General features: G+C 40.8%; 8 protein-coding genes across 10 annotated transcripts in view; 6 read left to right on the top strand and 2 right to left on the bottom strand.

Moving 5' to 3' along the window:
- Positions 1-12,278, top strand: part of LOC310947607 (saccharopine dehydrogenase-like oxidoreductase) — a 12,755-nt gene extending 477 nt beyond the window's left edge. The window contains exons 2-12 of the mRNA XM_083914473.1: positions 1,521-1,633; positions 3,495-3,575; positions 4,869-4,998; positions 5,156-5,205; positions 5,412-5,542; positions 6,779-6,896; positions 7,417-7,536; positions 7,677-7,733; positions 9,309-9,420; positions 9,689-9,770; positions 10,409-12,278. Coding sequence (XP_083770599.1) covers positions 1,521-1,633; positions 3,495-3,575; positions 4,869-4,998; positions 5,156-5,205; positions 5,412-5,542; positions 6,779-6,896; positions 7,417-7,536; positions 7,677-7,733; positions 9,309-9,420; positions 9,689-9,770; positions 10,409-10,499 — 1,085 coding nt within the window. The 3' untranslated portion in view covers positions 10,500-12,278. The remainder of the gene's footprint in view (positions 1-1,520; positions 1,634-3,494; positions 3,576-4,868; positions 4,999-5,155; positions 5,206-5,411; positions 5,543-6,778; positions 6,897-7,416; positions 7,537-7,676; positions 7,734-9,308; positions 9,421-9,688; positions 9,771-10,408) is intronic.
- Positions 12,279-17,441: 5,163 nt separating this feature from the next.
- Positions 17,442-26,046, bottom strand: gcfc2 (GC-rich sequence DNA-binding factor 2). The gene is made up of 18 exons (XM_083913046.1): positions 25,704-26,046; positions 24,394-24,495; positions 24,130-24,309; positions 23,589-23,837; positions 23,322-23,422; positions 22,922-23,073; positions 22,044-22,227; positions 21,377-21,500; positions 21,231-21,282; positions 20,778-20,875; positions 20,297-20,496; positions 20,058-20,202; positions 19,446-19,567; positions 19,110-19,186; positions 18,754-18,820; positions 18,477-18,623; positions 18,232-18,368; positions 17,442-17,946 (listed from the first exon to the last, which is right to left on the bottom strand). The coding sequence occupies exons 1-18, from the start codon at positions 26,020-26,022 to the stop codon at positions 17,814-17,816; spliced, it is 2,589 nt and encodes an 862-aa protein (XP_083769172.1). The 5' UTR covers positions 26,023-26,046; the 3' UTR covers positions 17,442-17,813.
- Positions 26,047-28,203: 2,157 nt separating this feature from the next.
- Positions 28,204-61,258, top strand: itsn2b (intersectin 2b). 3 transcript variants are annotated; one of them, XM_083912955.1, is made up of 40 exons: positions 28,204-28,445; positions 35,806-35,865; positions 37,405-37,497; positions 37,966-38,029; positions 38,157-38,344; positions 39,424-39,669; positions 40,411-40,507; positions 40,652-40,788; positions 41,716-41,779; positions 42,445-42,582; positions 43,182-43,270; positions 44,109-44,371; positions 44,479-44,628; positions 44,774-44,914; positions 45,049-45,136; positions 45,450-45,589; positions 46,758-46,915; positions 47,066-47,859; positions 47,967-48,088; positions 48,258-48,524; positions 48,661-48,857; positions 50,198-50,253; positions 50,714-50,880; positions 51,008-51,038; positions 51,142-51,263; positions 52,316-52,412; positions 52,550-52,744; positions 55,148-55,269; positions 55,403-55,509; positions 55,640-55,823; positions 55,964-56,062; positions 56,186-56,269; positions 56,396-56,479; positions 56,634-56,696; positions 57,115-57,264; positions 57,364-57,482; positions 57,566-57,648; positions 57,743-57,826; positions 58,026-58,199; positions 59,370-61,258. In XM_083912955.1, the coding sequence occupies exons 2-40, from the start codon at positions 35,859-35,861 to the stop codon at positions 59,516-59,518; spliced, it is 5,613 nt and encodes a 1,870-aa protein (XP_083769081.1). In that variant the 5' UTR covers positions 28,204-28,445; positions 35,806-35,858; the 3' UTR covers positions 59,519-61,258. The 3 variants fall into 3 exon arrangements, with proteins under 3 accessions (XP_083769081.1, XP_083769083.1, XP_083769082.1); XM_083912957.1 differs by having other exon boundaries at positions 48,664-48,857; XM_083912956.1 differs by having other exon boundaries at positions 28,204-28,411.
- A 14,747-nt stretch (positions 61,259-76,005) lies between these two features.
- On the top strand, positions 76,006-78,569 carry eva1ab (eva-1 homolog A, regulator of programmed cell death b; the record flags this gene model as incomplete). Its single annotated transcript, XM_083922391.1, has 3 exons — positions 76,006-76,108; positions 76,670-77,038; positions 78,457-78,569. 3 exons carry the CDS (start codon positions 76,006-76,008, stop codon positions 78,567-78,569), a joined length of 585 nt encoding a protein of 194 aa, XP_083778517.1.
- A 3,875-nt stretch (positions 78,570-82,444) lies between these two features.
- On the top strand, positions 82,445-92,018 carry LOC310951186 (XK-related protein 5-like; the record flags this gene model as incomplete). The annotated part of the gene is made up of 13 exons (XM_083919309.1): positions 82,445-82,568; positions 83,917-84,006; positions 84,255-84,360; positions 84,619-84,785; positions 85,914-86,047; positions 86,194-86,272; positions 86,423-86,592; positions 86,998-87,109; positions 88,165-88,332; positions 88,472-88,662; positions 88,901-88,978; positions 89,320-89,500; positions 91,318-92,018. Exons 1-13 carry the CDS (start codon positions 82,460-82,462, stop codon positions 92,016-92,018), a joined length of 2,286 nt encoding a protein of 761 aa, XP_083775435.1. The 5' UTR covers positions 82,445-82,459.
- Positions 92,019-101,530: 9,512 nt separating this feature from the next.
- Positions 101,531-109,699, top strand: ctsba (cathepsin Ba). The gene is made up of 11 exons (XM_083916932.1): positions 101,531-101,666; positions 104,704-104,831; positions 104,901-104,986; positions 105,203-105,317; positions 105,577-105,692; positions 106,567-106,652; positions 107,033-107,179; positions 107,395-107,511; positions 107,722-107,850; positions 108,590-108,671; positions 108,925-109,699. The coding sequence occupies exons 2-10, from the start codon at positions 104,709-104,711 to the stop codon at positions 108,661-108,663; spliced, it is 993 nt and encodes a 330-aa protein (XP_083773058.1). The 5' UTR covers positions 101,531-101,666; positions 104,704-104,708; the 3' UTR covers positions 108,664-108,671; positions 108,925-109,699.
- A 951-nt stretch (positions 109,700-110,650) lies between these two features.
- adpgk2 (ADP-dependent glucokinase 2) lies at positions 110,651-119,395 on the top strand. The gene is made up of 7 exons (XM_083911148.1): positions 110,651-110,859; positions 112,744-112,903; positions 115,088-115,278; positions 115,403-115,499; positions 115,721-115,857; positions 116,140-116,276; positions 116,611-119,395. The coding sequence occupies exons 1-7, from the start codon at positions 110,661-110,663 to the stop codon at positions 117,160-117,162; spliced, it is 1,473 nt and encodes a 490-aa protein (XP_083767274.1). The 5' UTR covers positions 110,651-110,660; the 3' UTR covers positions 117,163-119,395.
- A 1,522-nt stretch (positions 119,396-120,917) lies between these two features.
- Positions 120,918-129,698, bottom strand: drc8 (dynein regulatory complex subunit 8; the record flags this gene model as incomplete). Its single annotated transcript, XM_083919988.1, has 14 exons — positions 129,568-129,698; positions 128,513-128,597; positions 128,068-128,142; positions 126,806-126,879; positions 126,376-126,500; positions 126,186-126,287; positions 125,387-125,649; positions 123,591-123,640; positions 123,302-123,386; positions 122,752-122,824; positions 122,500-122,576; positions 121,326-121,368; positions 121,181-121,247; positions 120,918-121,036 (listed from the first exon to the last, which is right to left on the bottom strand). The coding sequence occupies exons 1-14, from the start codon at positions 129,575-129,577 to the stop codon at positions 120,918-120,920; spliced, it is 1,248 nt and encodes a 415-aa protein (XP_083776114.1). The 5' UTR covers positions 129,578-129,698.
- Positions 129,699-144,179: the final 14,481 nt, after the last annotated feature.

The following is a 144,179-nucleotide window of genomic DNA, read 5'->3' on the forward strand; positions in this document are numbered from 1 at the left end:
CTGACTAATCTGTTGTGATAAGTGATGGTGATAAGTTTAACATGACTTTGAACCTAAACTCTGACTGAACTCCAAAGTTCAAGCGAGGTTGCAACAAAAAGTTAGTCATTTAATTTAAACAGTGGGAGTTTTTGTTACATCCATATAAATAATATTATCATAATTATTGATGCAGTCAGGAATCACTCAACTAATAATAACTAACTGATAACCTGTCTGTCCTCAGGGGTGCATGTCTACATTTGTTTACTTTGTCTAACTAATAGAAGCTAATTAAAAAGAATTATGAAATTGAATCGTAGAATATTTAAAGAGTATATGCTGCAGCAAGTCATTTTTTGTAATCAGTAAATGTTTATATTTCTGCTTGATACTGTAAATGATTAACCAAACACACTTTAAGTCAGTTTACCTTCTGGTGATCAGTTTTTTGTAGTTGTTTATCTGATAACTTAACTTAATGATTAGTCTCATTATGGATTAATCTCTTAAGTAGGTACTCAATTAATTCATTGATTTATATATTTGGCAAAATATGTTCCCATCACAATGAGGCCTCTAGAGTCCATGTTGACATTGTAGGTTCTTGTTTTGTCCAACCAACAGTTCAAAAGTCAAAGATAAACAAGTTACGGTTAAACAAAACCAAGAAAAACGGAACGAGGACGAATGTTTATGCCTTTTGCATTAACAGACTACTTAAATAGATACTTTTTCAAATACTTAGCAATTAATATTTGCTGATTGACAGTAATAGAATCCCCCTAAAAGCAGTTAATGTATCAAATGTGTGACGAATATTTACTGAATACCCGTACACGGTGTGTTTAGTGTGCCAGTAATTTTCCAGGTTGACTGTTTGTATCCATGCAACACTCTAAACATGGAAAGTGAAGTCCATCAGGAGTTATTCCTCTGTCATGATAGTAATGTGAGTTTCCAGAGGATTAGATAGTTATTCTGTTGTCTGCTCAGGGAGTGGACAACAGCTGACGGAACAAACCTGCCCACTGTACGATCCCCGTGTGTGACAGCGCTCACACAGCCTGACAAGTTAGCCAGTCATTCAGGAAACACAGAAAACTGCAGTTTAAACAGAAATGCGGCCTTTCTCCCACCAGCCCCAAACTGCTACAGTGACACATTTAAAACCAGCTTCTATTTTCTGATGCAAATTCTCTCCCTTATAAAGTACATTTAAAAAGACTGCAGGGTTGAAAACTTTATACATTTCATGCAACACTTCTTGTGGCCTATTTTTGTGTTTAGCCTCTCTCACAGTATCAGAATCATCTTTAATGGCCAAGTATTTGTACGCACACAAGGATTCTGACAGAAAGCTGAACAAAGAAAAATACACGTTGTTTTTACACATTAGGTATACAGTAAAGACATTTTAACACAGATCATAAATATATGTGTGTGTGTGTGTGTGTGTGTGTGTGTGTGTGTGTGTGTGTGTGGTGTGTGTGGTGTGTGTGGTGTGTGTGGTGTGTGTGGTGTGTGTGGTGTGTGTGCAGGTAAGCCTGAGCTCAGGTCAGAGGTGGACATCCTCGTGGCAGATGTAGAAGAACCAGACTCCCTGGCAGCCATGTGCAAGCAGGCTGTGATTGTTCTCAACTGTGTGGGGCCTGTAAGTAGATCAGTTCACAGAAATATACATTTTTCTTTAACACACAGAACTTGCTTCGTCTTATTATACAAACTATTTTTTCCTCACATCATCTCACTGCACTGGTATGTTGGCAATTTCCTTTCTCATCATCGTAGCACTGTTTTTCTCCCTCTTCTCAAACACACACACACAGACACACAGAGCAGCCTTTATTTACATAGAGTTACAGCACACAATAACATTTATTGTGTCAAAGTCAGAATGAAAGTAGGTTTTCAGCACTGCTTTGCGTCCTGAGCTTCATTCAGGTTCTTGTTCCAAACCAAATTATTCCGTTTCTAAACTTCTAATGCTGCTCAGTTGAAGCCAAAAGCAGATGGACCGACTGATCTTTCTTTTCAGTTTCACTTTATAATGACAATACAAAGCCACTCATCATTTCCTGTTTGAGTATAAAGGTAATAAATAGGATATTACCAGATTGTTAAAACCACATACTATTCTGTAAACCAAACGTCCTACGCAGTAGTCAAGGGAACAATGAGTGTTACCTGTGAACAATGTACCTCGCTCTGCAAGTTGGTCTGTGTAGTGTGAAGATTACTTATGAAGACCACAAACAGAAAGCCAGCTCATAAGAAGAATCACTTCCATGTTAGATGGAAGGGATACTGTAGAGGGCTATTATTGCTCAGACAGGAGGTGTTGAATCCCCCTGAAGGGATTTAATTTGCAATAATGACCCGCTCGCTCAACTGTGCCATAGTAACGGTCTGTTATTCATAGCGGCAGATATATTCTGATAGAATGGCGATGTCAATCAGAATCGAGTAGTCAGCAAAGCTGTGTAATAATGAACACGAATATATAAAAAGACATTTGAGCACAATGAACAGGTTCAACTGGATTCTGCAGCTGCTGTGTTTCTGTGTGAAAGCCAGTCAGGGATCATGTTGTGCAACTTTGGGGCGATGTGCCGATCGAGATTTAGGGGGGCATAGATACAATGAAACAGCGGGGAAATAAATTAGGTATGAAGAAATATATGGTTTCTGCATCGTCAGGGGCCTCATACAGCCTTCACCCTTGGCCGACTTTGTGTGTGAAGGGTTAGGCCGTCCGGTGGGAACAACAAGCGATAAGACCTTGAGATGTCCAGTCGTCCTGTGATATGCAAGGGAAGAAACGACCCTTTTATGACTTGGTTACCCAAGACATTATAGATATAAGATGAGACAAAGTTTTGTTTCTTTAAGCTGTTGGTATGGCGGTGTTGATGCATGCATGCTGCACCCATTCCTTCTCTTACATCAGACTTGTGTTAAATACATATGATCAAATACGTCAAGGACGGCTGATTGAGTTTTATTAATTATAAAGAAGATTGACCAGAAGTTAGTGCTGGTTGGTTTTGCCAAATATTTTTATCATGGTTTTTGGACTATTTACATTATGTAAAAGTATTTTTCTCATGACTTGGCCTTAATATAGGGTAATTGTGGCTCATTCTACTGTCTGGAGTGTTTAGAGTATAAAAACATGCAGTTCGGTGGTGTGTTTCAAATTGTTCATATGTTACAAATTGTTGTGTGACATGGTGTTGTGCCTTGTTAAAGAGTGTTAATTGTGGGGTTATGAATTGTTGTGTTAAAAGTTATAACCGTTTATAAGAAGGGTATTCAGTTAATAGGGGTCATGGGCTCTCAATACAACCTTAGCGCTCTTTGCCATTTATTATATTATTTGTTTTAATGCCTATCAAAGAGATATAGCATATTGTTTCAGCTATACTGGTGTGGCAGTATATAAACAATTAATTTCATAATTCAGTGCATTAATTCTTGTGTGTGTGTGTCTGTGTGTGTGTGTCTGTGTGTAGTATAGGTTATACGGCGAGCCAGTGGTCAAAGCCTGTGTGGAGAACGGAGCTCACCATATTGACATCAGTGGAGAGCCTCAGGTATGGTACCCGTAGTGCCATATTACTTTTTTATGGCGTGTGCACAATATTAATCATTACGTACAGTATAGTATAAAGCATTACAGTGTACTGGTTGATTTTTTTTTTTGTTTGTTTGTTTAATCTCTTTTTTCCCCCTCTTGCGGTCTGAATCTCACTAATCAGAATAGATGCTTTTAATTTAATAACGCATGTTCATTAAACAGAGTTTTGCCCTCCTTTCTGTTTTATTACCATGTTTTCCTGTCTGAGAGACCTGCCTCGTCTAAACTCTTGTCTAGACAATACAGGTTAAATGCATTTAAGTTATTGACCTCTCTACTCTTTTCGTTTTGCATAATATTTGTGGTTTCAATCCAGTAAGAATTTAATTCTTCTGTCTCTGTGTGCATGTTGTCAGTGGACATTGCATGGATCTTATCCTGCAGATGTCCTAACATTCAGCTTTTGTGTGAATTAATTTGACTCAAATGGGAGACGTGCTGCGTTTCATGCTGTAGCCTGTTAGACAAAATAACCTCTCACTTGGTCCCATGACAGCAGTTTTCCCTCGCTGTCAGGCGGCTCTCTGACAGCCTGACTTGATGTTTATGTGTGTCTCAGATCCTAAAGAGTCTCTGAAAGCTTCACTAAATACCTCACCACCTTCATCACAAGGACCGAATCACCATTTCTGCTCATTGTTGATTATGTTCCAAAAATCTGTTGAATTGAATACATTATACATGTTTAGTCTGTATGATATTTGTTGTTTGTATGTCTGGAGTTTTGTAACAAAAATTGTTTCGCAGGGCTACACGGTGGTGTAGTGGTTAGCACTGTCGCCTCACAGCAAGAAGGTCACAGGTTCGCATCCCGTCCTTGGCCTTTCTGCATGTTCTCCCCGTGTCTGCGTGGGTTTTCACCGGGTACTCCGGTTTCCTCCCACAGTCCAAAGACATGCATGTGTTAGGTTAATTGATGAGTCTAAAATTGCCCGTAGGTGTGAATGGTTGTCTGTCTCTGTACGTCTCTATGTGCCCTGTGATAGACTGGCGTCCTGTCCAGGGTGTACCCCGCCTTTCGCCCGATGTCAGCTGGGATCGGCTCCAGCACCCCCGCGACCCCGACCCCGGGATAAGCGGTTGAAGATGAATGAATGAATGAAAATTGTTTTGCCCCGGGGATTATTAAAGTATTTCTGATTCTGATTATAGAATAACTAACAGGTAGACTAAAAGAAAAGCATTTTGTGTATGTGTTTCTATTTGTGCCTCGACACATTTCTGTGTGTTTCTGTCTGGCTGTGTGCAGTTTCTGGAGGGTATGCAGTTGAACTACAACAGTCCGGCAGCTGACAAAGGTGTGTACATCATAGGGAGCTGTGGATTTGACTCCATACCTGCAGACATGGGAGTCCTCTACACCAAGGACCAGTTCAAGGGTATGCACATACTGACATACACACAAAAACACAGATGCATTAAAAAGGAACCCTCTCTGACACTGATATGCAGTAGTCTACTTTTTCTGCTGCTATTAAGGATTTATTCACCGTAATATTAGCTAGTTAGAGTGTATGTATGTGTGTTCCTCCACAGGAACGCTGACTGCAGTGGAGAGCTTCCTGACTTTCGGCTCAGGAGAGGAGGTAATGTCACTACATTACCCATAAGTCCAAGCAGTGGACCAGCTTATCTTCCCCCATTTTTGTAAACTCATTTCTTATATTTATGTGACATCACAGTGTCTTGGTTTTCATGTCTCCTTGTTTATGTCCTCCTTCATTGAATTCATGCTCTCACGTTCACATTTTCTCCCTTTGTTTGTGTGTGTCTGTCTGTGTTTCTCTATCAGGGCGGATGTATCCACGATGGCACGTGGCAGTCAGCCATCTACGGTTTTTCAGATAGCCAAAACCTCCAGAGTCTCAGGAGGAAGTTTAACCACAAAGCTCTCCCTACTGTTGGCTCCAAGCTCAAACGCAGGTACGTCCAGTAGAAATGCCTTTTAGCTTTCTTCAAAATAAAGCAAATAACTTTTCCTCACTGGAATCCTTCGGGAAATCAATATTATATTGGCTAGTTCACAATTATGTTTATATTCAGAGCCAAATGTAGGCTATTCTTCTAATTTTTGGAGACATTTTGTCATTCCTGATGTTTTTGCACAGAAACAAGGACTGTGGGCTTTGCCTCGCCTCTTATACATTACTAGCCTGTTAGGAAAGGATATTTTAATATATGAACAGCACGTAAAAACTGCAACCCCAGCTGTGACACGGTTTGTCTTTGTTTTTTCTGCGCATCATGTCAGATTGCGTGGCTGACAGAAATCTATCATTAAAATCAAACATAATGTCACAGAGAAGTGGCGTACTTTCAGGAGAGCCTTACGGCCAACACAGACATCGATATTTGAGAGTTTAGAAATCCAATAGAAATATATTATCCAAAATTGTTTTAAAAACAAATAAATATACTGTATAAGGCAATGTGTTCTATTGGGATCCCTTAAAGAGTTAAAGATATGGACTGAGCACTGTACATTTTGAAAAAAGTGTCATTGGCCTCTGGTGGAAAATCCATGTAGTGGCAACAGTGTTTTTAAATGGCCTCAAACATTTGTTTGGTATTTTGGTTTCTTGTTACTTATCAGCCGATACCATCATCTTCAACTTCTCAGCTTGTCCCTACTGGGGTCGCGGGACGCTGGAGCAGATCCCAGCTAACGTTAGGCCTGAGGCGGGGTACACCCCGGACAGGAAGACAGTATTGCAGGGCACATAGAGATGAACAGACAACCATTCACACCTGCGGGCAATTTTAGAGTCATCAATTAACCTAACACATGCCTGTCTTTGGACTGTGGGAGGAAGCTGGAGACCCCGGAGAAAACACACTCAGACACGGGGAGAACATGCAAACTCTACACAGGAACCCTCTTGCTGCGAGGCAACAGTGCTAACCACTACACCACTGTGCTACCTTATCAGGCGACATATACGCTTATATTCTATATATATGGAAATAAGATGGTAACTGACAATAATATTGGTCTGCTGCGACCAGTGCACAATCCTGTGTCTGGTGCAGTGGAAACACTGGTGTGTACTGAAGGACTGAAACAAAACCGAGCATGTACTACAGTTTGCCCCCACACGTTTTCACATCACTGAAAATGTTGTGTTTTCTCACCGTGTATTTCTGTGTGTGTATTTGTAGGGGAACTTTGTTCTACAGTAATGAGATCCAGCAGTATACGGTGCCATTCATGGGCTCTGATCCATCTGTTGTGAAGAGGACTCAGCGCTTTCTGGTGGACGAGCATCAGGCCAAACCGGTCAGTCTTTAATTTCCTTTTTTCTTTTTACTAACACTTTTCCTTGAGTGAGTCACATGTAAAAGTAATTCTTACTAGATTGTTCTAGACGCTGGTGTGTCTAATAATATGTCTCAGTACTATAGATGTAATCAATTTTGATGTTTTGGTTTGAACCTGACTGTGTTAATTGGGATTTTCCAATCCAGCGAGAATGTTTATATGGAAAATCTGGGATTAGTGACGAACCTGCAGCTAATTTCTTTTGGACAAGACATTTTGATCACAGGTATCATTCCCACGCTCCACTTCTGATGGTGTAACTTGTAGCGAAGAAAATCATTCTCACCCATTCTTCTCATTATTTTGACTGTTTTTATTAGTTTTTACTTAAAACATTCAGAGTCACCACGGTGTGCAGGAACACTCCCTCACCAGTCTTGTTTTCAGGTTAGGATGGCCCCAGCATGGACACAGTTGGTATATTGCTGCCTCTGCTACATTTGTCGAGCATCAAATAATCTGGGATTGTTTTCTTTAGGTTCAGTATGGAGCGTATGCAGGAGTAGGAGGTATTGGCAACATTATCAAGATGATGTTTGCTGGCATGATGTTCTGGCTCTTAGTCAAGTTCAGTTTTGGACGCAACCTGCTCATCAAGGTAAACAAACATGACATAATTCACTTTACATTTTGCAACTGTCTAACTGAATTATCCAACTTATCTTGCAACAAAGAAATTTGAGTGAATGTTTACTGTAGGTGCTTATATCCGTCTTTTGTTTATACCCACCTCCTCAGCACCCAGAGTTCTTCTCCTTTGGGTTCTTCTCTAAGGCTGGACCGACTAGAAAGCAGGTAAAGTGTGATAAAACACAGGGCTTAAAGCAAGAAATGATCTCTGAGCCTGCCTCTGTGTGTTGGTTAAACAGACACACTGGCCCTCATTTATCAATCTTGGGGCGCAGATCTGAGCGCAGAATTGGTCGTAGGAAAGGACCCACATGTGATTTAAGAAACATTCGTATCGGACCAATCTCAGCGTACGAATGAGCGGGCCTTGATAAATGCGGCGGCTGAATTTGATCGTCATTAACATGTTAAGCCCTTAAATATTCCTGGTTCGAAGGCCTCGCCCACTGAGGTCAAACATGTAGAGGAGAAACGCAGGGAAGAAAAGACGTTTTTCCAGCACAGAGATCGGCATCCTGACATCCGAGATGGAGCAAAATAAAGATGTGCTTTTTGGCAGTCTTAAGAGTGGAATAAAAGGGGCCCATCAAAACGCTGTATGGAAACAAATAACGGAGGCAGTCAACCTGAAGCAGCGCTCCACTGTGACCCGTGTGCGTGTGTGCGCACTGCTGAACTTGCGCTCCTGCTCTGTAGCGGGGTCTGCCAGCGGGGTTATTAGGTATTCTGTTAGAGAATACCTTTGTAGTCTAAGAGAACCATACCAAAATGTTTATCATCTGATACCTTTTTTGATTTAATGCAATTTATCGAGGGTAGCCACCAACCGAGGAGATTGGCTCTGCAAGTTGGCTTTCCTTTTCATTCATTCATCTTCAACCTTGTCCCTGTCGGGGTCGCGGGGGGCTGGAGCCGAGCTGTTTTAAATATAAAAGAATCGTGTGTGTGTGTCCCTGGCCACCTGGCCACCACGTTTAAAAGCGATAGCTTGGCACCACAAATCACCTAATCATTCATAGATGGTGCCTTCAGACGCACATGAGTACAATCAATTGCTCCAACCACAATTTTATTTTTTTAATTTGTTTTAAGAATCCGTTTTGATCTGTTCTTAATATGTGACTGCTTATGCTTAATGACAGCTGAGGTTTGTTAATTATTTTCAGACAGATTTTGCTGTGCTGCACCGCAAATACACAGGCTCAAATGTGCGTACACGACCTCAGACCAGACGTGAGATTTGATCGTAGCTCCCGCTCACGTCCAAATTGATAAATGCCGAAGTTTGCCAGGAAATGGTCGTACGCACGTTTTTCTGCCGTACGTTCGTTTGATAAATGAGGGCCACTGTCTTTATCCCTGTGCGTAAGTATGAGACGGTGAGGGGCGTGAAAAAACACACGTCCCTGCACGTCTCCAAAATAAGGAGGAAACTCCAGGCGGAGGGCCGGGTCTCTGCAGATACAGTACAGACACCACTACACACTTGTAGTGGGTCGTAAGTGATGATTGAGAGGGATTACCGTAGGATAATACTACATATTATACCTTTTAAGTTTGATGTAAGTTACAACAAAAAGAGGTGTATACACTCAGTTAATGCTCTCCCTGTGATTCTGTTCATGAATATGCAACAAATCCATTTAGTTAATGTACAAGAGAACACTAAAAAGATTATGCTGTTTTCTGAAATGTGTTGGTGTGTGTGTGTGTGTGTGTCTGTGTCCATGTATGTATTAGATGGAGGGTTCATCCTTCCAGTTTTCTTTCTATGGAGAGGGCTACACAGAGGGGCAGGACCCCTCCCAGGGAAAACCTAATGCCAAGATCCACACACTGGCTCAGGGACCAGGTAACTAAAAATCCCAGATTGTACTTGATGTCAACAATGGATACTGTGGTTTTCCTCAAAGACCCCAATAAACTCTCCATTAATACAGGAATCTGATGTTAAAACTAATTGTAAAGTGAATATGGAAATCGACCATATTTTAATCAATACTTGTTTCTGTCAGTTTCTGTCCTAGCTGGGTAATGAGGCAATGTAGCCCAAACACTCAGTTCAACACCTTCCTTGTTGTGTCTAATGCTTTTTGAATTGTCTTTCTGTTTTTCCTCAGAGTGTGGATACGTGGCAACACCCATCACCATGGTACAGGCTGCTCTAACAATCCTCAACGAACCCACAGCCTTGCCCAAGACGTGAGTCATCGTCACACACCTTTACACCCAAATACAAATATAGCACACAACATGAACTATTAATTCAACTCTGCACTTTGCTCAATTGATTTTCACCTCCGAAATCAATCTCTTAATTACTTGTACTATTCCTGGATGAGCTCATGTGAGACTTAATACCTGGGCCGCACATTTAGATGATTTCTATTCCCCAGGCCCAGTCCACGTGTTTGGTTCCTGGGGTTTTTGTTTGAGTTTTCTGAGAATTAAGTTTTTCAATCCATCCATGTAAACAGGGGCTTACATGTCACAACATCATCATCTGCAACTCCCACAGGAGTTGGGTGATTGATAATCTATGAATAACCAAATGCCAGTGTAATGTGTTAATGCTGAAGACAAAAAAAGAAAAGAATACATTAAATAAAATGACAATATAAAAGTTCTTCCAGGAAACAAGAGTGAGCTTAACTGGGATATTTTTTGATCATCGTGTTGCAAATATTGCTCCAGAATTTCTATTTCTGCTTTATCATAATCTATAACTATGTCACGATACACTATTTATTTCATATTTTACAGTGTACTGTTTTAACAGCCCTGAATTCCACAAGTGATCAAATTTCTGAGACTTGGGTATGAAATCCTTTCATTTCCAGGGGAGGAGTTTATACTCCAGGAGCTGCTTTTGCAAAGACCACACTGACGGATCGCCTGAACAAACACGGCATCCAGTTCTCTGTCATCTAAAGTTTGTCCCTCTCCCTGATGCCGTACTCCAGGTTTCCTCAGCACTTACTAACTTGCATAATAACAACTGGGAAGTTTCTGTTTTTTGAAGTCCTCACAAGAGCCTTGACTAGACATGGAGTGCACTTTCACATTAAGTTCTAACACCGTTTTTGATGGTTCTTTCTGCATTTATCTTTTTCATTTGTTGAGAAACTTGCCAGTCTCTCTTTTTGGATCGAATGCATTATTAACTCTCTGCTTGTAACACAAATGGCACAGCTGCAGCAGCATTACCCAACCAAGGAGCATAAAAGCGTGAGTGTTTAACTTGGCATCTGACTAAGATGATGGCAGGGTTTGGTACTCTTAACTTTATATAATTCTAATTCATATTTGTACCTAATTGGACGGAACATGGTTTAGTACCAGTTCCTCACCATCACTGCACCATTAAAAGAAACATGTACATGGCCCTTTTATCCTACAAAAGATTGGTAAGTGACATATTGTACGGACAGAAATTAAATTCATCAAATGAGCAGAATTATCTTACTACACTGTATCCGACACATCATTTGGATAATTAGACTTTTCCTCAGTTGCCACACCTTCATGATGCAGCCTATAAGGTGTTTACCTTACGGCCCAACAACAAATCCCATGTTGTCTTGACGACCTGTGTCATTAAAATAGCAACAGTAAAGCAGGCTGATAGCTTCATAGTATTAAATGTAACTGGACTATATTACCTGTGGCAGGATTGAGGAATATTAAAGTAGGTTAAATTCAGTGTCACTGTCAGCTGTAACCGTGTAACAAAAAGTCTTTTTTAAGTGTTGTCCTTGTGACATGCTGTAGCTTCATATGCACAAGATTAGGGCTGCGCTCAAAATATTAATACAGCAATATATATAGTGACGTACTCCTTTCCCATGTGTGTATTGATGCAGATGCTGTATGACGGCAGTTTTGAAAAAAAAAAACATAGCCCATAGTGCACAATAATGCCAACAGGTGGCAGCCGAGGCCAATCCATATTACAGAGTGCTACAGAGTCTCAATTCAAAACAAACAGTCATTCAAGGATGTGAAGTTAAAAAAAAAGTAAGAATATTTTATTTGCACTTGTTATTAACTCTGGGATATGAAACACACCGTTTAATTTTCCTTTTTAAGATCTGTGGGCCTGGATTTAAATGTTGTATGATCGCTGTTAAACAGAATAATAAGGAACAGCACTTTGTAGTAAATTTTAGGTAGGACATGGTTATTATTCAAAATCAATGCGTATTGTGATACACATCATATTGTGGCCTCTGTATCGTGAGGTTCTAGGCAACAGCTGGTTCTAACAAGATCATAACTCACTAAGTAACACTAACATGTAGCATTCTGATTGCTTTGTTTTGACAGTTAATAGTTGGAGCATCACTAAATCATCCTCCTTTCTTCAATCTTTATTTTTCTGTAGCTGAATGTTGCAACAATTCCCCGTTTTGAGCCTCGTCCAAAAATGCATTCAGTTGTTTGTGCACAAAACGGCATGAGTTACTCCATGAGACTGATCGGATCCTCTGTACCGTTTTGTTAAGAGTGTGGAAAGTTTGACTTTTTTTTTTTTAGTTTGATGCTCCTACTGACTGGAATCGTTTTATTACAGTATCAAAGTGATAGTAGTTCTTGTTTTTTCCTGTTTCAGTGTTTGAGCATCATGTGCATGGGACAGTAAATGTTCTGGGGTTTTGTTTTGGTGTGATTTGCTTTGTATGGGCCTCATAAATAAAACCAACTCTGCTAATAAAAGTTGTGTCTTTTATGGAAACAGTCTGACATGCACATAATGCATTTCCTGTCCACTGGAGGGTTTTCGAGATCAGTGGTTTACATTTAAAAAGACATGTTTTGAAAATCAACCCGTTATTTCACACCCCTGCTGGATTATATAGGGAAAGGTTGTCATACATGATCACAAGGTTAGTTTCTGATCCACTAGACGACTAATAATCATGCATCGTGGTACACCCTCTGTTGCAAGAGAATCTAAGAGCTTCAGCTGCAGTTCACAGGAAGTGTCCAATTTCATGTTTTACAAATTTGAAAATCGTTTTGTGCTTTTTAAATCATTCCACAACTTTTGTGTTTTATATCTGGCCCTCTCACAGGGATGAAGATGACATACTTTGACTCAATCTGTTATTTTATATATTGCACACACTTGCAAAGAGGTCCTATACACTATGCATCACATGGAAAGATGTCCAAGTAGGGCTGCCCGAACAGGTTTGTCAATGCCTGGGAGGTGAGCTCCAGGTCACATCCATCTTTGGTCCGTATGTGGGACTGAAGGGAACCAAGAAAAGTTCCTACAGACTGAGCTACATACACCCAAAATAGGCTCCAGGGTTAAGGCGTGAACGTACTGTCATCTCTAAAATAAAAGGCATCAAAGAGTCTTAAATGCATAAAAAAATACTGAAAATAAAGGCTATGGGCCTACACAGCACCTTCAAATGTATGAAGAAGTGAGAAAAGTCCTCAATTAAAGATCACTTGAGCTTTGTGAAATTAAAGTGGTCATGCAAATATTTCTCTGAATATACACAACTTTCCACTGACAACATTCATCAGTCAAATGAAGCCTTTTGCAAGCCAGGTGTTTGCTTTGCTGTAAGGAGTGTGAGTGTTGGGCTATAAAAGGAAAGGGGGCAGCTGTACTGCTTAAATGACAGGTGAGCAGCACAAACAGCACTGCCACAGAAGTAGATTTTGAAAACGAAAGAAAGTTGTCGAGATCTGTGCTGGCGGTTGCACATCAGCCTGAGGAACCATGTCCACTGATCATCTTAATAATTCTTTACTCAACGGCTCCTCCTACAGAACGTGTGCGGCCAGGCTGCTATATGACATAGATTATGGTGCTTATGCTACCACCATCTTTCTGCTGATCAACTTTGCAGTGGGCTTACCAGCAAATATATGGATGGCTTGGCTAATTTGTCATGGTGCCAAAGAGGTGTTGGTCTCAGAAATCTTTCTCCTAAGCTTGGCTGCGTGTGAGATACTTCACTGTTTGGGACTGCCAGCACAGCTGTTCTGTTACTACAGCTCTGAACGTGTCAGTTCTGTTCTCTCTGTTCTGTTGACCGAGCTGTGGATTCTGATGTGGGTCGGCCGACCCGTTTTCCAGAGCTGTATCTGTGTGGACCGTTACATTGCGGTGGTCCACCCTTTGCTCTTTATCAGGTAAGTACGTTTGAACTGATTTCCTACTGTCTTTAAGTCAGATCTGTGAGAATAAGTCCTATTTTTTGTCCCCCCCCTTCTTAGGTTGAAGCTCTTTAAGTACAAGGTGGCACAGTGTGGGCTGGTCTGGTTTGGTTTCATTTTGACCATTTTGCTTATATGGAAGCTTTCAGACAAAGGATTCCACTGGCTGATGTGGTTTATTCCTTTGCTGTGCATGCTTATTTTCTGCTCCATCTCAGTTCTGTGGTCTCTGAAGCGGCCCGGTCCAGGCGAGAGGACGGGGGACAAGAGAAGAGGTGACAAGATGAAGAGAAAAGCCTTTAACATTATTTTGGTTCAACTGGCTTGTTTTTTGTTCAATTATCTACCCATGATGGTCCTTCCATATTTGAACAAAGGGATTCCTATTTCAGGTACTGTTTTGGATATCACTATCAATATGGGATTGGTCTGTGGGCTCATCCAACCCTTATTTTACCTGCACAGAGCTGAGAAGCTACCCTGTCAGAGAGCAGTGACCCGAAGAGTAAACAGGCCGAAATAACTTCTAAACTTATACTAGATGTACAGTGAAACAAGAAAAATCCCCTGACCAACCCTCTGTCAGTACTTCGACTCTTACTTTGTATTTATTTATGTACCTGGAGTGAAATGCAGTTGAAGGCAAGCCTCAGTCCATGTAACTTGATATATTGTCTTTGCTGGTGTGCATGCGGTTTGTGTGGAGGCCAGCCACCATAGACCAAGATAAATGTCAGCGCAGGTGTCCCAGGTAATAATTTGCCTTAGTAAAGGTTAGTAAAATTAGTCAAATCATTTGTCACAGTGTTGTTTTGGTGTGATGACAAGCTGAGTTGCTTGTTGGACTTTCTGTAAATTGTATATGTAACTGAATATTCATTTAAGTAGTAAATCAACGCAGAATATTTCCTTCTGCTGAGATGGATTTCCATGCACAAATCTATGAAACTTATCCATCTTGGCAGATAATAACAGTTCTCATCTTCTACAATTCTCATTATCTGTGGTGTACAGCAAAGTCCCATTTTAGGCCCAAATATATTTTCTATCTACAAACCGGATTCCAAAAAAGTTGGGACACTATACAAATCGTGAATAAAAACTGAATGCAATGATGTGGAGGTGCCAACTTCTAATATTTTATTCAGAATAGAACATAAATCACTGAACAAAAGTTTAAACTGAGAAAATGTATAATTTTAAGGGAAAAATATGTTGATTCAAAATTTCATGGTGTCAACAAATCCCAAAAAAGTTGGGACAAGGCCATTTTCACCACTGTGTGGCATCTCCCCTTCTTCTTACAACACTCAACAGACGTCTGGGGACTGAGGAGACCAGTTTCTCAAGTTTAGAAATAGGAATGCTCTCCCATTCTTGTCTAATACAGGCCTCTAACTGATCAATCGTCTTGGGCCTCCTTTGTCGCACCTTCCTCTTTATGATGCGCCAAATGTTCTCTATAGGTGAAAGATCTGGACTGCAGACTGGCCATTTCAGTACCCGGATCCTTCTCCTACGCAGCCATGATGTTGTGATTGATGCAGAATGTGGTCTGGCATTATCTTGTTGAAAAATGCAGGGTCTTCCCTGAAAGAGATTACGTCTGGATGGGAGCATATGTTGTTCTAGAACCTGAATATATTTTTCTGCATTGATGGTGCCTTTCCAGACATGCAAGCTGCCCATGCCACACGCACTCATGCAACCCCATACCATCAGAGATGCAGGCTTCTGAACTGAGCGTTGATAACAACTTGGGTTGTCCTTGTCCTCTTTGGTCCGGATGACATGGCGTCCCACATTTCCAAAAAGAACTTCAAATCGTGACTCGTCTGACCACAGAACAGTCTTCCATTTTGCCACACTCCATTTTAAATGATCCCTGGCCCATTTAAAACGCCTGAGCTTGTGGATCTTGCTTAGAAATGGCTTCTTCTTTGCACTGTAGAGTTTCAGCTGGCAACGGCGGATGGCACGGTGGATTATGATCACTGACAATGGTTTCTGGAAGTATTCCTGAGCCCATTCTGTGATTTCCTTTACAGTAGCATTCCTGTTTGTGGTGCAGTGTCGTTTAAGGGCCTGGAGATCACGGGCATCCAGTATTGGTTTACGGCCTTGACCCTTACGCACAGAGATTGTTCCAGATTCTCTGAATCTTCGGATGATATTATGCACAGTTGATGATGATAACTGCAAAGTCTTTGCAATTTTTCGCTGGGTAACACCTTTCTGATATTGCTCCACTATCTTTCTGCGCAACATTGTGGGAATTGGTGATCCTCTACCCATCTTGGCTTCTGAGAGACACTGCCACTCTGAGAAGCTCTTTTTATACCCAATCATGTTGCCAATTGACCTAATTGGTGTTAATTGGTCTTCCAGCTCTTCGTTATGCTCAAATTGACTTTTTCCAGCCTCTTATTGCTACTTGTCCCAACTTTTTGGGGATTTGTTGACACCGTGAAATTTTGAATCAACATATTTTTCCTTTAAAATGATACATTTACTCGGATTAAACTTTTGATCTGTCATCTACGTTCTATTCTGAATAAAATATTGACATTTGCCATCTCCACATCATTGCATTCAGTTTTTATTCACAATTTGTGTAGTGTCCCAACTTTTTTGGAATCCGGTTTGTACATGCTACACTACAAATCCTCCGTCTCTTTTCATTTTCATTGCTACGCAGACAACACACACGTACCTTCCCCTGAGACCTGGTGACCCTGAGCTTAGCTGCTGTTTTAAATCGTCTCAGCGATGTCAGCTATTGGATGGCAAATTTTCTTCAATTCAGAAATCATATTGTTCAGTCCCCAAACAGTCTTAAATAGAGTGACCATGGTCTTTTGACTGCGTAGGTGAGACCCTCTGCCAGAAATGTGGTTTAATCCTGGCCTCTCTCCATTGGCTCTCTGTTTGATTGAGAATTGATTTGAAGATTCTCCTGTTCACTTTTAAAGCATGTTTGGGTCCAGCTCAAAGCTATACAGCAGAGACGTTTACTCCTTAAGTGCCTATTTGACTGCATCTTTGTCATCAGGGCCTCCGGACTCTTTTAAAACACTACTAAAGACCAATTTCTATATTTGTGATGTCATCTTTTTAATCTTTTCATTTTTTATTCCTTTTTTTTCCCCTCATTTGTACTTTTAATAAACTTTTAACTTTTAAACAATGGTTGTTTTCATGTCTTCTCTTTATGTTTATGGGTCTTTCGTCTTCTTGGTTTTATTTAACATAATTTTTTATTGCTTTAGTTTGGTTTCTGTTATTATATTGCCTTCCGGGTATCAGGCTTTTGCTTGCTTTTGTCTGTCAAAGCACTTTAAACTATACAGGTGACTTATAAATTAAGTCATTATTTACAGAGATATCCTGTTTTTTTGCTGTCAATAACATCACCTCTTCCATGACTGCACCATTAAGAGTTGACCTAAATAAGACACTGTTTCATTATGCTTTCTCTAAACCTAAACAAGATAACCTCCTGTATTGATTTCCATGGTGACGTCTGCTTCAACCATTTGACCTTGGCCATAAAGGATCTTAACATCTTTAGAGAAAGCAGCTTTGCCATGAACTTCTTTTCAAAGTGAGATGATTGAGTATTAGCAAGTCAACTTAAGTGTAAATAACCTTTGACATGACAGGAAATGTAATCCAAACTAGATATTTTAATAAAATACAAATATTTATTCATAAAAATACAGTTATCTCCTGTACAAATGAGACAACCAATTGTTCATGACTAAAAATGGCAGGAAGGTGAATTATGTAGTGGCTCGTGCCACCTCACACACCATTATATATGTATGCATTGTTTTCATTCTGCAGTTTGGCCAAAGTGCTGGATTGACTGTACCTAGGTCCAGACCTTTGAATCTGCCCACTACACTGAGTTGACTGATGGAAACAGAGTTTATGAGTTTACAATTCTGTCTGATATCAGTGGCTTTCTAAAACAGTAAGACAAAATTTCTTTCATGGCTCTTATGTGATCTAGTTCACAGTTCCTCTCCTGCTGTCCAATTACAGTGTACTTTCGTTTGTTGTTCATACGGTCTCTTGGTTCAGCAGCTGGTGAGAGTAGATGACATCTTCATAGTGGTACTTCTCTGCTATCGCCATGATGGAGTCATTGCACCTGATTCTACTCAAAATCTGCAGGACTTCAACCACAGAAGACCTACAGCAGACGGGGACATACGAGAGGATTAGAGCTGTGTGTTGTTATCAATGTATGAACAGAAGTCATGATATCTGCATGAATTTATTCAAATAAATCTTGTCACATTTTAATTTGTCAAATGTATGTGTATGTATTTGACAGTTGCTTGGCTGCTGAAAGTAAAATTTAATGACATGATACACTGACATATTGGAGAATTTTTTTCCATTTCACTGTAACTAAGTTGACCTTACAGTCATTCACAAATCACTCGTATGGAAACACGCACTGTTTTTTTATTACCTGGTGTTTGGATCTTCAGGAGGTTGATGTTTGCAGAGGCTATGCACTTTCTGAACTAGGTAGTTTCTGAAATTCTGGAGCTGAGGCAAACATGCATTCTCCCCTTTGAACCAAGAGAGCGGCAGACTATTTGCTATCTGGAGAAACAGAGAGACAAGAGAAGTAGTGTGAGGTTGAGCAAAAAGAAAAGTGCGCGGACACCAAACATAAACAAATTTCACAATAAAAATGATCAGTTAAAACACCTCTCTGCACGCATGGACAGCATTGTTGTACAGTGTCTGACTGCACACGGTGATCATCAGGTATCGATTCAGCAGTTTGTCCAACATCAGCTCCTTCAAAACAGACTCAGGAAGCAGCAAATCCCATTTTCCCATGTTACCTAGTAGCTAATATAAACACAAAACAATAAGGATTAACAAAAAGCAGCCTAGAAACATTTTACTCACAACGTGTAGAGACTGAGAAAATAAAAAGCACACAAGTGATTTAAAAAAAACATTTGTTAGAGAGCAGTACTTTTATGGCCGTCCAGAACTGTTGATCCCTGAAGTGAACCTGAGGAGTCGACCTGTCTTCTAGGAACCTGGTTAAAAAACAGACAAACACCATAATTTACAGATTGAAAATATCACAGAACATCATAAAGTAATTGACATTACTATTTTGACTGACCTGATCTTCAAACAATACAGGTTAATTATAGACAATTTGCCGGCCGTAAACAAGGAAAGGCATGTAAGAGCATGGGCTGCTGGTAAGAAAAATGTCCTCAACAAGGATGATAGAGGTGAAGACACACCTGCTTTCCCCTCGTTAGTCATTCAAATTATCACTTAGTGTTTAAACTGAAAGAGGCAAGAAAAGAAACTGACTTTTTGGGGTACAGAGGGATGAAGACGTCTTCATCGACGCAGCTCTTCATTCGGCTGATCACAGCCTCTTTGAATGCCTGCATTGGACAAACACACCATCATTAACATAAACATCCTTATATACTGTACTGTGTGTTTGACAAGCACATTATTGTTTACCGTATGTTAACTTTGCTTTTCAGATCATATCTTGATTGTTGGATGTATATAGATAGATCTAAAATAGCTGTGGAGCTTGGGACGTGTTGCTGGAGTGTTACTTTTAAACGTCACAAATGAGTTAAAATAGCAAAGATGATTTCTGTTTTTTAAACTTAGTGTAAGTGTTTGCTTTACCTTGACTGGTTTACTCTGCTCTCCTTCAAAGATGGAGTAATCCTCATTCAGTCTGTGACAAATGTCAGCTAGACAGACTGACTGATGGCGGGACGTGGGATCCCACACCAGCTCCACATAGGCTATGCAAGGACAGAGCAAAAAAAAAGAAAAGAATGTGATGTTTTTGTAGTTTGACACATCTATGGTCTGAAAACAGACAGATGAGGTTCAAATTGATAAATCAAGAACTGAATGCTAGCCTGCTTTCCATTGTTTCTGGAACAGGCAGGGGAAGAACAGGAAGGCAAGGGGATGAGGGAGACAAGGAACATTTTGTTCTTAGAGAAAGAGAAAACAGGTCCAGCAACTAGTAAAAATACTTTTTTTCCTCCTGGAAATCATGAACAGACTTGTTGTGAAGCCAGACTACACTGAGTAAAGTGGCATTTCTGATCCATCGTTATAGCTCCAAGGCACTTGCACCATCAAACAGCCTTTACCAATCGCTAGGTGCTATTTCTCTTGTATTTTAATATATTATTCTTTATTTTATGAGTTCTGGATATAAAAGTGTGTGAATGAGAGAAGGAAACGCCACATAGCATGCATAAGTGAGCGTGTGTGTGTTACCTGTTATTTTGGAGAGAACAGTCTTTTCTATGACATTAGACAGTGTCTGCCTGTCTATGTTCTCTAGCTCCTCATGGCCATGACCATGACAGAAGGTCTCCACTGCTGAGAACCACGGGAGGTTTTCAAAGTCCCCACTATCGTCCTGAAACACACAAATTACATTGGACACATCACATCATAAGTTGCGTTATAGCGTCTGATTGTATGTATGGGCTGGTGTCTGTGTCCACGTGTACCTTTAGTGGGTTCCACGGCAGTAGCTGATGCCTTATGATGGGGTTCAACAACTTGGGCAGACACAGAGCGATGTAGGCACTGTGGTAAGAATCAGAGTAGGATCCTCTCCATTCTTCAAACCGGGACAGGATTTTTTTGACATCAAAGAAATCGTCCTGGACGTCAGAAAACACCGCGTGGGACCTCGACAGGATATCAGCTGGAGAGGGAGCAGAGGGGAAAGGAAAGGGAGTCAGAGAAAAGCAGCCAAGAGATCAGCCTGGACTAGTTTCTTCTACCTATGAAGAAAACGTTCTAAAACTTCTAACGAATGTAAGAGAGAAAGAGGAAAACCAAGAGAGACAAAATAAAGCTGCAGTAAAGTATAGACTTACTGTATATTACAGTGTCGCAGAATTTTAATATATTGCACTTTATCGTGTTAAATCTGTTCAAATAAAACCCCTGTTTATAGGTTGAAGCGATTTAAATCCTTCTCACCGATCTTCTTCTGCAGCTGCTCCTGCTCTTCTGCTGAGGGCTGCAAGTCTTCTGGTATATTGACATTTTCTTCAGCTTTAACACCAGAGTCCGCCCCACTGCAACATGTCAGACAAATATACAAATATCTGTGTAAGAGTAGAGCGCAGCACCTATTTCACCTTGTAAATCCCTCTCATTTTGTTAGCATTTCTAATTTACCAATACAGCAAATTGTGTTGTTTGTGTATGAAATATATTAAAAATATGGGGGACAAAATTAACCCAAGAAGAAATATTAAAAATCTTGCCTATCTATTACCTTTGTAGGTGAACCATTGGTTGATATGTGTGGATGTATACAATTGGTTTTCTTTCATATTGTTTTACTGCTTCCCTCTACGTGCACCAAGCAGGTGCAGTGTCAGAAACCCTGGCTCTGCTTATCATGATAGATACATTTATTACACTCACCCTGGAGTTTGTGTTTCATTGGTTGAGTTTCCACTAAGTTCATCTGTGCCATCTGAAAAAAGTGAGATCAAAACAATCCGGTTAATGTGAATAGTACTTCCAGAGACACTAGAGACCAGAGGCATGGACATGCAGATGTTACTCACAGCTGAGCTGCTGCAGGCGGTCAGCTTGCTCCTTGATCGTCTGTCGTCTCTGTGCCAACAGCTCATCCATCTGCTCCGAAAGCAGCGAATGCAACTCCAGTTCCAGTGAGTTGATCTCAACAACCTGTCAACAAATCACCAAGTATCCTCAGTCAGCAAAAGATCATAATGTGTCTTCAGCATGAGGGGGTGGGTTATTTCTGAAGCTTTCAGTTGTTATATTCTTGCCAAGGTGTAGAGTTAAACTGTCCAATACAAGCTGTGACTGTTAAACAAAACTGTCTGATTATGACAGAGAGCTTTAAATGGAAGGAGACAAACAAAAGTTTATTGTGTAAAATGTGTCTGCTCTTACTTCCACTTAATCATTACATGTGGCATAAATACACAAAATGGTCACATAAGGTACAATGATTACAATATGAAAACCACTCCATCCAATTTGGCCAAAACCTGAAGCTTACCAACCAGCTAGAAAACTAACTAGCTTACTGTTGGGACCCGCAACCTTCTCTCACAGACGCTCTGTTTTTTGTTATACTGTCATCATCTTGGAAGGGCATAATTTAAGGCTCTTTTATATCAACTTAATTTATTATTTGACACATTTGCTTTTATATGACAGTTAAAAGTGCACATTAACTGAACATATTTACTAATTTCTGACCTTCTCCCGTAGACACTCCACCAGGTTGTGGACATAGAGGGTCATGGCTCTGTAAAACTTCAGCTGTCTCTCTGAGGAACTTTCCTCCAGAGTCTCCACGGAGGTTTTGGCGCTCTCGACATCGCCCTCCATCCTCCTCAGCTCTGCCTGCCGTGCTCTGTGCACTTCCTTCAGGGAGTCTAATCTAAAGAGAGGACAAAAAACAAATCAGAAAGAGATGCTGTGTGAAGTAAGGAATACACAGTTATATGATTGATTACAACACATGTACCTCCACAATAATACGTAATTTCAGACCTATATGATTCATGAATGTTATCACAAAGTCAAATTGATGATGTGGTGCAACAGTAAAGGCTATACACGATAAGCGGTAAAAATGCGCTCCGCCGTCTGTTCCATTCATTTTCTATAGAGGAGGCGGCAGCGCCCATTGTAGCAGCACCACCCAGTGTAGTGGCGCGGACCGCTCAGATTTGCCTCTCTGTCGCTGCGCTCAAAGTTCAACATAGTTGAACAGTGAAGTTCAACATAGTCGCTGACCCTTTCAAAAGGTCAGATTTGAGTGTGACGTTTGTGTTTCCAACATCCAAGTCGGCTAGAAAGATGGAGGAAAACTTATTGTGTGTCCGAGTTTCCAAACTATTTAACATTACATTAAAGTCGTATCACGATCTCGGAAGAATACGAAATGTAGGAGGTTTATCAGCACTCAAACCAGGTCTGTGGATCGGCAGTTTACGAGCTAATGGTTGTTCTAATACTTACGTTGATTTAGCCTTTTACTGGGTCTCTGTGCCCAACCTCGCGGTGAGCTTAGCGCAAAAAGCTGATCACGTGAAGGCCCCTTAAGGCAAATAAAGCCTGAAGAAACTTACTTTCCAGTGATCCTCTTCTTGACCATTGAGATACTGATAAGAGGAAGAGTCTTTGGGATTCTGACCCCTGTTGATCTCTTCTTTTGACGTTGCCTGTCTCGCCTGCTGTTACTGTTACTGCTGTAGCAGCTGGATTCACTGCCAGACGGGCTCTGAGAGGAAGAAAATAGGAGAAAGGATGTCAAAGATGCAGCACTGAGGGGAGAATCTTGAATCTTCACAAAAAGAGACTATTCTGACATACACCTGATTTTACACTAAATGGGACAAGAGTTCAAAATAGAAATAGCGAAGCACAGAAAAATTACACTAAAAACAAAGAGGAAAACGTAACAGAAAAAACATTAATTGAAGAAAATATGGGAAAAAGAGTAAGAGAGCTGCCTCAATCTATTCCTACCTGATCTCCTGGCCGTCTCTTGACTCCCTTCTCAATTTGTGTCTCCTCCCAAAGTTCCTGCTCTTCTCCATCAGTTCCTGAGAGACTTTCATCACTTTCTCCTAGATGGCAAACAATATACAGAATAGTACACATCACAAACACACAATTTGGTGCAAAAAGAAATTAGAGCTTCTCAGACAGCCAGCCTATCACGCTGGTCAAAAATACCAATTCTGTGTTAAGCTTAATATCCCAAATACAATCACTTCTCTCTGCCACTCATACCAAGTTTCTCTGCAATCCTCTCTCTAATACTCTTTAATCTTGGGGCAAACTCGATTCTTCTCTCATGATCATCCGGCTCGTCATCATCGTCATCGACTTTGTCTTCTTCATCTTCCCTACTGTAGTGATCGGGGGTGCTACCAGCTGAGCTGTGGCCATCTCGACCCAGGGAAATGAATTCTTTCTTGGCTCGGGTGGCGCGACGCTGCCACCTTGCTGCCTTGATTGCTTCAGCATTAGGGATAACCACTGTAAAGACAAATCAACTTTTCACTCATACCATACACACACTTGTACAAATCCGCTCACACCAAACAGACCAGATACAGTATAGCGAGCAGAATGAAACCTATGTAATATTTATTACAAACACTGTACACACAGCCATCTCTTATATCATGCAGCTGATGTGTTGTAGGAACCTGTAGCCTCCATATTGTATGTTGATTTTGTCTTTTCTAAAAACATTATCATGCACACCAACAACCATCTATGGACTTAAAAGACATTTATAGTAGTACACTACCACAAAAACACATACCTGGTTTTGTAGCAGAGCGACTGGAGTCGGAGGCTGAGCTAACTGAGGGAGACCTGGCATCACCTTTATCACTCTCACTGTCATCGTCAACGTCATCATCATCATCATCAGCAGCATCTTCATCATCATCATGACTGTCATATTCTTGCCTGGGAGAAGCGACGCCTCTACCCGATGGCCCTGGGAGAGAAGATTAATTTACAACCACTTGTGTTTTGTTAGAGTATATAATTAGTTACACTGATTACACAGTCAGGTGCCCACCTGTCCTTTGGCTGGTCTTGGCAGGTGAGGCCTCCTTCCTTCTTATTTGAAACAGCACAGCTTTATCAGAGGACTTCTTCAGTTTAAATGTTGGTCCCTCAGCTAAGACAGTAAAAACAAGATCAGAGATCCATGAGCAAAAACTTGCAGTTGAGCCACTATTGACTGCTCCTAAACGCAGAGGTAAAATCCCATATGTTACCAAACTATTCTGATTAAATGTATTTAATATGTATTTTAATAGGTCTGTATATCTTGAGCCTTACTAATGTAACAGAAATCCTTAATCATGCGGTCAAATTAAGGCAAATATATTTAAAGATCAAGACTTCTGCTCCTCTGCTTGATGTGTCCGACATGTTTTTGTCTGCAAAAAAGTATCATTTCCACAATAAAATCCTTAAAAACTCAGTGTGTGTGCACTGGTGGCTTCAGGTTTCTACATCACAGCGGTATAACTTTGGACCAGAATCTGAATCCGATCACTGCTGAATCCGATCACTGTCCACTTATCTCTTTTCTGCAATACAGTTCTGTTCATACCTGTTTTAAGTCTACTGCGGGTTTACATCTTATACACCCGTTCACATTTCTGCTTACATCTGATACACGCATGTCTTTCTACATCTCACGCCGACGATGTTCTCTGTATCTAACCTGTACTAACACACTAACATCCTGACACTTATTCTACCTGTACTAACACACTAACATCCTGACACTTATTCTACCTGTACTAACACACTAACATCCTGACACTTATTCTACCTGTACTAACACACTAACATCCTGACACTTATTCTACCTGTACTAACACACTAACATCCTGACACTTATTCTAACCTGTACTAACACACTAACATCCTGACACTTATTCTTCTCTTACACTTTATTCTTGTTGATAGGTTAAAATGTTATTGTATAGTTGCACTGTCGTTATTTGCTGCTCTGTGTGCCCTGAATTGCCCCCCGGGGACAAATAAAGTTTTTGAATTGAATTGGTTGTGATGTCACACATCCTTCTTGTAGACCCCGCCCCTTACAATAAGATTTTCAAAGAGCACTGAGAAACTTTCCACGCAGATTAATGTGAAAACATCCGTCTTATGGCAAACTCTGCACCGACATCATTCTGTACAGTGAAGCTCAAACATCCAATTGTAGGGACAACAAGAAAAACATATTTTTGAGTGGAGGGGACTTTAAGGTTTGTTTTGATCCTCACGTTACTAACGTTCGTTACCGTTAGTACTCGTCTAGCTGGAGTCCATCTTTAATATTGTTGGTATACTAACACTAACTAACGTTACCTTCTTTGTCGTCAGAGAAACTGAGGGTGGACTTGGTTTTCTTCTGAAATCTCTCTCTCTCATTATTGCTCTCTTCTCCTTCCTCTGTATCTTCCAGGGACTCCCCGTCCTCTCCGCCACTGCTGTCCGGTTGGGGGGACTTCTCCCGCTTGGAGCTGCAACTAATGCCGCGGCCCTGGACGAGTTTAAACGGCTTATTTACCGAAACAGGAGCTTTTTCGTTTTCCTCTCCATCTCCTCCGGCCTTCTGCTCGTCCTCCTCGTCACTGGACTTCTCTTTTCTCTGCCGAAAGTTCCTCCGGGGCTTTTTATTGAACATTTTTTGGTTCACTTACAGGAAGGTAGTAACTCACCGTGGTGGTACGTTAAGTCAGAAATCGCTTGACAACGTCGCAAAACATAACGTAAAGTATACTATGGGTTATGTAGTTCGTGTGAAGGGCTAACCACAGACTGCCGACTGTCTATGGGCTAACTACAATGTAAATAAAACTTAAGCAACTTTCATTTTCTTTTACACAGTTCAGATTTTAACAGTTATCAAATCATTTTCACATAAGGCTGTGAACTGTGACGTAGGCCATATTAACCGGTTAGGCCGTCGTTATAGGGATCAAGGCTACTGGAAGGAGGCCGGGACATGACACGCAGTATGACACATGCGCAGTAACATCTATCATAATAGATTAGATGGAAGTATTATGTTTAAGAGTTGTGATCTTGTCATCATACTTGATTTGTATAGCAGTGATTTTGTGGCAGTAGTTAACTTCGGTTATGTTATTAATGAAGGTGTAAAAATATAAAATGAAAGAAAGCAAAAATATTACCCTAAGATAAACTGACTTGTTACTAATATTGAATCATCCGAAATTATCCAAGAACGAACTGTGTTTGATTAACTTGCTCATTATTTTTTAGCTAAATTTTATATTCATAACATGAAATATCTAAGGAAATTGCAATTCTATAACTCCAGATAAAAACAGATCTAATGCATATTAATATCAACTTTAAAACTACTTAATAAAAACCTAACCAAAACTATAAAATCATTCAAATCTAAAATTTTATTACAAGATAGGCACATCCCTGTGTGTGTTCATGATTGTGTTCAAATGTGTGTATAGTTTATCTTGTTTTATGGTTTGTTTTATTGTACTAATGTCCTGTAGTTTTTGTTTGTTTGTTTGTGAATCCTGTTGTTTCTTGTGCCAACATTTGACAAGTGAATGTAAATGGGGAAAAAAATGTTAAATTAAAAAAAAGAGCACCTCACCTGAACGGAAACCGTCACTTTATTTCTAGTGCCGCCCATAGGTGCCGCCCCCCAGCTCAGACTTTATTTTGGTGTCCCAGCCTCCATTCATTAGCCCTGATAGGGACCACCTACTCTCGTTTTATCAAGTAGGCACAAAATATTCAGGAGACATTAATAATGTAAGCATGGCTGCTGTCTCTGGGATAAAATGTCAGCCAAAATGAGCTGTGTCACATGCCGAATTAATCCTCTGATCATAAATAGTCACCAAACATCGTGAACTTGTATGTTTGTATTCTTCTTATTAAGGATTTATGCCTTTATTTGAACATTTATGTATTGTTTATTTATACCTGTATTACTTTATACATCTATTAATGCATTTATTTATTATTTTATTTATGCATTTATTTATTTATTTATATATTATTGTATTCATTTATACATTTATTAATGCATTTATTTATTTATTTATTTATTTATTATTGTATTCATTTATACATCTATTAATGCATTTATTTATTATTTTATTAATGCATTTATTTATTTATATATTATTGTATTCATTTATACATTTATTAATGCATTTATTTATATATTATTGTATTCATTTATACATTTATTAATGCATTTATTTATTTATTTATATATTATTGTATTCATTTATACATTTATCAATGCATTTATTAATGCATTTATTTATTTATTCCTGTATTTATTTATACATTTATGTATGCACTTATTTAATTTCTTTCTGTATTTATTTATGCATTTATTTATTTATTCCTGTATTTATTTATACATTTATGTATGCACTTATTTAATTTCTTTCTGTATTTATTTATGCATTTATTTATTTATTCCTGTATTTATTTATACATTTATTTATGCTTTTATTGTATTTATGTATTTATTTATTATTGTATTTATGCATGTATATATTTATTTATGCACTTATATATTTATTGAGTCATGTTTAGTCCTCCATAAAAAGTAGTCAGTATAGGACTTGAAATGAGAAAAGACTGTAGTTCTTGTGTTGCCTTCTCCATTTCTTATCTTCCTCCTCAATTGTTCTCCTTCCCCATCTGTTCAACTATTACCCCCTCCCTCTCTCTCTATCTCTCCCCCTCTCACCCTCTCCCTCCCTCCCTCCCTCTCTCTCTCTCTCCCTCCCTCCCTCCCTCTCTCCTCCCACCCTGCGGACGCTCACACGTTAACAGCCACTGATGATCGTCGTCAGCCATGTTGTTGCTGTGACACACCGAGCTGTCAGCAACAGGTCCTCTTTGAGTAACAAACGCTGCTAAACTGTGACATTTTCTGCACAAACCGCGCTCTCGCACGGTCGCGACCCTCCGCGGCGCGTCTGGAGACCCGGGGATCACTTCACGGCCCCTCGGACGCTTTCGGGAGTTGGTGTTTTTCTGGCCGCGGTGAGAGAGAGGTACGCCAGAGAAACTGCTTATCTAAGCATGACTGTAAGTTTGATATTCTGTAAATGTTTCTACACATTTATCTTCACATACGTTTCTGTGATTATGTACAGTTTGTTAATGTTTGTGTAGTCGATCTGTGATTCCAGGAGTTAAAATATCTTTGAAGGGGGTGATGCTGGGATGGGAGTTAGGTTAGCTGGCTAAGTTATGATTTCATTAGAAGGGAGCTATTATCGATGCCTGGTCTCTGCTGGGACTTGTGTGAGGCGTTGTGAAGTGTAGCAAAGGCAGATTTGCAGGTCAGTCTCCGAAATTCCTCTCGGTTCAAACGAGTTGAGCAGGTTGCAGGTCGGCTGGTGACAAGTAATCAGGGAATGTTACTCTATCAGTTCAGAGTTCACATATCCTCAAGCCACTTGGAGGTTGTGAATAAAGAATATATCCAGCAGTGCCCAGTTAGTTTTTATTTCTTTGGCCTATTTTCGGTCATTTGCACATGTTTTGTCTAAAGTGGCATAATCAGAGTCACCAGTAAATAAGCATTCATTTCCAATTAAGTTACAATTAAACCCCAAACAGTGTAATGTAGGAAACCACAATCATTATTTTGTCAGCATTTGATAAATAATAATATACAGGTTAACGACACCCAAAAATACAGATTTGTTAGCACCTCTTGCTGTTTTATTCTTTATCCACACAGTGGTGTAGTGGAGGATATACACAGATATAAAAGGTATACCCACGTCTTTTTCTGGCAGTGTACAGTATACCTACCTTTCAGTTAACGAGCCATGGGAATATACAGGAGAGCATAATACCCACCCCTCCTTGGTAACCTACCTATTTACCTAGTAGTACACCCACCTCGTCAAACTACACTAATCCACTACACTAGTGATAGGCCGATGCATCGGCCAGCCAACACAGCAGCCTGTCGGCCGATACGATGAATTTCTATCGTAATTGAGGGAGCAAAAGTAGCATTGGCTCCAAATATCGACTCAAGAAAATCGGCAGTGCGTTTCAGTCATCGGCTCAGGCTGATGAAAAAAAATCTGTATCGGCATCGATCCTAAAAAATCCACTACACTACTGAGTCCACAGGTCTGAGATGAGCACAGATTACTTTACACTTTACAAAGTTCTTTTTCTATAAAATCTTAAATTGTATTTCATTCTGCATTTCCTACACAACAGGCTGATGAAAAAGCTCTCCTGTCAAGCTCAGCAGCATACAAGTAACGCATTAGCAGGGGTAATGTCGACGGCCCGTTCCAAAGCAGTTTCTGTTAAGCAGTCATCGTGCGGCACTTTATGAACTGACTGAAATGTTTAACGTCTACAGTGAAGCTTAGAGCCATAGAGCCTTTTTTAATATTCTTGTGACCATGGAGCAATCACTTTTCATAAGTAAATACGCTGGCTGAGATTGCAGAGAGAATTGATGTGTCCATTCAGTGGGCGGGGTGATAATTCAGTTGGAAAGGCCCGGTGTGAGATACATGCTGAAGAGTCTGCCACAGGAGGGGCTGTTGGGTTTATGATGCCGCTAGTATTAAAGCCAGCGAAATATTGCAGTGGTTCAGGGTTGCAAAGGGACCGGATAATTTCCGGTAAATTTCTGGAAACTTTCCAGAAACTTTTCATGGGAGTTATGAGAATTTATGGTAATTATCTAAACTATTATTTTATGAGAATTTATGGTAATTATCTAAACTATTATTTTATGAGAATTTATGGTAATTATCTAAACTATTATTTTATGAGAATTTATGGTAATTATCTGTATATAAGCTGTATATCATATCCAAACACAAGTATAAACGTTTTGTTTTGTCAGCCATGCGAAATAATACATTTAAAAAAACATTACATTTCAACAGAATTATTTGTAACTTGTAATTATTTATTACAACTTACAAATAGGCTTCCCCTCAGACATCTCTGTGGAGCTCAAGTTCAGGGTCTTCAGTTTACATTATTATTAAAGTGTTTACATTGATACTCAGTATGGCTGCCATAACCTTAACTGGCAGTTTTCTTCATCACTGTCACACTGCTTGATCACCACTGTTAAAAGTACAACCTGGAGTATCTACTGTAACTCAGAGCACCTCTGGACGCACATACACACAGTTCTGCCAGAAAACTATAAAATAATAATTTATCACAAGGCTTTCTCCAGTTCTGACATATCATCTTGATATGTGGAGAAATCAGGGCGGGTCAAAGGAGGGGGCAGCATGCCTGGCCTCTAAAGAAAACACAACACAGCACAGCACTGCAAACCGTGTTAATCAAACCCAGTCTGAAACACTCCCATGGGCCTTTGCAGCACTTTCTGAGTGGGTGAACACCACAAGTGGATGGGTGTTTATGGCAGAGTGGGTGGATGCATTGTGTTGAAATATCACTTAAAAAGTTAGCTGTATGGTGGGGAGCAGTCAGAAAGACATAAAAATACAATAACACAGAAGAGAGGGAAATGAATGACACAGGAGATTGATTGCCAATGGCGCATGGGTAATTTTACTGTACACAGGAACAAACGCAGAGGGAGAGAGAGAGAGAGAGAGAGTCATTGGGGTGGAGTTGATGTCATTGCTGTGAGGTCAGCGAGCGGGGCAGCTGAAAATCAATCAGAGAAAAGGTTCATTGTAAAACTTCCTTTTTTCTCATAGTATCATCCATCTGTCTGGATCTTCGTGTAGTTCTGTTTTTCCTTCTGTCGATGTAAAAGAGTCTGCATCGCAGCAGTGTGCACTAAAAAATGCACATTAAACAGAGCATAAGGGACCAAACTGACTTGGACAGATACGCTCATAAAAGAGAAAGAGACAGGGTTCAAAGCTGCTTCTGAAGCAGCTAAGGTCAGGGACAGCCAGGCTATTTATCCAACAGTTTTCAGTGTTGTATGTACTAACACAGAGACAGAAATGTCCCAGACACTCTTTCGGCAGGAACCAAACTAGAACTAAAGCAGGTGAGATCTGACCGACATAGCCAAGCCATAAATGAAACCTTTTACCACCACACTCCAGTCCGGCATTAATACAGCATTAAGGGGCTCACGCTGACCTTGAGAAAATGTTCAATTTTAGTCCAAAGGAAATGTGCAAGCTGAAAGAAGTTTGTACATTTCCATTGGTTTTTGACATAGCAGGAAAACCACAGGTGTATAATCGGGGCTGCACTCCCTTTCGCTATTCACTAGTTTCAAAGCCATGCCACAGTGTATTCTCTTCTGGCTCACAGACTTACTGATACACACATACCGTAAGATTTGAGATATCATGTTTCTAGCGGCCTCTTTGGCGGTAAGATGTAATTGCAGGCCAGTCTGTTCTTTCAGAGCCTCCATCTTGTCACGGTCACTGTGTGTGTTGGCTTTTTTTTTGCTCTTTTGTAAACTTTATTGAAACACATTCACCTCTCCACTTCCAGCCCATCCCCTATATGTTACCCTCTTAAATCCACACACACACACATGTTCCTATTACACTTGTGCCCTTACTACAAGCCTGACCTAGAAGTTGTGAGTTTCCGATTACAAGGAAGCGCAGCATAACCGAAGATCTGGGCCGGCCGAGGGAATGTCGCCACAGACAGATATTGAAATACTCGTCAAAAAGGCAAGTATAAGCGCTTTCATTAGTGGGTCATGTGATCAATTACTATTGTTTTAACTCACTCTTTGAAAGTGATTCATTTAACAGACAATTAAATAGAGGAAAATCTTACGGAGTACATCTTTAAAGGGATAAGAATCTTCGTTAACAATGCTAATGACACCTGTACTTTTCCTGCTCCGGCCTAATGTAGACCTGGATTTGAATCCACAGCTGAAAATGTATGGTAGCTGTCTAATGTTTAATATACTGTATACAGTTAAATAACGTTGCAGTGGGGAAAATGAAGAAAATTACCAGACACCCACTATGAGTTTCGTAAAAAATCTCCCTCTCTTTTGCTAGTAGACTGTGGGTCACCTGTCTGTACAATATCCCTCGCAGCTGGTCTTTTTCACATGCTCTGTTCACCTTGACAGTTAGGCCCCAATTTCACCTGGTACAACCATGTGATCTGTGTCTGGATCACTGCATTCAATATGGTATTAATAAGCTTTCTCATTGTCTTAAATTCTGCTCGTATTGTGATTGGATTCAGTTGGGTTGTTTTTTTTGGTTTCTCAGGTCCAGGAAGAAGAGCCATAGACATCATTATTATGTTTAGCCCACTGGCTAATATGAGTCATATATCTATTTATGTATTCAACCATGACAACAGTGGGACTACCGTGCATGTGTGGGCAACATGAATGGCTTACACAGTCAGTAACCTGGAGTCTGTTTTCCAACCTTGTTTTTAGTGGTGTTTAATAGGTCCTGCATCACAGGCGAAGTGCTGCTTACGTTTCTAGGGCAGGAGGAACCCTCAGAGAGGATTTGCATGAGGTTTGCAAAGCTGAGTCTCCCACTGAAGTCAGTCACTTGTGCCGGCCAGTTGTTCAATCGGTCAGTTGGTCAGGCAGGAAAAGTCAGACTCCTCTGTCACTCTGGAAACAGTAAAGCTAATACTGCTATCTTTCATTTATTCATTATTACTCCTACAGTGTTGCATTACCAGAGGTTACACCCCACAACTAAAACCTGACCAATACTGAATGGCTTAGATTGTTGACTGATGTCAGCTTATCACTCATATCCTGTATTGGCACGTGTAAGGCAATATGCACAAAAATTGCTTTACTGGGAGTTCATACAGTGGTTTGTCTAGTGAACTCCACTTTTACACCACTGGGCTGTGCAACACCTGAGATGTCAGGCATCTTGAGATTAACATGTTTATTATTTAAAAGTATTTAGAAACGTCGTCTTTAAACGAGCCGTCAGGACTTCTGTAGAGTCGTGATGTCACACGTTTACTGTATACAGCTAGAAAGTGCAGCTACAGTGCCGTGACAGTCATTCCTCTGCTGCAGAGATGCCAGAAAACCTGTTAAAGCTGACGAATCAGAGCCGACTGGGCTTTTTCAGGAAGCATTTCAGACAGAGGGGGAATACAGTTAAATTCAGACAGACGGTATAAGAAAAATAATGTGTGTTTTTTGTTTTTTTTAAAGCATGTCAACATGTTCTAGTAGAAACCAAAAATACAAATAGGAACTTGGAAAAATAGCATAATATGGAAATCTTTAAGTTGAGTTGAGTTTATGGCTGTGGCATTTTTTCCAACTAGTTAAATAATCCATGCACTCAACTAAATGGTAACCTGCTGTTTTGGAAAAAAATACTTTATACTTTATACATTGTTAATGCCAGAAGTCCCCATATGCACTTGATCATAATTTGATAAAGACTGTATATGATGAACAAGGGCAGAATGAAAGAGAAAGGCAGAAAGTGTGAGGATGAAGTGCAGGAGGACTTGACCCAGGAGGATTGAAGGAGAAGGAGAGAGGTAGGGAGATAGATGCCAGGCAGCAGATTAGCCCTCCCTTGATGTTCTCTGCCCTTGTGAGAGCATCGATCAGACCACGTTCACAGAAACTACACACTCACTCTCATTCTGTTTTTTCTCTCCCTCTCTCTTTCTCTCATTCATATTCTCTTTCATGTGCTTATATCAATTAACAACTCAGTTATTTAGCTTCCTAAACCTCACTTATCAATCCGTCATTCTTGTCCCAAGTTCCAACCCAAGCTCTGACTTTCATTTTTTTTGGGGACATCAAAGCTGTCCCTCTGCCAAAACTGATGATCACTTCCTGTCAGCTGACGTCAGACAAGGAAATACTTGTGACTGTGGGTGACCGGGCAGGAAGTGTTGAGAAGAAAGATTGGAATGTCTTTCCTCCTTTTCCTCCTCCGACTGCATCATGTGAGTCTGACTTGCTGATGGGACAGAGATAGTCACGGAGGAAGCAGGTGTTCAGCACGATAGGAATGAAGTGAATGTGAAAGCCCAAGAACCAACATGAAAGTCATTCAGTGTCCCCAAGATGCATGAAAATAAATGCAGCTTTGTATTTGATGTTAGATATTCAAAATAAATGCTGAAAAGTATATGTGGCCTTCTGTTATCCATCTGGTATTGAAGCAAAAGTTCACACTTTCCATCCCACAGTAAAAAACTGTTATAGATCTAAACACAGCAGTTTTGCTTTGGCTGTATTTCCACAGGTGGAACAGCGCTGCAGTCAAAGATGAGACCTATAAATAATATGCCAAGCCCAGCATGACTCAAGTAATTGGTCTCTTGTCAACAGAGAGGCAGAACGCATATATGGTGCATTTCGTTTGTGAACACAAGTCTGGTACATTTAACATGTTGTGATCTACCACAAGCATCCGCCTAACCTAAAGTAATGTGAAAAACAGAAAATGTGGTCTAGTTGACAGAGAATCTAGAAATTAAAAAATTTAAATCCCTATAGCTCTTAATTCTTAATTTAGTAAATGGACATTAGTTCACCAAAGGTTGTCACTAATCACCTAAAACTGAAAGAAGTGGACCCACTATATAAAACAGGTTCATGCAACAGTATCTACTTTCCCACACTTACTTTCGTGTGCTTGACTCAACAAGAGTGGGTTTAAATCATGATGTAACGGCAAAAGGCGTGGTCATCTGTGACAGGAAGGCAGGTTTGAAATCACGGTAAAACGGTAGGTTGGTGTGCCCATCTGGCGATCCTCTGACTTTTCAGTGCTAGCATGCTAACACACTGAGATAAAATGGTTAAAATAGTAAATATACCTGCTTAGCATCATTTTGTGAGCACGCTGACCAGCATTTAGCTCACTGCTTTGCCGGAGTACAGTCTCTCAGAGCTGCTAGCGTTACTGTAAACTTTGTATGAAGTTGGCAATCTCAAAGCTTTACAATAAACAAAAGACAACACTTGACGCTTCTTCAGATTTTTTTTAGAAGCATCCCGTAGCAGATGTACATTGGTGACATTTTGTTGACCACCACAGTACAACATCTAAAGTAAATCCATAGTTTCAGAACATTAGAGTCAGGATATAACAGCAGACAATCACTTGGAGTGTCTTGGAGTTCCCTGTAACCCACAAATGGCGCTCACAGTGAGCTGAAAAATGAACCATAAAGCGGTAAAACCTGGGCAGTAGTGTAGTATTGGTGCATGACCACTACTACCATGGTCTGTGTGGATAGTATTGGAAAATGTCCCAGTAGTTAAAAAGCTTTGGGACGTGGCCAGAGTGCTTCTGACTGAAGAGAACAGGAGGAGTCCTGTTTGACTCTGCTGACGGACCAGAATCTCTCTCTCTCTCTCTCTTTGCCTTTTTCTCTCCCTCCCCTCAGTGACACCACTGTCCTGTCTTAGCTGCAGTATTGAGAGATAACTGGGCTGTGACTGTGTGTTTTGCAGATGGACAGTAGCTGAGGACGCTGCCGGGAGTCCCCTCTCTGCCACCTGCAAATATGAATGGTAAGGCGTGTGTGTGTGTGCGCTTGTGCGTGTGTGCGCGTGTGTGCGCGTGTGTGTGCGCGCGTGTGTGCGCGTGTGTGTGTGTGTGTGTGTGTGCGCGCGTGCACACTGTTGTAATCATTTGTCTCCTACCTCTTCTTCTTCTTAAAAGCTCCACTGTCCTCCTCTGGAACCACCTTACTTTTTCTCTACTTTTAATACATTTGTTGTGCTCTTAGGTCATTGCAAAGTCTATTTTGACCACCGCTTTGTTTATGGTTGCAGGAACTCTAAGTGTATGTTGGTTACAGTAAAGTAGACTATTCATTCACTGTGTCTGCTGATGGACTGTGGAGTAACCACTGATGTGTAGTCGGCCTCAGTGAAAGTGTTGTTTTTCCCTCCTGTCTGAACAAAGTGACACAGTAACAGCACGCTTCATTATCACTTTGTCAATATCAGTGCATTCCCAACTCCTGACTGTCACTGAGGCTGGCCTCGGGCTCTCTCATCTCGTTTGTGAGTGTTTGTGAGTTTTTGTGTGTGTGTGTGTGTGTGTAATATGTGCAAAGTGTATGCTTGATTGCTTTGCTCAGATTTACGTGTTATCCTTTTGTAATTTACACTTTATTACACTTAAATGTACACTGAGGAGGTAAAACAGGAACATGGAACTGTTCAAGGAGCTGCTTTGCTGAACCCATAAATCTCTCAGATGAGATACATTTACTGATATGTGTAGGTGATTAAGCCTGCTTTTGTTATGGCTAGAATATATTAGTCGCTGAATTAATTATGAATTAACTCGACTCGTTAAACTTTAGGATTGATTTGACCTCGGAGTAGGGCACCACACCAAATTAAGACAGGATGTTTTTTAAACTTTGGTGAAGGTTTAATACCTGTTAGTTATTTAAAGTAATTGATTATTTACATTTTTATCAGTCTCGTCTTGAACGCGTTAGTTCGTACCACAGCCTTATCAGGGACCAACACTTTCTGCACAGAACGGAAGACTCCCACAACGACGTAAAGTTATAAACATTTATTTGACTACCTAACAAAGAGAATACAGGACAGTGCAACACTGAATAGAGAAGTGAAAAAGGTGTGATGTGGATATAAAACACTATCTTTGGTTGATTTTCCATTATTAAACTCTCTGATATCCAATTTAACCAAGATCTTTAGGCAGACAGTTTTAACAGATACAGATACTGAGTGACGGGCCTATTATTAAAACACAAACTATTTCAGGAATTAGATGGAGACTTTGCACTTCTGAAACCACATAAACATAATCACAACAAGATACAAATAATGCATATACTTTTTCACACTTGCTGAGCAGACAACCAGACACAAAAACTCCTTAAACAGCACTTCCTCATGAGCTCCTACATATGAAAAGATCTCTTTGTTTTTATTCAGTAAGGTGAGATAACTCTAGTTCTTAGAACAGACCGATGCTTACTGCACCGATGTTCTCTTATCTAGAGATAATAACTATGTCCTGTGTTTGGTGCTTCACATTGTGGAATTTCTTCTTTTTCTCTCGAGGTGGTGTAAGTGTATGGGCGATCTCTCCAGAGGAGAGGGTCAAACATGATCAGAAGTTTGACACCCTCTCCCCGTCTATGGGCTATGTCTCAGGTATACACACTAACACACACGTCATCGCACAGACTGTTTATGCAGCTCGCTCGCACTGATCTCCCTGCCAGTACAGTTCATAATGCTATTTCACCAGGACACACCCTTCAGGCATTCACTGTATAAAGCACAGTGATTACCCAATATCACAATTATACACATGCACATGAAAGTATAAATTGCTATAAAACGCACACAAATGTTGGTTGGTTAGTGTTTTTCTGATCTATACTTATATTGACTTTAAGAGCACTTTGCATTCACCTGGAGTTTACTACTTTACTTCTGTGAGCACACTAATGTTGTTGACATGCTCAGATGATCAAGCAAATCTACACATGCGCACAGGCACAAATATACTGTAGATAGTGATGTTTTGTATGCAGGCACATTTTTCAGTTTCACATGCAGGAGAATCTCAATGTTCTTGTGTTTCTCTGTTTCTTCCTCGTTGGTCTCTTTCTGTAGGGGAGCAGGCGAGGAAGTTTCTCCTACAATCAGGGCTGCCTGCTTCAGTTTTGGCTGAGATATGGTGAGAAACACTCACGTACACTTAGATTTTTGAGAGATTGGTTTCTTTAGGCGTTTTCACTGTAATCTGTACTTGAAGCACAATATCTTAACACTCTTTGATGACTCTGTTTTCCTCTGTCTCTCAGGGCTCTGGCTGACATGAATAAAGATGGGAAGATGGACAGGCTGGAGTTTTCCATTGCTATGAAGCTCATAAAGCTAAAACTCCAGGGTACACCGCTTCCCTCAGCACTGCCAATCATTATGAAGCAGCCTCCAGTGTCTGCTCCAGCCCTTAATAACCCCACCTCATCCTTGACCAACCCAGCCTATGGTACAGTTTTATTATTATCATTACTATTATATACTTTATGTGGATGTTACTGTCCACATTTTGGACACTGTGTGTTTAGCCCAGCAATCGCAGCCTTTAAGTAAAATGAAAAATACATTTACTTTCACTTGACCTTCATTTAGATCTCCATAACACCCCTGTAAACTTGTTTGAATGCATCTTGTACGGTTATCGGTCCAGTGGCGTAAAATGTGGAGGCCCAGGCCCCCTTACCTACTTCCTACCCCCTACTTCCGGCATTCTTGCTGGGACTGCACCCATCTTTGACCTTGACCTTCATTTTGATCTCGACTACACACCTGTAAAGTTTTGTTACTGTATCTTTCACAATTAGGAGACTATTGCAGTGATAGTATCTACCCTCAGACAGACAGGCAAAATACTCAAAAGCTCCTCTGTGGTCATTTCCATGAGTATATTTCGCCATGATTACACACACACACACACACACACACACACACACACACACACACACACACACACACACACACACATATACACACACACACACACGCACACACACGCACACACACACACACACACACACACACACACACACACACAGACAGACTCACAAGGTGACTCTGTTTGGCTGCAGGTGTGTCGTACATGCCGACTTTTGATCACAGATCAGCAGGAAGCTCCAGCCTGCTTGCGACGGGATGGGATTGGCCGAACTCTGTTCATTTGAGCTGCCCACTAATGTGAAGCCAGTTGAAAGTCAACAAAGTTTCCCTTTCATATCTCCCTCGTCCTTCTCCTGATCTAACAGGGCCAACAGTGCTCTGCTCTGATCTCTGTATCAGGCCAATCTCCAAGCCCGCCCACTTTTTAGCAGGCTAAACTGTTAAATTTCAGTGGGAATACCTCCCATTACAGAAGCTAAAGCCAAATTACGTTTCATAGGGACAAAAAGAAATGTGTAATAAAAGATTTAAATGTAACACAAAAAAAGAAATTTGCGGAGTTTAACATTTATTGACAGGCTCTGTCTTTCTGATCTCCATACATGTGTGCGCTGTGTCATCTGACTGGTTTACCTGATGTGTGTGTCCTAGGTATGACAAACATGTCCATGATGCCCGGGACAAACCTTGGCTTGATGACCCCGATCTCCATGGCTTCCTCTGGACACTCAACTTTGACACCAATGACAGGCCTCGCCCATTTGGTTCCTACATCAGGCCTGAGCCCTCTAATGGCCACCCCCTCCAGGCCCCTGATGCCCACAGTGGGAAACGCCTCCCTGCCAAACGGCACCATTGGATTCCTCCAGCCAATCCCAGCTGGAGCTTTGGCCACTGGTAGATTTTGGTTTTTATTTCCAACTTCTAAAATCTGTTTCCTCTCCCCCTTTTTTCCTTGTGTATCTTTCAGTGAGTCATCAGGAAGTTCTCCTGTTTGATTAAATGCATTCATCTGTCTCTTGATTATCACTTGCAAGTGGCTTATTTTCTCGCAATGCAATTTCATAACTAGATGACCTTTATATAGCACTTAATTGCATGTTTTCTGGTAATTCAGTAAATAAATAGTTTATACGTAATAACCACATTATAAAGCCTGTTATTGTAAACTTGCATTTTAATTAAATGCTTGACAAATAAAAAGTATTGAATATTTTGCTTGCTTTTATTAAGAGCTTAAGTGCAAAATGAAGCTAAGGCTCAAGTATCAAAAGGTAAAGCGTTGTCCAAATGGGATATATATACACACACACACACACACACACACACACACACACACACACACACACACACACACACACACACACACACACACACACACACACACACACACACACACACACACACACACACACACACACACACACACACACACACACACACACACACAAACACAAACAAACAGTCTTGCTGTCCTTGGCTGGATGACAGTTTATTAGCGACCCACTGATGGGCTCCCCTCCCGTAGGGCGTCAAGATCCTATGGTTGTGGTTATTGGCTACAATAAAAATGTCATCATATTACTGCAGATATAGGATAGTATGTAATGGGTATTTGTGTGTGCTTTGTGTTATCAGGCCTACCTCTCTCTGCATCCCCTTACTCCTCCCCCCTAGGACTCTCTTCTTCTGGTATGAATAAGGCCTCGTCGCTGCTTGACCTAACATCTACCAGGTAACACACACACCATAAAAACACACTGAGAAATTTGGAAGCACCAAGCAAGTTCCCCGTTTGTACAAACAGTGCCTCTTATATCTTGTTAGTGTTTTTGAAGTTTGGTAATCTTGGCTTATATGTGTGTGTTTTTTCTTTCAGCTCCGCTTCCTCCTCCCCCTCTGTGATGTCACCCATGCTGACCGTTCCCAGCGATTGGGCTGTGCCACACGCCTCCAGACTCAAATACAGACAGCAGTTCAACAGCTTGGATAAACATATGACAGGATACCTCAGTGGTACGAAGTGTGTGCGTGCGTGTGTGCGTGTCTATGTGTGTGTCTACATATGTGACGGTGTGGTTGTCATACAAAACCAAACTACGTCCGGAATGCAGGCGTGGATGTTCATGAACAACAGTCACTGATGATTTCATAACGGTTTCCTCCCTCTTTCTTTCTATGTGTGTCAAGTCTTTGCTAACTCTAAGGAAGTGGCAGCCGTGGGTGTGTTCCGACACAGGGGCAGTTTCTCCACACACACACACACACACACACACACACACACACACACACACACACACACAGACAGCAAAGTATGCATTTCGTTCTGTTACTGCAAGCCTTGCTGGACCTGTTCTTTCAAAATAGCCACGATGCATTCATACGACAGGCATGCATGCGCGCACACACACTTATGCACACTCACTTGCAGACAATTTCTAAGTAGTTTGACTTTGCACATTGTGTGAAATCCATTACATTAAATAAATGACATGAACAGCTTTTATCATTTTTACGAGCTTTAGATTCAATCTCTTTGTAGATTATAGCAGATTATTGCAGACGAGAGCTTTCTGTTAAACTAACCTGTTAAATAAAAGCTGGCTGTTGTTCATACTTTCAGTCTTTAGGTCATCATCTCTTATATCGAGTTCAAGGGATGCTAAAGATTTCTCTGTTCCTATTTAGACATGATCACCCTTGTTTTAGTAAACCGAAAGAGAACCTAGAACCACTCTTGAAAACAGCTGTGATGATGATGATGATGATGATGCACAGGACTGCCCTCTTTGTTCACCTGCCACATTTTAGTTTACTGAGTTGCAGTAATTGACACATACTGTACAGGTCCTTACACACAGATCCTTGAGTTTTTCCTTTCTCCAGCACACCCACACATCTGTGCTATACAGGCGTTCTAACATTTGTCACTCTTGTCGCCAGGTCAGCAGGTGAGAGGTGCCATGGCGACCACGATGCTGACTCAGACACAGCTGGCTTCCATCTGGTGAGTGAGTGTGTGAGTGCATGAGTCTGTGTGTGTGTGTGTGTGTGTGTGTGTGTGTGCGCGCGTGTGAACATGTCCAATGATTGTGCGACAGTGTTGTGTTCAAGAGTCAAAGTCAGGTTTGACAGCCATTCCACTGTAGCTGGTGTGACAACAGGCTATTGTTTGTTAAGGAAAGTACTTGTTTACAAGTCAAGGCTGCTCTGAGTTTCGATTACCAGTGAACATGAAGAAATACATTTTGTTATTGTAACATTTGTTTAAATCCTATTACTGTACCTCTGCTGTGATTTTTTCCCTTTTTTTTCCTGGTTTTAATACAAAATATAAGTCCCATATATTTTCTGCATGCAAATGATCCCTGTAATAGGTCTCTATAACTTGCGCCTCTTGTAGCTCATAGGCTGGACATGTCAACGTAGATCAGAATCCATAAGTGGCTGAGAAGTTTAGTCGCTGAACTCAACTTGCGAGTGCAGCCTAACATGAATGTGACGAAAAAGCTGATAAACAGAAAGTTGTAATCATTTTTAAGACCTTCTCTAAATGTGCAAAATATTTCCTAATTATCTGAAAGTGCCGTCCTATCCTGTGTGTAATTCTGCACTGTCAGTATGAAATTATGTATGAACACATTACAACTCCAATTTGCAACCCCCCTGCAGGAATTTAGCTGATGTGGATAAGGACGGCAAGCTAAAAGCTGAGGAGTTTATTCTGGCAATGCATCTCGTGGATATAGCAAAGACTGGACAACCACTGCCGCTAACACTGCCAACTGAACTGGTACCACCCTCACAAAGGTATGTGCACACATATGGAACAATTGAACAAAAACATTGCAAATAATATGTGTGGCAGATACGTATATGTTGTGTCTATATGTTCTCAACATTTAAGTCCATTAGACATGGACTACGATAATGTATATGTTTATTTAAAGGTCCCATATTCTGCAAATTGTCAGGTTTATACTTCCACTGTATTTTTGTACTGGTGTTTCTACTAGAACATGTTTTTAAAAATACATTAAATCAATATTTTTCGCCTACTTTCTGTCTAAAGCGCTCCATTTTAGCGCCTGTAACTTTAATCGCCCCTCCCTTTAAAAGCCAAGTCTGCTCTGATTAGTCAGTGTTTCCAGGTCTTCTTGCATTCGGGGAATGACTGACAACCATACAGAAGTCCTGATGGCTTGTTAAAAGACACAGTTTCTAAATACAGGCTGTGTGTGTTTCTCTGTGATTGAGCGTTTTGATACTGTCACAGTATTTATATAGCACCTCAACCTGCTTTATAATAAAAAAAGACATGGAAATCTCACTTTTTACATTATGGGACCTTTAACATGTTGATTAAATGATTATGTATTTGTGTAAGTTAATTTGATTCTATGTTCCAGGGGTGCAGTGAATGGATCCAGCACTTCTCCCTATGCAGCTCTGACTGATGACTTTGACATAGATCCTCCACAGAAAGCCAAATACAACTGTCAGTACTCACTCAGTCTTTTCTTGCTTCACTGCATTATGTTCAGTTGTTTTCTCTATATTCTCCATGTCTAAGATAAAGCAAAGCCGCAAGAATACCTACAAACTAGATCAGATCACTCAGTATAATCAATAGCTAGGGTTGTCATTTTTGTACACATACTGAGTCATAATTGAATAGCGTAAACACACATATTGTTGTGACAGCCACTTGCAGCAGCCAGTCAAGGGCAGCCAAGTGACACTACGGTGTTGGGTTTGTACGCACTATCTTCTTACACACAGTCACAAGTTGAAGCAGGTTACATCAAGTGTTATTAAATATTAAGTTCACAGCTAAATGCTATTTTAAAATCCTTAAATCGCCTGAACATCAATTACAATCTCATAATTTCTCAGTGACAGTTTTACTGAAACTACAAATTATGAATGGAGCGTGGACTGGTGGCTGGAGAAGTGCCAGTTCATCTCCTGGGCACTGCCAAGGTGCTGTTGAGCAAGGCACCGAACCCCCAACTGCTTGGGGCGCTGAGCCATTGGCAGCCCCCTCGCTCTGACATCTCTCCATTAATTGCATGTATATAGGTCCTGTTTGTGCATGTGTGTATTTCGGGTGTGTAACATGAATAATAATAATAATAACAGAGTGAACAGAGTCTTCTTCTTCTAAACCTAATTAAGATTAAAATAAGTTGAATCAGTTTAATACGTTTATTCATTCAAATAAAGTAAATATTTAATGAATAAACCAATTAAACTGATTAATTTAGTATATTTAATCCCAGTAATCATAAAATGTACACCCACTTCATCCAAGCTTTTTATTTGTCTTTATTCAGTGACATTCGAGGATAAATTCAAAGCTAACCTGGAGCGAGGGAACGCAGAACTAGAGAAAAGAAGACTGGCTCTGCAGGAGGCGGAGAGGAGGGAGATGGAGCGGCGCGCACAGAAGGCGAGAGAGGAGCAAGAGAGGAGAGAGGAAGAGGCTCGGGAGGCTGAGGAGAGGAGGAGGAAAGAGGAGGAGAGGAGGCTGGAGCGACAGAGGGAGCTGGAGAGGCAGAAAGAAGAAGAGCGACAGAGAGAGATAGAGAGAAAAGAGGTGAGGGACTTTATATACTGTATTTGGAAGACTTTAAGACTTTTTGTATGAATGCTTCCTCCTTTATAGCTAAAACAGAGAGTTGTTCCTTTATGGTTACGTCCCAGGCTGCACAGCGGGAGCTCGAGCACCAGAGGAAGGAGGAGTGGGAGAGGAGGCGGCGAGGAGAGCTCAAGATAAAGAGGGAGCAGGAGCAAGATGATATCATCAGATTGAAAGCTAAGAAAAGGAGTCTTGAGATGGAGCTGGAGGCTGTGGTGAGTGGTGGAGAGACACTGTTGGTTTATTTCAGTGCATTATATCACATCCTACGTGCTGTAGGCGTTCAGTGCTTGCCTCTGTTTGTCCAGCTGCCATAGTGAACTTGAGAGATTGTAAACTTTTTGTTTCTCACTACCTCAGGGTAATAAGCATCGTCAGATTTCAGACCGGCTGCGCGACTTTCAGAACAAGAAGAAGCATCAGAAGACGGAGCTGGATCTGACCAATCAAAGGAAAGAGGCGCGTCAGCAGGACATTAACAACCTGCAGAAACAGCTAGAGGTGTGTATGTGTTCCATGTGTTTTTCCGTGATTTATTTGTCCGATCATTGCTTTCTGGAGAGAGAATGCATTCCCAAATATTTCCCTCCAATGACGCATTTCTTGTTGCTCCTGATGCATTTCCTCTTGGTCAGGAGTTCCAGAGGAAGTTGTCCCAGCTGACTCCGGAGCAGAGGAGACTGGCTGAGCAACTCAGAAACATGTCTGTAAATAACCTGCCTGGTGAGTATTGACGGATTAACTGACAGAGTTCAGGAACAAAAAACTTGCACTGATGGATGATAAAAGAACACGACACATTAGTAGTCATATACCGGTAAATTTAGAATATATTCATATATTAATTAACGTAAATATATGATATCATGCATCAAACCACTGCAGATATGATAATATTAAATAAGTAATATTCTTATTACTAAAATATGCAGACTGTGCAAACCATGAATATGAATATAATAATTTTCACTTTGTAAACCGACCTGCTGGTAGCACTGGGAATATTCTTGTTGAGCTGTATTTCATCCGTTTGTAGCATCGAGCGTGTCTGCCATGAAAGTAGCCGCTACGGAGAAAAAAGGGACATGTGAGAAACTGCGAGAGCAGATGGAAGCTCTGGAAAAAGACACCGCTGCCAAACTGTCTGAGATGGACCGGTACAACAAAGATATGCAGGTAAGAATGAAATACACTGGTTAATAGAATAGTTCAACATGACATCAGTTAAAACAACACTATACTGCCTGTTTTTATGCAGTGACATGGAGCTTGTGGACAGTTTTTGCTGTTTTTTTAAAAGGTCTCAAAATATCTTTTATGATATGAAATCACATCTTAATCATATTCAAACTCTGGCGTGATTTTTTTCCCCAGCTGTTTTGGAGATAACGCCTCCCTGCTGCCTCACTTTTCCTTGTTAGCAGGTGCTGATCTAAGTCATAGCCAACTCTAGCAGTTAGACTCATGGCATACTCAAGTATCAATGACTACAAACGGGTGACATTACTTGATTAAAAGTGCAGGACATGAAATGGACTTCCATCTGTGACTGTGTATTTCCATGTTAGTACAGTATTTGATTATATGTTTCTTAAATTACATAAAATGAATAGGGTGTTGCTAAACTCATCACATCTGTAATTCTTGTTAATCTTGTTATCTGCCTGTTTTATACCACGTGTTTGGACTGTGCCATACCCGTTTTTTAACCTCCACAAGTATCTTATTTGTTACTTACTACTGCAGCCCGGCCTTTGATGCCTCTTTTCTCTCCATTTCTTTCCATCATAACCTCCTTTCTTACATTCTGATACTCTTTCCCTTTTCACTTCTCTTCTCTCCCCTTATTTCTTTCTTTGTTGCCATGCTTGTTGTCCTTCCTCTATTCTTCCTTCCTCTTCCCTCTCACCCATCTCCTATCCCCTGTCTCTTGCCCGACTTTACAGTGTGTGGATGATGAAGACTCTATGCTTCAGGCTGTCTTCTGTCTGCTGACCTGCCTCCGTAACCTCTTCTTCCTACTAAAGGTTTTCGCTTTAGGTCTCTTTTGTTGTTCTTGTCTTTTTCTGCTCTTTTCTATTGTTCATTGCTAATTTTTCTCCATCCTTCTGACATCTGGTGTCTGTGCTGTTTTAGCTCTTTGGCATTGCTGTCTTTCTTTCTTCCCTCTGTCTCTCACATGCTCCGACAAAATGCTCAATGTTTAGGCACCTCTGTGCATGCTATGTGTTTGTGCACGCTGTGTGTGTTCAGTGCTTAGCCTGACTATTTACTCCGCTCATTCTTTAATTCAGACACATATCTTTCGCTCTGCCAGTAAAGTTTTTTTGTTTGTTTGTGTCAGGAACTGAGAGAGAGCCAGAGAAAACAGCAGGCGGCACTTGAGAAACTACGGAGCGTCAAAGAGGACAAACAGCGTGAGCTGATTCGAAGGAAGGGGGAAGAGGAGAGGAAACGACAGGAGGAGGAAAGGAGGCGAAGGGAGGAGGAGGAAGCACAGAGGTATTCTGCTTTAACACAGAATTCTCCAAATGTGTCATGTTAAAGCAACAAATGTGATGTCTCGACTGAATGTCCATTCCAACGTAAATTTAAAATTGTGCCTTTTCACCTTGATAAACAAAAGTTTTAAAATAACGTTCCCACTCACAGGCGTATTAAAATGGAAAAAGAGCGCCAATGGCAGGAGAAGCTGAGGAAGGATGAAGAGGAGCGTCAGAGGAGACTTCAGGAGGAGAAAGAGGCCAAACAGAGGGAGGAGGAGGAGAAAGAGAGACAAGCTCTCATCCAGGCTGCTAAGGAGCAGGCCGAACGAGAGCTCAGAGCCAAGGAGGAGGCAGAGCGGAAGAGAAGAGAGGTGGAGGAGAGGAAGAAAAGAGAAGAGGAGGAGCGGCAGAAGCAAGCGGAGAGACGAAGGCAGGAGGAGGAGAGGAGGAAGTTGGAGGAGGAGAGGAGGCAACTAGAAGATGAGAGGAGGAAACTGGAGGAAGAAAGGAGGAAAGAGGAGAAGAGAAGGAAAGAAGAGGAGGAGCGACGCAAGGCGGAGGAAGAGAGGAAGAGGTTGGAGGAGGAGCGAAGAGAGGAGGAGCGCCTGAGAGAGAAGGAGGAGGAGGAGAGGAGGAGACAGAGGGCAGCCGTGGCCGCCGTCCGAGATGCGGAGGAGAGGAGAAAGCTAGAAGAGGAGGAGCGAAAGAAGAGGGAGGAGGAGGAGAGGAGAAAGAGAGATGAAGACAGGAGGAAGCTGCAGCAGCAACAGGACGAGGACAGGAGGAAGCGTGAGGAGGCGAGAAAGAGGGCAGAAGAGGAGAGGAAGAGAAAAGAGGAAGAAGAGGGGAAGAGGAAAGCTGAGGAGGCGAGGAAGAGGAAGGAGGAGGCCCCTCGTCAGCAGCTGAGTGGAGGGAAGGTGGATGTTCAGGCTCTGCTGAGAGGACTGGAGGAGAGGAAGGGTAAAACACACACACACAAACACACACGTTATTCTGTTTTTCTACACTGTGACACGCTCTGCAGTAGAAGCTAAACTGACATTAGGATCCCTGATGTGACGCTTTAGGTGGGCAACCCCGGGCCACACAGCACAGGAAGTCAGCGGCCCTCACATCCTTCAAAGCGCTCTACCCGTTCACCGCCCGAAACAATGAAGAGCTCAACTTCAGCGCAGACGATATTATCGAGGTAAGAAACTGAAGTCTTGCTAGGGCCCGACAAAAGACACAACTGCCGCAGGAAAGATGGAACTCTTCTTTTTACTCGTGTTTAAAATGTCTCTTTCTTTTACCTCTTCCTACCTCTTTTACTTTTGTCGCTCTTTGTCTTTCTCAACTTTCCTGTCTCCTCCCATCAGGTGGATGAGACGACAGAGCGAGAGGAGGGTTGGTTGTATGGCAGCAGGCAGGGGAAGATGGGCTGGTTCCCGGAGAGCTACGTCGAGAGAGTGGCCCCATCAGTTAATAACGCTGCTGCTGCTGCTGCTGCTGCTGCTGCTCCTCCTAAAGTGCCGCTCCAGTCACAGCTTTGCAATGCTCTCGAAGCTGTCAAGGCAGCAGGAACAAAGTCTGCCTTCACGCCAACGCATTCTCCAAACCCTGCACCCTCTGAGACACAAGGACAGGTGGGAGTTTTCTACCCTTATAAAACGGGTCCTTTTACAGGTGTACCGGCTACTCTCTTTTAATACACAGTTATGAGTATTATGAGACATATAGAAACGCTCAAATACTCAGTCTGTCTCCCTGTGCCTTCAACAGCAGGTGGTGGGTAACCTGTTGGCCCAGGCCCTGTGTTCGTGGACAGCAAAGACAGACAGCCATCTGAACTTCAATAAAGACGATGTCATCCAGGTGTTGGAGCAGCAGGAGAACTGGTGGCTGGGAGAGCTGAACAGCGAACGGGGCTGGTTCCCCAAAACATACGTGACACTGCTGGGAGAAGAAGAGAGCTCAGAGTGAGTCGGCATTCGCACATTTCCCATAATTAAACGAGTGAGAGGACAGTGGTTTTTGTCTCTTTGTAAAAGTATCAACGGTTTTAAAGTTTAAATTCCTCTCTGAGTCCTTTTCTGGAAGCCCCGAAGGCAGGTTATTGGTTTAGCTGGGGAGTATTAGTAGTGACTTTGACTGAAACGTGCACAGCCGTGATTTCAGTTCCATTAATTCCCCAGCTATATTTCAGACCTCACTTTGCCTGTGTTTGGCAGTGTGAGGTGAATAAAACAGGTGTACACTGCCATTACTCATAGCTGAGTCAACTCTGAACATGATGCACATATTGTATGATTCAGTGTGACTTGCTACAATATCATTATCTCTGATGTCCTTCACAGATAAACCTCCATCAGTCTGCTTAGAAATCATAGGAAAAACGTCCAGAACTTGCTTGGGAATCATGTTTCTATTTTTTCTTCAGGCTCCAAGTAATCCAGTCACAGTTGTCTGTACATACGTTGGTACATCGCAAACTGCTAATAGCTAAATCTGCATGCTTTTAATGTGCTAATTTTCCCAATATGTAAACAAATATAGGCTGAAGGCACAGGGCTCAAGTCAATTTATTACACTTTATTTCAACTCAAAGTTGCACAACGGAATATAGCTGTAGTTCATAAGAAAAACCAAAACACGCACATAAACTCAGGAGGCTGAAGCACATACCTTTCCACTTTCTAGACCAATATATTCTGTGGCTGGGATGCGTTCTGTCTCAGGGTAAATCAGTGAAAACATGTATCAGTCACATGCTGATGCCTTTGTGTCAGTAAGTGAGAGTCTAAAGGTGTGGTAACTATTCCAGTATGTCAGGTATTTACAGCAGAAATTACTTCTTCCCTCCTCTTGTGTTAAGAGAGTCACACGCACTTCGACAGCGGCATCAAGTTATACATACTGTACAGTATGATTCCAGCTGGCGTTGTACCAGACCGCTGTGGTGAAGAGGAAGCGGATTTACCAGTCAGTCCAGTCACATTCAGCTCTGGTCAGGAGGTCTGGCTAATAACCAAAATAATTAGATTGCAGGTGGAGGAGCCCAGAGTTGAACCCTGGCTCATTTTGTAATGAAAGAAGAAGGTTAAAGTGTGTCAGCCTTTGAATAGCAGACTCCAGGTCAGACCCGGACTATGCAGCGGGGATTCATACCCCCATCTGGCACAAGGATGCATGTCAACTCCCCAGGAGAAGCTTAAGGACGTGGCTGGGGGCAAATGTTTTGGTACTTCTGTGATCCAGATAAGCGTTGGAGGATGGTTACATGAATAAATATAGTAATGTAGTCTGTTTGTGTTTACAGTACGAAGAGCTCACCTCCTGATGCTTCAGAGTCTAGCGACAGCCTGCAGATGGAAGGTACAGTAAAATATTTTCTGAAATGCCGTGCATTAAAAAAAAAAAAATTTTCTGACTCAACCACTCAGGTGGTTTAAAGGACAAAGATTGCATTTATTTTAAAGTGCTCAAACAAGGCGATTGCTGAGATTGCTGAAATATTAGTGGTTTAAAAAAAGCAGTTTTGGATGGTTCAGCACTCTGCCCAAGCTACTCAGGGTTAGCCATGTCTGGCGGTTGGCAACTCACCAGGGTCCATTAACGGCAGACTTACACTTTAAGTTTTGTCTAATGTGTCCTCTCTTAAGTTTACAATGAAAATAGATTAGATAAAGTCCTCTAGAGATGTCTTAAAATGGCAGTATATAACAACATTATTTGGAATAATATAATATATATAATAATGAGAGAAACAGGCCTTGTATTAGCTGGAGCTTTAGCTATGTGTTTTTACATGTTCATATATTCTTTTCCTTTCCAGAATACACGGCACTGTACACCTATGAGTCTCCGGAGCTCGGTGACCTGACGTTCAGAGAGGGAGATGTGATCCTGGTGAGCAAGAGAGAGGGAGAGTGGTGGCACGGCTCTATAGGCGACAGCACAGGCGTCTTCCCCAGCAACTACGTCAAACCTAAAGAGACAGATGTAAGAACACTTGACACATATACAAACATTATACTGCAAGGCATATGTTGTCTTCTTCACTCCCTGTTTTTATCTTTTTGTAGTACTTCTAAAGGTTTGTAATGATGATATAACTGTATGTTTTCAGACATCAAGTATATCTGGAAAGAAGAAGCCAGGTAACCCCTTTTTTTGTTTAGTTTCGTCGTCTCTGACTCGCATAAGAACACAATACCTGCTTTTGCATTTTGTCAAAGTTGCATTTGTGCGTTGTGCGCTCAGAGATCGCCCAGGTGATGAAGGCCCACCCCTCTGCTAGCCCTGAACAGCTGAATCTGGAAAACGGACAGCTCATCCTTATCCTCGGCAAGAACGCGTCTGGCTGGTGGCTCGGAGAACTGCAGGTCAGTTTTTAACCGCTGTTCAGAGGTTTTCTGTGGGTCCATCGGAACCTGAGCGTTGTCTGGGTTTTTCTTTTTTCTGTCGCTCCTGTCACATTCTTTCTCACTCTTTTTACTTCTTGCAATATAAAGTCTCTATGGAAACATCACAATGAATGGAATTACGGAGATCTCAGAAATGTTTTTGCCCAGTATAAGAAAATGCCATAAATCCTTTAAAAAGTTCAATTTCTTTGATAATTTATTTTACAAAAATTTGAGAAAAGATGTTAACTGTAAATACAACGAAGTGGCCACAAGTGTAGCCAGTTAATGAAACACAGATCAGGGCTCCACGTGCTTTACATATTGAAATATTTACATTTTTACAACCTCTCTGGTCGTCTTGTCTCTGCTTTGCTTAGATAGTTTGTCAGCCTCAGCAGAGTCAATCATGGCTTCCAAGTCGCACTGAGGAGGACAGAATTTAATATTTCCTTTTACAGGATCTGGTTCTTGCAAAGGGTTTATTTTTTGGCATCATTTCAGAAAAGACCCCTAGAATGAAGGGATTTTTATCATACCAATAATTTTAAATTTTCTGAAGTATTGACGCATTCAAGGACATTTGGATCTGTTTATACAGTTTCTGGCCATGATAAATGGTGTTATTTGGGCAATTTTTTTAAAAGATTACATGCTTTTCACACTTGCCGGCAGGTTTTTGGTTCAGAGGGTTAATACTTTACCGTAGAAAACCACAGAGGGTCTCAGCAGTTCTTGACATTTTACACTAGCCAACCTTTTTGGCTTGTGACACACTAAAAAAAAAGCACATTTTGCATAGGTATATCAGTAGTCACCAGTTTAGCCAAATCATTTTTTTGTTTCCTATTATTTTATCAAAATCTGTGTGGTTTTCTTGCGGGGGACTCGACCCCCAGGTTGGAAACCACTGCACCTGAGGTTTCTGATGGAGGACTCCAAGTTCAAGGATTTGCAGATAACTGTTGATCAGCATCCCTGCTCTGTGATTACAACCTCATTCTGCACGTTTGTTTGTCGTCTGACTGCAGGCCCGTGGTAAAAAGCGCCAAAAAGGTTGGTTTCCTGCCTCGCATGTCAAAGTATTGGGATCCAACAGCGGCAAGTCCACACCAGCACCTCCCCCAGGTAACACACACACACACACACACACACACACACACACACACACCCTTCTACAAGTAAGGTTCACACCAGCGGTGAAGAGTAGTAAAGTACACTACATAAATACAATAATTGTGTTGTTAACTCTTCTTCTCTCTCAGTCTGTCAGGTGATAGCCATATACGACTACACAGCCGCCAACGGGGACGAGATGAGCTTCTCCAAAGGTCAGCTGATCAACGTTTTGGACAAGAACAACCCTGATTGGTGGAAAGGAGAGATCAACGGGGCCACCGGTCTGTTTCCCACCAATTACGTTAAGATGACCACGGCCGAATGTGACCCCAGCCAGCAGTGTAAGTGAAATCCCTTAAGAGTGAAAGGATGACACAGAGATGCTCTTCTTCCATGTTGCTTCAAGCCCCCATGACTAACTAAGATTATCCTTTGTTCATCTGTGCAACCTCCTCTACTATCACTGATATTTCTTCATCCACCCACCTCTTCATCTGTATATCCTTTCTTCTCATTGACTATTTCACCTTTTCCCCTGTTTGTCCCACTTCCTCCCTCCCCAAACTGTATCTCTCTCTCTCTCTCCATTCCTCTGCTTCTGTCTCTTTCTCCTTCTAGGGCGGTAGAAAGTCCTCTTCCTCCTCCTCCTCCTCCACCTCCTCTTGCTTCTTCCTACTCCAGACGAGAGACCTACTCTAACACACTGCACTGAAGGCGCAGAGTGTCTGGACTCCTTGTCTACTAACTTCTCCCACTGAGCTTAAGTGTGTGTGTGTGTGTGTGTGTGTGCATGTGTGCGTGAAAACAAGATTCAGGACCTGCGACACCATTCTTATGACTCTCAATGCTGATTCTGTGAATTGTTAGAGCCTCTGTGCCTTTTTGTGATTCCCTCGCTCCTTGTTTCTATTGTGAACTGATGCTAAAATGCGTCTGAAGCAGAGGGATAGTGGGTCTGTCTGTGGCATGTCCCTCTTATTTCCTTTTGTTTCTTTTCACAAGACACTTACCCCTCCGCCCTTTTCCTCACCTCTTGTCCTTTTCTGTTTTTCTTACACATATTTTTTTCCATTCTTTAGCTCACACAGAGCCCACTATTTGTCTCTGCCTCTCTTTTCTGAGAGTTCTCTTTATTGAGACACGATGTGCAACTGTCACTTTGTAAGCCTTGTTCTTTATATTATCGATGAAAAGCATTGTAACACTCAAGCCTGTGGGTATTTTGACCCAGCATTCCTGCACTTAATGCTTAAAAGAAGGCAAGTCATCAGAGAAATATGTTCAGGTAGGAAGAACGGATTATAGGGGCTGCAATAACAATTATTTTCATTGTCGATTAATCTGAATTACTTGATGAATGGATTATTTTAGTTTGGTCTTTAAAATGTGAGAAGATGCTGATAAATCCCAATGCCTGAGATGAAGTCTTCAAATGAAAATATTCACATTTAAAGAATCAGAGAATTGTTTTTTTTCTTAGAAAATAACTTAAACCGATTATTACCTGATTATCAATACAACTAATAGATTAATCAGTTCATCGTTGCAGCTCTACAGTAATATGTTCAACAAAAACTTGAGCGGAGAGTATGCTATAAAAATAAGAAATTTAGTCTGGAACAAAACAGATGTTTGAAGATGTAGCAGAACATGTTGCACTTGTAAAAGTGGGTGATCCACTTTGACAGAAGGCTTCATCAAGAGCTCATAGCAGCTGTAAACACTGATCCGACAACATACACCTGTGGAGCATTTGTGGTAAAAGATGGTGTAACTATTTTTGAAGAGGTGTCTAATATATTTTCTGATTCTGACATAGAACATAAAAAATAAAGATTGTTTTGCAGTGACGTGTTTTAGTTTTCTTAAATGAAATATCAGTCTTCACCTCTACAGGGTGTGTGTGTGTTTATGCAATGTTTATATAGTCAACATTATACACATGATTAAGATGGACAGATATACAGAAGGTGAACAAATGTTTTTGTAACCTGTACTCAGCTCAACGCAAAGTCAAACATGTCTTCTTTGTGTGGTGGGAACTGTTAATTTTAGGCAGCTGATCTGGACGTTCTCTCAAAATGTCCCAATTAACAGGAGTTACTAAAAATTAGAAACGACAACAAGGGAGCTTTTTCCACTCTGCACATACGTCACAGGGTGAGAAAGATAGAATTCCTCTTCCTGTTTTGGTACAAACAGATTTGGTCATGGAGAAGTTTTAGTCTGATATCAGCAAGAAGAAGATAACGGCACAGGAGGAGGAAGAGACGAGCAGCAGAGACGGAGTACAATCGGACAAATGCAACAGAAGACGACTTACTGAGATCCTCGGAGAGACAGAAACGTAGCAATGACTTCACTGAGCAGCTTTCACTTTCTAAACCTTTGGGAAGAGACAGATTATGAGGGAGAGGAAAGAGAAGGGTCAGTGAGGCAGCAACACTCAGATAGTATGGGAGTCTCACAATGGGCTAATGGCCTCGTGTCAGGTAAGTGTGTGTGTTGATCTAGACTATAGTTTTTTTTCCCTTTCCATCCCTCTTCCTCTTTGTCAACTCCCTCTTCATCTCTGAAAGCTTCAGCAATGTGTATATAGACTTGAGAAAGTGTGGCAAAAAGCAGCATTGTTGGGGTTTTCTGTCCATATTTCCAGCAGGGGGCAGTGAACGCTGTGCTAAGGTGTTGCTGTAGTTTAACTAGTGTCTTCAACCAGTTGTGTGTTCCTCCTCATCCTCCTGCAGGGTGTGCAGACCTGAACAGCCTGGACTCAATGAGCCCCCAAGAGAAGAAGAGACAGGGTTACATCCATGAGCTGATCCAAACTGAGGAGAGATACGTGGAAGATTTGCAGATAGTCCTGGAGGTAGTAATGAGCACATGTCCTGCTTAATAACTCTAGTTCCACTCCCAAAAGGATACATATACAATAAATCTAGTGAAGTGTCTGCATGATCTCTTGATCACATACCTAATCATCTTCTCTTGTGTGTCTGTAGGTTTTCCATAAGCCTATGTCAGAGTCAGGCCGGCTGAATGAGGCAGAGATGGCCTTGATCTTCGTCAACTGGAATGAACTACTGGCCTGCAACTCTAAATTTCTCAAGTAAATGCCACACGGACGGAGTGTATGACCTCTAGAAGTGACAGTCAGCCTGATGGAATAAAAAAAAGTTACACAAGCGCAGCTCTTTGCAACTGCTTGTGTTTATATGTGGCCATTCCTGTGTGCGCAGGGCACTCCGTGTGCGTAAGAAGATGGGCGGGGAGAACATGCCGGTGCAGATGATTGGAGATATCCTGGCCGCGGAGCTGTCCCACATGCAGCCTTACATCCGCTTCTGTTCCTGCCAGATCAACGGAGCGACCATGGTCCAGACGCGCATTGACAGCGAGCCAAACTTCAAGGACTTCCTCAAGGTAGGAAGGCGGAGTGCATGAGGAGGACAGGAAGAGGTGGAGATAGTAAGGGAGTGTTTAAAGATAATCTGCAGTCACATCCATGAGGGTGGAAACGGGATTCTGAATGTGTTCATTAACATGTCTTTTATACCCATTAGAAAATTGCCACAGACTACAGGTGTAAAGGCATGCCACTGTCCAGCTTCCTGCTGAAACCCATGCAGAGGATCACGCGCTATCCACTGCACATCAAAAACGTAGGCCATCATGTTTATAGTGTGTCCGTGTTTGAACTCCTCATTAAGTGGTTCTAACCTGTGGGCCTTCTCTCTTATTTGTGGATGTAATTAACTTGTGTTTGTGTGTGTATGTGTGTGTAGATCCTGGAAAGCACCGCAGAGAGCCATGCTGACCGAGGTCCTCTGAAAGAAGCTCTGGAAAGGGCGGAGGAACTCTGTAAACAGGTCAATTTCTTTGCTGATTCTCTAATTTATGAGCCCACTTGTTATTTAATTTTTTTTTGTTTTTACTGCATTCTGTGTGGAAAAGTTTTGAGTGATGCTTCCGTACCGAATTATTGTGTTGATCAGGTAAACGAGGGCGTGAGAGAAAAGGAGAACTCAGACAGACTGGAATGGATTCAGAACCACGTACAGTGTGACGGCGCCGCAGAGGTATTACTGTTGATAACTCATGATTTAGATGTTCTTATAATTCATAAAACAATGTGTTTGTATTAGTTTGATTAACTTCTAAGTTGGTATCAACATAATATGTTTCCATAATGCCTCATTTGAAACCCTTCTAAAGTTACTCTCTTTTGAACAGAACCTGGTCTTTAACTCGCTTACCAACTGTTTGGGCCCCAGGAAATTACTTCACAGCGGCAAGGTGAGAAAAAAACGCCACATTCCTGAACCCGTTGCAACCGAAGCTCCCATTTTTTCCATTTTCCATTTACTGAATGAATATTTTAAACGTTTAAGAGATCAGAGAAACTCGGGGAGTAGAGAGAGGTGAAATCTGGAGCATTACTGGGTCAGACCGTGGTCACACGTTACGAGTCGCAGAATGAAACTTTCACAGCGCAGATCAGTGAGCTGGTATATCTCAGTAGAAAGCCAACAGAAAGATCAGTTGGGCAGCGATGATATAGCACCATGAATAATACACTTAGTCATTAGAGTTAGAATTACAGTTGAATATAGTGCCACCATCATCACTGAGCTGTTACTGGAATGTTTTCGTAACCCTGTTTTGATAATTATTGTATAATTATTGACATAATGTTGTACTTGTTTCTTTTCAGATGAATAAGGCAAAGAGCAACAAGGAACTCTGGGCTTTCCTCTTCAACGACTTTCTGCTTTTGACTCATGCGGCTAAACAGTTCACGTCATCTGGGCCTGATAAACTGTTCAGCAACAAGAACAATGTACAGCTCAAGATGTACAAGCCGGTGAGAAATACACACACATATCCTTTGAGGCAGCATGACTCACTTGTCGTGTCGTGTCGTGTGTGTGTGTGACCGCGTGTAATCTTTTCTCTCCTGTAGCCTGTCCTGCTAAATGAAGTTCTGGTGAAGCTGCCGGATCCGTCGAGCGACGAGCCGACCTTCCACATCTCACACATCGATAGAGTCTATATACTGAGGACCGACAACATCAATGAACGGTAGCTGCACACTCGCACATGCACGCACTCAGATGTGGTGTTTTGGTGGACTGAACGATTACTTTGTTCTTTTGTGTTTTCAGGACAGCTTGGGTTCAGAAGATCAAGGCTGCATCTGAAGAATTTATTGAGACAGAAAAGAAGAAAAGGGAAAAGGCATATCAAGGTTTGTCTCTTCACCCCCACAGCCGTACTGATGACAACCAACGTGATGACCTCTGGATTAATCGGTGTGTGTGTGTGCGTGTGTGTGTTTGCAGCTCGATCTGTGAAGAATAGTGGAATCGGCAGACTTCTTGTCACCATCTTGGAGGCGACTGAACTGAAACCAGGCAAACCCAGTGGTGAGCTCATGTTCCAGGGTGGTCCTTTTTAGTTCAATGGACTCAAACACACCATGAACTTGTTGCTCTTCTGTCAGCTTCTGTTCATCCCCTCTCTTCAATTTTCTTAATCTCTTCTCCTTTCCTCTACCTGCTCTTACACTCTCCTCCCCCCCCCTCACCCATCCCTCTTCTCACTCGTCTTCACGTCTTCGTCCAGGTAAAAGCAACCCCTACTGTGAAGTGACCATGGGAGCTCAGATATTCACGTCCAGAACGCTCAATGACACCCTGAACCCCAAGTGGAACTTCAACTGTCAGTTCCACATCAGAGACCTTTACCAGGACGTCCTCTGCATCACCGTCTTTGAAAGAGACCAGTTTTCACCTGATGGTCAGTCGCCTGTTAATGTTTTCTTCACTTCTTCAGTAACTCCCACTGATTCCTCTGTACAGCCCTGAGTTAAGTGAAAAATCAAATGGATGAATGAAGTTATATTGTAAATTTGATCTAAAAATCTAAAAATTCTTAAAAATTCCTTAGACATTCCTAACCATCACACGTTCTAAGGTGAGACACTACAAGCTAAAACAGGTTTTAATGCACTGGTTAATTAAGAGATTTTGGGCTATTTTGCTTCTTTCAGACTCGTGGAAAGAAAACATCCACAATACACATTTAGACGTTTATTTCACTACATTTTGTCTATTTTTAGATTTCTGCTAAATTCGCCAAAAGTAAGCGTTAGATAATGCCTCATTTGTATATTTAAGCAGAAAACTTTATAATACAAAAATAATTGTCTTAATGTAAATAATCAACTGGGGAAGTTTCACGGTGAAATCTATTTGATACCTTTTTAACCCCATTCAGATGTAATGTCTTACAAAAATGTTTGGAATAAAATGCATATCTCTAATAATAATATTTAACTTTATTTATGTAGCACCTTTCCAGCTTAAAGTGCTTTACAAAATAAACAAATCAATAATACTGATATTAAAAACAGGACACAGAGAAATCAATACACTAGTTAAAATCCTGAAAGAAATAATAAAAGTCTGATAAAACTAGTAATACAAACAGTTTGCTGATAGTGAAACAGCAAATACAAGAAATATAAAAAGTATGAAAAATTTATATGAAATATGAAATGGCATTTATGTTAGAAATTGTTGGGATTAAATAAAAGCAATAGCATAAAAATGTGCTGTTTTCTCAAAATGAGTATTTACTCATTCTCTGAGCCAGAAATCTCCACTTCATTTTTCTGTTTTTCTAAACATTTAATGTGACATTTTATTAATAAAACATGACAAAACATGTTGTTTTTTTTGTGATTCAACAAAAATATTTTTTAATGTATTTAAATTAGCACATATTTTACAAGATAATGCCTCTTTTGCATGTGGAAACATGATATTTCAGAAAACTTGTGATACAAAAATAGGGAGGTTTCATAGTGATATCTTTTAGTCACATTTTTTTTACCCTGTTCACCTGTAGTGTCTCCTCCTGTAACCCAGTTTAAAACGCTTCTTTCTATTTCTTCTCTTATATCAGACTTTCTGGGTCGGACTGAGGTTCCTGTGGCAACCATAAAGAAAGAGTTGGAAAACAAGGGGCCAGTAACACGTCGTCTTCTGCTGCACGAGGTTCCTACAGGGGAAGTGTGGGTCCGCCTCGACCTGCAGCTCTTTGCCAACAAATAGACAAATAGGATGAAGTGAAATAATAACAAAGTCTTCTACTGAATCATCCAAATAAGGATATTTTCCTTCTGCAGAGTCACCAAATAAGACAGGCTGCCTTTTTTCACCTAAACAAACCCACATGCTAATATGGATACCTACCTGTATATCAAACAAGACGCCCCTGAACGGAAAACACATCACGCCTTTAATATTTTAATATTAACAACCAGCACTAATAATAACTCTTCTGATGTCATCTGAGTCTTCCAGTAGGGTCTGAGTAACATCATCTGAACACACCAATAGGAATCAGATGCCCCCTTTTTTCTTTTTCTGACCTCAGATAGTGAGAGTAGCATGACTGGTGCAGCTGTTTGCACCTGCCCAACATGTCCTGTACTCTCTGAAGGAGGTAAAAGGAACGACGTCAGCCACAGTGTATCATGAAGTGAATAATTCAGAGGGAGGTAGAACCGGACAAAGAATGTTAAATCATGTTAACAAATCAATAAAGCTATGAATATATTGGATCGTATATATCATCTAGACCCGTAACAGCTCTGCAGCTCAGTTACAACAGCTGGACCTAAAGCGTTCAGCGATTGAGACACACTTTGCCAACGCCATTTAATGAGTTGAGTTATTTCTCTTACAAAATATGAATATGTTGACTTTTTTTTTTTTTTTTCGGATGGGGTGGTGACTGATGGCTTTTAAGAGACTGACTCTGATCTGTAACATCTTCTCACAGTGACATTAAGGGCATCATGAACAGTAGAGGGCAGATCACAGACTCAAACAAGACGTTTTAGTCAGTCGCTCTGGTCCGGAGTGAGTTTACTACTGTTAGATAGATAGAAAACCTCAGAATAAGATGTTCTGGGTTCAATCTGTGTCACTGTAACAGTGTGGAGGATTTTGAGGATGTCAGTATTTTGAGGCAACAGAGATCGGCAATTTATCAGCAATAATAAACAGAATTTTCTCCCTGCCAGACAGATTTTTAAGTGTCATTCTGCAGTGTCTGCCTCACTAGCAGCAGTATTGTCGAGTCTGTTGCCTCAAAAACATCCGCCATGAAAACTTTACAAGGATGTATTTGTTCAAAAGCTTTTTATATATGTTGTCGGTTGACTTTTTGGTGTCTTCTGCCTCGTTTTTACCCTTTTGCATTTAGTTTATTTTCTAACTCCGAGCGCCTGCAGTTGTATTTATTTCTTAATTTATGCGTGCATGACTATCCAAACGCTTAGGAGCGGCGCTGTTTGCTGTGTCATCTTGCATAATCAGTTGGTATCCACTGGGTTTGCTTTGTGTGACGTCAGATATTAAAAATGTGTGCAGATCAGACACACGTCGATACTGTTTTGAAAGGCAATATAACATCTGAGATGATCTCTGCGATTGAGCTTTACTTTAAGTACACTAGGTCACCGCTGAGTTTGTTTTGTACTCTCATATTCTGTTGATTTGTCTTATTCAATCCAAATGTTTTTAAGTCCTGTTTTAACTTTGTTTCTTTTGAATTTGTGCAAATGTGCAAAATGACTCGACTACCTTCCCCGTAGGTGTGTGAAAGTTTGTCTTTTGTTGTACTTTTTCTTTCTTATAGCCTTCTGCATTGACTGCTGCTGTGCTCTCTAACGCAGATAGTCTGTCTGGTCAGCCTGAAGTCTGCAACCTGCTGTTTGTTCTCACTTTGATCTCCATGTGGCACTCTCTGAATCAGGGTTTCTTAGTCAAATTAAAGACATTAAAAGTGGACAAACTGTCAAATTATTGGCTGGCTCATGAAAAGTGACATTTAACGCACAGTCTTGCAGCAGAGTGAGGGACCTCTGCACTTCAGCTGTAGACAGAATCATTAATAAATATATGCTGTATGGCTCATCTGGATTTTATGTTACAGCTGATAATAACATTGTGCACATCGGTCCAACATTTTTGTTTACACTGACCTGTGTACTGTATATATGCCATCAAGAGTATGCTAAACCTGTAGGTGGCAGTGTATAGAGAAGCTCAAGCCCACATTAGCCAATGATCCATGATCACAGCCAAATAAAAAATATAAACATAGGTCGCACCTATGATGCAGGTGCAAATGCTGGTGCATACTGTGACGTCGGCTGCCAGAAACTCAGTTTTTCGCTGTTTACATGCAAACGTGGAACCAGAGTTTTTAGAAAACTCGTTTGCGTGTAAACAAAGGGCACAAATGCACGGAAATATCTCTGTAAAAATAACCATGTATGTGTAAACAGGGCCTTACAGTCCTCCTCCTACTGGTTAGTCAAAATACTACAAAAAACTCTGAAAAGCGTCTGGAAGCACATCTACTCTTCCTTCTTCATTGAAAAATTCTGGATCTGGCCTCGTCCCACCCACCACCACTGCTCACGCTAGGTTGACCGGTGAAAGAGCAGCGTGCGTCAAGATTGCTAGAAACATTGGAGAGGTTCGACCTTACAAGTTGGGCTATTCAGCTCTGCAGCCCACTCTTGATATGCAACGGTATTTTCAGCGTCCAGTCTAAACCTGGCGGCAGTCAGACTCAGATGAGTCTAACTTGCAGTTAGTAAAGTTAGCTTCTTGCGTATTAGACAGCTATTGGCTTTTAACTTTGTGACTTATCTAGATGAGCTTCCGGGTGTAATTGTTTGAATCTTAGATTTCAGAGGGCAACAACATCTCCTTCAGTAGACGAATGTGAAAACAGCTCTAGTGACAAACCTTTGTCAGTATAGTTAAGGTCAGACATTTCAGAAGACACAAACATGAGAATTAAAAAACAATACTAACATGAAGAGATCTTTTTTTAAAAAAACATCCCACCTTTATTATTCACAGCAGAAGACAGACCTGTGCTGTTTTTTCAAGTAGAATATTTTGAGTGGGGTGTATGCACAGTAATTAAAATGCAATCATTTTAAGACCTACAATACAAGGTAGTGTTGGGAGAACTAAGGGTTAATTTTGCTCCATTTCAAGCACCAACTGTTTAACTGTTTTGTTTTGCCCATTGCATCAAATATTTGACAATATTGTTGGTAAAATATAGTCAATATTTTTGACGAATATTATTAAACTGGATGCGATTTCAGCGAATTTAAGATTTGAAACAAGAAAAACATTATCTTAAGATTTTATTTAATTTCTTTGGTTTCTGTGTCCAGCCACAGAGTCGTGAGGTTTAGCGTGGAGTTGTCAGTGCGCACCAATAGACCTCATTAAGTCCTTCTTCACCCTCCACTGGCTCTGGGTCCACCGAAGCAACAGTCATTATGTAACCGCAGCAAGTGGCTCTAAGAGGGGCTGACAGCAACACACAGCTGCGAAACTGAGTCGACAAAGTCAGCTGAACTCAACCTTCTGCAGTGGGAGGAATGGGTTGGATGGTGTAAGACTGTGATGATATAAACGGTAGTAGCTATTTTCACTTGATTAGGAACCAGTGTGTCACAGATGTAGATAAAACACTTCACCCAACCCACGAGGGAGCAATGCATTCAACATTTTTTATTTTTACACAGTTTCAAATTGTGGCTCCAGATCATGATATTTAATGGTGCTGCACTAATCACAAATTAAAGTCTGTAAAATACTTTTTTTCTCTCCAATTTGAACAATACCTAATGACAAAATATAGAAAAATAAGTCCTATTGCCATGCAGTAGTTCAAGTGTTGTATGACTGAGAGTAACTATGTCACTGTGAACACACTGCTGTGAGGATGCATGTGACATGGACTTATAATACAGCAGCACAGTGAAAAGACTGAATGTGTCTTTTAAAATATGTGTGAAGGAGACATTTTGATTCAGTTTAAATAAGAGGCTGTGTGTTGCATTCATATCATTTAGTCTATCAGTGAAAAAATAAAATTTGACATGTGTAAAGAGATGAACACGGGCTGACGGCTTAAAAAATGTGAGTATTTATTGCATGTTTGTGTTCAGTGTGTCCTCTCCTGTCCCTCGGGAGATAATATAGAGGATTTGAGTTCAAGAAACAACCTGATGAGCATCAACATTCAAACATTTACATTTAATGAAGTGAACTTCATTTTAAATTAGTTTATAGTTTAATTTCAAATTTGTTAGGGTAAATAAAGTAAATCAGGCATATAAACCAAGTTCAGGCTGTTGCCATTTAGTCAATACTATAAAACATCTAAAATGAGCCAAATCCCTTCATCCATGAAGGGGACCCCTGTAAATTGCCTTTCATGTAAGGGGTTCTTAGTGGGAAAAGATATCGAGACACTCTGGTTTAGACGTTTTTTTGGACACAACAGGCAGATGTTTTTTTAATTAACTGTAATTTACTACCTGTCCAGCTCTGAACAGCAGCTGTGAAGAAAGTGGAACATTAATAAGGTTCAGAGCCAGATTGTTCCAATTTTCCTTTCTCAAATCCTGAATATTAATAGTTCCAACTGCTAATTCAAGGATAGGTTGTTTTTTCCACTTCTTCTTTAGACAATAGGAAGAGACCTGGATGACCCTGTGAGCTCCCTTTCATGTCTCTCTCTTTTTCTCTCTGTTGCTACGGGCCACCTTTGCTCAGTGTAAGTTTTTGGCCAGAAGACAAACCCCTCATTATTTTTGAGTTCTTTGTGTGTGTGTGTGTGTGTGTGTGTGTGTGTGTGTGTGTGTGTGTGTGTGTGTGTGTGTGTGTGTGTGTGTGTGTGTGTGTGTGTGTGTGTGTGTGTGTGTGTGTGTGTGTGTGTGTGTGTGTGTGTGTGTGTGTGTGTGTGTGTGTGTGTGTGTGTGTGTGTGTGTGTGTGTGTGTGTGTGTGTGTGTGTGTGTGTGTGTGTGTGTGTGTGTGTGTGTGTGTGTGTGTGTGTGTGTGTGTGTGTGTGTGTGTGTTACATAAGACAGCTGTTCATGTGGTGATGATCAAATCATTCCCATGACTGAGTCAAGTGGAACTGAGGGCCTCTTGGACTCATCCTCCATGCACTTCTGTCTGTCTCTCTGTCTGTCTCTCTGTCTCTCTCTCTCTCTCTCTCTCTCTCTCTCTCTCTCTCTCTCTCTCTCTCTCTCTCTCTCTCTCTTTCTCTTTCCATATGTGTTTATCTCCTTCTGTCTCTGCTTTTTTTCTCCTTCTGCCTCTAAAGTACTCTCTTCTTCTGCTTTGCTGCACTTTTCTTTCATACTCACATATCTCACTCACAGGCTCTCTACCTATCCGCCCCCTTTGCTGTGTATTTTGTATTTTATTATTAGTGTACCTTTTATTTATAAGGGAAAATCCTGTAGCATGATGATTTGTGTATAATTTTTCACATGAAAGCTATAAAAAAATACACAAATGAAACATTAAAAAATAGAAGAGCAAAATCTAATTCTAATTAGTTTGAGTTGGTAGCCTTTGACGTGGCTGGATATCAGCAGATACAGAGCAGATACCACCAGCAATCATCATTCATTTGGAGTCCTGTTGTTGTCCACCTGATGAAAGTCCAGTATTCACTCTCTTTTAGCTGTTTTTGTAGCATAAACTCATCGGAAGGCTTAAAAATAATAAATAAATAAATAAATAGCCCACCATTTCAGGGGTCATGTCAGTGCATTTTTTGCTTTCCCATGTTATTTAATGCCCTGTTTTCATTCCCAACTCATCAATTATAAACACAGGGTGAATGCGCAGTGAAATAAAAAAAAAAATGGCTTGTTATGTTTTGGCAACACGATTAGTTAGTTTTAGGACAATAATAAGATCATGGCTTGGTTTTTTTTACGTAAACATAAGTGGTCAACATGGACATCTGTCTCCTGGGTGAAAGTCTTTATACTATTTCCTAAAGTCAGAGACTAAATGGTGTGAAAAGACACGAAAAAGCAAACAATATATTGTATTATTGTAATATATTATTCATACGCGGTCTAGCGATACCAGGCTGTATTTTTCTGTTCCTTTGGACACAGCTGACTGCTGTAGCTCAAAACGACACTATTAGAGCCGAGACAGTGAAAACAGTAAAGTAACTGATGGATTAATGATGAGCTGAAGTCTCTACGAAGCTTCGTAAAGCCGAGGGTAGCTGCAGATTCACATGATAATTTTCTCTAGGTTCACCAGCAACCCCTTTAATAATGTCATTCCATACATTGTTGTAACATTATCCCCGAGCAACGTATTCTCATCAACAGGCTCGTAGGATATTGTACGAAAAGTTCTGAACAAAAATTTGTTAATTGCAAATGTAAGTCGACCTCACGTCTGCGATGGTTGATTTTGGTGTCAGTCAGGTTTCGGCACCAAAACTACAATTACATGGCCAGCTTTAGCCTACAAGAGGGGACGTTAGGGTTAGGCCTCAAAACAACTTGGTAATGTTTGGCGGTTAGTACGTCTGGGACATAAACGGAAACAGCAATGGGAAACAAACTCAGCTCGCCCGGGTAAAAGTCCTGTGTTTTAAGATTTGCAGTCTTTAGCCCAGTTCAGACAAAAGATTTGCGACTTGACGAGCTGGAACCTGCAACTACTTGCAATGTGCAGGTCTGCAACGTTCTGAAACCAGCCAGTTCACATCAGTGAAAAGGGGTCAGACGGTGTATTATCTCCATAGCAACGCCTCTCTGTACTTCACTCAGCAGCAACTTTTACTTCCAACGTTCTAAAACGGTTTAATCTCGTTGCGAATCTTTGGTCTGAACTGGGCCTTTGATACATGGAATCACCACAAAATAAATGTGTTGAAAACACACTAATTACTGCGCATTACTTTTCATTGTTATATGTGCGAAAAATGCACGAGAACAGCCCGCATAGAAATATCGACAATAGTCGCTTTAAAGATTAGTGTCTTGAGGTTTTCCACGTTGTTGGTTTCTGTCTGACAAAATAAAGGTGTAGAATATATCCTGTGAGTACTGTACCTGAGTAAATGCATTTACTTACATTTCACCACTGAATTGTGGTGACGCTGACTCTGTTTTATTTTTCTGATGGACAAGATTGCCTGCACTGACCTGAACATTCATGAATAATGAAGTGAAATACCAGTGGAGCGAACACTGTACTGTGATGCGGTCCAGTGTTCCCACCCAGCCTTTGAAACGCACAAATCCTGTCCTTTGCTATTTCCGAGATGACTGACAACAATTCCGCACAGAACACAGAGTTAAGAGTGTTAATATTTCATCACACTGCAGAAACGGATGCATTATGAAAGTTAAGTGCCAGTGTAGAACAGGTTTAGGACTGTGTTTATTTTTATTCATCAGTAGGTGTGATGGTGTGATCATGATGGGGTGGTGTCAGTGAGGAACGATTTGGTTTTCTAATCATCTCAAATATACGAATGAGAGAAGGATGGACTCCTCGGTCCACACTTAAATATCTTAACAAATATTGGAGGGATTGCCATGAAATTACATCGTTATCATCATTAGCAGGCTCGCCAGAGGAGCTATGATGCACAGTATGAGGATGCACAAGTGTATCCTTGTCGTGTGAAAGCCTTATAAAAGTGGTGTGACAGCTGCCATGGCAACGGTGCCACACATCATATTTAATTGACATTGCTTTAAATCGACGGCTGTTGCTCCAGAATGTCTCATTTTGTTACATGCCTGTTGCCCACATAAAGAGAACTGGATACAGTGTTGGAGGTGGGGCCCTGTCATTCCTATGAAAGTTGTTCAGCGGTGCATGACGCTAAAAAAGTTTGATTTTGGTGGATCTTGCACATCTGTGGGCCCATAGAGCAAGTGCACTAGCGTTTCCTTTTTACAACTTTTAGGGCATAATGATCTAAATAAAGGCTATTGAAGTGCCTTTCAGGTAGGAGGGACACATGTGTGAAGAAGTTACCAATTTAACAAATAAATTAAAATATATCCATAAACAATGTGATGGACACAGCCAGTAGACCTTGTGTATATGACCTCAGAGGACTGAAGAAGAAGATGGGGTGGATTCTGAAGTTTATTTGCAGATGACCTTCTTCTATTTCTTATTATTTCTCTTTTAACTGTCTTTCTGTTTTTTACCTTTGTCTTCTGCCCATGAAGGGCATAATACATACCTTAACAGCAATGAAGGATGACTGTAATGTCTGTTAAAGTTCTCACTCCAGTAATTATGCAATCTGTTAAGATAAGTAGGCTAAAATGTGCTGAGATTTCAGATTGATTAAAGCACATCCAGTATCACAATGCTTGGGAGTTATAGTATATAAACAATTACTCTAATAACCTATAACAGGTGCTTTCATTGTATTCAAATTGCCAGGATGACATGTTGGCTGATAAAAATTCCTAAATGGTATCATTACTATACTTCTATAAACTTCAGTCAAACACACACACACACACACACACACACACACACACACACACACACACACACACACACACACACTCACACACAGACACACAGCAGCAGCAGGCGTCTGCTTGTGTGTGAACATGCAGGTGTGTATTCCCAAACACAGCTGAATGCGATCTTCATCCTCATAATAAACTCTTTTTCTCTGATTCATTGCCATTCAGTGTCGACACAATGGTGTAAACGCTGCACGTTTCACTTGTTTCATACTGTTGATTTTTTGTTTTGCATGTAAACCACTTTGTAACACTGGTTTATAAAAAAAATCTTGCTATTGCCGATCACTGTTTATCCCTCGGTGAATACCATTTCCTGAGACAAATTGATACATTCACAACACTTCACGTATAGGCACGTATGAAATGATTTCAAAATCTGACTTTCACATTTTTTTTGTAAGGCATTATGTCACTTTGTCCCTCCCTCTCTCCATCCCTCTCCTCCTGCTGATGAGTGTTGCATGAAAGAAAGAGAAAAAAAACAGGAGGGCAGAGGCAGCGACTCTGCATTTACAACTAGTGCATGACTGTGATTGTATGAGTGTGTGTGTTTGTGTGTGTTCTTGTTAAAGTGTGTGTGTGTGAGTGAGAGACAGAGAGAAAGGGCTGCAGACATTTGGCAGAGAGAGAGAGAGATTTGGCTGACTTGTCGGGGTCTTTCATGTCACATTTCTACCCTGAGGACCTGACCTCTTGTCTCTCTGTCTGGACAATAACCTGGAAAAACTACAATGGACTATCAGAAAACCCCACTCGCAACATCCCTCCTGCTCCCTCAAACAAAGAAGAAGAACTGAAGGGAAGAATGACTGAGATTCTTAATTTGTATAAACGTATGAAAGTGAAGAGGAGAGGAGAGTTTGTGTACATTGGCCTATCTGACAACTGGGGAAGGACGCAGACGCAGAGAAGATTTATTCATGTAATTATACTCTTAGCATTCTTTGAGGGAAAGGTAAAGAGCAGAGAGGAGATAATAGGAGAGCAGAGGAAAGGGGGAGGAGAGAGTAGAGGAGTGCAGAGCAGAGAGAGGAGAGGACCAGAGCAGATAGGAGGAGAGAGAGCAGGAGGAAGGAGAGGGGAAGAAGAGGAGAGGAGAGGAAAGGTGAGGAGGGGAGGAAACACACTCCAGATGGGATCTTTAATGAAATGTAAGTAGAAACAGTGCGTGAGGGGAGAATTGCACATGTTGATGCTGCTGCTGATGTTATTGCTGTCGTCTTTGTCGATGATATTGATGATGTCAAGTGTCTCAGATTACTTTCTTTTCCTCCACACATTACTCCTTCTCCCTCTCAACTATCTTTAATTTCTCCTGCTCTAATTCTCTCTCTCGCTCTTATGCATCTTCTCTAATTCTGCGTATATCGTTCTGTAGCTCTGCCTTCTCTCTCTGCAGGTTATGTTAGATAGTAACAGTGCAGCAGTGGAGGGAAAGGCCAGTGTCACATTGCATTAACATTACACACACACACACACACACAGGGAGAAATATGCTTACACTGTGATGAGCGCACGTGGACAATGTGTGTGAAGAGTGTGTGTGTGTGTGTGTGTGAGAGAGTGTGTGTGTTCTGCTTCTGCACACACACACACACACACATACACACACACGCATACTCACACACACTCATACAGTCATACAGTCATACAGTCATACTAATAACGATACAGATTCTTAACCAAAAGAAGAAAAGCAAAGAACTACATTTTTGTGCCACATAAGAATTTGACTGCGCAGACACAGAGAAGAAAAGTGAGAGAGTATAAAGAGGGGAGGAAGGAAAACTATAATGCGCTTACTGTTGGCATGTTGGATCTAGATGTTGGTCATGCAGAGGAAACAAACTTATTGGATGATACAATACGCACCAGGCGTTCTGCTTGCATGTCATTTTGTTTTCTTTTCTGTGGTTGAAACCCCTTTTGGAACTGTTGAAATCAGTGATATGTTATATTCTATACTATATACAATACACCTGATACATTCAGTGCTTCATGTAGTTTAAAAAAGTTCCACATTTTGGAAAGTATGCTTGTTCGCTTTCATGCTAACAGCTAGCTATCTTAGCATAGAATAAAGACAGGAAGCAGCTAGCCCGGCTCACTTAGCAACTCCTCTAAAGCTCACACCATCAACATGTGAAACACTCATCTACTAATACAACAGTCCACAGACTACAGCCTCTAAAATGACCAGTTGTTCCAAAACAGTTTAAACACAAACTGATCATTACAACCTTCATGAAGGTAGGATTTTCTTTGCAGGACTACATTCGTTTTTAGCTAAGTGGACCTTAGTGTTTTACAGGGAGTTATGTGACCAGGTTACCAGTAGATAATCCAGGAAGTTAGTCACCAAGACTGGCAAGTGGTTTTTACACTTCTAATTCTCTATAACATGTTAATTATTGAACTTTAGAGGTGTTGGATTTTTGTTTCCTTTGGACAGAGGGGGTCATCCCTATGTTTCCCCAGTCGCATAAGCCTTCACTGATTTAATTCAGCATTTTGTTAGGGTTAAGGGTTGTGTTAGGGTCTACACAAGCCATGGAATTTGGCACTGATTGTGGAAAAAATAACAGACCGGGGAACATAGGACCCTTTTTTTGAATAGGACACAGGAACAAAGGTACAGAGCCAGGCTAGCTGTTAACAGTCTTTATGCTAAGCCAACTAGCTGCTGCTGAGGGAAGCTACAAATTGACCGCAGAGACACAAAATGGTATCAATCTTCAAACTATTTCAGTTAATAAGCAATAGAACAGTGAGAAAATTCGCCTCATGTCTAGTCATATCATCAGTGTAAACAGCTCCTGTTGTCTAGACTGTTGGGCATAGTGGCTGTAAGGAGCTGGCCGCAGGCCAATTGTCTCATAGTCTTTATTACATAACTGTGATGTTCAGCTGCCTGATAGTAAATTATAGAATGACTTTTCACTCCATTTTACTGCTGAGACACTGTTTTTGCTTTTGATGTGTTCTCTGCATCTACTTTTTGTATCATTGCAGTTAGGTGTAGCTACTTCATTTAAAAAAAAGTAACAAAATGTGATTCATGAAATGCTAAATGCAAAAGCATGCTGAGTTACTTGTGTTCATTATGTTTGAATTATGCTTTTTCCTGTAACAAACAATAATCCAAAAGACAGACAGAGAGAGTCAGAGCAGGAGCGAGAAGGGCAGTCCAGTCCTGCAGCATCTACACACAACATCCTAAAATCACCCTGACAGTCAGTGGATTTAGAATTGCTTGGAGGTCGGGTTGTGTTTGGTTGTGTTATGTTTCACTGCGATGTCATGCGATCTGTTGTCGTGTTGTTTCCTCTTGCTCTTGCTGTGTTGGCGCATTGCTTTTTGACTGTTTTGCTAGTTTTGTAACAGTACATGCCTGAGGTTTGTTTTTATGCTAATGAGACATAAATGCATTTTACAGGGCACGTTATAACAAATGCGAGGGGCGAAATGTAGGTCGGTTCTTCAGTGTGATCCCTGACGAACAGGTCAAGAGTTCTGCACCCTCTGATGCGGAGTTTTTACAGCAGGAAACGATCCTCAGAAATTAGGTCAGTTTGATCTCCTCTGAAAGCATCATCCATTTTTTATTTGTTGAAGTTTGAATTTCTGCCACATCTTTACAGCCTGACAGGATTAGAGTAATAAAGGCAGGTGTTTGCTTATTTTTCTTCCGCTCACTTTGAGACTTAAAGACCTCACTGTTCACTTTTTAAAGGTGAGATTCCCATTTATTTTTGTTTATAAAACAGGTGTTATAAAAATACTGTGAAAGTATCAAAATACATATACATTACATATACATAATACATTATAGACAGTATATAAACAGTATAGGAAAAAAAGTGCTACAGTGTTGTTACAGTCATTCCCCGAATGCAATGATGGTGCAGAGACGCAGAGAGCACAGATGTGGAAAACCTGGAAAAGCTGACCAATTAGAACGGAGTAGGCTTTTTCAGGAGGGGGTCTTAAAGAGACAGGTGCTAAAACAGAGTGTTTCAGACAGAGGGTGAATACAGGTGTATTCAGACAAACAGCATGGGAAAGATCATGTGTTTTTGAGCATTAAAGCATGTAAACATGTTCTAATAGAAACCCAAAATATAAGTAGGACCCTGAAAATGAGCATAACCTGGGACCTTTGAATTTTTCACCATACATTTACATTGTCTGTCATTACGTTTGTCACAAAGTCTGGTCCGTCTTCATAAAGTGATTAGGCCTGTTTGCAATCATTAATGAAAGGTTTAATGGAGAAAAGCTCATAAACTCCAATGAGAAACACATTCATATGTATTAAAATGTGTTTAAAGCTGTCAGCTGGGGAAATCATAACACAATGTCTGCACCCTTTTAACCGTGCTGCACTCTGGTTGTACTTTCATAAAGGGATTAACGCTTACATCTACACATCGTCATTTGATTTGGAAGAATATATTTTAATGTTTTGAACAAGAAGTGTTCATGAAGAATGTCAGTCTTGCCGAGGGGCTTCACAAATCCCCTGAGTAATTATAGAGTCAGCCCCACAGTCCCAGTTCACAGATATAAAGTGTCACTCATAACTGCAGATATTGCTTAACTCACGTGTCACAATTTTGCAAAGAGAATGAAAGCAATTTAGTACACAGACTTTCACGCTTTTAAATGCTTAAAGGGGATTGTGATCAAATAAACACAAGACTGTAACTACAGTGAGTGATAGTTTCTCATTTGCATTTTCCACTGTGAGAGGAGAGACTTTTTAAATGCTGGACAAGCTGATTTATGTTCTCGAGCACACACTCAGTCGAACCACATTATGCAAAGTCAACTTCCAACACTTACTTTATACTATAATATGAGCAATTATTCCAAAAACAGATTTTTCTTTACCTCAGATTGTTTTATCTGAATATTTAGTGTAATGTATGAAGATGGAAAATCAACTACAATTATGTAACAAGTAAAAAGCAAAGGTTAGAAAGTTTTATGTACAAAATATGCCTTTTTCCTTTTTTTCGTTAATCGTTTTGTGATCTCTTACATTAATTGTGTAATTTTTGTTTTTTCTGTTATCATTTATTTAGCAGCTATCTAGTAAGTTGGAGCTTAAAGCAACACTATAGAAGTGCTCCGTAAGATAAAAAAAGCCAAGACTGTGGATCCCTTAATCTGAAGTAAATCATATTAGAAAGAAAAGCAGACACAGTGGAGAGTCTTTCCTTAATCATCTTGTTTCTCTCCCGATCCTCCTCTCCTTTCAGAAGATGAAGGGTCTTCCTGCCTCTGTTACGCTTCATTACGCTCTTTACACCCACTCCCCTTTGTCATCTCCCCTGATCTCTCTCAGACAGCCAGGACCTGTTGAATTAAAGATATTTTATATTTAGTATCAGAGCCATCAGTAACTAACACACACACACACACACACACACACACACACACACACATATACACACACAAACATACACACACACACGCACACAACCACGCACATACTGAAGGTGTAATTCTGTGTGTATGGGGGAGTTCCAGTCCGGGGGTACATGTCTAGACACAATACTGTAAAGAACTATTTATCTCTGTCTCTACTCTGCATTTAACCTGGGTGTTGCAAATTATTGTGGGCAGTAAATGGTGTGGTATGTGGCACTGGTTGACACTCTGCTTGTCCCTGAAACAAGCACATAACAGGTCCAGACCCACGGCAAATGTTTGCATATTACATCAAGTGTCATTTTCTGCTCAATAAAGCTGAACGAGAGCTTGACAAAATAGCTAAACTATGTATGTTGATGCCTTTTGGGGCTGGGGACTTAAAGAGACGGGTGAATACAGGTATATTCAGACAGACAGTATGAGAAAAATAATTTGTTTTATGAACTTTAAATTATGTCAACATTTTCTAGTAGAAGCCCAAAATATGCACCTGAAAATAAGCATAAATTGGGAACTTTAAACAGCGTGTTGCTTCGTCAAAAGCTCAGTTTAAGACAACAGCTGTCTATGACAGCAACATCCCATCTGTGTGTCCACCAGCAAGGTCAGCCCGATGTGAGTGATATTATTCTGCAAAGAGAAAGTTGTGACTGTTGCCACCTACTGGTTCTCTCCAGAGACAGGTAGACTGGTAACCAATGACTTTACTTTTACTTTTCTACTAGTAACTATTTATCATAAAGTAGTTTGCATGTGGGGGCAGTTAGTCTCTAACTACATGTTGTTGTTTTGAGAAAATATAGGGGGAACGTACAACATCCACGCAGCTGAATTTGTACCTCTGTGAGTCTACAGTGTCAACTACTGAATAAAGTTGATGGGTCAGTCACTCGCTGATGCTTGTGAGAGAAAGTAGACATTAGGAGAAGACTGTGTGTTACTGTTTGGGCAGGCCTACTTTTAATGTAGAGACTGGCTTTATTATAGATCCTTCATACCATACAAGACAAATAATGATGTACCCATAACTGAAGCACAATGGGCTTTGAGTGTAAATGTTAACATCCCACAGTGAAGGAACTGCAAAGTGTCGGAGCAGGAAACAGTCGTTGACTGGATTTAATGCTGCAAAGTTTTCAAATCTTGTGAAAATTGTCCAGAGAATGATAAGTCAAATACATTAAACATGCTGATTATCACAAAAATGCAACCTACCTATCTCACCTCATCTCCAGAACAGAAGAGGATGGCGGCCAAGCTGCAATAGAAAATGTAAAAATTGTAAAAAATGACATGGACGTCATGACTCCAGATGCACAATGGGGTAAAACTTAATTGATGTGCTTCCCCTAAAATCAAAATGTCAGGTTGAGTCAACAAAGAAGATTTTTTTCAGTTTATTGAATCTATAAAAAATAGACAGCCGTGACTTAAGCCTTAAGCAAAGGTCTAATTCAGACTATCTTTTAAACATTTAGTTCATTCAACAATTTCCAAAGTACGCTTAAGAAAAAGTTTCTCAAAAATGCTTTCCTCTCTTGTCAGACATCCATCTTATTTGTCTATCTCTATGTGAGAAGTACTTTACAGCTCATTCTGCAACCTGTTTTGTCTCATCCGTTTTCATTTCACTCAAGTTGATCTTTTTAACCTGGTGTCATTTTTCTTTGCATAGAACGCTGTTTCTGTGTTCCTCGTCGTATTTGTTCTACTGACACCACAAAACCTTTGAATTATATGATGAATACACGAGTACATTAAAGTATCTTTGTGTGTGAATACTTGCTTTTTTACCTTCTGTATGTGCGTGATCTTAAATCTAAATATTGGCATGTGACTGAGGGGGAAAAGTCCCTTAGCCTCAGTTTCTTGGCTCCCTTTTCTCCTAAACCCTGCGGGCGAACGGCTCAGACATGTTTACGGTGAGGGGGAAAGTGAGATATGATGTATAGATTAAGGTGTAAGGCGTCCAAGTTTCCAAAGTACTATAATTATATTATAACTCATCCATATTAGACAAGTTTCAGTTCTGAATAAATAGAAATGACTGGTGATTTTTTTACAGATCATTTTTTTGACCTTTCATGGCTTTATTCCTTAGTATGGCTGAAGTGTGACAGGGAATGGGGAGAGGGAGGGGGCGACGTGCTGCAAAGGGCCGCAGGTCGGAGTTGGACCCTGGCCGCTGCGGAGAGGAAATTTAATGAGCTTGGTTAGTTCCCATGAGTACTTTGAGTCCTACATCAAAGGGCTTCAAAAAGGAGTACTCAGGACTAATTACTATCATTTGATTTAAATGATTAATAATTCTCACATCAAACTAGATGATTACTTGTTTAGTTTAAGTCTGATAATCTAAAACTAAACAGTCATATCAACAGGGTAATTTTCCATAACTCACTGTTTATGCAAATCGATTACGGTATTAGTTTTTTTTTTACTTGTTTTGGGTGGTCACCTACAGTAAGAGGAGGAGTGACATTCATGTTTTTAGATTCTCTGCGTGTATCTACTTTATAGAAGGCTGACAGACAAAAAACGTCCTTCATGCTTGGTCTTCCACACACTCCTCTCCCTTTCTCTTCTTGCTTATAACCCTCTATCATTTCTTTTTTCTGTCTTCTCTCCTCCACCCCTTAAACCTACAATCTAGGGGAGTCATGAAGTATGAACTCCACTGATCTCTGCAGGAGAAAACAATAGGATCAACTGGCTGTGAAATCATGAGTGCTCCTACCGCTGTGACCCCAAATATGGAGGTGAAGGTGGTCTCCAAGGAGATGGCATTGCTTAGCAACATATTGGCAGCTTACACCTTCATTGCAGGTAGGTCTGATCAAATATGCCTGTGTGACTGCGTGTGATCACGTTGTCGTCATCATTATACTCTTGTCGTGCTATAAGATCAAGGAAGGCACGGCCTTGTTCTGAGGATGCCATGGATTTACAGGACTTTATGAACAAGGTCTTCCACTTATTCCCCTCTGGATCCCTGTTAAATACATTTCTCATTTAGCAGGGAGACTAGTGGACACACTTTAAAAACATGAACTGTAAAAGAAAATGGTAAAATGACTGGCAGCAAAGTTTCCAGACGGATACCGTGAAATTATAGTAAATAACCATATTAAATTACAGTAAATTTAATGTAACTTAACTGATTTTGACTTTAAAATGTGCTGGTTTTTTTACAGTGTATTACATGTAATTCTGTGATATGGTTATCTACTGTAATTTCACGGTATCTGTCTGTTTTTTACATAATTTTTTTACAGTGCAGGTAAGGGATGACAGTCTGAAACAACATAGACACTGAAAGAGCAGAGAAAGAGCAAAAATATTTTGAGTGAATGAAAACTTTTAATATTCTGTTTCTTTTTCTTGCAGACCAACCCGAGAGGACAGCCTTGGTGTTTCTGGGTGGTGTAAGTATTGGACTTCTCGTCACACTCTGCGCCATCGTCTTCCAGATACACTGTCGTGCAGACTGTCACTATGGCAACAGCAAGCACCCTCACCCTCACCATCACCATCGCCACAGGAACAGGCATCATCACCGCCGTCATCACAGCTGTCCCCTCCATCAGCCCATTGACAGTAATCCAGACAACACTGCCGTTGTTGTCTCTGGAGGGACTGGGCCTTCGGGGGACAGCGAGTCAGAGGACTGGGATGACACGTCTGACCTGTCATCACGGAGACGCAGACGCTTTGAGAGAGCGCTGCTGCACGCCACCATGTTCACGTCAGCTGAAGGTAGCTCACACAGATACACATATAAGACATAAATATGTTTCATTCCTTATATAAGACCATTAAATCCAAACACTTAAACAACCTACAGTAAATTACACTTTTAAACTCAACAGAAATTTGTTGTTTTTTCCAGACATGGTGCACCCAGTTAATCTGATCCACACACTTCACAGACAACTGTCTCCTCACACAGTCACAGTCTTGCAAAATGTCTGGCAGTACAATATGACGTTAATAAATGCACTCAATGAAGGACACATGCAGTGGGTAAAAGTGAAATCAGAAATAAATTAAATTCTTGTCAATCTTTCTGCTCAATTTTAGACTTAAAGACGTCACATTTTTTAAAGTTCCCATTTGTAAAAAGTGAGATTTCCATGTGTTTTTTTCATCACAAAGCAGGTTGAATGTTGTATCAATACAGTGAAAGTAACAAAACACTCAATCTAAAGTGAAATGCACACAGCCCGTATTCAGAAACTGTCTTCAAACGAGCCGTCAGGACTTCTGTACAGTTGTGATGTCACAGCTATACTACATAGGTAGAAAGTGACGTTACATTTATTCTTCGGGCTGCAATGATGGTGCAGAGTTGCCAAAAGTTGACAAAACACTGACCAATCAGAGAAGACTGGGCTTAAAGAGACAGACGCTGAGACAGAGCGTTTCAGACTGAGGGTGAATAGAGGTTTATACAGACAGACAGGATGAGAAAAATAATGTGGTTTTTGAACATTAAAGCATGTAAACATGCTCTAACAGAAACCCAAAACACAAGTATGAAACTGAAAATGAGCAAAATATGGGACCTTTAAGGTACTTGGACTGCATATATTTTAGAGATGGTCGATAACATGTCTGATATTGTGACATCCAAGCAGACAAGCATAGTCAAACATCGCAGTTAAAAATGTGAGGAGAGCGCGCGCGCGCGCACACACACACACACACACACACACACACACACACACACACACACACACACACACACACACACACACACACACACACACACACACACACACACACACACACACACACACACACACACACACACACACACACACACACACACACACACACACACACACACACACACACACACACACACACACACACACACACACACACACACAAAAATAGAAAGTCCTCTCAACTGTGATGTGGAATTTGACGGTTATGCGGATGGACAGTGCATCAGCGTGCTTTAATCATGTGTCCTGTGTGTGTGTGTGTGTGTGTGTGTGTGTGTGTGTGTGTGTGTGTGTGTGTGTGTGTGTGTGTGTGTGTGTGTGTGTGTGTGTGTGTGTGTGTGTGTGTGTGTGTGTGTGTGTGTGTGTGTGTGTGTGTGTGTGTGTGTGTGTGTGTGTGTGTGTGTGTGTGTGTGTGTGTGTGTGTGTGTGTGTGTGTATCGTCAGAGCTGGACCGAGCCCAGAGGCTAGAAGAGAGGGAACGGATTCTCCGAGAGATCTGGATGAACGGACAACCAGACATAAGCACAGTCACTCAAAGCCTCAACAGATATTACTGACATGTATCAGACAGGCAGTCAGTCAGAAGGACATGAAGACAGAGAGGCGAGCAGAGGGATAAAAGGTGAATAAACAAATGAAAAGCGGATGAAATGAACATAAATCATCAGATTAGGAGCGCTTTCTGCACTGCACCAAAGAGACTCTTACAGGTCAAACTACTGGTGACAGTGGGAGCTTTCCCCTCCACTCTTCAAACAAGGAAACATATGGGCTGTGATGGCTCCACCCTCCAGTGCAGGATGACACCGAAGTGTTGGAAAGAAGAATGCCCTCGTACCCCGAAAAGCCAACAAGTTAGGACCCAACAGACCTACAGAATGAGATATAGGTATCACTGTTGCTGGTGAAAACTGGGGGATTTTCTAACTTTTCACTTTTTTAACAGTTGCTTTAAAGAAAACTGAAGGAGAACTTAAGGAGAAAAATAACGAGACACACTGTTGTGGTTGCTGTTAATGCAAGTATGGATTCAAATATTGTTTTCAGCTTTTTCTGTCTGAATTTGAATCTGAATTAAAGATAATAATTGTGGAGAGACGTTGGATCAATGCCAAGATAAATTCACATACTGGTGCTTCTACTGCTGTAATACTGCAGATAAAGAGAATACTTATAGCCCTTAAACCTGTTTATGGGTTGTCTCATGTTTGAGAGGATCGTGATGCCTTTCTTTCTTTGGATCATGAGGTAATGAGCTGGAGAATAAAAGAACACTCCAGTGATTTATGAAAGCTGTTTTCTGTACATATTATTGAATAAAGTCCCTTATTAAAATAAAATCCATCCTCACATTTCTTTAACAGTATTTGAGTGTGTTTGGGTATGATGTACATGTATCTCATCTGCTGTAAGAAGAGATCATGGACTGAGCTCAGAACAGTAATATGTCCAGAGAATAATCTGATTGATTGATAATCAGCATTTAGGGGGAATTATGCCCATTTTCAAAGTTCATACATGTTATTCCTATGGTCTGAGGAAGTCTAAAATATAGTAAACATGAACAACTCACTCCGAAATCTGATGTCATAAGGTATAAAGTGTGGAGCTGCTCCGTAGACAATGAATTGTAAAAGATGTTATAGATGATCCTGAAAGCACATCACACATTTGAGATAATGTAGGTGATGTTACCCTTTAAATAAAAAAGATGAATATTGATTTCTTTTTACCTAGCAAAAATAAGGTAACTCTAGTACCTTTCAGTGGTTGAGGCCCAAGGAAACCCAAGGAGAGGTCAACCGTTGGCAGAGAACTGGTGCCAAAGAGAGGATCAGCACTAGTGCACAGAGTACTGAGGCCATAAAGGTCACAGGCAAGTCCCAGAGCAGAGTGGCTAGAGTGCAGCAAGGCAAGGTTCCTGGTAGATAAGGCACAACAGAGTACCAACACCTACTGTAGAGGTAGAGACAGGACACTGGGGTCTAGAGATAGGCAGTACAGCCCACAGTAGACAAGGTGGCAGAAGGCAGCTGCAGTCTTTCACGAGTTTGTTATACCATTCAACCTCATTTAGAATAGAATAGAAAATACTATATTGTCTACTTTATTGCACGCAAAAAAGCAGAAATGTGTCTATGCATGCCATCGTTATAATAATATATAGCATTATGCAGCTTCCATCCTTACCCCTGAGACACAGTGACTCTGTTGGAAGCACAAAACATCTGCAACAGCAGCCACACTAATGACCCACGGTGGGTAACACTTATTGAAAAGCATTTACACAGACATACACAATACATCATGGGGCTGGAGGTTCGACTGGACCAAGCATCTCGGAATTACACTGAGATGTTGTGCCAAATGTTTTGTCACCAGTGCAGGTGCCTTTACCAACCAGTCAATGTTACCGGTGCTCACTTTTCCACACATGAACATGTCTCTGCTGCAACGAACATAGACCTCTGTTAACTCATCATTTAAATTCTGTGAGAATGACCAATTATTGGAGTAAGTCTCCCCCTGGTGTTCATAAGGTGCCCCTGCTTTTCAGATCACATCTCAGTATTAACATACAGCTTGAAAAGCCAAATCGAAAAGAACAAAGGCAACAGACAGGGATGAAACGGAAAAAAGAGACAACTTTCAATCAGATCACTGCAATTAAAATAAATAGATGAATAAGTAACTAGAACAGTAGCCATTTTTTCATTAACCTAATCTCATTCAGACACAGGGTCTCATTCTCAAGAGAGACCCATTAACATACAACAGCTGAAAACAACCCATAGCTCCATAGAACAGATCATTCACACAAAGACAAAATACAACACAAGGTATATATAAAAGTTGTCAAAGTGTCATGGCAGTAGTTTTAAACTATTGAGACAAACAAGCATAGACTCCCAGAGACAATCTCTCCAGATTTCTTAAAAGAAGTTTAAAATCCTCCAGGAACCACACTGGAAAGTGTCAGTTCCTGTCGCAGGTGTTTCCTGGTTGATGTTGCAGAGTTGGAGGTCTTTTTTTGTTTGTTTGTTTTTACCAAATTGTATGCGGACTGAGGGGACAGAGAGAGTCAAAAAGTCCTCGGAGCACAGGCTAAGGCAATCCTGTTTGTGTGACATGCAAGTAGATAAATAAGAAGGTAGCAGACCCAGGGTGGATTTGTAAATGAAGATGTACCAGTGCAAAACTAAAATAAAAGCAATCATGCAGTCATAATTATATTTGTGGAGACCCTGTCATGTGTGACGACGGAGGAGGGGACCCAAATGCAGATACGGAACTCAGGAGACGGTATTAACAAATTTAATAAAACTTATTTTACAAAAAAGGTGCACTAACACAAAGGAAAACACAAAGAACTAGATACAAACTCACACGATGAATGGACACAAGAGGAACAGGTACACAGGGAGACATCAGGGTATGAAGAGGGTATGATCCGGCACTGAGTGAGGCTCAGTACCGGGTTGATATACAGAGTGACAGGTGATTAGTGCCAACAAGAATCACCTGCCAGGAAAACAAACTCAAAACAGAAAACAGAAAGAAAGCACATACAGAAAAACACAGACAGAGGGAGACAAAAAACAACGATTAAAAAGGAGAGGGAGAGACTGTCCAGAACCAATCACAGACTCAGTAACATATAGGCCTATATAATAATAATAATAATAATAATAATAATAATAATAATAATAATAATAATAATAATACAAATGTCTCTTCTCATAAACTCCTAATTAAACCTCCAAATGAATCATCATATGCACTACCGTTATCGACATTGAAAACCAGTCACTTTATCCTTCTCAAGAATAAGTTACAGCTCAGCGACGTAGTTCTGCAGAGGGCAGGAAAACATATTCCTCCTGGTCTCATAATGTGCACAAAGTGACATGTGGCATAGGCCTATAAATAAAATGACTGCAGGAGTGTTGGGGTTGTAGACAACTTGAGTTAGATGAATGAAAAACGGATGCAATTATTGTTTTAATGCAACATTTAATATGTGGCGTTTTCTTTTCAGTCCAAAATCGAGTGTAAACTTGAAAGTTGTAGAGCATCTTTGTGATTGATACAATATATTTCTATAACTTTTTTAGGCACTGTTTTTCTAACTGTTCTTATGACACTCCTATTACACGACTAAAGCAATGCATAAACGCCCTAAATAACCATGATTAATACAATATAAACCCGAACACTGTGGTGTGAGCCCTAAGTACAGCTGATGTACACAGTCTCTAACAGTGCTATCGCTTTAACGGGACGGGCGGTGACGTTGGGACGGGGGCACGGAGCAGAGAGAGCAGACTGCTGCAGCTGGACCGACTCCCGCCCGGGACCAGAGCAGCACCGGCCTACAGACTAACACACACACACGTACACACACTGTCATCACCGTAAACCTCACCGTGCAGGTTGTCAGTCCACTATGAGAGACTACTCAGCGACTCCGAGCCACGGAGGCGCCTGCATGCCGTGCTGCCAAGTTTGCGTCTTCGCCTTTACCGCATTTCTCATCGTTGCAGAGAGGACGGCGCGTGAGTCTTACCTGGGACATACACACGCGCGCCGCACACAAACACACACACACACACACACACACACACACACACACACACACACACACACACACACACACACACACACACACACACACACTTAACCGTAGACTACACGCCCTGTGCACAATAATAAGACCGAGGGCAGGATCACTTGTTCGACTGTAATATGATGGCATGTGCCCAAGCGCATCCCTGCTGTGTGTTATTGCGCGTGCATGTGGGTGCGTGCCTTTTTGGCTGTAAGGTTGTCAGATCAGCAGCTGGAGGAGAGATAGTCGCATGTTATAGATAAGGCAGAGGATTTTGGATGGCGTGTTTATCTTTTGAAAAATCTACAAGAACTTTGTTTTCACCTCAGTCTGTGTCTTGTGTTGTCATGAAGATTAGAGTCAGAGCCTGCAGTAAGCACCAGTGCGCCTCTTTCCTATTTTCACACGCTGCATTATGAAATCATGTATGCAGCAAAACTGCAGACTAATGCCAGAGTTATACAGAGCTCATCTTTTAAACTGCTGTGTCATTTCATCCCACCAGAGACGCCTCCTAAATAAAAACGAAGCGGGGCCATGTTGTCATATTTCAGCGCCCTTTTTTTTGGAGGTGCATGCATGGACGAGGGGATGGGCGTACCCCCATGATGGGGCCTAGTCAGCCCGCCTGTTTGGCAGCTAAAACGGTTCAGATTACATGTGTTGAGGGAGGGAGGGAGGCAGAGCTGCAGAGCTCAGCCAGGCCAGTGTGATGTGGAGAGGAGTCTGTCTGTAAGTGAGGAGAGGAGGCAGCACTCTTGTTGTTGTCGATACACCTTAGATGGGATGTAGGAGAGAGGCATTTAGTGTTTTGAGTGAACAATAAAACACAAAATGCTCTATTCTCTGGCACACTGATGAAATGTTTTTGCCCTGATATAACACTTTTAAGTATTCTGCATACAATATTACGTAAGAGACAGTGATTATCCTAGAGATGCTGTATTACAGTGATATTGTGCATGTGTTTATGAAGCTGATCTGTTTCATGGTTTTAAAACAGATTGTACGTGCAGGCGAGGTTTGTCCACATACGCAAAATGTTATTGACCTGATTCATTATGTTTATTTTTATGATTCAAATACAATTTCCAATAGCAGCAGCGTCAACAGACACAGGGGACAACAACAGCTTACATCCCTATAAAAAAGAACTACACTGATCCATTATTATTATTATTATTATTTATTTATTTATTTTTATTTCGCATTGTAGCAATCCAGTCTGGTAGATTTAAGCATTTCTTTGTGTTGTCAGACTTTGTATACTTGTGTGTTCTCCCCTCTCTCCCCAGTGATCTATTGCTTTGTGTACTATCTATGGGTGGGTCACAACTACTGCTATGCCCATCTTGCTGGCTTCACTGCACTGTTCTTGCTACCAGGTAAGACAACAACAACAACAAAGACAACAACAACAACAACAACAACATATCAATATATATATGTAATGGATGGATAGATAAATGGATAGACAGATAGATAGATAGATAGATAGATAGATAGATAGATATATAGATAGACAGATAGATAGATAGACAGATAGATAGATAGATAGATAGACAGATAGATAGATAGATAGATAGATAAATAGATCAATATTTTATTATATTTGTCGCGTTCTATGTTGCAGGCTGGGCTCCTCAGTGGCTCAGTTACCTGTGGTACCTATCAGATGGACGCATCCGCAGGAAGTCCCTCACCTGGACACACATACTGCACTTGGGTATCTTCAAAAGGTGGGCCAATGTGTGCATCTTTCTGCGTGTAAAGGAACACTAACGCCAGTGCTAACTCGAAAAATTGTTGAACAAGGACAGTTTCCAGTAAAAGTCAAGACAAAACTGAACATTTGTTTGAGTTTGATTATGAAGATAATGATGTATATAATGCTTTATATGGAAGCATTTCCTTATTTTACCCCTGTGTTTCTTGCTCCTTCAATCCAAATCCAAATCCTCAACTCTGCATCGCCTCTATCCATATCTGGGCTCCAGGCTGTGGGAGTGCATGTGTCTGCCAGACGAGGATGTGTACGGTGAGATCATGCAGCAGGCTGATGCATCTGCCTTACGCCTGTTTGAGGCCTTGGTGGTCACCCTCCCTCAGACGCTGCTGCAGACCTATGTGCTCATCTGCACTGATATAGGAATCAAATCTCCAGGTAAGGAGATACTGAAGATGATTCGTAGAAGGCATGTGTGAAAGGGTGATAATAAGGTTTGAAATAGCATGTATTAGAGTGTGTATTTCAGACCTTATTTGATTCTGATTCTGATTCTGATGATAAGGTCTGAAATAGCATGTATTAGTGTGTGTGCGTGGTAAAAGTATGTACAGTGTGTGTTGCTGCATTTCCATGTAAAGGACTCTTAAACCGATTAGCAATAAACTGTGGCCCAGTAGACAATGGTTACTGGATCTACTATTAGTTTGAGATGGTATCTTTGATATTACCTATATCCAGCTGTTTCTTTACATGTTCCTCAACTGGTACTGTATGGGCATCTGAAAGGGTAAAATATGACAATAAGCAGATATTCCTACCATGATTAAAGTTACAACGACTGGAAATGGACTTGTCTATTCACTTAATCATCTACCATAACATCTTCAACATCCTGGATTTAAGACACATTCATGTGCTGATGTAATATTGAAGCCCTGAGAGAGCTGACTCCTCTAAAGGTTTGCTTTGTCCCTCTGCAGAGCAACGCAGACTTCAAATCAACTGTGCAAACACCATTTACCATGTCAGTGTTTTTCTTGGCAGATGTGACATAGGCAGATCCAAAGTAGAAGTATAGTGTAACTCTTTTTAGGATCAAATAGCTGTTAAGTGTGAAAGGTGACGCTCGTAGTGGCAAAGCTGCAGAGAATGATCAACTCTGCAGTTTCCCTCAGTTATACAGAACATTTGAGCGCCTTTGATAATAAACATAGAGCCAGATATTTTCCTCAGGAGTTGGTAAGAACCAATACAGAACTGAAAGCCACTCCACAGACAAACGCACACAGCCCGTATTCAGAAACTGTTCCTTTAAACGAGCCGTCAGGACGTCTGTACGGTTGTGATGTCACAACTATACTATATATAGAACGTGCTGCTACAGTGCTGTTACAGTCATTCCCCGGCTGCAATGACGGTGCAGAGATGTCGAGAGCATGCAGAAGACCTGGAAACTACCATCTATTTTCAGTGTGCTTGTGCAGCAGACCTGTATCTGATGTACAGTATGTATCAAAGTATTCACATTTCATCTCCTTTCTGCCTCTTCCCTCTCCCCTCCAGCCTCGGTTTGTTTTGTGGTGTGTTTGGTATCTCTGTCCTGGGCCTTGGTCCTCTACGCAAGAGCCTGTTCACTCATCAGACCAGGACACCTACAAATGACCCCCGCTGCCATTCTCTGTCGACTTCTGTGGAGGGTGGGCATATTTACACAAACTTCCAACAGCCAATATGAGCAATATACACCCTCAATATAACAGTTTCAATTTAATGAGCGGCATATTTACGTATATGCCTGTGCTTGGCTTTGTTTGCTTGACAGTTATATTTTCTCTGTCTGCAGGTCAGTATGTTGGGGTCTCGATTTGCAGTTCTCATGCTCTTCACACGTATCTTCAAACAATGGCTCATGGGAGTCATTGGTAAGTCTGGATGCTAAGGCTTCTTCTCCTAGCCCATATTTTTAACCTCACAAACAGCGTTCTTTTCAGCTGAAGACATTTAACGATTATTGAGTCTTGGTGAGGACACCCTGTTATGGTTTATCTCCTGTTTGTGTGTGTGTGTGTCAGGTGTACACTGGCTGGGTGCAACCTTCTGGATGGTGTCTCAGCAGACTGACATCATACGTTCAACTAGTCGATGGAGGCTCTTTAACCTCGTTCTGGGCGCCATTCACATCTTCTTTTTCCTCAATGTGAAGTACGGTCAATCCAGATACCGCATGGCTGGCTTCTATCTGGTATGTGCTTGTGTATGTGCCATGCCTGTGTGCCAGTATTTTTGGGCAGGGCACACAACATTTGAGACCATAAAAAGAGAGAAAAAACATTGTATTTTGATGAAATACAATGCTATGAGAGCTATGATATACACTATAGACAGTTTAACCTTATTCCTAACTTAATTTCATAGGAGACCAATCTGTGACTGTCAATTATGTAAAATTGAGAAACTTACATTACACTCATACTCACATTACAAACATAGGTATTTAAGTATATATTATGTACAAATATCTGATGGTGATAATATTCCATGAATCAATGTAATCTACACACACAATAGTTGAAAAAACAGTGAGAAACATTGATGAAATGTGTATAAAGGTGACCATCTTCCTCTCTTTCTGTTCATTTGTCTTCAGGCCATGTTCTTGGAGAACGCTTTTCTTCTTCTGGCCTCGTCATGGTTGTTTACGATGGTGTCCTGGGACACTGTGGGGATCCCAGCTGCCGTTTTCTGTAGCTTCCTCATTGGTGAGACACACAGATACACTCTAGATATACGCTGTGTCCCAAATCGCGCACTGCAGTGAGTGTACTGACATTCGTGTGCCCTATGTACTGACACGATTAGTTCATTTCCCCCAGTGAGCGCTGTCTCAAATCACACACTGCCGCCCCGCACGTACAGTAAATGACGATCGTATTTCTTCTTCTGTTTATTTATCCAAAAGCTTATACATCAACTCTTCCGACTCAGCATGCTACCAAAAATCCTTGTGATCCTCTTTTTACATTTATAATGTGAATCTAGTTGTTTCCCTTCCGTTGCACGATTGTTACACAATTTTCCAGTTTGAATTAAGTCACGCCTCTTCCGCTACCTAGACAAAATGGTGTTGATTGAGGGCATTGAGTGTCCATCGATCGCACTTTCACCCTCAAAAAAGCCAGTAAGAGGGTGGAAGTGTGTGATTACACACAGATTATGACCGATCCTTCAGCGCCATAGTAACTGAAGAAAATATTGAACCCATATTTCACAAGCCACATATCTCCAGAACATTCTGACACTAAAATGCGTTTTTAATCAGGAGAAAATTTACTTTGTTTGAGACCTGTTTGTGTCAATAAACTCTGTGGAGATCTGTGAGCACAGGTAAGGAGGTAACGTCAGCTAATGTTCACGAACGTCTCAGATAACTTTGTCATTTTTGTAATGCTAAATATGGCTTTTAGCTGTGTAAATGGAAAACCTTTGGCTGTACAGGCACAGCTGTGCAAAGGTGGGCATGCTAACAAAGCCTTCTGACACTGATGATGCTAACAAGCTGATGCTGAAGCTACTGATTTATCATGCAAAGCTGAGGCTGATGGGAATATCATTAGTTTTGCAGATATTTGGTAATAAAACAAATATATAGGATATATATATGGTATATATATATATATATATATATATACATACGCAGTTGTATATATACTGTGTATACATATATTTACATATAAGACCTTTCCTTCTTTCCTTCAGGAACCTCCATCTCAAGTCCTCCCTGTTTCTCTTCTATTTATCTGTTCTCTCTCTCCAGGAGTGATAGCATTGGTGCTGTACTATCGTTTCCTTCACCCTAAGTCCTTTGAGATTTTCCAGAGTATTCGCCACAGGGGGATAGGTGGAGCCTGCACGGAGCGTGGGTCTACCCTGTCACTGGAGGAGAAAGTCACACCCACTTTCCATCGCCATGCAACACTGTCTGGTCTGTTAACGATCCATCCATCTATCTATCTATCTATCTATCTATCTATCTATTTATCTATATATCAATCAATCTATCCATCTATCTGTCTATCCATCTATCTATCTATTTATTTATCTATGGTTGTTTACCTAATCAGGAGGTGGGACCCTGATGGACCTCCCTATCCAATGGGAAGGCTGGAAACATCACCACTGGTTGCTGATTCGCTTGGCTTTGAAGACAGGCGATGTCACTAAGATCTGGTCGTTATATGGCGAGGGGGGACTGGCCGGACTGTTGGGTCTGTCTGAAGAAGTTCACTCCCCTGATGAATATCACGTTCCTCGGGTTTGTTGCGTTCCTGTTGTTGAGCGTCCAGTTTATGAAAGCTATTGGCTTTAGTAGTGAGACTTCCTGCAACTTTAAAAAAAAAAAGATTTAAATATTAGTCTATTAATGTCAGTGGAGACATTGATATCTGTTTCCTACTAATGTACTTCCTGGCATGCAGGCTAATTTGTTATGTCTTTTACAGTAGTATTACGTAAAAGGGTTTCTTATTCTTATTTGTGATGTGGTTTGTCAGGCTCCACTTGTTCCGCCGCAGATTCCTCGGATCTCACAACCAGTTCCTCAACCAGCTCCTCAACCAGATCCACCACAGGTGACGCAGGCTCCACAAGCAAGATCTTTGTTTAATTCATCTCTCTGAACCAATAATCTAATCTAAGAATAAAGTAGATTTATACTTGAAGCCATTATGTGTAGGACATGGAGGAATGAGCTGACAAAGCGACACAAAGCACCAGTTTTCACCGTGTTTGGCACATTTTTCCAAAAACAAGAACTTATGCCATTAGACTATTTTTACCTAAAAAATGGCATTTCACTCACTTAAAAACTGTCCACAGTGGCTTTCAAATGGGTCTCCATGCATATAATGAATGCTCAGCCACCAGGTTTTTTACCACAGTAGTTCTTTAAGTTTGTCTGTCTTGTCCACAGGTCAGAGAGGTGGTCCAGCCACCAAAGCCCGCTCCCTCCAGTGTAATAGCCCGACCAGTGAGAAAAGCTCCGCCCACAACAATCCAGGATATGAGAAGGTTTCCAGAGATCATCCCGGTCCAGGAGGTCATTTTTGAAGAGACTGCCGAAGACGAGTCCAGCGCTGCACCATCAGAAAAAGGTTGGATGCCGGATAAACACTGAACCCTGCTGGTGCACAGCAATAGAAATTATTTTTTTTACACAGTTACAGTTTTTCTCAGTCGCTTTAGTACATTTCTTGAATCATCCTCGACATTTGCAAAACAGTAAGTGCACTTCAAAACAATTCCTACAAATAGCATAACACCATGGATCTTCAAAAGCCTCGTACTCAAAATCCTTAGTTCCTCTCTCAAAAGAATGACAAGTCCTTGTGTCATTGTGTACGGATAAGACACTCAAATTGCATAGTCATGTTGTAAATATAACAGTGTACTCTGTTGGGGCGTTCTGATGTAAACTATTTCTAACGTTCTGATGACTATTACTGTAAATTGTAAGTTACACTTTTGTGTATATGGAAAGTTGATTGCAAGAGACTGGACAAGATTAACAATTATGCTTTTACTGTTTGCACTGTAATTTGTTGACAGACCATGTCATTGTCAATAGACAGTACTGCATAGCACAAGAGAAATGTGAACATATTTCCTTAGGGAAAACTGTAAATGCATTGCTGTAGGAATTACATTGTAGTCTTCCTACACTTCCTGACGTCCTTGTCTGTTGGGCCACAAATTCTCATCCAAACATTTCCCTTCGTTAAAGAAAGTCAAGTTTCCCCTGGCAGCAATTTACCAATTCAGGGCAGAAATGCATAGAAACATGCTTACTACGACATGTCGTATATATATATCATCTCATCTCATCTCATCTCATCTTCATCTGCTTATCCGTGGTCGGGTCGCGGGGGCAGCAGCTTTAGCAGGGGACCCCAAACTTCCCTTTCACATATTATGATAACTTGTTTAGCCATTTTGTATGTAAAGAGTTATGCAATGAACTAATGCCTACATTTTTTGGGGCGTGAGACTATTCATCAGAGACCCTTATAATACATTTTGATCAACATGACATAAGCAATTGATAAGATAGGAAACAGTAGAGAATTGTACAGAATCGTTTGCATGGATGTACCAAAGCATTTGCTACTTGTTAAAATAAATGAGAAACTTTGATGTGCACACAAGTGACAAGTGACTCAATGATGTGAAGACTGAACAAGACGTTTTGAGAATTTTAATTCTGATCTGAGAAATGTACCAAAGCAAATGAGAAACTGTTTAACGCTGAGCAGGTGGTGTACGGGGGGGGGGGGTTAAGAGCGTTTTCAATGAAAACACCCACTCGCAGCAGCTCTTATTAGAGCAGTGAGAGTGAACCGTAACAGTAATAAGTTTTACTTGGACAGATACACAATGAGCTGAGAGGAGCTGCAGAGTCAGGTGATAATTTCTGTGGGTTCATTATTATCATTGCTTGTTTTGACAACAAGTCATGATCTATTGTTACTATAAAAAATATGGATTATAACCTGCATATTCACATGCAAAGTTAGTGTGGAAATGGAGTCACTGTTGCAGAAAGGTGTGTACACAGTGACAAATACCACTGTGCATGCTGAGGTCACTGAGTGCGCACACACACACACACACACACACACACACACACACACACACACACACACACACACACATACTCTGAACATACCATTTCTACTTTACCTAACTCTTTTATCTTAACTTTGAAATGTTAATACTTAATAGTGGCATAGATGTTCATTTATTCATTTGAATAGGAGTAAGGAAAGACTAAATATAAATTTGTGGTAAGCATTCAAACAAACGTATTTCTTGTCCTTTTTATTTTTAAATGTTATGATTTGTAGTCATTGTACACCATGTATATTATTACTCATGTGAACTGTTTCAAACACATTTTACGTTTTAATTTTAGGTGATGAGGAGTTTCAGAGCGCTGTTTACGGCTCACCAACGCTCTCATCTCCACGGCAACTAGGCAGCCTCCGCCACATTGACAGCAACGCTGTGTCCCTGACCGAAGCGTCGTCCTCCGTAGGTTCCCTGGACATCAAGACCCCCGGCTGGTCACCTGAACGGCGTTCTCCTCTCCTGATAAGTTCCCCGGAGAAGAAAACAACTCTCCCAGCCGAGTCCAGCACGACACTGTACTTCAGCGCGGATGCACAGTCTCCCTCCAGTGGGAGCTATCTCGGCTGGGGCTCCGAGTTGTCGCCCATCTCCACCTACAGAAGTCCCTACCGGATCAGAGAGGCTCGTTTTATCACATCCACCCCACGCCTGGAGCCTCGAGCTGGGGCTGAAAGTCCGTCCCCTGTTGTTATCATCCCTGCCACTCCTGGTACAACACCAGGTCCCACCCCAGGTGGAACCCCTGGTGCATCGACCTCTGCTGCTTCTACACCTGGAGCTTCAACACCTGCTGCTTCAACTCCCGGAGCTTCACTATCCGCTGCTACGACTCCCGGAGCTTCGACACCCGCTGCTTCCACTCCTGGTGCTTCCACTCCTGGAGCCACCACACCTGGTACTCAAATCATTCCACTCACTCCAGTCATCTCCCACGCTCGCAAACAGATCGTCCAGTTTGTGGACAGTAGAGAGAGAATGGTGTAAAGAGGAAGGGGTTACAGGGGGAAGAACGACTGGGTTGGCAGTAGTGTCTTTTTTAGTTTTGCAGTTAAGGATAAATATGAATTCATGCATTACCTAGCTTTGGGAAGGCTTGGTGGGGAGTTAAAGGGCCTTTTCCTCTTTGAATCAGTCATGGGAGGATATACAGTATAAGGTATTATTTATATTTTTCTCCTTACATGCACATCCAAGGGTTAAATTTGCAGGTTAGGATGCAGGTAGCACACTTGACGACCACCGTAGGGACATTGGCTCAATTCTTAATGGTGATACGTCTGGCATTGTTTCAGAGGGAAGTCAGTGAGGGACCAGGTCTTTGTCACTGCACTAGGTGCTTGGCTGATTGGCTTGCCTGCAGGGAGGAGGTTGTGATAGTATGAACCTCCTCGCATGCTACTTTGAAAAGGGAAGCATCTTGCAAATTCATGTGTATAAGGCGAGACACATGTTGGTCTGCTTCCTACCGAGGCCACAAGAGGAGTTAGAAGTGACAAGCACTGATGTACAAGAGAAGAGGCCTTTTTTTGTTTTTTTTTCAGTTCTTTAAAACCATCTGATGAAATGTAGTTCACTATACTATACAGATCATATTTACAGAAGATTGCATTTGGGTTACTCATCCAGAGAAAACATCCAGATTCACAGGTGCTAATGAATGTGGGGCTTCACTTTCATTCATTTAGATAAACCCTTGATTTTTAGTCATTAGAAACTTACCGCAGAAAACATAATACAGTTAATGCATATTCAGACAGCGGAGTCAGCTGAGATTACCTCTGGTGAAATTTAGGAGCAAACTAGTTAAAATAATCATCATAACTATTATGGTGATATTTGAACAATGAGCTGCGAAGAAATCACAAAGCATAATCAATCAAAAATACTGAAATGGAAGTTGGATCTGAAGGTGATTAAACAAGTTTACAAACACCAGACATGCTGAATCTCTATTTATGCCTCTCGCCAAGGCCTTTTTTACACTGGTAGTCTTATACAATGAAGCCAATGGTCTGTTATGAAATATATAAATAATGCAGACTTAATGCAAATCGAAGCATACCTTCAAAGGCTTTGATGTTATTATGCTTGTTTTTTTTTGTTTTGTTTTTTACAAAACCTAGATGACGTTGAACATCCCACCCAGTTTTCAGGAAGCCACTCATTCGTCCAATCAGTTACTCCCTGTGTGTACAACACAGTACATTACCAACATTACTGACACACACAAAGAAACAATCTGCAAAACAGTCAATCTGTTCACTGATATCTTTATGGTCTTGAAACAATCAGATAAGAAAATGACAAAAACAAAGGTTTGAGGGAAAGTCACTTCATAAATTATATGCTCTGCTTAACTTTTCTAACTGTAACTGCAATAATTTCAGTTGGCACTCACTTCAGCAGAAAAGGTACAGCTAAAGTTGCATGATATTAGTAGACGCCACTATGATTATAACATGAGAGTACGTCAAAGAGAAATTAAGCAATATAGATGATTAAAGGAGCATCGGCTGATGTTTCCATTGGTACATGCATTTAATTTGATTCATCTTATATTTACTTTTAATTTGTTGCTTTTTATGACTTTGTTTACGAACCTACAGAAATGCTCTAAATCTCTAAATCAATACATAAGTAAACAAAAAAAGTGTCAGTAATTTAGAAAAGTTCTCTTGCAAATAAGGAAGAAAATTAAACCAGTAATTTTAGTGACAAAGAAAAGATGTACTAGCTACAACAAACAGACGATTTTTGCAGCATATAATTAAAAGTATGTGTTTTTTTCTCACAGAGGAGAAAAACCTCTGTCAATCACATTTTGTTTCTTTTTTTTTAACTGATGAAACAAGGGAGGTGTGTGAATGATGTTAAAATACAATATATGTTACTTGGTGATTAGCTCAAGTAGTTCTGTGTCCTGTTAATTTGAGTTGATATGGCAACAGACACAATGTATACGCTGCGATAGAAGTTCACTCCTCATGGTGTTTTTTTCTGACTCAGCATTACATTTATAAGCTTGTGCCCCAAATTGATGTGCTCCTAAAGTGATTTAATGTTTTAATTTGTTATTTGGCATTCTTCTTCACCCCCTGTGTTTTGATAATTTATTGGTAAAAGGTTTCATTGCATGGCTGCTACACTAATTATTAGCATTTAGCATTAATTTAGATTGCTGGAGTCCATTTACTGACGTTTTGTTGAAGAGCACATGGCGAGCAAGCCGTTGTTGGCACATGCAAAAACCATCTACCTGCCTCGTGAAGAAAGCGAAACATGTACACAATTTCATCAAAGATGATGATATTATGTTTTATTAAAACTGTTAATAACAAGGTCTATTTCAGTTCCTGTAGAGAAAGATGTAGCCATTCAGTTTTGTGTTAAACAAGAAAATACTTCAGAGGCGGACAATCCATCTCAGTAAACTTATTCTCCTGTAAAGCCCATTACAGGCGACTCCTGGTCAATTATATTTGCTATCCTTCCATATATTCTTTTAGTTGAACCTCCTACCTCAGTAAAACTGATTTTTTAAGTGACAGAATGGATTTTATTATCCTTTTTTTGTCATGGTGAGAAAATGTAATCGCTCTCTCCGTGACGTGTTTGTTTAACTGTATGAAACATTTCTGATAATGTAGCTACCAGAAGGAGGGAAACGAGGTCTGGAATAGAAATGTTGCTTTGGGTAAATCCAGGATATAATGTGCCGCTATGAGTTTCAAGTTTCGTCAATGCCATTATTATGTAATGTTATGAATATTATGTATTTTAGCGTGTGGAATCGGTCTTCCGTGTATATTTGCCTTCTAGTTTTCTTTAACTATGCCATATTATTCTACTTTTTCTGTCTAAGCAAATAATAACTATACAGTAAGGTTTATATCTGTACTGAATGAGCAGTTAAATGTTTGGTGATAAACCATGGGCTGCACTTAGAATATAATAGAGAATATAATTTGGGGTTTATGGGTTTAAGTACAGAGAAACACATGCTTTATGAAGCTGTGTCAAACTGTCCATATACCTGCTGATAGATAAAGGAGTCACTGCATGTTACTCGCTCATCCAGACAATTGTATCTATTCCATTATAAAAAGAAAGCACTGACTGTAACTACACACAAACACACACATAACAATAGTTAACACACATGCTAGAATGTATGTGTATGCAAAAGCAATAAGCTAGCCAATGAAATGTATCTTAGTGCACTAATTTAAAAAATCTACGCACAGGCTTTAGACTGCAACGATGCCTTGGCTCGATTGTTATGAATCAGCGCTTTGCCTTTTAGAGAGACAGCTTCAGCTGCCGCGCTTGTCTTATTAGGTGTGTGTTGCTTCATATTAGAAGGATATGCTTTGCTTTGTGTACCTGATGTGTATGATGATCTTTGCTTGTGTTTCTAAGTTGTCTTATTTTGTATTTTTTTAATTTCCTTTTATATTTGGTCACATGTACTGTTATGAAATGTGTGGACGGCCACGGTGCAGTTTATCAAGGTTTTGTGCTGAAGTTTCACATGTGAAATCGTTTAGAGACAGTATTGCTTTCATTGACAGACTGAAATTAGTTTGCTGATTGAGTGTAACGTCACTTCGTCACTGGACGGCCTCCATTGATCAACATACGTCACCTCACAAGGATTACCACAGACCAACTGTGGTTGGTTGTAGTGAGTCATTAACTGTGCTATTGATGTGACAAAATAAAGTCATTAGTCATGATCAAAGCTCTGAGCAATGTGTTGAATTATTTACAGTGACCTTTACAAGGGGACATATGCTCATTTTAAGGTTCATACTTGTATTCGGTTTTCTACTAGAACATGTTTAACTTCTTTAATGTTAAAAAAACATTATTTTTTATCCTGTCTGTCTGAATATACCTGTATTCACCCTCTGTCTGAAACTTGCTGTTAAGCGCCTGTTCCTCTAACACAGATAGGTGGAAATGAAATGAAAAATGAAAGTGAATTAAATTAAATGATAGAGTATTTGTGACTGCAATTAACATACGGTATTGTTTACATTATCACATGCAGGGTTGGATTAACCTGCCAGGGGGGCTTCTACATTAAGTTTAAGATTATTCCCTCGCTGCAGTCTGATGTGCAGTTATTATATTGTGGTTGTCGTTGTTGTTATATTGTAAACACTAAATATAATTGAATGCTGCACCATCAGCATAACATTAGCTTGAAATAACAATGTCCTGAACCTTGAACCAAGATCAGATAAAAAGCAGATATCATCGAAAGGCTCTTATTATTTTAGATGAGGCTGTACTTTGATTGATTCAATCCAATACAACTTTATTTATCTATGGTAGGGAACATGTATGCCACCAGCAAGACAACAAAGAAAAAAGCATAAACAATAAAAAGAATTAAAGCTGCAAGCAGTGATGAACGGGCCCTCGCACCTGACATGCGTCGGGGAGCTAGCCGAAGTCTGTATCCCCATATAACCTTTTGCCATAAGAAGACACTTCTCCATATTAACCAAAGTTACTATGATATGATATTTGTGCAACATTAAACACTTGATGGTAGGACATCACCGGTCTGTTGGACACATTTTGTAGCAGTCTGAAAATGTCATAAAATACAGCCTAAAAGAATCTGTGTCCTCCCATCACTTTAATAAGAAACAACAAACTTCTCCATATTTATCAACTTTATGATCTGAAATACTTTATGTGCAACATTGAATTCTTGGTGGTAGGACATAATGTGATACATTTTGTGGCAGACTGGAAATCACAGAAAATACAGTCTTAAATAATTAACAATAAATAATCACAGGTGATTTAGAGATTCATAATTATGAAACTAATTTATATCAGTTGCCAAAAGATGTTTTAACTGTTTTGAAAAAGGGAGTGTAAAATTTTAAAAACCAATGAAAAAGTGTTGCCAAAGAAAACTTCTGCTGTGCTCAGAAAGTGATGGATGAAGTGAGGAACATCAAGTGGATCGTAGTTTCATTAAACGCATTTAATCAATCAAGAAAAACAGTTAATATGACAGTGTGTTGTTCACTCTACTTGCGTGCTTTACTTTAAAAAGAGGATCTGCTCTTATGTAACCTTATGTTTGATTATTTTTCCCATCTCATCAATTTGAAAGTCAGATGACAGACTCAAAAGGAAGAGAAAGCCGCTGGGCGATCAGCATGTTCTACGTGGTCAGTGATGCACAGCACGATACAGCTTAAACGCCAAATGTACTTTACACAAACAAATCAGAGATTGCTTCAAATACCACCATACACATACTTAATTATCAACAAAAGGTCCTCAGTATTATGCTTCACGTCACTGAGTAATGTCTTGTCAGTTTACTGATGAGAAAATATTAGTTGAACACCCTTTGGGCTTTAGTCATGTCAAGGTTTAAAGCACTTTAACCGACAACGGCAAATTATTCATAACCGGCATGTGAAGATGACCTTTTCTAGCTAATTCAGACTTTGACATGCTCTAAATACACTATTATTTTTGTTCAGCTTTGAGGTCCTTGTTCTTAGCTGTTAGATATATTTCTGTGTCGTATATACTATGTAGTATATTGATAGCCGTGGGGGAAAAAAAGTACACACACAGTAGTTGGCCAATAAAGCTGATTCTGACATTGGACTCCCTTCCTGTCAACAGGCTCTCAGCTTTGTGATAAGAACATGAGTTTTATCAGGACAGTATACTAAGTGAGAACTAACCAACCAGATTTATTGCAAATAATTACAGAGGTATCAGAATGTGGTAAGATGAAAGGTAAGTGTGTCGGTGTGTGTTACTTTTCATGTTTAAGAAATGTATTTGCCTCATTTGAGCATTGAGGGTAAAGTGGTGACCACAGATCTTCAGCAGTGAGTCCTCAGAGTTACTGCTGGGGGTCCGCCCAGGTCCACCAGAAATGATCTTTCCCAGGTTCTTTTTTTTTTTCAAAAATATGTCTGAAAATATGCAACATATTTCTAGCAGAGATACATTTGTGCAAAAAATAAATACATTTACACAACCTAATGATAGGCTTATTGGCTTACAGACAAGGTAACCGCTAAAGTAGCCATGCACAGATACAACTGAGCTGAAGGATTCAATGTGCCTTCATTATGTATGTTCAACATTAACATGATGTATAAACATATGAATATGTGTGGAGTTTGCATGTTCTCCCCGTGTCTGCGTGGGTTTTCTTTGGTTTCTCCGGCTTCCTCCCACAGTCCAAAGACATGCACGTGTTAGGTTCATTGATGACTCTAAATTGCCCATAGGAGTGAATGTGAATGGTTGTCTGTCTCTGTTTGTCTCTATGTGCCCTGCAATAGACTGGCATCCTGTCCAGGGTGTACCCCGCTCTGTGTGTATACGCTTTAGGCCGCTCTAGCTGTAAGGCCCAGTTTAATATGTATTTATAATAGGGGGTCCCTGCTTTGTCTCTTTCAGCCATAGACTGTATAATGAATTTCATTTATACAGTCTATGCTTTTAGCTGAGGGTGCCTAAAAGACAGTGATGACCTCTGATCTATTACACAGTCTGTGGTGATGACCTATGATCTATTACACAGTCTGTGGTGATGACCTCTGATCTATTACACGGTCTGTGGTGATGACCTCTGATCTATTACACTGTCTGTGGTGATGACCTCTGATCTATTACACGGTCTGTGGTGATGACCTCTGATCTATTACACTGTCTGTGGTGATGACCTCTGATCTATTACACAGTCTGTGGTGATGACCTCTGATCTATTACACAGTCTGTGGTGATGACCTCTGATCTATTACACAGTCCGTGGTGGGGTCCTCTATCTATTATACAGTCTGTGGTGATGGTGATGACCTCTGATCTATTATAAAGTCTGTGGTGATGACCTCTGATCTATTACACAGTCTGTGGTGATGGTGATGACCTCTGATCTATTATACAGTCCGTGGTGATGACCTCTGATCTATTACACAGTCTGTGGTGGGGACCTCTGATCTATTATACAGTCTGTGGTGATGACCTCTGATCTAATACACAGTCTGTGGTGATGACCTCTGATCTATTATACAGTCTGTGGTGATGACCTCTGATCTATTATACAGTCTGTGGTGGGGTCCTCTATCTATTATACAGTCTGTGGTGATGACCTCTGATCTATTACACAGTCTGTGGTGGGGTCCTCTATCTATTATACAGTCTGTGATGATGAGCTCTGATCTATTACACAGTCTGTGGTGATGACCTCTGATCTATTACACAGTCTGTGATGATGACCTCTGATCTATTACACAGTCTGTGGTGATGACCTCTGATCTATTACACAGTCTGTGGTGGGGACCTCTGATCTATTACACAGTCTATGATGATGACCTCTGATCTATTACACAGTCTGTGGTGATGACCTCTGATCTATTACACAGTCTGTGGTGATGGTGATGACCTCTGATCTATTACACAGTCTGTGGTGATGGTGATGACCTCTGATCTATTATACAGTCTGTGGTGGGGTCCTCTATCTATTATACAGTCTGTGGTGATGACCTCTGATCTATTACACAGTCTGTGGTGGGGTCCTCTATCTATTACACAGTCTGTGGTGATGACCTCTGATCTATTATACAGTCTGTGGTGGGGTCCTCTATCTATTATACAGTCTGTGGTGATGACCTCTGATCTATTACACAGTCTGTGGTGATGACCTCTGATCTATTATACAGTCTGTGGTGGGGTCCTCTATCTATTATACAGTCTGTGATGATGACCTCTGATCTATTACACAGTCTGTGGTGATGACCTCTGATCTATTACACAGTCTGTGGTGATGGTGATGACCTCTGATCTATTATACAGTCTGTGGTGATGACCTCTGATCTATTACACAGTCTGTGATGATGACCTCTGATCTATTATAAAGTCTGTGGTGATGACCTCTGATCTATTACACAGTCTGTGATGATGACCTCTGATCTATTATAAAGTCTGTGATGATGACCTCTGATCTATTACACAGTCTGTGGTGATGACCTCTGATCTATTACACAGTCTGTGGTGATGACCTCTGATCTATTATAAAGTCTGTGGTGATGACCTCTGATCTATTACACAGTCTGTGATGATGACCTCTGATCTATTATAAAGTCTGTGATGATGACCTCTGATCTATTACACAGTCTGTGATGATGACCTCTGATCTATTACACAGTCTGTGATGATGACCTCTGATCTATTACACAGTCTGTGGTGGGGACCTCTGATCTATTACACAGTCTGTGGTGATGACCTCTGATCTATTACACAGTCTGTGGTGACGACCTCTGATCTATTATACAGTCTGTGGTGGGGACCTCTGATCTATTACACAGTCTGTGGTGATGACCTCTGATCTATTACACAGTCTGTGGTGATGACCTCTGATCTATTACACAGTCTGTGGTGACGACCTCTGATCTATTATACAGTCTGTGGTGGGGACCTCTGATCTATTACACAGTCTGTGATGATGACCTCTGATCTATTACACAGTCTGTGGTGATGACCTCTGATCTATTACACAGTCTGTGGTGATGACCTCTGATCTATTATACAGTCTGTGGTGGGGTCCTCTATCTATTACACAGTCTGTGGTGATGACCTCTGATCTATTATACAGTCTGTGGTGATGGTGATGACCTCTGATCTATTATACAGTCTGTGGTGGGGTCCTCTATCTATTATACAGTCTGTGGTGGGGACCTCTGATCTATTACACAGTCTGTGGTGATGACCTCTGATCTATTACACAGTCTGTGGGGATGACCTCTGATCTATTATACAGTCTGTGGTGGGGACCTCTGATCTATTACACAGTCTGTGGTGATGACCTCTGATCTATAACACAGTCTGTGGTGATGACCTCTGATCTATTACACAGTCTGTGGTGATGACCTCTGATCTATTATACAGTCTGTGGTGATGACCTCTGATCTATTATACAGTCTGTGGTGATGGTGATGTCCTCTGATCTATTACACAGTCTGTGGTGATGGTGATGTCCTCTGATCTATTATACAGTCTGTGGTGATGGTGATGAACTCTGATCTATTACACAGTCTGTGGTGATGACCTCTGATCTATTACACAGTCTGTGGTGATGACCTCTGATCTATTATACAGTCTGTGGTGATGACCTCTGATCTATTATACAGTCTGTGGTGATGACCTCTGATCTATTATACAGTCTGTGGTGGGGACAGACTGTCAGTTATGATCACAGACAGTGAGTTTCAGCACCACCCAGCGGTCAGGTTCATGCGCCCACTGCACCAAACTGTCTCGCCGTTCAGTGTGTTTTTAACCGGTTAGATCCAGATTCAGAGCATTATTTGTGTGTAAAGAAATATAACTGATCTCACACAAACCAAGACACCCACTGAAAAAAAAAATCCTGACGGTTGGTGTCCGTGAGCCGGTCACATGAGCAGCTCTCATGTGACCGGCTCACGTGGGTGCTCCAGTAATAAATAAAGAGGAGGACCGTCACAGATCAGCCTCATTATCAGTCACACGGTTTGATCAGTGGTTCATGAACAGAGGGGGCAACTGGAGCTGAAGATTTACAGTTCACACCTACAGCTGACACACGAGCTACAGGTAAATTACGTGTTTTTGTTGCTTTGAAGATTGTTTCCATGGTGAGTTAGCAGCTCACAGCTAGCATGGCTACATCTGTTACACTTTACACAAAAAAAGCACTTTAAATAGTGTGTTTAGTTAATATTGTTGGACCGACTGACTATATTTGAGTTCCTGTCTCAAATGTTGGGTGTTGTTTTTGACTGTCTGACCCATTTTAGGTGATAGGATCAAAAGCAGGTGGGGCTAATAGGTCCAAACACACTTCTGTTAATGATTAGGACAGGCAGCACCTTCAAACTCACTGAAAGAAACACTGAAAGAAACGTAAAACCAAAAGTTTAAATGGATATGAAACATAATACTAAACCGTCAGGCGCATTGATTCAACCGGGAAATGGAAAACGAAAGTAGGTTTCTGTGCTATGCTTTGACTAGACTAGATTTGTTTTGCAGGGTTATAAACATGCTGAATGGACTAGATTAGGTTGTACATTTGCAACCAAAAGCAAAACTGACTAGACATTTTGAACTATTGACTAAATCAAATATTGGACTCCCTTCCTGTCAACAGGCTCTCAGCTTTTTGACCAGGACATGAGTTTTAGCAGAACAGTATAGAAATGTGGTAAGATGAAAGATAAGCGTGTCGGTGTGTGTTACTTTTCGATGTGCAATGATGATAGAGATTCTGATTCTGATGTGTAAGAAATCTTATAGTATGAGAAGGAACATTAGAGTATTGCTTTGTCCCACCTACAGCACAGTGTTGCTAAAAAACAGGTCCCTCAACCCAGTGTTCTTGGATCATGTGAAGATCATTGGTTCTGCTAAAGGCTAAAGGAGTGAGGGACGTCAATCTGTGGCTTTGGCACTGACTCATCTCTCTGTGTGTTGATCTGTAGCTTCCCACGTAAGTGGAATATTTTGCAACCCCTTAACCTTTTTATAATCTGTCGGTTAGCATCAGTTAGTCAAAAGCAGGGCTGTTCTTATCTTATTTCAGTGAATTTGAAACTTTAGAAATGCAAGAGTACTTCCTGACTGTGACTCAGCAAGTGAATGTAGCCTTTGAGTCTCGCTGTGATAACTATGAAAGTAACAGACATGGGACTGATTAGTTTCCAGGCAGGTCAGCAGACTGAAAGTTCACTTCCTCAAGTTGTGTTTGTGTGTGAGTGTGTGAGTGTGTGAGTGTGTGAGAGTGTGTGTGTGTCACTTCTCTAAAAACTGAACAAAAAAAAAATTGAAATGTTCTTGTGGCCCACATGTGATTTAATTTGCCTGTTTTTTCTTAGCTGTGCATATTTTGCACACAGTTAATAGCCTGCACGTCACAGATGGTTCACAGTTATATAAATCCTATATAGACTGTTTACAACACATGCAGCGAGCACAAGCTAATCCCCCAAACACCTGGAGGACCTGTTGAAGTCAACACTCAGTCACTAGTCTCCAGTTTTCTTACGTTACACAGAATACAATATAACGATCGCTTGTGCTGTTTAAACAAGTTGAGCACTGGTTTAGATTTCAGAAGACAGGTGAGCAGAATATATAAAGTGTGTGTACAGTGTGGTTTCAGGGAACAGATGTCATGCTGTAAAGGGGACTTTTCTTGTTTTACTTCCCTCTCTGTATGACATGTCATAGGCCTCGGTCATGTGATATCAAACCATTTTCCCTCTTCACCCACTCTTCTTCAGAAAGACCCGAGGTGTTCATGGGATTCAATTCTGCTTTCCCTGTTATAGAAACAGGACATGCTGAAACAGGTGTGCTGATCTTTACAGATGACTAACAACTCGGGCTCTTGTTCTCCACAGAAAATCCATGTGGCAGTGTGCCAGCTTGATCACTGAGGGTCTATAAGTATATTAGGCTCCTACACAAGCCCATGTAAAAAAGAAAAAAAGGCAACAGACTGTTGCAAATGATGTTTGTTAATCTTTCTTGGAACACTGTACGGTAAAACGGGAGCAGATCAGTGAATTCTTAAGACAATATCATTTCCTGTGTTGTTGTTTTTGTCCAAGGGTTTTTGTTCTCCACTCCTGCTGTTCAGGTCTTAAGATTGTCTAACATACAGTATGTTGTCCTTTTTATTATAAGGGTTTGATCTAAGTTCATCCCATCATGTTTATAAAGAAGCAAAGTGTCTGTACAGATATTGATTTTTGCTGGACTCGGAGCATCCTGCTTTTCCTGAGCATGATGCATGCCACTATTGATAATGGGCTACATTATGGGTGCTGATGTGTCCTTGGAGCTGATCTCACCAGAACATTTTAAAACTGAGCTTGGACCATCAGGGCATGCGTTTATATAAAAACTATATGTGCCTACATTTGCATTGTGGGGGGTGTTTTTCTACAGCATGAGGAACTATGAGGACCCATTATTATTTTGTTTCTTAAGTGGAAACTGATACCTGTGTATCTGATGTTGAAATCCAGTTAGATTTAAACCTGAGGTGTTGGTTGAATCACTGAAGTGTTTATTGTACATGTGCCTGCTGATGCAGCATGTTTAACCACTGGAAAAATCTCTGACTAGCATGACTGAGGATAAGAGGTGTTCTCTGCTCTGTGTACACTGTGTATGCATGTTCCACTTGTAAGTGTATCTAAGCAGATCATTGCGTTGTCTCAAGCTTGTGTTGGTTTTTCAAATGTGGAAGACTCCACACCGAGTTCGTAAACGGTTCCATTATCCTTCGGATAAAACCTCTCTCACTTTTTCCCCCCGTGTTTTCACTTTGTAGATTTTGACCTAGTCTACTTTATGTACAGTCACTTTGGGTTAAGTACTGCATGTTTGTTATTGTAGCTTTCGTTTTGAGACATTATCCCTTCAGCCTTCACCCCTTACAGATAATGAAAATGAAATACACATTTTGCCTGAAATTGAAACATTCAGTGTTTGTTAAATTTAGAAATTTAACAATCATGGTAAGGTTTCTTGAGTGAATCACAATTTACGGCAAGAAAAAATTACTATGGCTTAAATATCATTTGTAATGAGAATAACTAATGAACTTTTCCTCTTTTTTCAGGCAAAATGTGGCGTGCAGCCTTCCTGTTACTGGCTGCCAGCTTGTCGGTGAGCCTGGCCAGACCCCGTCTCCCACCACTGTCCACAGAGATGGTCAACTACATCAATAAGATCAACACTACCTGGAAGGTGAGTTGTTTTTTGTTTTTCTACCTTGGAAGTGGTTCGAATCGACTAAATCTCCCTCCTTTCCTGCAGGCTGGTCACAACTTCCATAATGTCGACTACAGTTATGTCAAGAGACTCTGCGGTACGATGCTGAAGGGACCTAAACTGCCAGTCATGTGAGTCTCACTCATTAAACACAGGAGACGAACTTCAGATTAGTTTTCCATTATGCTTTCATATCAGTGATAGTATTTGCTGTGTTATACATCCACTAATTATACATGCTGCTTTTATGCAGTAGTTTTAGTGTCATGGACCAAAAATGCCAACTTCAAAATGGTTGTAGTAGTGCACAGTAATACTTGACAATGTAACACTGTTCTCCTCTGCAGGGTTCAGTATGCTGGTGACCTGAAGCTGCCTAAAAACTTTGACCCTAGAGAGCAGTGGCCCAACTGTCCCACTCTGAAGGAGATCAGAGACCAGGGCTCCTGTGGATCCTGCTGGGTGAGATAAAAACCCACTACTCAAATGATGGGACCACGTTTGCTGGGGGTTGAGGAACATATTATTCAAGGAATATTCATTTTACGATTTGTGAATTTCAATTGTGGTTAGCAACGTGTAGGGTCAGACAAACACACACTTCTATAACTGACAGTCAAACAACACCCTCTATCCTTAAAACCTCAATTCAGATGAAGGAAAATCTCCCCCAAAATTGTATTTGCATGCCCGTGACACATCTCTGTTGTTCTGCCTACAGGCGTTTGGAGCTGCAGAGGCCATCTCTGACCGCGTGTGTATCCACAGCAATGCCAAGGTCAGCGTGGAGATCTCCTCAGAGGATCTGCTGAGCTGCTGCGAAAGCTGTGGCATGGGGTGAGAGGCAACAGTGTGCAGAAAGTTTCACTACCATTTGTCTTCAGATGTCCCCAGTAGATAATAATAGTGATTATTATTATTATTATTTTTTGTTTGCACCATAATACAGAGCTCAGAAGCAAAGCATGTGGTTTTTAAATTTGAATTAATTTTAATGGGAGGAGACAAGCTCCAAGGAAAGCATCCCACCGCTTTGGTCACATCTGTGTTGTTTACATGGATGCTAAAGGCCCTTAGCTCAAATATTGCAAACTTTTAAAAGATGTATGTGTTGAAATAAAGTATTTTGATGACACTTTTGAAGTACATCAGTGCATTCAGGGATAATTTTGAAAATCTCCCCATAATTTCACAATCATTTTGTAACCCTTAAACAAGATGGGAGGACTGAGCCCTGGTAGAATTTGCATTTGTTTGGGGCTATCCAGTGAATGAATGAGAGCTCTCCAGTTAATGATCTGATAAAAGTCAGATGATGTATAGAAAGGCACCAATTGAATGTCCAGAATTGGTATCTGTGCCAAAACTGACCTTTTTATAAAGAGGATCAGGTATCTGCCATGACATATCTGTAAACAGAGTACTGAATGTCTGCTATTGGTTTCATTTATTCGCGGTGAGCTGTCAACTCAATGTAACCTTGCATAAAGATGATTCTTGTGAGATCCACACAATGAGATATACATATTTTAAAGTGAGCATTATCATGAATCAGTTCTTGGTATTGGTAGATACAGTACTAAGAGGTAGGATTCAGAATCTGTATTGGGTGAGGAAGAAGTTGGTGTCAGTCAGTGCCTCCCGTATGTCAAAGTTGGAGGCTGGGGGTGCATCGTTGTCTCTTTCTTTAATTGTTTTTTTTTTCTTTCAGATGTAACGGTGGTTACCCTTCAGCTGCCTGGGACTTCTGGACAAATGAGGGGCTAGTCTCTGGCGGTCTCTATGACTCCCATATTGGTAAGTTTAGTGTGTGAGACTCCCAAAGTGGTATGCATGTGTGGTGTCTAGGCACACTACTACAATTAAATTTTAAAAAGCGTAACTTTTACTACATCTGTGCCTTGCGTCCGCACTACTCAGCACTGTTTCCAAATGTCTCTAATGTTATAGAGGCTCAAAAACGCCTGAGTCTGTTTTAGGTTGAGAACTGCAGGGTTGGGTTTTAGTGTGGACATGCAGAAACGGAGCCGTTTTAGAAACAATGACACAGACACCCATGTTCGCTTCCTGATTGGGTCTTATCAGTCACTGTCGGTCAGGATGGAGATTGTATTTGTTCTCAAACACTATTTTAAAATTACATTTTTGGATGTAACCTTACGCTTTTTTGTCTACAGGTTGTCGGCCCTACACCATCCCTCCCTGTGAACACCATGTGAATGGCAGCAGACCCTCCTGCTCTGGAGAGGGTGGAGACACACCTGAATGCGTCAAGCAGTGTGAACCTGGATACACACCCGGCTACAAAGTGGACAAGCACTTTGGTGAGAAAAGCAGAAGCCAAACATACTTCTTGAAACTTGAACTGTATTTTGTTCCTGCTCTGTTATTTTCCTGGGAAGATGTTTCCATTATACAGTATATTTGGTTGTGATGCTTTTACTATGTTTTATGTCCTAAAATGAGCGTAACTCAAATCTTAGTCACAGTTGTTTATGTGCACACATGCAGTGCAGGATCCTAACTCAAAGTGTTGCAGGTAAAACGTCTTACAGCGTGCTGTCAGATGAGGAGCAGATTCAGAGTGAGATGTACAAGAATGGCCCAGTAGAGGGAGCCTTTACCGTCTATGAAGACTTCGTCCTGTACAAGTCCGGTAAGAACACATGCAGCATCAACAGACAAATGTAGTATAAACACACAGAATAAGGAGTACTTGCACACTCTCAACCTGTTGAACACACAGTAAATGCTGATATGCTCAGTGATTCTGTAAAATGTTGTTTCTGACATTCTTTCACACACTTGAACTCAGACTCTTGCTGACCCTGCCCCTTTGTGTTGTTTTTTTTATTTTCCTCTCCAGGCGTGTATCAGCATGTGTCTGGGTCTGCTCTGGGGGGCCATGCCATCAAGATGCTGGGCTGGGGAGAGGAGGATGGTGTTCCCTACTGGCTCTGTGCCAACTCCTGGAACACCGACTGGGGTGATAACGGTGAGCAGAGACATATTTTGCTACTTTTAACTAACAATGACTATGTTAAAATTTTTAAGCCCTTTTTCAAATAAAATACAATATTCCTACTAATATTGCAGTTTACATGCAGCTGTCAAAATAGGATTTACGCAGCTTCCCTCTTTCAAACACCTTCCTTTCATAATGTTTTAAAGTAGGTGTGTTTCTCCTTCCAAATAGAAATGTGGCTGTTTCTGTTGAGCATGCATCTCTACCCCAGCCTTGTTTGTTTGTGTACAACAACCATAGCAACGCAAAGAGTTGACCAAAAGACGTAAACGGGCAAGAGGCTGTGTCACAAATTTTGAAAAGTGCTGTATTCAAAATATTATCATATTCTGAATAATGGTGGAAGAGTGTGCATGTAAACTTAGTCATTCATATGAAAGCCACTCTTGGTTATAAACTGTAGCTGTCTCATTTAGATGTATGAAGGGAATGGAATATTAGAAACCCTACAGTAAAATACAGCCTTAATAACTGAATCACATTGTTGAATGAACATCCTGACAGTGCCACACAAACTTTTCATACCCATCCAAAACTTGAATACTCTTTTTATACTCAGTTCTGTATATGACTCAACACAAGTGCACATACCATATGTTCTCACACTTAAGATATGGACATATTTTATACTTACGAACATGCAATTGCTGGTGAAAGCTATTTATTTCCGTTTGTGTAAACTGCCCTCTGGTTTGTTTCTGGTCTTCAGGATTCTTTAAGATTCTGCGTGGATCGGATCACTGTGGTATTGAGTCTGAGGTTGTGGCAGGGATTCCAAAATAAATTGTAAGGTAAGACAACAAAACGACATGTGATGGTCTCAACCAAACCTGTGAATACTGTGTGCCTTTTTCACTACATCTGTTGCAACCTCTCTAATGTCATAAACCAGACTGGAGTGTCCAGATTTGTGTTTGTGCACAAGCCTCATTGCTCTAAATTGACTGTTGATCCTTTAGCCATTCTTTAGGAAATCCTCAACAAAATTTTAAAAGTGTGGACACGACTTCTGTTCTTCCCTGACTTTTGTTTTTTCTCTTGCAGATTTTGAGCTGCAGTGTCCAATACATAATCAGTAGAGGGCGACACACGACTTGCCTGCTCCAAAACTTGTTTAACAGCGTTTAGTCCTTTTTTAGTTAAAGCCTACTGATAACCTTGCACATGTGGCATGTGGTTTTCTTTTGACAACAGGCATAAAAAAAAAAAAGACTCAAGAGCAACCTTCACCTCATTTAGGTGGATTAGCAGATGGAGTATTTGCCTGTGCACAAAAGACCATTGTTGGATTCAAGGCGTTTTGTTGTGACTGAGCTGAGCCTTGTTCCTTCCCCTCTTAAAGCAAGGTTAATCAAAAGGGTACACGAGAGGATAATGGTTTTTAAGACAAGCCTGTGCATTTAATTCAAATCTCAGGCGATTTGAAGCAGACAGTCACTTGTGTAGAATTTCATTTGTTTCCCTTGTTACATTTTTTTCCTATACTGGTGGAAAGTATTGGGCATTTTAGACCAGTAATAATTGAAAGAAATTACACAACTCCCTAATGCAGCAGAGAAGGTCATTTTGTTTAAATGTGTCTAATTTTTAATACAGCTTTTTAAAGTTGATATTTTCAGTGCCACAAAAGCCACTCCAAGATGTTGGGATGTCCTCACTGACTGTTCCTGTTAGTGTTTTTAAATTGAATATCAGATGAGAAATCAAACTTGTTTTTATATGGTTGATAATGGGATGTTTTTATTGTCTGCCTGTATCGATCAAAAATGTTGGCACGTAACTTTTATTTGCTGAATTTAATAAAACATTTTGGTTCCAAGTATGGTGTTGTGACTCTTGAATACATGCTGGCATTTTAAAGCCATTTGCATTTCATCTGACTAATTTGCACACCTGATGGGACTGACTCACCATGAAAATGAGGGTAAGGATCTGATGGATCAGTGGTTCTCAAACTTTGTACATGGCGTACCACCTCAGAAAATATCAGGCTCTCAAGTACCACCACTAAGACCAATGTTAAAATACAGCAGCGCAGGCCTACGCTATTCAGCTGTTGGCAGGCAGATTTTTTTTTTCCTAATCAGAAGATTATTTATTGTTAACTGCCACAGCTACGCTGTAGGAAGGGGCCGCATCAGAACTGACATGTCAGTGTTTTTCAAACCAATCATTTTTACCTCTGTTTACTCTCTTCCTGCTATTGAAACAGGACATGCTAAACTTGTTTTAATTATATTTCACAGATCTTAAAAGTTTAAGTATTTTTCTTATTGTCATATCAATTTAGTAAGTTTTATTTTGGAGATTCCTTCATGTACCGCCAGAGAGAGTTTGAAACATTGTTTCTACTTTCAGGACCAACTGTACTGATGATGGGAAAGAAAGTTGGATAAAGTCAGTGTTTGAAAAGGTTAGGATAGCTTCCTAGGATTTGCCATTTCCGCCTTGTTGTCAGCAAAAACAAACACGCCCCCTTCGTCTGTTTGTTTTGCACACGGGCGTCTGCCCATTTTTCAAGGACCGCAGCGCTCAGGTAAAAAACTAAACACACTAGAGATCCTAAGTAGTTGTTATACAGCGGTCAAAACACAGTCGAAGTGGTAATGTTTTGAATATACTTCTGAAATAGGATTCTGCTAAGGATTTGTTCAGTTACGGTAGGTCCGGGAGACTCCGGCTCAGAAAACAAACAGACCCCCAGAGAGCGGCTCCTGACTGGTCGAGCGGGCTGAGAGGGCTAGGTCATTCCTCCGCGTGAGCCACCGTAGCTGCAGCGAATGATGGAGGGAGGAGGTCGGGCCCCTTGGATGAAATATGGGCCTGTTGTGTCCCTGTTTGTGGTTGTTTTGGCCTTCTGGTTCCGGTCTCCCCAGGATACAGTACTGGACGACCGGCTGGACACCGTGCTGTCCTCGCTGCTCCGGGCTGAAGGCAAAGTCGGGATAAATAACGTCGCCAGACCGAGAGTGGCCGTTGGTGAGTGCGAGTGCTGTGAGCGAGCTAGCGTTGCCTAGCTACCCAAATTAAAGGGCTTATTATGGAGTTGCTGGGTTAATAATCGATAAGTCATCCATATTAGCTGGTATTACAGCTAGAAAGCTGTTCCAGGTGAATAAGATACATGAAAGAAACATAAACATACGTTAAGAGTTGTCTAATGTTGGTACCATTACTATTTACACAACAAAGAAAAAGAACAGGGGAAACTGGTCAAATACCTTAGCTACACATTTCCTTTTTTCTGTGAATATCAGGTGGCTTGTCAGCAAATGACTGCCCAAGTGAAAGGAATGTGACACCAGCTAATGTTGAATGATTAAGCCGGACAAACAGTGTTGTTAGTTTGGTCAAGGGGAAGAGGGAGGTTTTAAAAGGGGATGACCATGAAGAGGCCGCCGGTCAACGAATAAGCCACCACAGAGAGCTAATGAGGAGCAAAAGACAAGTGCATGGTAATATGGACACGGTGGTGCCACTCTTTGTACCATGAGTGTGGGTGAACTCAACTATAGTAACTGCAGCCTGCCATATGTCACTAGTATAGATGGTAGCCTCACTGTGACAGGTCAAGTACAGAGGGCACTGGTTAACTAGGGAAAGCAGGTGGTGAATTGTAGGGATTCATGCACTAACCACTGTTGCTCTGGTTAAAAAAAATCTTATAGGCTTCAGGCCCTGGTTATGGCTTCTGTACTAACAACTCCACTGTATCATACCCACACCTTTGAACAAAGGTCTGGCAAAATCTTGAGTGGCTAGTGTGCCAAGTGATGACCTCAATTGGCACATTTTGGTCTCTGTCTTGCATTGTAACTGCGGGCACCAAGTGGATTAGCAGTATTAAGTGAGGAATTCCTCAACTCACTAACTCTTCAGCAAACACCTTAGTCACGTGTCGTAACTGTCACCGTGATCTTATCCTAAAATCTTGTCCTCTTGAGCTTTGTCACAAGCACACAACAGAAGTGATCACCATATCTGTCCAACCTTTACCCAGTTCAGCAACAGGCTCAGCCATGCAGTCAGACCAGTTACACTGTATTAACCAGATTTGGATACAATGGCATCACATGCCAACCTAGTCACATAATAGCATCGATAGTTTGATCTATATTAGGCGCTTTAGATGGTGAATTGAAGCATTTAACACAACACTGAAAAAATACTGGGTTGATGACTTCAAACCAAAAGCACAATAATCCATATGACCAGATATACACAGGATTTTCTATTATTTTAAGCAAATTGTCAAAAGAAATCTAGATGCCTAGCAAAGGGCATTGGGAATCAGTTGGAAACAAAGCACCTTGAAGTCAAGCTACTGTCAGACAGAAGTTAAATATTCAAAACTAATTCAAATGTCAGACCAACAATGAACTTTTGGATTCTGTGGGGTTGCCTACACAGATAGGCCACCTGGGGTTTTTGCAGAGCATCTTGGCCTTTGTTCAGAAGTGACAGAACATGTTTGAAGATGAAAGCTACATGTCAATGATGTATGATCCAGTAGCTGAAACTGTATCGACTTGTCAGCTCATTTGAACAGCCACGTCGCATAAAAATCATGCTGCACGTTCTGTCGATGTCTCTCTGTTCAGTTTGCTAAAGCTGCACACTGGCATTACCCCGCCCTTCTCTTTGCTCTATTTTCTACTGTTCAGTTTGACTGCAGTGTTAAAAAGAAAATGGGTGATGCATAATCTTCTCCTTTACATCTTTCACCCCTGAAGGTCATCCCTTCTGGTTGGCCCCAGATCTTACGTCATATGTCTTGCGTCATATTCCTGCTTCTGGACATGGCTTTCATCACAATTATCTCTCTTTATTTTTATGTTCTCTGCCCCTCTCCCTCATCTACAGGTTTTGGAGGTTGTGTTGATCTCATAGTGGACGGGGTATCGCTGCTTAATAAGATCGGCCTCCCTCCCACGGATCAGCCCCTACATCATGACTACATAGAAAATGAAGTGCAGCTGGCTCAGAGCTTTGCCTACTTTTTTGCACCAGGAGCTGCTGCAGAGTAAGTGTTAATTAATGCTAAATTCACAATATGGTAATATAAGTACATGTGTGTTTGCTGTGAACAAGAGCTCTACAATATTTTAATATTTTAGTCTGTGCCTGGTTATCTAACTTTTTGTAATTGAATAAGTAAGAGGGGCAACATGAAGTAGACTGATACTTTGTGAGGCATGAGACCAGCCGTGTGCGTGTGCGTGCGTGCGTGCGTGCGTGCGTGCGTGCGTGCGTGTGTGCGCGCGAGACATACAGATAAATACAACCACACACTCTCTTTATCTATTTTTCACACAAAGTAGATTAAAGGCTGTAGGTTTAATTAGATTTGGTCAGTGCTTCTCTGTGTTTTTTATGTTGATGTTAATCAATTACTAAAGTGTTAGGTATGTAAGCTATTGAACTCATCTCCCATCTCCACTCATTCAATGGTGACTGCTGCTGTTCTGGCTGTGGCGCCTGTGAGCACTTGTTCATTGTGTGGAAATAACACCTAAAGGCAACATGCTTACAAAACCATCAAGGACAGAAAGGACAAGGGAATGTGTTTGTGTAAAAGAGAGTGACTAGAAATAACAATTTCTGTCTAGAATTCTCAACTAGACACAGAAACCTCTTTGTCTGCTCAGCATTAAGAGTTATTTCTCTGGCTTCTTTCTTTCCTGGTTTCTTGTGGAATTTTAAAGACCATAATTCAGAAGCACTTCAGCTAAAGAGAATGAGAGAAAGTGATATTTGCAAAGAACAGAAGAGATGATTGGTTGTCTCTCTCTGGTCAAACCTCTTAAATGTAAGAGATTAACTTTGCTCAGTATGCTTTGCTTTTACTTTTGCTTCTCGTCTTTAACTGTCAGTTTACCTGTGGCACATTTTTTCCCCATATTTTACAATTAGTTGTATATCTGCAGCTTCATAGAGCAAGAGAGAGAGAGAGAGAGACTGTGATACTGAGACTGTGTGAGATACAGATAAGCTAGAAATGACCTTACTCTACAGGATGAACCTACACGCTGTTTCTGTTTGTTAAAGGCAACTTGTATACTGGGAGCCTTCATGCACACAACTCTTCCCATAGGGTCTGAAATATTTCAGCTTTTATCAGAAGGGTGCCACAGTTTAAATGTTTGTTTCAGGTGTCTCATAGCAACAAGGGGTGTCACTGCCACTACCTGTGTCGCCTGAGCACAGCCAGGCATCATAGAAGAGTTTAAGTTGTTTTTATAAACCTAAGTCATTATACTTTGGCTTTTCCAACCATATCTTTATGGCTGTCTCTAGTGTCAGTAGCTCTTAACTTTCTCTCATCCTCTCCACACAGACCATTGGTTTTTCTCAACTATACTTTGTTCTTGCGTCCTCTTTCTTTTAGTTAGACTTTGATACTCATGTTACTCATAAGCTCAGAGAAGAGAAATGCACTGTTTAACAGTATTTCATTTCCACATGTTAATATTTGCAAAGAGACTGGGTGAACAAGTCTCTCTGGTTTAATTACATCAGTTAAGGAAGAGCAAGGTGTATTTATTTACATGGCACATTTACATACATGGTGACAATTCAAATGCACAACAGACCTAGCCTGGAAATCAGACGACTCTGCCAAACTCATGTTTCATCTGCTCTGAAAGATGCGTCTGCCCCTTTCCTGTACAGACAGATTTCCAGCCCTCCTGTCGCGGTGCTAACCAATTACACCCATTTATCTCATGTGGGGCGTGTTTGACGGACCATCACTGACAGTGTCGATACAGTCGGCAGGTCTGGCTCCCTAAAGTCAGATTAAACTGTCAAACTAGAAAGCAGTAGTTGCCTATAGCAGTATTGCCTATTTCTTGCGTAACACATTTAGATTTTAGTATAGTGTTTAGCTGTAATTTGACAAAGTTTCCTACCCGGCTGCTATTGTTTTTCACTGAGCAAGCACTCCTGTTTCGTTGCACTGATTGGTTGTAGTTCTATCCACTTGCATCCAGAAAAAATTTGCTCTGCACCGTTAATAAAGCCCCTCGGAAATTGGAAATGAATGGAGAGGGCCCAGATTTATAAGCGTTTGCAATAAGTCAGGTGATGCCAGGCTATAAAAGAACTACAACATGAGAAAAAGAAGAAGACATTAAGCTGGTACTTTAAAGTTTTAACATTGTTTTACAATTTTTTATCTTTGTTGCTTTTCTTTTTTGTCTTGCAGGCGTTTCATACTAAATGATACCTTATTCAGTGAGCTGGTCGAAGCGTCACGTGACTTACCTGGAAACAGATGGGCAGTAGGCGGCAATGCCCCGGTAATGGCTGGTCGCATGGCAACCGAGGGATGTGATCTTTTGCTAGGGGGAAGTTTCAGCCCTGATTTTACCGATGTCCTGTCCCCGCACATTACAGGTACACACACTGACTGGTGCACCCATCTCCATCTCCCCGGCCCTCTCTTACCATCCATGAATTTTTCCCACACCTTTCTTCTTCACTTCCATGCCCCTGTCCTAACCTGCCTCCCTCCTTCCAGTGGCAGGTAACATAGTAGAAGAGCCAGACATTCATCTGATCCTGGAGTATCCATCTGGCGCTAGCTGGGGTCACTACACCTCACGTAGAGCTAACAGGTATGTGTTAGTTGAGCATTTGGTAGATCATTTGACAATCTTCAGGGATTATTAAGGGGAACTGTGTATATGAGAGTATTTAAGCCATTATTCAACGTGCACAGTAGGCTGGATTTAATGAATGTTGGGAGTAAAAGAACCAAATGTTCTGTGTGTGACCGTACATATGTTTAAATTTGAGTCTTTATGGTTTTTGAGGCTGACTGTGTTTGGCTCTGTAGATATATCGTTCACAGCGACGACCATAACCCCTACCTGGACTCCATGGCAGAGTTTGCTGAGAAACTTGAAGACTTCAAACCAGATCTGCTGGTAGTAGGTGGACTGCAAATGATGGATAACTTCCCCTTCCAGTCAGGTAAGAGGAAACTGAACCTGCAGCGGTACTGTCGCACAACTAAAACTGGATATTGCTGAACATATGTTGTTTGTCAGTTAAAATGATTAAATTATTAATGATGATTTCACCTTATGTCAAAGGTCATAGTCTAGTCTGAGTTAGACTCATAGATGGATCAATGACTTATTTGTAAATTGTGAGTTTCGTTCAGACCTGGAAAAGAGTGCTTGTTGCACCTTACCCTACCTTTTGTCTGAATTTCTTCTCTTCTCTTTCCACCTATTCCTTTCATCATTCAAGGTGAGCGAGAGGCTCTCCTCTCCCGTCTGGCCGACCTCCTGTCCTCCTCATCTCCACAGATTGGAGTCCATTTTGAGATGGCCAGTTTTGTAGAAGAGAGTATAATGGAAGATCTACTTCACTATGTCATTCCCCATGTATGTATGACTGAACAGTTCAATTAATCAACATATTATTTCACATGGCAGGAGACTAGAAAATTAAGTTATCATCCCGAAAAAACACAATGTCTGACAAATAATACCAGGTAGTTTAAAACTAGACAACACAGAACATGCATGCAACATGAGTATGGCCCGAGCTGACACAGCACTACATTTAGAGATGAAATTGTAGCCTTCTCTTTCTGTTTCATCACAATGAAATAATGTCACTATGTGCAACGCTGTGGCTTCCATTTGTTCATTTGAAGATGTTCATTTCAAGGCTGGTCTTTTAGTTTAATCTCTTATCCTGGCTCTGCTTTTCCAGGCGGACTCTTTAGGGATGAATGAACAGGAGCTTCCCAACCTGCTCAGTCTGCTTAAAGGCTCCAACATCACAGTGTTGTCAGACCCAAACCCTCGTGTAGCTACTGTCCTTGACCAGATGAGGGAGGTCTATCGCATTGTGAACCAGCGCTCTAAGGATGCAGAAAGTGACACAAATGGTGCTAAAGCTAAGCCGCTGACTCGGCTCCACGTCCACACGCTGGCCTTTCAGGCCATGATAGTGACACGTGGCTCCCAGTGGAAGAACACAATGTCAGCCACCGCCAAAGCCTCTCTCACAGCTAACCGCCATGTCTGTGGCTCTAACAACATTGACCCCAGCAAGGCGAGGCTCATCATGGACGACTCTTTCTCTGTTAGCCGGCAGGAGGGCAGCCAGCGCATCCCTCTACAGGAGACCAGGCCCGTCAGCTGCTGGGATGAGGAGGACTACGAGATATGTGTAGCACCGGTGCTGGTGTGCACTGAGGTTTACCAAACTGCAGGTGGAGGGGACAACATCTCAGCTGCCGGGCTGGTGCTGCAGATCTAGAGAAGGACTCTATATGGTCTGTCTGTGTGTAGTGCTAACTACATGTTGGCAAACAATGTGACTCTGGAAACTTGATCTAGGTTTGACGCAAGGTACCTGGCAAACACTATACTGATGAAACAAATCTTGCTAATGTTATCACCCTGGCTGCTCATGAACCAGGTTGACTAAGAAGAAAATTGGTTATTATTCGTAGGAGTCAGATGATGGGCGGCAGTGGTTATTATTCAGGGTAGATCTCCAGATTTTAAATATTTAAATGTTTGTATTTTTAAGGTGGATGCAGTTAAAAACTGATAAGTGAAATATTACGATTTTGTAACCAGACTTTCTGCAGACTATTTGTGTGGTTTCGTCAGGCATGTGTGTGTGTTTGTGTGTGTGTGTGTGTGTTTGTTTACATTCGGTTGAAAGACACTATCACTGATTTCATCCCTCTTTGATAAACAATGCGTACGTATAATAATTTGTATTTACACTGTTTGCCTGAGTGCAAAGCCCCAGTTTATTTGATTTATTTTAACCAAAAACATAAGAGACACTGCTTTGTCCTACTTTGATTCCACACATCTTTACCAAGTCAATGTTGCCCATCATCTGACTCTTGTCCTTCTCTACTTCTCAAAGGCCTTATAAGACTTGGCCTTCAGTCAGAATTAGTTGAAGTGGGATGAGGTTTGGATAAAGTCTAAAAATACCAAGTTTTGTGTAGTTTAGTTTGCGTCATTTAAACCTGTGAATCCACTATGCAGCAAACATATCCAGATAGGTAATAGCTGAATCTTCTGTTTCTCAGGTGTCCCCTTCTTAAAAGCTACAGATCTAACCAGTAAACGGGGCTTTGACCACCCCTGCCTTTCAGCACATGTGATTTCACCCGAAGGCTGAACTGTTTACATCCTGTCCGTTTTAAAAGGTCACATCTGAACCCTTTTAATGGGAAGACTCTATCCTCCCATCTCATTCTCAAAGGAAAAGAAAGATTTAAAGTAGAAAGCTAGTGAGGCTATTGCCTCTTATTCCTAATATATGTGAAAATGTGCATACTGGTTTGGGTGGGTTTGTTTTGTTTTAAGATTGTCATTCCTCTGTAGTGCAATAATGCAAAAACAATGTTAAGAGACCACTGTTGGTAGCTGGATATGATGTCAAAAACTTCCTCTCTACCTCCATGCTAATTTTGTTCCTCCCCTTTTCCCTTGAACTCTTTTCTCTGTTACTTTGTCAAACTTTTCTATGATCTGTCACATTCTTTCTTGTTTGCCTATGGCTCTTAAAGGACCAAATAAAAAGTATGGACTGCCCCTTATGGCTCTGCTGCAAAGGTTACAGTCTCATCTTTAGGGTTAGGCAGTTGTTTTATTTAAGAAAGAGGGGGTTGGCAAAATCAAATTGTAAACTTGACCTGAAGCTATGGTGTTACTCACCATGAATCCATTTAATCTGTGGAATATCGGACCACTTAGTAAATATGTGTCTTAACTTGTAGTAGGATTAGAAGCCACATAATTCTCCATTAATGATGATCTGTAAGTGAAACTAGCGCCCTGCCTTACATCACCTCCCATTTCACTCCTTTCAGGGTTGAAATCCCTTTAATTGTAATTATTTGAGACTTATGCCATTTTTTTCTCACCATGTACAAATCAACCATTCCACCACAGACAATCTCCAGTCAATTCCTCAGTGCAAAATGGAGGTGGAGTGTTGTTTTCTTGATTAAACAATTAAATGTCTTTATTTCTTAAAACATGCTCGTCAAAAACCCTTTTCACCGAGGAACACACGTGTTCATGTTACAACACAAGAAGTATGAGCTGAAGAGATTCCTTTATATCCGTAATTTGTGATGCTGTTGTTTGACTATGCTGATGGTTAATGAGCCTTACTTTGTTTTGACTTTTGGTGTTTAGTGAAAAGGGAATGTTTATACAGACTTTTTGTCTTACTGTAGGCTTTTGTTTTATTTTCTAATGTCTTTGTCTCACAGTGATTGGAAGACAAGAGTAACGGGTCATGTTTTTACTGTGAAATGAAACCGTCAAACGCAGAACTTCAGCATGCATTCATGTTCAGACAGAGAGTTGTTGTTTGTTGATATGGTTGTTTGATACCATATCATATATTTATCTAAGTTTTAGATGAGTCATGTCATCCATGTTCCAGAGCTGTGTTGAACTGTTTCTTGCATGTTAACTATTCAATGCAGAATCACCTGAGATAAAATGCAACACTGATAAAGCAGTCATTGATTTGTTTGTTTTCTCATACTTGGGATCTTTATTAGTAAATGTTCATGGATCCAAACTGCAGTTGTTTAAGATAATACTTAAAAGCGCTTGTCTTCTAGGCGATTACTACGGGTTTGTCCCGTCATCGTAACTCGCCATGAAGATGTTTGATTCCTTTCTTTACCCCCTACATTGAACACATTTAATTTTATTTCCCTTTTTATCGTACGTACTGTCGAACTGGCAAATGAATAACCACCTGTTTATGATACCACCACTAGGCCCGTATAAAATCAGAGAACAAGGAGTAATCTCATCTAGTGCAATATAAACTCTCATTTATAGTTTATATTATGATCCTGTCTTTCAGATGCCTGATTACTTTTAACTGTGAGATTTCATATTGGCATGCTTGGCAGGTTTAAACACTTTAAAATATAAATACATATGTGTTTTAAATTTTAAAACAAAGACCTTTTTAAAGTGTAATTCCAGCTTAAAATCATCCCATGGTATTTTTCGACACTTGCACACATCAAATAAGCCATCGAGACGTTTTTTTTTTTCGTGTAGAAACTATTAACGGAGAAATCCGTTAATTCTCCGTTAATAGTTCTACACGGCGGACGCAGCTAACACTGATTAGCTCGGGGCAGTACAGTGAAGGAATTAAAACGGATTTTTTAACCACTAATACTGATCAAAAAAGCACAAAACCTCTGCAGTAGCATGAGAAGTATCCCTACACATAAAACGAGGCACCAACAACGTAGTTAGCAAACCTGTTTATTTAAAGAGTGTTTTGAAAGACTTAACTACTGGCCCCAGTACCAGCTCCTCTCGTAGTGAAGTCCATTTAAGTCAATTAGCAAATGCAATCAAAAGGAAGGATTTTTACGCTGGAATTACACTTTAGGTCATCTGTACAGTATTTGTAGGAGTCCTTGACTACCTAAATGACTATCTGAGAAGTCCAGCTTCACTTGCACAGTAGTACACTACGGTTCTGTGATCTTTTCATTTCATTCAACAAACAGAACTAAACTTAATTGAAGGACTAAATAGGTAGGGGAAGTTATTAGTTGGGAATAAGGTGACGTTAAAAAGCTGCTGAGCTTGCAAGGAGCCTGTGCTATTTTAAGACCAGGCTATGTCTCAGCCTCTTCTAAAGCCAGGTTCTGGGGTTGCAAGTCGCTTCCTTAAATGCAAACCGTACAGTCTATTTTGCATTAGCGAGCAAACCTGAGTAAATCAGAGTTATGTGTGGTGATACCCATTTGTGACTAAATGTCAAACGTAGACTGCATCACTCCAATTGAGTTATAGTGTGTACTTGTGTGATGTGAAACTACTGTATGTTTTACCCAAATAATGGACTGCCAATATGAGCAAATAGTATTTTATCTACCATATCACAACTGCTGGCCCGCATTAAAACGTGCAGACATGAACAAAAAACACCTTACACATACAGACTCTTCTCATATTTGTCAACAGTTCTGCAGACACCCACTGTGACACTTACTACATGTCAGGGTCAATGGTCAGCTGGCCGATTAAATCTTTGTAATAGACAAGGTTCTTCTCATGGTCAGCCAGTGCTGTCAGCATTTCATCCATCTCCTCCTGAGTGAAGAGCTCGCCTGGTTCAAACACAACACAGCTGCAGTTACACAGCGTGTACATTAAAGGTTATTTTGTCGACGTAAAGGGAATGTCAGACACACAAAAACATCCTTTCACCACACACACAAATCTCTCTTTACATCACAGAGTAAAAACTGTACCTTCCTGTGTCATGTACTTTGCCAGCTCCTCAGGCTCCAGGTACCCCTTCTTTTCTTTGTCCAGGACCTGGAAACAAAGTGTTGTTGCCACTATGCTCTGGCACTACTACACTAGAGAATATGAGGAAACAGAAGCTGATCTCACCTCAAAGGCCTGAAGCAGAAGGTCCTCAGGGATGGGAGGGAACCTAACACACACACACACACACACACACACACACACACACACACACACACACACACACACACACACACACACACACACACACACACACACACACACACACACACTATTGCTATTTGTGTCTGTTGCTTGTAGTACGGCATAATCCTCCGGATAATATTGACATGATGAAATACCAAAACACTGATGGAATATGATGGAATCAGCATCACCTCTATCAGTAATTTCCAAGCCCAATTTACACTAAAGACTGAACTCTAATGTGCTAATATTATTAAGAGGACCCTAAGGTTTTCACTGGTTTTAGGTGAAGATGACATTTAATCATTAGGTGGACAACATAAGGACAAAACTGTGTTACGGAGTATACACTTTAGAACCAATTGAACCACCTTAAGCACAGAAAAAGCATATTTAAAAGAAAATGGCATAAATTATTTAAGGATGTAAGACATGTAGTATTTTCCAGGATGATGAAGAAACATCAACCTGAAAAAGACAGCGTACAGTGGCAGCCTTTGTAGACATCTATTTGGTGATATACTGCAGTAACTACCTCATTATATAAGGCCGTGAATGTTCTCATTTTTGCAGGTCATCGTTATCCCCAAAGCAATTTCAGTCAAAAGCAACTGGAATTGGTTATTTGTCTAGGAAATTTGTCTTCCTAGACAAATAACCAAGTCAAATAAAATTGCTAAAATTGCTTTGGGGATACCTCAGTATATGTGTCAGGTGTCAGGTCATTCATTTGCTTCCTCTGTATCATCTATCTGAACTTCAGGAGCACCTACTTGCAATGTGACATGGCCTTCTTCTCAACCTCAGAAATCATTGTTTTTATTAAAGCCCCTGAACACCCGCACAGGTGTTTTCAGTGTTTTTCATTGATTAGACCTCTTCTCAGGACTGTGTGGGTGTGTCTACTGTGATTGAGTGACATCTTCCTGAGTCTCTTGTTTCACCTGTTATTCTTAGTGGTAGACTGACATTTATGACCTCACACACCCCCTTCAACCCAAGCAGATGTCCAATCAGCCAGAAGAACTGAAAACACCTGTGTGGGTGTTCAGGGGCTTTAATTCAGTTAGATATGCAAGACTAGCATTAGTCTGAGATAATAAAGCTATCCTACTTTTGCTCCAGCAGCACTTTGGTCATGGCTGGGAGGAACTTGTCCAAATGGATATATCCTGTGTGGTCCTCTTCAACCTGAACAGAGTAAGTAGTTGCAATTTCAAGCCAATGGCAATACTTCATTTGCACCATATGTAAGGTTAATATATTAATATAGTAGGACTTTTATAGCAGCTTTCAAGAGTCTCAAGGACACTAACTAACACACAAACAGCAGACAAAATAAAACAAAAATAAACACTGTTCTGACCTCAGCTATTAAGTCATGCAGGTCTGCCTGAGTGGGGAAGCAGCCCAGGGAATAGATGATTGTGCCAATCTCCCTGGAGAACAAATGTCATGTTAGACCACATCATTTAACTGTAAAGACTGAGTATAATGGTGCTGCTATCCCTGAGAGATGTATCCAGGCATATTTCAGCTCTAACAGAGCTTTGCTTCATTAAAGTGGCAAAAGAAGGTATTTCAGTAGTTCTCTTAAAAACAAAAAAAACAAACTGCAACAGTGTCTGGGAGTTTCCCTCATTAACTACACATATTTAATTAACTCTATATATTACTCATTAAACCCAAACTGTCCTGATGGTGTGAGATTACAAGGTGCAAAATCAGGACATGGGAAAAAGTGTACATTATTCAAATGTGTTTAGATTTGATCTGAATACAAAGGTCCCATTTAGCATGTTTTGTTGCACAGACCTATATTATTGCTAATTTCGGCCTCACTTCACTTATGAACTCATAACGACCTAAAGGGCTCAGGGGAGTCAGGCAAGGGGAGCCATCCCCAGCTCACTCACCTCACATCCACTGTGTTGTTGGACTCGTAGTCAAACGCTTCAAAGGCTGCTCTGATCTTCTTGTGGACATCTGACACTATGACCTCTGACGGACACAGGAGAGGCAGAGCCTACACTTAGCATAGCGTTAGCTTATTCCTGAAGCTGAAACTTTCAACACCTTTCAACAACTCTCAACTACCGAACCATCGTTTTTGTAGGGAACGGCGCCTTTCTTGTTTTCTGTACATGATCATCAAGACTAAAAGTTAGAATAACTAACCTAGCTAACTCGTACTAGGGTACTAACCTGCACTCTGCTTGTTCTCCGCCATCCTTGTCAAGTTGTTGGTCTGTTGCCTAGCAACAGACCGGTTCGGTTTGTACTTTTGTCAAAGGAGCAGCTATGCTAATGTTAGCCGAGAGTACGGACTAGAGTAGTATCTAGAATACTACCATAGAGTACTATCCTCATTTAAATTAATAAAGTCATGACTATATCATTATCTATGAGAGACATTTTTATAAGATAAAGTCCTAATTATGATAGCCATGGCCTAATAATGAGATAAAAATGTTTAAATTAATAAAGTCATGACTATATCATTATCTATGAGAGACATAATTATGAGATAAAAAGTCACAGTAAAAATGTTTAAATTAATAAAGTCATGACTATATCATTATCTATGAGAGACATAATTATAAGATAAAGTCCTAATTATGATAGCCATGGCCTAATAATGAGATAAAAATGTTAAAATTAATAAAGTCATGACTATATCATTATCTATGAGAAACATAATTATAAGATAAAGCCAGAATTATGATAGTCATAGCCTAATTGAGATAAAAATGTTTAGATTAATAACCATAATTATGTAATTATCTATGAGATAGACATATTTAGATAAAAAGTTCAAATTATGAGATAAAATGTAGTAAAGTAAGCAGTAAAAAATGACATAAATCTTCATCCCCATACTGTTTTCAAACTATTTTTTTTATCCACTACATTGCCAACTTTTATATTTTGATGGCAAAATGTAATATTCACCAGGTGACTTCGCAGCTAGGAGCCTGTTTGCTTACTGTTAATGAACAACGAGTCTCTTGCATTATAAGTTATATGAAAAAAAAACACACAGAAGACAAAATAAAAGGGACAAAGAAGGGTCTGCTTTATTTTCTCCAGCTGTATAAATGCATAGGCCTGATCGGTTTTAAAATGGGTAAACAAATACTTAAACCTTTCATACTGTAAAGTCATTTCAAGTGTGCAGATACAAAGCAAATTTAATATTTCATTATATATAATATTACTTAAAGACTGTAGCCTCACAGGCATGAAAAATGAAGATGAGTGATCAAAGTATAACGCTTATTGAACAGAATAAGCTAATTTTATCCAGTTAATCAATCAAGACATTGTGTCGGCTGAGGAAATACTCAAGGAAGACCTAATGATATTTCATGGCTAAACTGAGCTGTCTGTAAACGAGATCAATTTAACTAAATAACAGTCTGCTGTGAATAACTCAGGAGGAAATCCTAAGCCTAAGGGGGTCAGACACAATAAGGCCAATCCTGTTGTGAATATGAAACAATAGTATCTACAGAGAAAAACGTGCGTGTGTTTCTTTTTAGGTATAACAGAAAAAGCTAAATAAATACAACTGAAGCAAATAAAATACACATCTTACGCATTTCCAATGTTTCGAAATGAGATGATCAAGCATTTTTTTTATATTTAAAAGTACTATTCCCTATTAAGGATGGCTTTTGTTTTACTAAACAGAATAATATTGCATTTTGAATTCCAGACTTTTGTCCCTTTTCAGCTCTAAAAATCTTGCATTCATAATTAAAACCAATAGTTACTGGTTGTAGAAAAAGTTCGAACACAGTGACAGCAATACTTTCAGTACATTCGTCTTCTCATAATCAGCCGTATGTGTTTAACAGTCAAATAACACGGATCGTACGATTTAAAAATTCTAATCAAGAGAGGATTGAGGAGTCCTCTAAGTGGTATTTTACTCTATCAACAGTCTTTGCTGGTTCAAGAGAAGTGATTATGTGGATCACGATGTGTGTTAGTACATTCACATCTCTGGTTGCCCCTGATGAACAGGGACTTTGTGGTCCTGCTCCTGTTCTGCTGCTGGGGCTTCTGGGATTTGATGTCCTTGCTGTTCGTCTACTTTATTTATGAACTGCTCTTCTACTGTCTTCACTTCCTGTTGAGGATGCTCTTCATCTTGAGGCTGCAGCTCCTCGTGAGCCTCCTCTCTGTGCTCCGCTGCTCCTGCCTTCTCTTCGTCAGTACTGGGGTCTGACAGCTTCTCCTCCGCTGCTGCCTCCTGGTCCTGGTGAGGTGCAATGTTGTTGACACAGTGAGTTAATGTTACTGCAGTCAGTCAACCACAAATGAAGCTGAGAATAAGAATAAAACTAAGTGCAGCTCAGTAAACCAAAATGAAAAATGACATTTGTAACTTATAACGTAAAACTGCCTCTGTCTTGTTAATTGGTGGTAAGACATTGAAATTAACCATCATGTATTCTGTCAAATAAAAATAAAAATAAATGTTTGGTATTTTAACACTTTTACATGTATTTAAAGGCAGCATTTGACAAAAAAAATGGAAGCTCAAGGTACACTCACTATTTTTTTTAAATCATATAAATTGTATACATTCATATTTAGTATTGTTGATAAGTGGACCTTTAGTTGCTTTGTCAAATTACTATTTTCAAGGTCAATAAAAAATTGTTTCAAATTCAAAAAACAAAAAAAGGTGGTAACTTTTATTTCCTGAAGACCATATGTAGATTTGTTTTGTCTGTTGTGACTTGAAGACAGTCATTATAACCTTACAAAAAAAAACAAGTGTAAATGTACCTGTGCGTGAGGTAATGCAGGAGACAACAGCTCAGATGGGGCCAACAGGCCGTCCTGGTTTAGGTCTTGAGTCTGGAGTAAAAAGTCCACCATAGACACCACCTGAACACACACACACACACACACAGGTCAGATAAACAGCTCAAAAAGTGTACGTAGTGTACAAGTAGACGGCCCTCCTCCTCCTCACCAGCCCGTTGGTCTGTATTCCAGGTGTTTGATGGGAGTTGTAGTCTGAAAGTAGCTTCATCATCTCCAGGCCATCCAGGTGCCCGCTGCGATCGTAGTCATAAAGACGAAACAGGAAGAACACCTCTGACACAAAGCAGGAGGAGACTGACATGTTTAATACCAAATACATTTGATATACCTACAACCACAGAGAGGATTATACAATATAATGGTATAAGAGTCTAGTACGTTATACACAAACACAGCTGCAGTGATGTTAAAGGTGCTGAACTTGAAATACTGAAAAAAAGTGGGTTGGGGTTGCCTTCACATGGCTCTCCTCCCATTAAACAGCTGTGTAATTAGAGTATGTATATTTATAATGACGATCAAAGAGACAGTCCTCTGTCTGAACTTATATTAGTGTTACACCAGGAGGAGGTGTCTACCTTGCTCCCAGGTGCTGATTTCGGGCCCTCCTTGGCCATCCTTTAGACTGGATTGAATGTAACTTTGCAGCAATCTGTGGTGTGCACAGGACAGAGCAGATGTTGATTAATTAGTAAAACATTTAGAGCCAGGAATTAATACGAGGGGTCATATTTGTTCAACCTTGCAGCCGCAGTACTTTGTAATATTTACTTCAGAGGCAAAAGAGAATGACAAACTCAGGATAAAAACCTCCAGTTTTGTATAATCTCCCTTTGGTATATTTCTCTAATATTCTACTTAAGCAGACTGACCTTCCCTGTAGGTACAGTAGTTATTCTGTATTATTATCCTCCACAAGAGGGCAGGATTTGTAGCTACATAGAATAAAACACATGACTCCAGGAGGAGGTGCCACCTCATCAAAAAGCATTGTGTTCAAATGACGCAGGCTATCCCTGTGTTTACTGTTTTTCCAGTTTGCATAATAGTTTTGTAATCATACCTTACACAAAGCAGATGCAAAGAACACACCCTTCGGGTGGTGGTGATATTTAGTGAGCCCTTCGGCCGCTCTGCTGTCCTGTGTCAATAGTGTATAAAGTAGCTGTGCTATTTCAGACGCTGAGCACAGGCTTTAAATTAAGTAGTGCTCAGAACTTAACATTACTTAAGGTACGGTAAGGACTTAAGGTACCACAAGGTTATAGTAATGTACACATCCTTTTTATCTTATCATTGGAAAGAAGCTGCAGTCACATTGTCACCAACAACATATTCAATGAGTCCGCAAAGAGGTTGTGTCTCTCATGTTGTTCCCTGAGTACATTGAAGCTGTGATTCATTATAGGTCAGTTTACAAAACTGTGCAGTTACAGAGATGTGAGCTAATTGCACATGTAATCTTATCTGTTTATGGTGCAGGCCACATCATTAGCACAACACAGCAGACAAAGTCCACAGAGTGACCAGACAGCCGCTACTAAAACAGACTGCAGGTTGGACACATTTGGATCAATACTACTAAGTCATACAGTAGTTTGACAAAATGACGCATGACAGTAAATATATTTAATCTCTGTCATTTTATCATCCTGTTTTTGATCCTGTCCTTAATTTAATTTTGAGTGCAACATTCAGACATACTGCAGAAAAAAAGACTCAGTTTTCTACTAATGGACTGCATCAATCCTTCCCTTTTCAAGAAAGCAATTAAGAGCAAATGTACAGTTCAAAATGAAAATAAAACAGCGTCACATCATCATTATTATGTATCACTCACCTGCGGTCTTCTTCTCCAGAGCCAAAGGGATTGGCTAGTGCTACTGAAGGGGGGTGGGCATCGACTGATTCCTCCCTGACCGACGAGCAAATAAGAATGGAAATTTTTAAAAATATAACTTTCTCTAACAAGCGACTACAACAGAGGTGAAAGAAAGTTAGTTTGCTAGCAATAACAACATAAATGTACCCTCTGTATCTCCTTTATTTGCCATGTTTTGCAAAAGCTCTGCTTCAAATATCCAGTGTATGTAAATCTTGTCCAGTCTAATTTGGCAGTCTAGGTGACATGTTCATTGTGCAAATTCATTTCTTATGATGACCATAAAAAGGTATCAATTATGAGGGGAAAAACTTGAAGCATGTTTACTTTAAAGACTAAAAAATGTTATGTTGCATGTGTAAAAAAGAGAGGGTGAAACATTGGAGCAGAGAGGTGGGGTTACCTTTGTGGTGCAGCCTGGCACAAGTGTATGAACAGGAAGAGGATACATGGGACCGACCTGCCCAGGTGAGACTCCATGAACGCACCTACAAGCACACAGCCATGTTTAAGACCTCACAGCACCTCTGCACAAAATTCATTGACAGAAGAACATTGTGATTTCATCTGCCCGAATGTCACAGGTTGACTGAGAAATTATGTCCAGCGTGTGTCTTTTGATGGTTGGAAAATGATAAAATAGCAGTAAAATATACAATAATCCCTCTTTGGGTCACAGGAGAGCTCCAGAGGTGAAAGTCTCATGATGGGATTTCCACTTTGGCTGCTGCTTCAGTCTAAATACAACTACAAACTCATAACCAGGTAGTCATTTGTGTAAATAGCTGCATCAACATGTAACACCTGCTCCCTTCAAACAGAAAGCATCATTGGGTAACTGTGTTGCAATCCTGCACCTTTACAAGTTACACACATAGTGGATCTTATGACCCATTTCTGCTACATCAAATTAAACCTCTACATCTATTTAGAGAGTTGTTGGGGGTATGTAAATCATAAATAAGTCATAGAGTGTGGTCTATACCTACTCTGTAAAGTGTCCTGAGATAACTTTTGTTTGTTATGATTTGGCACTATAAATAAAATTGCATGCGGATTTTACATAGCCTATACATTTAAATGCTGGCTTGTGGCGTGTACAGTAGCCTACACCGCTTGGTCCCACAGAATAACAAACTAGCAAACGTTACTGATGGTATCCCATGTGGAGTAGTAGCAGCGATGCTAACACACAGCAGGATTATTACAGCCTGAACACAGCACGTGATGAGATAATCAAATTGTCTTCCTGCTTTGACATTACAGCCCATTATTAACACTAAAAGAAAAACGTGCATTATGGCGTGGAAGAGTAGCCCTGTTTAGCGTAATGACTGCGCATTTATGAGGATCAAATATTCATGTGGACTGAGTAGACACACTGACGAACCCTCACTGAGCTCTGGGCACAAACAGGCAGCGGTGCTTTAAATCTCTACTCAGTGATAATGGACCTACCTGTCTGCATAGTTGATGTGTGGACAGGAAAAGCTTTTTAATTCAGGCAGGTTTGAAGGTTCACATCTGGAGACCACCTCTGCTCTGGGTCTGCACCGCACCGCCCTGCTCGCGCCTCCCGGTCTGCACTGCGCAACGGCACGCGCGCTGCCACGGAGACCGGAGTGTTTTGATCAATGACAGGGTCCACGTGGAAGAACGGAGCCGCTGTCGTGTCAGCAGCGAGTGTGCGCAGGAAGCCTCTTTCTTCAAGGTCCTCTCTCCGGGTTTTCCGCCGCGCCACGTCCTCACCCACGGACGGATGCCGGTAGAGCGCGAGGAGGAGCGTTGTTCACAGGAGCAGTGTTGCTAGTGAACAGTGGGGGAAAGTAACTGTTAATTAAGTACACTTTTGGAGAACCTGTACTTTACTTGAGTAAGACTGTTTTGTGCCACTTTTACTTCTGCTCAACTACATTTATTTGGTTACTCCAGTTAGAAGAAGAAGAAGAAGAATTACTTTATTTATCCCGCACGGGGAAATTGAATTTTTTCACGCTTGTTATTATATATGTTACACACACAGGCCCGAAATACACACATGCACAAACAGGACCTATACATGCAATTAAGGAGAGATGTTAGGAGTTACTTTACAGATTCTTATTATATAAAATATGATCAACAAATAAAATATGATAGATTGTTATAGATTAAGTGTTGAAAATGTAGAATCTTTATTAAAAGCTATAGTAAAAAAAAAATACACCCATTGGGCGTTTTGAGGGAAACAGAATGAAAGTATTGCTTTTCCATATATTTAGTCTGAATTAATATTTAAACATTTTTTCGACAGGTTTGACAATGACTTTCTGTCCCGTTCTGTTTCCATGGTACCAGCCAATAGCGTTGGGCATTGCTGGCTGCCAGGGTTGTCTGTTGTTTGGTGCAGCTACTGCAGGCTGGCACAGGGTGAAATGGAGTTTCCAATCCTGCAGCTGCTTTGGAGCCTCAGCGAAGGGGGCGTTATTTATCCCAGCAGGGGTAACTGTCAGTCAGACTCCTCTAACACTTGTTTTTATGGTGCAATTTGCCAGAGGGGATGACTTCAAACAGGCTCAAACTGACTCCGGTCTCCTGTAGGCTACTGGGCCGGGTCTGATGAACCTGGCAACCTGACAGCTGGAATTATTTTTTGTTGTTGCAACAACGATTTTGAGACACCAGATGGCGGTGTTCAGCTCATTCTCCATATTCAACCTTTAAAGTTACACAGCAGTCTATAGACCCTTTCAACAGAATTCAATTGCTAGGCAACAGCCTTGGTCCTTGTTAACTTCCTGTCAGCTGATGTCATTCACATTCACTGCAACAGAAATCAAACTTGGACACATTTAGAAGGTTTATGTTTACAACTTTGAAAAGGTCTATAAAGTTATTAAATTAGGCACCACCTTTATCAGCTGCAGCATTAGACACTTTAACCTATCAATAATTATAATCCAATAATATATTGTTCTGAGACAGGCAGTTCTACATAATGAGTGCTTTTACTTTTGGTACTTTAAGTACATTTTAATGCTAATACGTTTGTACTTTTTTGTACTTAAATAAAAGTTTGAATGCAGGACCTTTACTTTCAGAGTATTTCTACAGTGTGGTTTTACTTCACTACTCTACTTGTTCCACCACTGATACACTGAGATACAGGGGACCTCCTCATTGTGTGAAGGTATTTATCCGTGGTTTCTTAGTTTGGTCTATTTGGGCAACCATAAACAACAGAAACCATAGGCATTCTGGGGGTTTATGAAAGTGTTTATACATGCAAATCAGTATGTAGAATAATGCGCATTAGTCAACACAATAGTCCACACAACAAGCTGCCTTTAAGATCAACAGAAACACTGGAAATAAAACATGAATGTGTTCACATGAGGGCCAAAATATTTTTTTTTCAAGTGAAATTTACAGTATGCATTCATTTGAAATGGACTCTAGGCATTCATAAAAAGTAGGCGGATATTATTAAAACTAATGATTACTGAAATTACAAAACAGCACTGAATTAAGACGGTCATGGGCCAACTCAGATTTACAATACAATTTTTATGATGCAATTTTGCAAATATATGTGCCGGATTTGAGAACCTTTTGTGTGACATAGACTTTCTTTTACTGATGCACACAAAGAAAGAGAAGGCCAACAGCCAGATGTATGCACTGCACTCATTTGACCACAAGATGTCCCAGTAACTCTTTAATTGAACTGCTTCGTATAGGGCATTGTTAGTTATGTCATACTCACGTCTGCAAAACATTGATTAAATCGATTGATTGTTATAATCAGATAACTAGAACTAATAGATTTAAAAGAACTGAAACTGTAGTTTAGAGGCTGTAAGCTGTGTATTCGGTGGTAATGCATTCATTTAATAAAACCACTGACTTACAGTAAATTAACCTGACGCATTAAAATTAAAACTTTAATCGTGAAAATTTCAGGATGAGACACGTGTGACAGGTTTCAATTGCTTCATGGTTCATTAATTAAATCAGTTACAATAGCTCAATTATAGAAAAACATTTATAAATACTATCAATATTATCATACCAATATGCCAGTGTAACACACACACACACACACACACACACACACACACACACACACACACACACACACACACACACACACACACACACACACACACACACACACACACACACACACACACACACACTCTAACACACACACAGGTCAAGGTAAGTTACAGTATTATGTCATAGTCTTGCAGTGTAATTATGCTGATCTTTCGCTGGCTCCTCTGAGACTGTTATCTGTCCTCTTTTAATCACATAGCACTGATGACAATTCATTTGACAAATTTCAGATCTTTATAATGGGCCCAAGGGGCACGTTTCTCTTTGATGCATCCATGCAGCTGTCTCCAAACACTAAATAAGCAGAAAAAACAGTTTCTTTTTTTTTTTTTTTTACCATTTTTTACAGATGGGTTTTGTCAGAAACATTTTCATTTTCTTCTTCAAACTGCATCTTATAAATACACAGATTTGTATCTTTAAAAGAAAAAGATCATCATGTAGTTTCATCTAGGGATTCTATATAATGTAAAACCTGGGTTATATTTTGAGACACAAAGTGTCATACACTTCAGTCGTCTGCAGACATTGCTGTGCCTCTAAACAGTATACGAGGCCGACAGAAGAGAGATTCTCCGTGAGAGAGAGATTTGCTACGTGTTTATTTGTCTTTCTATCTGTCTGTGGACATTTTTGTCACTGCGATAACATTCCAACCTTTAAATATACAGTCATGGAATTTCACAGGTGTGTAGTTGAGATAGAAATGAAAGTAGAGTTTGAAGATGAGTGTGGTCCAAGCAAGTTGTTTTCATAAGTAGGGTGCCCCCTTTTGGCCCTTTTTGGCGTTGTGGCTGGTGTGATCCCATCACAAGATGGTCTCTAGTTGAGCTAGTTATTGAATCTGTGAAGGTCTTAGCATTTAAGAATGAAGGTGCATTGGAACATCTCAGTTTCAGTATAAAATGGATGGATGTTTGCATGGATTGTTTGTTATATGCCTTGTGGCCACATTTCCTGGTTCAGGACTGCATTTAATTCAAAGTAAAACTCACTAAAACATACTAACTATACATCATCACTGAAGTCACTGCAAAGGTGATCATCTTGGTTGACTTACTCTTTAGGGAATGCTAAGGAACTTGAAATTCCAACATCATCATCTACTTATCCGCATGCTTCAAAATAAAACTCATTATGTAAAATTTTTTGACATTTTTTAGGTCTCACACTCAGGATAATATAGTGACATTTGAAACAATCCAAACAATTTATCAAAACATGCCTTTTTCCCATCTCACTTACATTATTGATTAGAATTATATTTTATCCTCCATCCCTCCTCATCAACTTTCATGTCTATGTCTCCCTCTGAAGTAAAGCCAGACCTAAACATCACATTACTAAAGAAAGAAAAAGCTTATTGAGATGCCAACACAGTAGCATGGGGAACACACACACACACACACACACACACACACACACACACACACACACACACACACACACACACACACACACACACACACACAAATGCCTCACTGCGGTCCTTCAAGATTTGGTGGATGGGTGAAAAGCAGCGGTGTGAGAGAGAGAGAGTAGAGAAACTGCACAAAAAACTAAGAAACCAAGTGTGAGAGATGGAAACAAGGGAGGTGCACAGGGAGAAAGATGAAAGATGAAATTGAGATGCGGCAGGGCCGCGGAAAAAAATTGTTTGGGATAAGAATTGATTTGTTCACAACATGATGCAATTTGTGTGTTTGTCTTTTTATGTGTGTGTGTTTTTTCAGGCGTGTTTGAGTTGTTGTTTTACTCAACCGGATGATTGGACTATTACCCACGGTAGTGCATGCACACACACACACACACACACACACACACACACACACACACACACACACACACACACACACACACACACACACACACACACACACACACACAAATGCTCTTTCCAACATCCACACTGTCTAATCTATATGAGCTGAACGCGGCAGAAGGTCAGTTCAAACAGCACACCAGAGTCATTCCTGATTTCATCATTTTGGGATATGTGTTGACCTCAAAGGAGAAATCTATTCTTTTGAGACTTGAGCTGTGTGGTTGAAAGACAGTATCTTTACTAACGAACCTGCTTCCATGTCTCCTCCCTTTATTGTGAAACCTCAGCCAGGTTAATGGACACTGTTTCATTTTTGAGTTGTACTTACATTTAGTTTTTTTACATTACATTACTGATGCTGTTATCCAAAGGGAAGCAAAGTGCATTCAAGAATCATGCAAGAACAGTTGGGAATTTTGTTTATCCTGAAGTGAAGCGTAGTGAGTAGCGAGTAGCAGTAGCTGAGGTTTGACCATGTCCTTCATACAGGAAGGGCCTAAGCCATTCACAGCACAGTTGGATAGTACCAGTGCCTGAATCTGATTGGAGCCACCGCTGGGAGCCAGTGCAGAGTGCAGAGGAGCGGTGTAGTGTGGGACGACTTGGATAGTTTGAACACCGGCTGGATGAGCTGCAGAGGTCAGATGGCACATGCAGGCAGACCAGCCAGGAAGGAGTTGCAGTAATCCAGACGTGAGATGACAAGAGCCTGCACCAAAACCTGCGTTGCCTTCTTGGTGAGGAACAGACGTATCTTCCTGATATTGTGGAGCGTGACTCTGCGGGAGCAGGTTGTCGCAGCGATGTTGGTAGTTAAAGACACATCCACTGAGAGATGTCAGCCAGACATGTAGAGACTCGTGCTTTTAAATCGTGAAAAGGAGAAAAGGGTGGGATCCAAAACAGAACTCTGAGGGACCCCAGTGGTTAGGCAACAAGGTTCGGACACAGATCTCCGAGTTACCCTGAAGGTGTGGTCTTTGAGGCCTCCAATGACTTTGGCCAAAAGCGCCACTGAAGTACATCTGAAGTACATCTGAAGTACATCTGAAGTACATCTGAAGCATTGTTTCAAAGTATTTAGTTGCATGCATTTGAGTTCCAGTGTTTCAAATCTTGTCCCATATTGATCACAATAAATTTAGTGCATGTAGAAGAGCAAGGCCACACTGAAAAATGCCAACTTATATTAGAGATAATAACAAAAGTTGTTAAGATTTGAATTCTAAGTATTTAAAGGGAAAAATGTTGTACCAACAAATTAATCTTAGCTATTGCTTCAACTAAAGTGACAACTTACTATTTTCAGTTATGATTCATTACAAAGTTGGAAGGTTCTGTTATGCTGTCTTTTGTAAAATGCGTCTTTAGTTGTAAAAACGCTGGTGATCCCCTTGTGTCTACTGCACATGACTCCTCAGCAGTGGAGGATCAGATCAGTCTTAACAGGAACACTTCAGTCGACCTCCTAACAGTTTTCTGGTATGATTTGATGTTTTGAAGTATTTTCCAAGTCAAATTTTCATCTCATGTCATCTTCATCCGCTTATCGAGGGTCAGGTCGCGGGGACAGCAGCTTTAGCAGGGGACCCCAAACTTCCCTTTCCCGGGCCACATTAACCAGCTCTAACTGGGGGATCCCGAGGCGTTCCCAGGCCAGTGTGGAGATATAATCTCTCTTCTTAGCCCTGGGTCTTCCCCGAGGCCTCCTCCCAGCTGGACGTGCCTGGAACACCTCCCTAGGGAGGCGCCCAGGGGGCATCCTTACTAAATGCCCGAACCACCTCAACTGGCTCCTTTCAACGCAAAGGAGCAGCGGCTCTACTCCGAGTTCCTCACGGATGGCTGAACTTCTCACCCTATCTCTAAGGGAGACTCCAGCCACCCTCCTGAGAAAACCCATTTCGGCCACTTGTACCCACGACCTCGTTCTTTCGGTCATGACCCAGCTTTCATGACCATAGGTGATGGTAGGAACGAAGATTGACCGGTAGATCGAGAGCTTTGCCTTCCGACTCAGCTCTCTTTTCGTCACAACGGTGAGGTAGAGCGACTGCAACACCGCCCCCGCTGCTCCGATTCTCCGGCCAAACTCGTGCTCCATCGTCCCCTCACTCGTGAACATGATCCAGAGGTACTTAAACTCCTTCACTTGGGGTAAGGACTCATTCCCTACCTGGAGTAAGCAATCCACCGGTTTCCTGCTGAGAGCCATGGCCAAATTTTCCTATACCATTTTTATTTATATGTAAATTCAGAAGTTATTCATTTCAGAAGTGCAGTAATTAACTATTCTACTAGGAGCAGTGGCTCACAGCTCACACATGCATATCCTAGAGATGAAACTTTAAGCCTCTGAAGCGTGTTCACATGCATTTTAGACACATAAGAAATGTATAAAATCGATCAGATAGCCCAATCCAAAACCCCAATTTCTGAAAATGGAAAGACATCCCAACAAGAACACACTTGTACATATGCAGTTGCACACACATTTATGAAGGTTGAGGAGGGAGGTGTTTGGTCTTCCACTGGAAACTGTGACACTCACACCTGTGAAAGGGACAGACCAGTCAAACCTTTATAACCGCACATGAACTGGTCACAGTCATACAAGCACACAAATACACACATGTCTGTGCGTGACTTACTGAGTGGCTTAGTACTGTAGTGGCTCATTATTTCACAGCTGGTTGGAGCACAAACATCCTACTGACACTTACAGGAAGGGAGATTATCTTGTAATTGTTAACATGAGTTGGTGTGTGTGTGTGTGTGTGTGTGTGTGTGTGTGTGTGTGTGTGTGTCATGTTTGCGTCAAAACACTTTCCATTCTCACGCACAGCAGGTAAACGGACAGAGAGATGAAGACACGATGCAGAAAATTGGACCGCCAGGCAGCCACTTACTGTTATTGTTAACACGAGTCTCCTGCTGCCCCGAATGTGTTTGTGCTATGGTTGAATACAAACACCAAAGTAGCGAGCATAATGAGGCTGACGGTGGTGTGGGATGATGTGGTTAGATGCTGGTGTGTTGTCAAAGGCAATAAGTCCATGGTAACTTTTAGTTGACCATGAAGCATTCTGTTCTTATGATCTGGAACAGCTGATGCACAAGGTTGTTTAAAGGGCATTAATGAGAGCAGGGGACGCTTTGCAAACAATATCCAGGGTTACTGCTTCACTGCAGAATACTGACAAATATGTAATTCACACTTACCCTAACCCTTAAGAACCACTGTTAATGCGTTTAGGAACACCTGTACCTCCATCTACATGTACTAATCAAGCCCCCACCACAGTGCATATATACTTATCTTGGTTCTGCCCCTGTCAAACAAATGTGATTTGTATCTGACCTCTTCTGTTGTCCGAACCGAATGAAGCTGAATATTATAGCATTCTTTTTTAACCACTCTTTTCTAGTTTTAACACTTTTTTCACTTATGGGCTCTACTTGGCATGTTTTATTATTTACAAAACAATAAATTACAAACTCACCTGAAAGACTGAGAGAAACAAAGGGTGGAGAGGGAAGGAGAGTTATCACCGAATCTGAGGTAAACAAAGATCGTTGTAAGAGTGGCAACAGGATCGGATGAAGAAAGACTGAGAAAAACAAAACAGTTACAAATGGAGATGCAGAATATATATTGTAAGACGTTTTGGATTGTCAAAGATACAGTACTGCCTCAGCCTAAAGCAACATCCTGTGTTTCCTGTGGAAGTGCAGGTGAGCAAGGCGCTGCGTTTTTGTCTTTAAGAGCTTTGACCTTTACTGTACAATGCTCCCATCAGGTCGGTTAATTTTGTTAAACCTCTGGACAAAAAGCTAAAATGTATCAAAACTCTAACTTTTGTTAAATGTGACAAACAGAGTGATGCTCTAGAATGCTTCATCCTCCAAGTTTAGTCAGTATTGTATTGAGATTGAGCTTTTATAGCCTTTTACTGCACTTCGATACTGCACTACTGTATGTGACCAGTTGGTCGAATTACTGTGAAGATGCTCCATTTGCTGGGGGCATCTTGTTAAATATCACTTGGAAGTTTAAATTTCTAAAGATGGAAAGTTCACCCCCAAATCCAGCTCCCACGCACATATTCTAAAGATCTGGAGATACTGCATGTGACAGAGATTTAATTTGCCCATTTACCGTACACAGACCAGGCAACAGCACCACAAAAGCCGCAGCAACATGTAAAATATTGTTGGGTATTCGTTCCCTTTTAAAATTTGATAACATCATCAGCTGTTTACTACGAATGGTATTTTCCAGTGGCTGTTCCCACTTCCCAGCACCATGTCACGCAATTGCATGGCTTTGTTTGTCTTTAGCATAGCCCAAGTGCATTCACATGCATACTCACACAAGCCTGTACACTGGCGGACCCAAACACACACACACACACACACACACACACACACACACACACACACACACACACACACAGATCCTATAGAGAATTCCTCCTTTCAGTTATGTAACAAGGATTATTTCCTGGCCCCAACAGTCAAAACTAAGCAAGCTATTTTTAAACCGGGACCCCAATATAACATCAACAGGCGCTTACCGAATAATGGAAATATTAACGGTCATTGCTGCTTATGTAGACATGTCCTCCAAACATCGATATCCCCTGATGGGCATCCTGTAACAACACCAGCAGCCATTGTCGCCTCATCGACACATCTGGGGCCACAACTCAAAGCTTTGGATCTGGAACTATTTTTAGATCAGTGTGTTTTTGGTAAGAAGAAGATGATGGAGATGAAGCTTGTTGCTAAGTCATGTTAGCAGGAGTAAAGTGTTGCTAACTTTAGTGCCACAGTCACTCATACTACTTTAGGTTGCATTGTAATGTGGGCAATGAGAATATTGTCGCTAGGTGATTGAAAGCAAAGAGGAATGTAGGATGGGTGGATATAGATACAAAACAATACACTGAAATGCCTTCACTGGGCTCCAATATAATAATACATTTCACAACTTTTGATTTGAACACCGACAGCTAATAACTGTCGTTCAAAACCTGCAAAAAACACATTAGATACTGTTGACTCAGATGGGACAATGTGCATGGGTCCTGTGTGGCAAAAGTGCGGTCTGACCTGCAACCTGCAACACACAAGCACACGCAAGCACGCACATACACACACACACACACACACACACACACACACACACACACACACACACACACACACACACACACACACACACACACACGACAGTTCCATACAAGTTTGTTTGAAATAGTTGCTGTCACATTCCACAAGCTAATTCCTCTGGTTCAGTTCATTACAACTGGAAAACCAGAGGAAGCACCAATTCTGTTACAGTGGATACACACACACACACACACACACACACACACACACACACACACACACACACACACACAGCGTGCAGTTTCTCCCTGAGTCAGACTCACACAGAAAGGATGTTTCTCTTAAACACTGGCAGCACATACAGTACTATATTTGCACACACACACACACACACACACACACACACACACACACACACACACACACACACACACACACACACACACACACACACACAGGGCAGTTCCGCTTCATGGACGTCTAATTGCTTGTGTCCAGCCAGGACACGAGGACCCTGGGTCATTTCTCCACAGGCCTCTGAGGGGGCACCGTCAGGACCAATCACTTGTGAGCAACTTTGCTGCTCAAATACACCTACATACACATGTATGTGCAGTATGTGCACACATGTACTGTACATGGAGTGCTTGCACATACACAAAAACATACAAAATTACATACAGATGCACTGACAAGGTCTTTAGAGAATCTACAGAAACTATTGTGGTGATTAAAATGGTCATGTTGTCATGGTAACGTCAGGAAAGATCAGGAGGGGTAACACTTTTCCGTTTTCCACATAAGAGTTGAGGTTTTTTTTTCTCTTTGAGTCATGTGAGTGAATCTTCTTAATTCAGGCCGCAGCCGTTGCTTGACAATTTTAATACGTCCTTTTGATTTCCTCCATCAGTGCCTTCTCCCGCACTGTCTGTCCTGCTGTTTTTTGTTTTTTGTTTTTAAGGTAAGTTATACTGTAAAACAAAGCTCTACGTGAACTTATAATGCTGAATAAAAGTGTTCTGTCCATGAAAAAACTAATTTAGTAATTACTGGAAAGTATAAGTAATTTTTCCAGTTAAGTGGTATTTGGGAAAATTGCGTTTCTGTATGTACGAGACACTCGTGGTTGATAAATGAATATAAATACAGCTGCACACAATTAAAAATCACCACTGTTGCATGAAGGCATAAGTCAGCTGTTGTTGTTTTTCTTTGCTCACTTCATAATTAAAGGTCTACACGATACCTTGCTTTCCATGAGGATTTCTAAAACTGTTTCAACGCCATCTTGTTTCAGATCAATGAAAACAATGTTGCATTCTTTCCCTGACAAAAGAACAACAGACTGCATTACACTGATAGAAAATGATGGAGAATAAGCTCAAATGAGACTTCTATATTTGATCATTGCTGTTTAAATTGACTGTGACTAAGTATCATCATCACTGATTATCATGCTCCAGACTGGCTGCTATCATTAAGCAATCAATTACTACATTTTCTGCTGCAGCACGAGACACAAAGATATACAGACACACAGGCACGTACAACGCAACTGAAATAATATTTCTGTTGAGTGTTAGGCATCCGTATATTTCAAGGACCACCCTGTGTGGAGTAGATTTACACATTAATAGACAAATAGAAGGTATGCTTGTGTTTTTACTAGATTAATTAGATTTAACAGAAAGTATTTTCACATATTAATTTACAAACTAAAGTATGAAACAATGTACTTATTCAGCCAGGGTGTTCACATGAGAAATTACAGTATCAGGACGTGAGATCTGAAGTTAAGTATACTGTTGCGACTGACCAGCGAACAAAGAGAGACGCCAGACACAGGAAATGGACAAATCTTTACTCTTCTATGGTATTCAGGTTAAATTGACCCGGTTCAAGTTTTTACAAGAAGAATAATGGCACAAATATACTTTTAATGCTACATGATGCTCAATGGCCTTAGCTTATGTTATGTTCATTCATTCATCTTCAACCGCTTATCGCAAGTGACATTGGGCGTGAGGCGGGGTACACCCTGGACAGGACGCCAGCCTATCGCAGGGCACATAGAGACGAACAGAGACGGACAACCATTCACACCTACGGGCAATTTTAGAGTCATCAATTAACCTAACACGTGCATGTCTTTGGATTGTGGGAGGAAACCGGAGAACCCGGAGAAAACCCACGCAGACAAAAATGACTTAAATAATAATAGAACTTCTATACCCCACACATTTACATCATTCATATGGTCATATGACCACAGAGACACACAGAACCCTGCACACACACACACACACACACACACACACAACCACACACACACACACACACACACACACACACACACACACACACACACACACACACACACACACACACACACACACACACACACACACACATACACACACACACACACTTACACACACACAAAATATAATGTTACATTATTATAATCTAAGCACAGAGAAGCTGTTTGCTCTCACTGTCCCCCAATGTTTACCCCCCGTCATGAGTCCACTGCCTCCACCACAAAAACGGATCCCACTTCCATTGGTAATTGTGTTCTAGTAGAGACTGATTGCAATTATTAAACAAATATTTTTATCTCTATTGGTTAAAATTGAGATAAAGACAATATACATTAGTGGATTATAAAGTAAAATGTTATGTCCCGGGTTAATTTGTCCATGCGCAAACAATACATCAGAAGTTGAAATAGCAAACTGGTGGTGGAAACGGTTCTTTGTATAAACCATCAGGCCATAATAAAGATCACAATGTATTCTATAGGTAACGTCTGTCTTGAGTGGCCAACAGCTTCTGCACAATGTAAGAGAGCAGGGACAAATCTCTGCATGTATGTCTGCCTACACTACAGCAGCAGGTGTGTGGACAAATTTAGACAGGTGAGGCGAGTCCGGGACTCTCATTATACTCTCCCTCTAACACACACACACACACACTCACACACTCACACAAACACACCGGGGGACACCGGAGTGTGCACTGACAGAGGGAGCTCACATGTTCCCAGACACGAGTTTGCACAGACAACACACACACACACACACACACACACACACACACACACACACACACACACACACACATAGACACACACACATCAGCTACCCACACACACTCAGTCAGACACAGACAGCCACACACATAGTATCTATCTTTAGCAGTATAAATAGGCGTGTAATTAATGTTTAGATGTCGGAGTGATGAGGTGGAAACATGAACATTTAAACTGCTATTAATTTATCATCAGGGGGCGAGAGACAGAGAGAGGGAAGAAGGATGAAAAGAAAGAAAGAGAGAAAGAAGAAAGAGAGGGAGAGCAGTGGAGCACGAGTGGGGGATGATCAGTGTAAGTTATTGATCGTCAACTCATAAAAAGAAACATTTGAAATTTGAAAAGATGATCCTAGAAAGCAAATAAAAATTGAGTTTTAGTAAGTGTTCGATGCAAAAACAGCAATATGTGCACTCTAATTAGTTATACAAACACTTCCTTCTACTATTAAACACCATGTGTACCCCATTTCAGTCCTCCTCCGGGGCCATCATTATTCTGAGCAGCAGACTGTGATTCATCCAACACTCACAGCACTCTACAACCTTTACCTCAGTAAATTGGCAGCTTTGGTTTCATTTAGAGGCCAAACGAAATGACTGAACAACTTGTTATACTGATTAAATAATTTCTCTTCTGTCTGAAAGTGATTCTGATCTCTTCAAAATAACGTAAAATAAGAAGTCTGGGATTTATGGATGATAGATCAACATCCCCGATCACACAAGATGTGTTTGATTGGATGAGTGTGATAATAAACCAGCTTGTTCCCTCAGTGAGTTTATAGTACCTTTGCTGGTCAAACATTCAGAGAACATTTCCGTTGCCTAAGTACCATGCTGCAGTATAAACAAACTGGCCGACTAGCTTACATAAAAAGACGAAATCACATGAAAGCAAGTCTATAAAATGTGTTTTAAAAGAAGTCACTGAAGCCTTAGCTGCTCGGGCAGGTCTTTACAAAGCTGAGGGGTCCTGGTGGAGAAGATCACCCCTGGTTTTGAGCCTCGCCTGAGGATCTAAGGCTGCGAACAGACTCATGGGGTCAGCATTTCTAAAAGCACCTGTTCAGATCGTTTAAAAATGCTTGTTGGGTATTCCATAATTTTGGAGCAAAGCTTGGAGACATGGGGATAGATATGATTATAGGTAAGCATCACTTAAATGGTGCTTACTTATATCTACTGGAAAACATGCAGTAAAGTCACAATAAATGTAGATGAGGAGTCCTGAAACTCTTTAAAATGGCATGCCTCTCGGTTTGGGATCCACCTCCCTGTGTCCTGCACTTCCATCTCCACCCCCTCCTCCTCTCCCCACCCCTCTCGGTGTTGTCCCACCGGTGCGCTCAAAAGCGAGAGCGCACACGGAACGGAGCGGGAGCTAGGGAAATTAAAGAGAAAGACTAGAGAAAAGCGATTCGCAGTGACACGCAGGTGCAATAACTAGCACCTTGCTAGGACAGCATCAGTGCCCGATCAGTAGAGGAGAGGAGCGGAAGGAAGACGGAGCGCCTGTTCGTGTCTGCGCTTCAGCCCCGCAGGGAGGAGACACGCAGAGGGGGAAAGATTCCCCTAAACGCAGTGAGGGCGTCGGATGAGGAGAAGAGGAGAGCGGAGGGCATCGGATAGGCAACAGCAAGGAGTAAGTACACAAGTTGTTCTCAAACTTATTCAGTCTAGTGCATCACTGGTCACAATTTAAACTGACTGCATTTTTACAAGACAAATGTCTTCAGAGCAGCAAGAATCACGTAACTGTAACTGCATACACGTGCAGGCTGTAAGTGCAGTTATTATTATTATTATTATATTAAATATATAAACTATAATCTTCGTGTGTGTGTGTGTGTGTGTGTGTGTGTGTGTGTGTGTGTGTGTGTGTGTGTGTGTGTGTGTGTGTATGTGTGTGTGTGTGTGTGTGTGTGTGTGTGTGTGTGTG

The sequence above is a fragment of the Echiichthys vipera genome (assembly GCF_963691815.1).
Source record: "Echiichthys vipera genome assembly, chromosome: 1".
In the NCBI taxonomy this organism is placed as follows: domain Eukaryota; kingdom Metazoa; phylum Chordata; class Actinopteri; order Perciformes; family Trachinidae; genus Echiichthys; species Echiichthys vipera.

Coding starts and splice junctions, on each gene's coding strand:
- ctsba (XM_083916932.1), top strand. CDS start 104,709: ATGTGGCGTGCAGCCTTCCTGTTACTGGCTGCCAGCTTGTCGGTGAGC. Junction 106,653..107,032: donor TCTCTATGACTCCCATATTG/GTAAGTTTAGTG, acceptor TTTTGTCTACAG/GTTGTCGGCCCTACACCATC. Junction 107,851..108,589: donor CACCGACTGGGGTGATAACG/GTGAGCAGAGAC, acceptor TCTGGTCTTCAG/GATTCTTTAAGATTCTGCGT.
- gcfc2 (XM_083913046.1), bottom strand. CDS start 26,022: ATGTTCAATAAAAAGCCCCGGAGGAACTTTCGGCAGAGAAAAGAGAAG. Junction 22,228..22,921: donor AAGAAGAGGATCACTGGAAA/GTAAGTTTCTTC, acceptor TCCTCTCTTTAG/ATTAGACTCCCTGAAGGAAG. Junction 18,624..18,753: donor AGTTCTGGACGGCCATAAAA/GTACTGCTCTCT, acceptor TGTTTATATTAG/CTACTAGGTAACATGGGAAA.
- adpgk2 (XM_083911148.1), top strand. CDS start 110,661: ATGATGGAGGGAGGAGGTCGGGCCCCTTGGATGAAATATGGGCCTGTT. Junction 112,904..115,087: donor GCACCAGGAGCTGCTGCAGA/GTAAGTGTTAAT, acceptor TTTGTCTTGCAG/GCGTTTCATACTAAATGATA. Junction 115,500..115,720: donor ACCTCACGTAGAGCTAACAG/GTATGTGTTAGT, acceptor TTGGCTCTGTAG/ATATATCGTTCACAGCGACG.
- itsn2b (XM_083912955.1), top strand. Junction 38,030..38,156: donor TCAGTTTTGGCTGAGATATG/GTGAGAAACACT, acceptor TCTGTCTCTCAG/GGCTCTGGCTGACATGAATA. Junction 51,039..51,141: donor ATCTGGAAAGAAGAAGCCAG/GTAACCCCTTTT, acceptor TTGTGCGCTCAG/AGATCGCCCAGGTGATGAAG.